The sequence below is a fragment of the Lepidochelys olivacea genome (genome assembly GCF_965140295.1).
Source record: "Lepidochelys olivacea isolate rLepOli2 genome assembly, chromosome: 13".
Taxonomy (NCBI): Eukaryota; Metazoa; Chordata; order Testudines; family Cheloniidae; genus Lepidochelys; species Lepidochelys olivacea.
In genome coordinates, this window is record NC_140423.1 from 31924190 (window position 1) to 32034895 (window position 110706).

The following is a 110706-nucleotide window of genomic DNA, read 5'->3' on the forward strand; positions in this document are numbered from 1 at the left end:
TACAGAAGTGGGATATACCTCACACATATAAGGTTTCTTTACATGACTCATTTTATAACAACTTAAACTGAGGAAGTTTGCTTTTGAAAAAACTAACAAAATTACTTTATATATCTATGTGAACACACACACACACACACACACACACACACACACACACACACACACACACACACACACAGAAAAACTCACTCGTAGTTGCTCCCTAAACAAAGGCTAAGAAGCATTTGCCTGTGTTTCGGAGATCATGTTCTGGATCCCATTTGTCACTGACAGGAAAGGTGATGTCTAACACTGATGCAAATTGCCTAGAAAAGTTGGCACTAGGAGCAGGAACATCCACAGTCCAGGGCAGCTACAGAAGACATCAGACTTACACCAGAAATAAGAACATTTGTGGCATGTTAGAGGGATCACACATTAAAGATGACTCATCTATATATTTGGTGAATTGGTTTATTAGGACTATATCCTGACATGACAGGGCACCATTCTTCTCATTCTCAGCAAAGGCATTACAAAGTACACAAAACTAGTACAGTTCTATTACTTGGTCACATGGTTTCCTATGAAGATTTTGTACACGAGAGAAATAAAACCAGTTTCAGTCACTGAACTAGAAACCCCATGTTGACCTTTAGTTTGTGCAATAAAGTCCTACTTTCTGTTGATTTATTTGGTGCACGTTTTCATTTAATTATTCTTTTGGGGTAACTGTTGCCTGCTTAACTATTTAAAATGTTAACTAAAAAAGGTCTTGAACCTCTTCTTTTGGGAAGAGCATAGTTTTATCCCATCGAGAACATGAATAGACCATTCAGATGTTACTCTACTGCAGCAATCACTAGAGCACAGCTCTAGAAAGAATATAAGCATATCAGGAAGATACAGCTACTTTGAAACAATAAGTTCTCTAAAGTGGCTTTTAGCCATAACCCCCCCATGGCCCTGTCCCCTCCCTCTCTAGCTGGCTAGTACCCAAGGAGGTTAGCAAGGACTGTGAACATGCCTGGCCCTGGCTCCAGCTCCTTGCACCTACCTCGCCTTGTGCATCTGTGCAAGAGGCCAGTCGCAGTCTGACTCTGAACTGGGCTTTGATCTTGAAATGATTTTTGATTTTCTCAGCCAATTCCCAAGCATTTTAATGCAAAAATACACTATGTCCCCCCAAGCCAGGATAGAGGTATATCAACACTGAGAACACACAGAACTCAGCCTTGTGCTTAGCAACTTTTCATGGCGCAGAAAGAGTAATATTGTATCTGTGTGAAGCAGCTCCCCTCTTGCCAATTAAAGAGCAGAGAACCCTGTTCTTGAGGTACCTATCACTTTTGGGAAGATATTTGGTTTTCAAAAGATGGATGCTGTCTCTCAGAACCTACCTACAGGGTCAACTTTATACTTCTGCAACAGCCAGGCATTCCTCAACTGAGCTAGCAGCATCTAATCCTAGACAGAATATTCAAAAGAGTACTGCTGTCAGGTTTACCAACATGTAAATCAATATAAAAAAGGCTATTTATTTTAACATATTCTTTCAACGGCAAATATTTATTCCTTCCCTTCTTGGGTACCCCACAGAATGAGATAACCTTACTTTTAGGTACAAGCTGATTTAACACATTGTTCATTGACTGATGAAGGTCTCAGAGTCCTTCATCATTATACGTTGGGGGAGTTGGCCTCAGGATACTTTGGGCATTACTCTCCACAAGAGGGCGCCAAGTCACTTCACCAGCCAGTAGCAGGTCCTCTCCATTTATAGCATCCAGGTACTGCATCTGAAATTCACAAGGAAATAATGTATTTCTGACTTGAACTCACTGGAAGAAATAAAGATAGCCTGAAGATTTCCCCCGACAATTCCAAACTCACCAAGAGTTCATGTAAGCAGCACGTTTTGAAGAAAGGAAGTAGAACTGTGGGATTGTTTTGAATCTTTAGCACTGAGTGGAAGAGGACTAGAAGGAAGGGGTAAATGGCTGAAAGTGCTTCTCAAAAGGGCTAGAAGACAAAGAGCTATAGAAGGTTTGAGTCTAACAAAAGGTCTTCTAATGCCTGAAATAAAATGGTCTCTGAAAATCCTGACAGTGGGGCAAAGAAGAGGGCAGTGGGCTGAGGAAACTTTGGCCTGTAACCAGTGTATTGGACCAGTCCCTCAAGCTTGAAAAATGGAGTGGAGAGGTACTTAATCCACAGCTGGCTGAGACTGTCCTGGTGAGTGATACGAATAAAGAAGTGAGACTATTCATTTCTACCTATACAAAAAAACCACTATCCCAAGTACTAAGTGCCTCTACCACCAATTTTAAATGACTGCTGCTGTTATTGGTAGTGCCTGGAGATCTGTACACACACAGTAGGAGACAGCTCCTATCCCCAAAGGTTTATATGAAAACACAAGACAAGCTATGGGTCGGAGGAAGGAAGCACTACCCCCGTGACGTAGATGAAGAACTGGGGCCCAGTGCCCTGCTCAAGGTCACACAGGCAGGATGTGGCAAAGCCAGGAACTGAACCCAGATCTCATGAATCTCAGCCTTAGCCACAAGACCAGACTTCACATAAACTAAAAAATTCACAGCTCCTCTTCCCCCGGAACCAAAAAGAACCAGTGATAACAGCAAATCAAACAGTTCTCACCTGGCCCTGCAAAAAGCTGTCTTTACCATCAGACTGGGTAAAAAGATGGGCTTTGCACCTGCCATAAAGGTAATCACATTTGGTCCATTTAGGACCAAGGAGGTGGGGAAGAGGGAGTAAATTCTGAAGTTAAGGGTCCCTCATGGAGAAAGCCCTGTCTGCAACTCCCTCTCTTCTGCCAAGGGGGCTCCAGCTCAGTTGCTTCTCCTGCCTACAAGCTGTGGCAGTACAGTACGGGGAGGGAGGTGTCCCTTGAGTAGGCATGTCTCAGGCTATTTACAGCTTTCATGGTAAAACCACCACCTTACCCTGTACCCAGCAGTCAATGCAGATCTGGGACCACTGGTGTCATGTTTTTTCTGGTGAGATGCACTACTTGCTAAGCCATGCAGGCTGCACCAGCTTCAATTTCCAAGCTAATTTAAGGTGAGGTCCCATGCAGGGCACATTGCCATCTTGAGGTGACAACGGAATGAATTAACATAACCCAGCCCACATCCAAAATAAATAGGCGCAGTCTCCTGGCCTGACATAAATTGAGAAAAGCCGCTAGATCACTGCAGCTCTGGGACGGTCTAACAGCAGCTAGGAATCCCGTAATACCCCCAGACTACATATTCCAGTAACAAATGGTAGACACGTGTCTCACGAAGAGGGGTGGAGATAATCCTTGCCACGTTTTACAGATTATAAAACCAGAAGGGACCATTGTGATCATCTAGTCTGACTTCCTGCGTAACACAGGCCAGAGCACATTCCTGAATTAATTCCTGTTTGAACTACAGCATATATTTTAGAAAAACATCCAATCTTGATTTTAAAATAGACAGTGATGGAGAATCCACCACCACGCTTGATAAATTGTTCCAATGGTTAATTACTGTTCCTGTTTAAAAATTACACCTCATTTCCAGTCTGAATTTGTCAAATTTCAACTTCCAGCCATTGGATCTTGTTATACCTTTGTCTGCTGTACTGAAGAGCTCATTGTCAAATATTTATTCCATGTGTAGGTACTTACACACTGTGATCCATAACCTCCTCTTTGTTAAGCTAAATAGATGGAGTTCCTTGAGTCTATCACTATAAGAAGTTTTTCCATCCTTTAATCAGTCTCATAGGTCTTCTCTGAATCCTGTCCAGTTTATCAACATCCTTTTTGAACTGTAGTCACCAAAACTAAACCCAGTATTCCAGCAGCAGTCACACCACTGCCGAATACTGAGGTAATGTAACCTTCCTTCTCCTACTCAAGATTCTGATGTATGCATCCACGGATCAAATTAGCCCCTTTGGTCACAGCTTTGCACTAGGATTTCATGTTAAGCTGATTATCCAGCATGACCCTCACCCCAAGTATTTTTCAGAGTCACTGCTTCTCAAGATAGAGTCACCCATTCTGTAAGTATGGTCTACGCTCTTTGTTCCTGGGTGTATAACTTTACATCTGGCTGTATTAAAGTGCATATTGTTTGCTTGTGCCCAGTTTACCAAGTAATCCAGATCACTCTGAATCAGTGACCTGTCCTCTTTATTATTTACCACTCCCCCAGGTTTTGGTATTATCTGCAAACTTTATCAGGAATGATTTTGCATTTACTTCCAGGTCATTGATTAAAATGTTAAATAGCATAGGGCCAAGACCCGATCCCTGCTAGAAACACACTTGCTTGATGATTCCTCATTTACAATTACATTTTGAGACCTGTCAATTAGCCAGTTTTAATACATTTAGTGTGTCACATTAATTTGTATTGTTCTAGATTTTTAAGCATCATTTTGAATGGTATAAAGTCAAGTGCCTTTCAGCAGTCTAAGTATATTACATTATTACTGTTATCTTTATCAACCAAATGTAATCTCATTAAAAAAATGATATCAAGGTAGTTTGACAGGGTATATTTTCCATAAATCCATGTTGATTGACAATTATATTATCTTCCTCTAATTCTTTATTAATTGAGTCCTATATCAGCTGTTCTATTATTTTGCCTGGGATTGATGTCAGGCTGACAGGCCTATAATTACCCCTTTTAAATACTGGCACAACATTAGCTTTCTTCTAGTCTTCTAGAACTTCCCCAGTGTTCTAAGACTCGTTGATTTTCAATATTAACCATCCAATGAGCCCCTCCGCCAGCTCTTTTAAAACTCTTGTATGCAAATGGATAAATGGAAATGCAACATGCATTTGCCAAAGTTAGATCATGCCAGATTAACCCAATATCCTTCTTTGAGAAGTAAACTGATTTTTTAGATGGGGGACATGCAGTCAATCTTGTACACTTCGACTTCAGTACAGCATTGGACATGGTATGGGAAATTATTAATAAAATTAGAGAAGATGGTGATTATTACAAGAATTTTAAGGTGGGTAAGGAACTGATTAACGAGCAGAAGGCTGGACTGGAGGGAGGTTAGTAATGGAGTTCCTCAAGGATCGATCTTGGGACTGATCCTATTTAATATATTTTATTAATGACCTTGGCACAAAAAGTAGGAGTGTGCTAATGAGATTTGCTGATGATACAAAGTTGGGAGGCATCATTCATACACAGGAGGATCAGAATATTAAACAGGAAGAACTGGGTGACTCTGAAAGCTGAAGTAAAAGAAATGAGATTAAATTTAATAGTACAAAGTACAAGGTCATGCACATAGGATCTAAAAATAAAAACTTTTGCTATAAAGTGGGGGCTCATCAGCTGAAGTGACAGAGGAGGAGAGAGACCTGTGTGTATAAGCTGATCACAGAATGACTATGAGCACCAAATGTGATGTGACTATGAAAAAGGCAAATGTGTTCCTAGAATGTATCAGGGAGGCATTTCCACCAGACATAGAGAAGTATTAACGTCATTGTACAAGGCACTAGTAAGACTTCATTTGGAATACTGTGTACAATTCTGGTCACCCATGTTCCAATAAAACTATTTCAAGAGTCAAACAGGTGCAGAGAAGAGCTATTAGGATGATCAGGGGAATGGAGGATCTCTAAGGGTCTTACCGTCGCTAAATAAAGTTATTGTTTCTGTTAGTTCTCTAGTTTTTATACAAGGGTGACGTACCTCAATGGGTAGGTCCTAGGGATCAAGGAAGGAGGGAAACAGGAGAAGCAAAGAGAGGGAGTTTGCCTGGGGAAAGTTCCCACAGAGTTTTTGCCTTTCAGGCTTCTGTGAGCAGTAAATACAACATCTGAAGAGACTCTTAGAAGGAAGGCAATATGTATAGTAAGCTATCAGCTGTTGTGACCTGCACAGGATGTGCCATGTTTTTCTTTCTTCCAGAGAATAGAAGCGACTTCGTCTGTACAAAGTGCAGGCTGGTCTCTGTATTGAAAGAGAAGGTTAAAGGGCTAGAGACCCAAGTATCAACCTCACGTTGCATCAGAGAGAAGGAAGACTTTCTGGACAGACGTCAGCGTTTGGTACAGCAGGCACAGCATGACGAAGAACCAGAGAGGGCAGGGCAGAACGGGGAAGAAAACTAGCAGCACGTGACTTCCAGAAGAAGAAAGAGGAGAACCCATGTACCCCCAGTGCAGACACAGGTAAAAAACTGTTTTCAGGCTTTCTGCACAGGTACTATGGTGAAGAATGGTTTGGAAGAGCCATCTGAGGGAAGGGATGAGAAGGAGACATCATCGACCGAAAGGAATGGGATGCACTGTCCTAGAGATGGGGGTTCTACGACCACCACTCCCAAGAGGAGGAGATGGGTGGTGGTGGTCGGGGACTCCCTCCTAAGGGGGACAGAGACATCCATCTGCCATTCAGACCGGGAAACTCGAGAAGTGTGCTGCTTGCTTGGTGCTAGAATTCAGGATGTGACAGCGTGTCTGCAGAGACTGATCAAGTCCTTGGACCACTATCCCTTCCTACTTCTCCATGTTCGCACCAGTGATACTGACAAGAATGACCTAGAGCGGGTCACTGCAGACTATCTGGCTCTGGAAACAAGGATAAAGGAGTTTGAGGTGCAAGTCGTGTTCTCGTCCATCCTCCCTGTTGAAGGAAAAGGCCCAGATAGGGACCATCGAATTGTGGAGGTAAATGTGTGGTTGCCCAGGTGGTGTTGGAGAGAGGGCTTTGGATTCTTTGACCATGGGATGTTCCTGGAAGAAGGATTGCTAGGAAGAGATGGGATCCACCTAAGGAAGAGAGGAAAGAGCATCTTTGCAGGCAGGCTTGCTAACCTAATGAGGAGGGCTTTAAACTAGGCTCGCCGGGGGATGGAGACCTAAGCCCTGAGGTAAGTGGGGAAGAAGGATACTGGGAGGAAACACAAGGAGGAGGGTGCAACAGAGGAGGCCGCCTGATTCATACTGAGAAAGTAGGGCAATCGGCTAGTTATCTTAGGTGCCTGTACACGAACACAAGAAGCCTGGGAAACAAGCAGAAAGAATTGGAAGTCCTGGCACAGTCAAGGAACTATGATGTGACTGGAATAACAGAGACTTGGTGGGGTAACTCACATGACTGGAGCACTGTCATGGATGGGTATAAACTGTTCAGGAAGGAAAGGTGGGAGAGAAAAGGTGGAAGAGTTGCACTGCATGTAAGAGAGCAGTTTGACTGCTCAGAGCTCCAGTATGAAACTGGAGAAAAGCCTGTTGAGAGACTTTGAGTTAAGTTTAGAGGCAAGATCAACACGAGTGATGTCATGGTGGGCAACTGCTTAGACCGCTAGACTAGGAGGATGAGGCAGATGAGGCTTTCTATGGACAACTAACAGAAGTTTCCAGATAACAGGCCCTGGTTCTCACGGGAGACTTCAATCACCCTGATATCTGCTGGGAGAGCAATACAGCAATGCACAGAAAATCCAGGAAGTTTTTGGAGAGTGTTGGGTACAACTTCCTGGTGCAAGTGCTGGAGGAATCAACTAGGGGCTGTGCTCCTCTTGACCTGCTGCTCACAAACAGGGAAGAATTGGTAGGGGAAATAGAAGCGGGTGGCAACCTGGGCAGCAGTGACCAGTGATGGTTGAGTTCAGGATCTTGACAAAAGGAAGAAAGGAAAGCAGCAGAATACGGACCCTGGACTTCAGAAAGACTGACTCCCTCAGGAAACTGATGGGCAGGATCCCCTGGGAGGCTAATATGAGGGGAAAGGAGTCAAGGAGAGCTGGCTGTATTTTAAAGAAGCCTGATTGAGGGCGCAGGAACAAACCATCCCGATGTGCAGAAAGAATAGCAAATATCGCAGGCTACCAGCTTGGCTTAACAGAAAAAACAGAGCTTAAACACAAAAAGGAAGCTTACAAGAAGTGGAAACTTGGACAGATGACTAGGGAGGAGTATAAAAGTATTGCTTGAACATGCAGGGGTGTCATCAGGAAGGTTAAAGCACAACTGGAGTTGCAGCTAGCAAGGGACGTGAAAGGTAACAAGAGGGGTTTCTACAGGTATGTTAGCAACAAGAAGGTCAGGGAAAGTGTGGGCCCCTTACTGAATGGGGGAGGCAACCTAGTGACAGAGGATGTGGAAAAAGCTGAAGTACGCTATGCTTTTTTTGTCTCAGTCTTCACAGACAATGTCAGCTCCCAGACTGCTGCACTGGGCAGCACAATATGGGGAGGAGGTGAGCAGGTGAAAGAACAGGTTAAGGACTATTTAGAAAGGCTAGACATGCACAAGTCCAAGGGGCCGGAAAAGAAGAGTGAGGGGGGATTTGATAGCAGCCTTCAACTACCTAAAGGGGGGTTCCAAAGAGAATGGAGCTTGGCTGTTCTCAGTGGTGGCAGATGACAGAATGAGGAGCAATGGTCTCAAGTTGCAGTGGGGGAGGTCTAGGTTGGATATTAGGAAAAACTATTTCACTAGGAGCATGATGAAGCACTGGAATGGGTTACCTAGGGATGTGGTGGAATCTTCATCCTTAGAGGTTTTTAAGGCCGAGCTTGACAGAGCCCTGGCTGGGATGATGTCGTTGGGGTTGGTCCTGCTTTGAGCAGAGGGTTGGACTAGATGACCTCCTGAGGTCTCTTCCAACCCTAATTTTCTATGATTCTCTGAAAGTGGATCTTCCTCAAAATGAGAGGGAGAAACTGCAATGCTTACTCTGCTCCTGGTGGTCTCAACCTTCCTGAAAAGAGTGAGAAGCTGTGGTGGGCTTCAGAAGGCTCTTTGTGTCAACAGCATTATATGCCCATTTAAAACTGAAAGTAGCTATGGCAAGGACAACTTGCCATAACAGTGGAAGGGAATCTTTGTAAAAAAAAGTCTATATGGTCACTCACTTCTGAAAATATGCTGGAGCGTTTCATGGACTTCTGGAGATTAGGGGCAGCAGGAGCAGCTACAGCAGCAATTCTGCCTGCTGTGCTTTCTGTCCTTATGGTTCTCCACCCTGCCTGTGTGAAACATACGTATCGGCAAGTCACATGTGTCATGAATTGGTGAAATGTGGAAACCTGTATTTTGGTGTGCCACACCATAATTCATGGATTATTATGTCTTTTAAGTACAAACAATGTTTTAAAAGCTGATGTCTCATTACGAGCAGCTGTATGTGTAGTAAAGCCCAGAGTGTTTCAGATTTCTTGTAAAATGGGTCCAAAAAAGTGAGACAATCTCGTGAGAAATATGGAAAGAGATTATTCTGGATCTCTTATTATTCTTTCAGTCTCAATCCATTTTTATCAAACCACCATGAACAACTGAAATACCAGCCAAAGTTCACATCCTTAATTCCATTATTTTGCCACTCGTATAGGTGTTTTAGAAACTAAAGGTTTAAAATTCCTGCTAAACTGAAAACCTCTACCTCAACCTTAACTCTGAAGCTGTGACCAACTCCAGCATAAGAAAGCAAATCTTCCAGGCAGAGACCCAAGGCACCAGGCTCCAGTAGAGGGACGGGATTAAGACATTGTCACTGGGGAGGGAAACTGGAACAGGATTTTATGAAACTCTTGGTCAATCCCATTTCTGTAATCAGCCCTGTGCAATGTTGTTTGGTAAGCAAGCAATACGAAGTTTACTTTCCTAGGAAGAGTAAGAGAGGCTCTGCTCTGAACTACTGCCCACCTGCTTGCGCATATACTCCACTAGCAGTTCCAGCTGCTTGGGGTCCTCACACTGCTTGTTGAAAAAGTTTCTCCAAAGGGCTGCTGCCAGTACATGGTCATCAGACAAAATCCCCTAAAAAAAGGAGCGAGAGAGAAGGATTGGACACTGTACACGGCGAGAATGTAAACAACAAGCCGAAAACCTGAGTGATATTTAACTACCTGTTGCCTGACCAGATCTTTTCAGTTTATTACACATCTCTTACAGCCCCATACTGTTGGAGTTGCAGTCTCTTTTTCGCATCTTTTTCACATTCCAAGCGTTGAGTCCAACCCAGCTAAAATATACACTGCAATATACACCACACATCTGCCTCTCCCTGAGGTTTGTGTAGCGTCTCAACACAACAGTCCAAAAGAAATGGCTGGATGAGTGGATTCTGGAGAAAACACGCGTTGGTAAACCAGTTTTCTCTCTCTTTGGATCACTGGCGCAAAGCCTTACTCCTTATGAGACTAGAGACCATTGCTGCACAGTATGGGGGCGGCGGGGGGAGCGTGATAACTTTTGGCAAGGACAGGAGCTAAAGGGCATATAACATAACTGTTGCAGAGAAGGCCACTAAGGTGCTGCTGTTCACCTCAGCCTGTGATGCAAGACCACAGGGTAATTCCATGACATTTAGGCTTATCTGGATTTTTTTAGTTAATTTTCACTGGCAGATGTCTTTGCTGGATTCAGATCTGTAACACTTCTTTGTCTGTGTTCATCATAACCTCTGCTGTCTGTCTAGATTATATGGTGACCATCCCTGCAACATCTGAATGCCTGTCCTCTGCTGAGTGCTCCCATCAGGCGTGCATTAGGCAAAAATTACCTTAACATTAAAGACCAATATTTGCCTTGATCTTGAAGCATCCTGCTGCCCAATACGTTGTGGAACTCACTGTTTATAAGGCAAACAGCAAAATAAAAAACTAAAGTAAATGATTATGTGAATGAGTACAGCACCTGCAGTGACATCAGTTCAGGCAAAAGAAATAACACACTTTGCCCTTAACGTAGTGCCTTCGGAGAGTCACACAGCCCTTACACACATCAGGGCATTTTTACCCTTCTGGGTCATTAGACAGGCTCGATAAATAGCATATCCACTGTACATCTGGATCAGCTAAGGCACTGAGGGGGGAAGTGACTTGCCCAAGGTTAGACAGTAAGTCTGTGGCAGAGCCAAGAAGAGAACCTAGACCTCCTGCCACTCAGGCTATGGCTACACTAGAGAGCGGTGCAGCTGCACTGATGCAAGTTCTCTGTATAGCTGCTCTAAGCTGTCGACTTAATTAATCCACCCCCAACGAGCAGCAGTAGCTATGTCAGCGGGAGAAACTCTCCTGCTGACAGTGCTGTCCACACTGGCACTTAGGTCGGTGTAATTTATGTCACTTGTGGAGGTGGGGTGGCTTATTCACACCCCTGAGCAACACAACTTATACTGACATACGTGGCAGCGTAGACATAGCCTCAGTTGTGTGCCTCAGCCAGCAGACCATGCTCTCTCTCCTAGAAGGGCTCTCATTAGTCAGGTTTCAAAGGTCAAACCGATCACAACAGCTGCGTCAGGAAGAATTCTGTCCCCGTTGCGCTCTGATGTGTAGTCTGGGTGTTTTACTCCTTCCTGTGAAGCACCCAGCTTTCAGCGCCACTGGAGAAAACAGTGCATTAGACGGCCTATGCCGTCTGCCACCTGGTCTGTAGGCAGGGTCGACTGTATGCTCTTACCTCATCATATCCAAATATAGCTGCATAGAAATTTTCTGTCATGCTTCTCATACTTTCTTTTAGAGTAACAGAATCAATCTGAAAAATAAAACAACAACATAATCTGTACAGGTCCTGAGAGATGGGAGCAGTGAGAGCAGTGCGGTCCGTGGGGGTCGGGGCAGAGGGAAGGTGAGAGCAGTGTGGGTCGTGGGGTGGGAGGAGATAGAGCAGTGCAGTCTGTGAGGGGCGGGATTGGGGTGTGAGCAGTGTGGTTCATGTAGGCTGCGGGGTGGAGAGGTATATGCATTAGAAGCTAGCACGGACTTTGTAGAAATGAAAACTATCATAAGTATCTGCCCTGTGTGCTCAGAGGGCAGGAGAGTCCCCAGCCTGGGATGCTCTCTCATTAGTCTCACGTTCCTCCCAATTCCTGTCAACTCCTCCCTGGCCCCATACTGCCAGTTTCTGTTGCTTCCACAGATTAACAGATATTAAAGCCATTAGCATCACCTAGTCTGACCTCCTGCATAAACACAAGTCACAGAATTTCACCCAGTAATCTGATCAAAATTAACATTGGTTTCTTTGACAAGTGCCATGCTGATTGGCATTAATTGTGCTACCATCATTTCATTAATACTGGGTGCTTCCATGTCAGACTTTCTATGATATTGCCCAGGTTATCCTTGTACATTATTGCCTCAACATTAGTTTTCCCCCCTGTCCTCTTGGGCTTCCCCAGTATTCCAAGATTTGTTAAATATTAGCATCAATGGCTCAGAGAGCTACTTGGCCAATTTTTAAAAACTCTTGGGTGCAAGTTACTGGGTTGTTCAGTTTCTCTGATCCTCCTTTTTTGCTTTGTCTGCCTCATAGATTTGCAGACTGAATGAGGTGGCTCTGCTACTGTCTGAGACTGTGCAATCAAACTAAAACTAACATATATGAGCTCAATTCTACAAGGTGCTAAGAGTTCTGGAGTGACCAAACAAAGCACTTAAGAATCTGTTAAATTTTAAGCAGGTGAGTAGGTACCCTACAGTCACTGGGGATAGCCACAGGCTAAATTTAATCAGATTCCTAAATAATTGCTAGTTTGGGCATAGCTGCTCATCAGCTTGCAGGATTGAGCCCTGTGTCAGCAGAGCTATGAGCTGCCTAAATGTGCTAGGGAGAGCTAGATTGCCAGACACTCAGAGGGGTGGCTAAATCAGACTCATGCTGGCCTACAAAATACTTACTTCATCTGTACTTTGCTTTTTGTCAATACAAATTGCCCCAAACAATTTAGAACTAAAACATTTTCTTCACATAGATATAGCTGCATTTTAACTGGCAAGGACTTGGGAAAGATTCTTTCCTATATTGGACCCATATGACAGATTTAAGGGACACTGAGCACTTGTTCTCAGAAGGAGCTCTGACAGGGCCCATTGACAGTATGTGGCGAGAGGGACCAAAAGAGCCCCATATGGTCTCTGCTTATTTGCATCCCTCCAACCTCAGTCACAAACACCTGAGACAGCCTATGTATGGCCAGTGTTCTGGGATATTCTCCTGTGTTCTGCCCAGTCCAGGCAGTTTCCAAACGCTCACATCTAAAAATGTCTCATTTAATTATCTTCAAAACTGTCTTAAATAAATAAATAAAATAAATGCCCCCCCCCCCCATGTGTGACACTGAAGATAGAAGCGAGGATTTTTTAAAAAGATGTTGGGGATCAGTACAGTGTTTAAAAAATTGTGTTTACTATAGAAAGAGCATTGCTGTTTTGGGGGTTGCAACACCATGTCAAATACAGACACTACACAGCAAAGAAAAATTATGAATACAGCTTCAAGAAAATCTCAGAACTCTGATAGCAGCACAGATTGCTGGAGTTTCATCAAAAATGTCACCAAAATCCCCATAATATCCCTATAACCTTAGTGGTTGTGCCTATATAATAGTTGCTCTCTCAAAACTCTTAATTATTTTATATAATGCCATCAAATCTATTGTTTATATACTCTTTCATTAAATCACTATCCTTTTTCATAATTTGATTTTTATAAGAATACATGTAGTGCAACCACAAGGAAAATGTTCCTTTTATGTCAGTTACTCATATTTTTCCATTTAAAGGAGCTATTAAAATTCATGCAGATATTTTATAGGCCATCAAGATTTGGTGACTGGCTATTACTGAATGTTTAATAAAAAACTAAACAGAAGAAATCAGAGGGCTAAATGATGACTGCAACTCCAGTAATGACTTAATTAAATTTTTATGGAGTACATAAACTATGATGTCACTTCTAGCCAACCACACTCATACTTTCTATGCATGCCAGAGGCTGTGGTTTTTCTCAATAGAACATACTTCTAAATAAGCAGCACTTCTACACTCTAATAGGGGAGCAGGTCTCATGTAACACACTCAATAAATTATCCTTCCATTTTAAAACAAACAAATTCCATGAGTTATAATATATTTGCCATGCACTTTTAATGACATAATAAAAATGTTACCTTAAGGATTACTTAACACATACTACAAATGTTACAGCAGGCAATTGCAAAGGGGTAAAGAAAACAAACAGTCCCATTACAGGGACAAGTCCTGGACTAAACATCCCCAGGGAAGCAACTTACTATATTAAAAACCAAAAGCAGTGGCTTTAGGTTAGTAAGAAATGGATTAACGAAGGAGATAAAGTTAAGCAAACATGGCAATAAGTACATCTTAGAGACAAACATTTTGAAATATGAAATATGACTGAGGATGGGGGAATATCTTAGGCAATAAAATTACATTTAAAGGGCTATCATACTGTTTTTGAGGAATGTAGCCAACAATGCATAACTACAAAAAGCTGGAGAAACAGCCTCTCTTACAAAACAAGGGAAGCAAGTAAATCGAAATCAGCGCTCTTTGGAAACCATTCCCTTCTTGATCTTATCTGCTTTCTCACCACTGGCAAACTTCACAGTCTGGCTTTTGACCATGATGACTGCAAGGACTCTTTTGCACTCCAGTCTCAAACAGCAAAGCTGCTAGAGAATTTCAAATGAGTTAAAAATTTATAAAAACAACAAACAACAAAAACAGCGGAGTTCTCCTGGGGTATGGCTCCTTCACCCGCTGGAGTGTCCCATCTCAGAGCAGTTACCAGAATCAGGCCATCCATGCACTAATGCCTGTATCCTCACAAATAAAAATCTGTGTTCAAAAAAAATTAAGAAAGCTTGGGTGTCCCCCACATCTACACAGATGCTTAAAAATAAGGCAATATCCAGCTAAGGTATCCTGCTTTAACATCATATTCACCACTTTTGCTGAAAGACTGCTCCCTTTATTAACAACTCCCTTATATCTTCAGCATATACAGTAACACAATATACATACCACATTCCTCACTCACACACTAGAATGCAAAACCTTAACTCCAACTTCAGCAACATTAACATACATACTGTTAGACATCCAAGCATTGGTAGAGTGTATGATTCTATGTACCAGTTCTATGATTTTCCTAGGGAGAAGCATGACAGAGGTAAGGTTTTGCATTCTAGTTTGATGGTTAGGAATGTGTGGAGTGTATTGTATGTGCTGAAGGTGCATTGAAATTGTTCGTAGAGGGGAACAATTTCAAAGTGAAACTGAACATAATGTGCGGAGGTTAAAGAAGTACATGAAGAGTTTTTTAAACTGGACATGCCCTTGCTGTTATGAGTTTGTGTTAATGGGTACTGCCCTTTAGTGACATTATAGCAATAGACTAAAAGAGCTCATTCTATATAGCTTAACAAAGAGGAGGTTAAAGAGTGACTTGATTACAGTCTATAAGTATCTGCATGGGAAACAAATATTTAATAATGGGCTCTTCAATCTAGCAGACATCCAATGGCTGGAAATTGAAATTAGACAAATTCAGACTGGAAATAAGATGTAAATGTTTAACTGTGAGAGTGATTAACCGTTGGAACAACTTACCAAGGGTTGTGGTGGATTCTCCATCACTGACAATTTAAAAATCAATATTGGCTGTTTTGCTAAAAGATCTACTCTAGGAATAATTTTGGCGGTGTTCTCTGGCCTGTGTTATGCAGGAGGCCAGACTAGATGATCACAATGGTTCCTTCTGGCCTTGGAATCTCTGAACAATAACCTGGATCTTTGCACCACTTAGATGAACAGGGGCTGTGAGCCTTCAGTAGAAATGGAGATAATGTCTTAGCTAGTTCTTCAAAGTGTTTCCCCTTTCCGAATAGCAGCATTTCAATCTTGCCTCGGCGCAGCTTGAACCAGCTGATCCTCATCCAAGAGCTGATCTCTTGTAGACATAGTCTGCCATCTAAGTAGTGGTGGTAACTGCATACCACTGGCAGCGTTCCTCCCTCCCAGTAGTCTCATGTAGCTATCAAAAAGACAAAGGGATTGTATGGTTCTCTGTGGGACCCTGCAGGTTAGAGCCTTCATTACTCATGGCCCACATACCAATCACAACTCTCTAAACTCTACTGGGAAGGAATGACTGGAGTCACTGTAGCGCTGTATTATGTATTCCTGCTATGTCACGTAAGTGGGTTAGTAGAACCTTGCAGTTCACTGTTTCACAGGCTACAGAGAGGTCCAGCAGTATGAGCGTGGAGAACTTACCTGTGTCTACTGCCATGAGATCATCTTTCAGTATCACTAGAGTCATCTTTGTGCTATGCTCTGGTCTGAACACTGATTGTGAGGCTTCCAGTGGCTGATCTCACATTTTGGAGCTTAGCGGTTACTACGTTCTCAATTATCTTGCCCAGGACTGGGAGGTTAGAGACAGGACAGTAGTTGGAGTGTTCTCCAAAGGTTAGTTTCTTGACTACAGGAGAAACTATTGTTGTACCTTTCATGGAGTTTGGTACGTGTCCTTCTCTGAAGAAGGCACTGATTATTTCCATTAATAGTGTACATAGTTGCTCTTCACTGGCTTTCACCAGCTAGGAGGTGCATGGATTCATAGATTGTGGCTGTAATATTTTTCAGGGTTTCCTGAGCTTTGGCATGTGTGATGGGGCCAAACTCATTCAGGGTTGGTAGGGTAGATAATACAATTGGGTCCGGGATGGAATTTTCTTTCCCACTTAGCTCCATACATATTCAGTTGATCTTATCAGTAAAATACGCTGACAGCTCTTCACAGCAGTTGACGCTTGGGGCTGCCATCTGGGCTGTGCAGTCTGCGTGACTGAAATAGCCCTGCTGACCGTGACTGTGCTCCATCAATTGCAGAGAAGTAGAAGGCTCATTTTGCTCCTTTATTGCAGTGGCAAAAGTTCTGTAAGAGCTATTTGTGGTGGATAGATTCAGAATCCTTTTTGTGCCACTGGCATTCTAACTTTCTGCCTCTGCCTCATCTACTGTTGCTCTTCTGTGTACCATGGTGATCTTCTCCACTGGTGAGGGGAGAATGGGCAGGACAAGACCAAGGCATTGATGGTAATGGACATCAGGTGATTATACTGTTATACTAATTCATCGGCACCTTCTATTTGGGTGGTTTGTTCTCCTACAGTGAGTTTTAAACCCAGAGGTACAGGAGTCTTGGGGAAGGACAAGCTTTGGTTGTTCGCTACTGTAGTGGGAAGGACAGAAGTCTGATCTCTGCCAGCATGAGACCAGTAGCATGGTATGTTAGTAATTTCTCCAATATCCACTCTTAGGCTGATGCCAGGATCTAGCATATGTCTTGCTATATGTGTGGGTCCAGAGACTGCCTGGGAGAACCCCATGATTTCTACATGGGACATGAAATTAAGTACTACCGTGTCCTTTGCACTGTCTATGTGAAAGTTGAAGTCCCTGAGAGGAGAGAATCTGTGGGATTCCAGTACTATGATGGGCAGCAGCTCTGTAAGTTCCTCCAGAAAGCTGACAGGGTTCCCAGCTGAGGGTCTTTCACCACTAAGAGTCCTAGGAACCTTTCTGTCCTTTGCCCCACAGATCATGTTTTGTTTCTAGGGGGAGCATCTTCCGCATCTCAGACTGGAGGGGAACAGGATTACTACTCTGCCTCCTCTTTCTTTTTTTTCCTGGTGCATTCTGAAATCTTTCTTGCTTTGGGATATATAGAGTATCCTGTGGAACCAAGCATGTTAGGGTATAATAGAAGGAGGCCTTGAACCATGTCTCAGTGATGTGAGCAAGATTTACTATACTGACATTTTGTATTCCACCACTATAAGATATAATGGTTATTCCAAATTGTCCAGTACCTCTTCTTCTACTGGAAACACTGTATAAACCTCACTGACACACTGGGGCTCTTTGTCCCCCTGAAACAGTTAGACCATGTACAGAGCTTTAGGAGTCAACTCCTGTCCCTGAGCTAATGGCTCTAGTTCTTTAGCTCAAGCAGTAGTGGCCAATGCTTTCAGAGCCAACTATCCATTAGTTCAGATGCTGCAGCAGACCCATAAACCACTGTCTATGGTCTATCCCTTAGAGAGTGGCAAAAATAATTCACTGTGTTAACATGGGATATAACTGCATTTTCGAAAGTCTTCTAGCATCACAGAATAGTAAGCAGTAACAGTATGCCATCTAAAAAAACTCTGTCATTGTGTTGACATAAATATTATGCCATCATCATAGCTTATGCCATCAGTAACATTGTGTCAATATACCTGTGATGCTGACATCCAAAAATAGTAACTTCTTAAACCTTAATAACTATTAATAAAAACATGTTGCAACTTTTAACCAATATTCTTGCCAACTACTCATAGCGAAGAATAACACACATTTAATTTCCTACTTCAGACTGCTCTAAGGCTTTTTTATTTTTTTAAAGGAGTCTGAAGAGAAATGAGAAACTGGAATAACTGTGGTCATGTGATGCTTTTTGAACTCGTTACAGCAAGTGTCAGACTGGGTTTCAAAATTCAAGCAGTTCATAAACAAAAATAAGCATTTGAAATTGACACTATAATTCAAAACAGATTTTACAGAATTTGTTTTCACCTCTGTTAAATTGAAAATCACTGAGCAACTTTAACGATGGTGGCTCAGTCACCCCACCACAATGGTATGGACAGATCATCCATTTGGGTTCCATATGCAGAACTGAAATATTTATTGAATACACCTGGATTTTCTGCACCATTATTGACAATTTTACCATTCCCATAAAATAATGGAGCTACACCATTACTATGATTCCTCCCCTTTGCCCCCCGATATGCCTTAAAAACCTTGTCTTTAACTCTACATAGATATTTCATTGATACCTTTAACTTTTTGTCTACCCTGCATTTCTTAACTTTAGATTTACATTAATTGCCATCTTCCTCCTCTTCCCCCCGTCTGCTATATAACGATTTATTGTTCTTTAGTACACCTTTCACATCTGCTTAAGCAGATTTATTTTATACACTGAAATAGCCGTTTGTTTTTTTTCTGGCTAAGGAATTGTGGCTTTTTGAGCATCGAGCAAAATTCTTAAACAACTCCAAATTTTTGTTCATGCTTTTCAGTTTTATTTTTTCCCCCAAACACATTTTGCTCATTATTCTTTTTGGCACAAATATAGGGGGACTGTATTCTGTTTGCACAAAATGAGTCTACCAGGTCCTGATCACATGTATCTAGGCAACCACTAATATTTTGTTGAGTAATCACTTCATCTTTATCCATCATAATGAAATTTAATATTGAAACAAATCTAAACATTACAGGGATATTGCACTTATCCCCAAACCAAACTTTACAAACCCAAGAAACGCTGAGTTAAGGTTACACTTAAAATGAATACAAATATTTTAAGGTATGGAAATACACAATTAAGGTACAAAACCACAATTTACTCTGCCCTGTAGTGATGCCATAATGATTAAGGCATTTTAAATGCTTGTGGTCTCAGATTAGATTAAACTCAGTTTCAAAGACACAGGTGTTTCATATTTTTGCCCTTCATGCCACTAAGTAAATCCTTTCTTCCTTTGAACCTAGAAAGGAATACACAATAATTTCTTAGGCCTGCATCTGTGGTGTACATAGTAGCCTGAGAGTGCAAGATGAGCTAGCACTGGGCCTGCAGTGTCAACAATGTTTCTAAGATACAGACCAGGATGGGTGACCCATTGGTAATATGATTGTGGAGAGACTATTCATGGATGTTTTGATCCGCATGAGGCTGAGGTCTTCTCTGTTCCAACTTTATCTCAATGTCCATGAGTTGGCTGTTTGCTTAGTATGCTCAATTCTAACTAGTTGTCTGCTGATCTTTCCAGGTATGGATTGGTTCCTTCTTTGTACAGTTCTTCCTGTTCTGATTTGTACCGGGGACAGATATAGGCTAATGCAGGGGTTGGCAAACTATCCGGCCCCTCAGGGCTTTGGATCCAGCCCACGGGATTGCCCCCCCGCGGAACCCCCGGCCCCACGCCACTCTCAGAAGCGGCCAGCATGACATCCCTGGGGCGGAAGGGGGGTAGGCAGAGGGCTTCGTGCATTGTCCTTGCCACCAGGCACTGCCCCCGCCACCAGGCACTGCCCCCCACAGCTCCCATTGGCCGGGAACGGGGAATTGCGGCCAATGGGAGCTTCGGGGGAGGTACCTGCAGGCATGGCATGGGCAGCGCACGGAGCCCTGTGCCAACACCCCCCGCAGGGGCCGCGCAGGGACGTGGTTCTGGCTGCTTCCCGGGTGGCGTGGGGCCAGGGCACGCATGCAGGGAGCCTACCCTGGCCCCGGCATGTGCTGCTGCCACCCCGAAGCTGCTTTAGGTAACTGGCACCAGGCCGGAGCCCAAACCCTCCTGCACCCAGCCCCCCAACTCCCTGCCTGTGCCCCGCACCCCTCGTGCACCCCAACTCCCTGCCCTGAGCCCCCTGCTGCATCCTGCATCCCCATGCACCCCAACTCCCTGCCCTGAGCCCCCGTTGCACTCCTGCACCCCAACCCCCTGTCCTGAGCTCCCTCCCGCAGTCCGCACCTCTCCTGCACCCCAAATCCCTTCCCTGAGCCCCCTCATATACCCCACACCGCCCTCTGCCCCAATCCCTTGCCCTGAGCCCGTTCCTGCACACCACACCCCCTCCCTCCCACACCCCAACCCCCTGCCCCAGCCCTACATACAATTTCCCCACCCAGATGTGGCCCTCGGCCCAAAAAGTTTGCTCACCCCTGGGCTAGTGGATGATCTGAAGTAACACAGAGCACACTACTGACCTGAGCATCAAAACTGGATCAGGATAGACTAATCTGAGTGAAAGAAAATGCTGCCTTTGGCACAGTTTATAACCAACCCATGAGTTTCTAGAAACAACAGCACCTTCCTCACTGGCAGGACTGATTCCTCTTTGACTGCTCATACCAACCAAGTATCCAGATAAAGGTGGATGAAGAGATGCTCGCTTCAAGAAGCTGAAGCTCGAGCCACGGCATTAGTAAATGGCAGGACACCACAACCCTTCAGAAGGAAACAATCACTAGTTCTTACCCAGAATCTAGAATCAAAGAAATATCTGGTGGACTGGATAGATGAGATGATACTGGTTAGGAACAGGAAGTCATCCAGACTGACTGCAAGGTTTTCATCCAACAGTTCAACTCCCAGAGAAGGGAGTTTACTTTAGACAAATCCAGAATGGGGTAAAAACTGCCAAATGTCATGGCAATTAATGAGTAATCCATGTGCCTGCTTCATGATGGGGACCTCTACTGCTGCTCTGACCTTTATCAGATGACTCAGGCCTGGGCAAATTCTATGCCATTAAGAATACCTAATTTTGAAAATCATCACTGCAGCCACCATGACCTATCTACTGTATCCATACTTGGCCCACTGGGCCTCCCAGCACACATCCAACCGTGCCTGCCCTGTCCAGGCGTGACCCACTGGGCCTCCCATCACATATCCTACCATACCTGTCCTGTCAGTTGTGACCCATTGGGCCTCCCATCACAAAGCCTACCATGAGTTCTGTATGTGTGCCAGACTTGAGACTTCATCATCTGAATCATCACACTGATTTCAGCTTCTGTACACTGATAGTTTGCACTTTTCAGTTTCACTCATAGGCAGAGAAAAACCTGATTTCCCTAAGCACTTCTCCTCCCCAGAGTATCATACATATGCAAGCCACAGAACAGTTAACAGTTAAATATTTTCTTGCCAGTATTTTAAGAGTGCAGAAGGTTCCAAATTGCTGGTAAAATAAACAATGCCAGACTGTGAAAACTCCTGGCTGCCATGTTCTCTGATGTTAACAAGAGTTTCTTTATTACTGTAACCTTTCTGAAGTGAATAAAAATTATTTCTCTTCCCTAGTTCTGCCCTCAAGTAAAAGGCAAGGGAGGAAAGTGAATCCTGAAGAAAGTTGCACAGTAAGAGCTCCAGAATGCTGGGGATGGCTTGTTCAAACAGGTTGTTTCAAAGACAGCATTTATCATAATCATAGAAAATACTGAAGTTTCCAATATAACTCCTGTATTTCATTCAGACTTGGTACTGTTGTGAATAAGCAAACTCCAAAGGCTCCTAAATAAATGATCAGGGATATAAAGGGTTAAAGTCTTTTTACACACCGTTTACTGAAAAGGACCAAAAGATGTAGATTAAACCTGGACCAGGCAACATTCTCTTCCTCTAGCCCAAGCACAGAAAAAGATGGTCTCGTCCAGTGGTTTTCAAACTTTTTTTCTGGGGACTCAGTTGAAGAAAATTGTTGATGCCTGCGACCCAACGGAGCTGGGGAGGAGGGGTTTGGGGCATGGGAGGGGCTCAGGCCTGGGGCAGAGGGTTGGGGTGCGAGGGTGAGGGCTGTGGGGATGCAGCCGGGAATGAGGGGGGCACAGGGTTGTGGTGCAGGAGGGGGTCAGGGCTCTGGGCTGGGGAGGAGGGTGTTGGGGTTCAGGAGGGGCTCTGGATTTGGGGGGTGCCTCAGGCAGGAGATTGGGGTGCAGGCACAAACTTACCTTCGGCAGCTCAGCGGCATAGTCAGGATGCACTGTGGGCCACGCTGCACCCCGGAAGCAGCCAGCAGCGGGGTCTGGCTCCTAGGCAGAGGCCAATGGGAGTGCGGAGCCAGTGCTCGGGGCAGGGACAGCACACAGAGAGCCCCGTGGCCCCCCTGACTAGAACAGGGTGACCAGATGTCCCGATTTTATTGGGACAGTCCCGATATCTGGGGATTTTTCTAGGTGCCTATTACCCCCCACTCACTGTCCCAATTTTTCATACTTGCTATCTGGTCACCCTAGCCTAGATGCCGGACTGCTGCTGGCCGCTTACAGGGCACAGCGCGGTGTCAGAAAAGGTAGGCACTAGCCTGGGTTAGCTGGACTTTTAATGTCCCGGTCGGCAGTGCTGACCAGAGCAAGGTGACCCAGCGCCTTACATGCCACGACCCAGTACTGGGTCTCGACCCACAGATTGAAAAACACTGGTCTAGTCTACTATGAAACACAAAAGGACATATTTAGGACATCTTGAGTCTCACACACTGCTTTCTAGCTCCTTGACATGCAGATCTGGCTTTCAAGACCCATAGGCAAGACCCCTCTTGATTTTGGGGGCTCCATAAATGTCTAGACTAACTTAGGCTTTCATGTATAAAAAGAGAGCTGTTAGCCCTTTTTATTGTAATCAACAAGACATAAACCAATTGCCACTCATGGTGATTTCCCCTAAAACCATTGATTATTCACAATCATTCTTCTGCCACATAGGACTGATCTTTGGAGTCATGAGATCAGTTCTCATGTTTCTGAAGGTCCCAACCCAATTTGTTGCTCCAGGTGGAGGTGCCATCCAGACGGCTTCCAACTAAACTAGGTTGTGAAAGCCCTATCTTCTAGTCACACATTAGCTAGCTGCATGCAGCTGAGATGGCTCCTTTAATTAGCAGCCACTGCAGCCTCTAGGCTGAACAGAACAGAACAGAATAGACGGCATGATGGTACAGATCCTGTAAACTAAGTACAGGAATGCAAGAAACCCCTGTGTTCTAATCCCAGTTCTGACATGCTGTGGTTTCGGTCACATCATTTCATTTTTCGTCATTTGTTTTTATATTTGTAAAATGGGAATAATGCTACTCAGCTACTTACAGGAGTGTAGTGACAATTAACTAGTTAATGCTGCTAAACAGCAATGCTAAGTGCTATTAGAAAGACAAGAAGGAGGAATGGAGGAAGACCGTAAATAACCTGTTGAATACAGTAGGAGTAAAAAGGATGGAGATAAAAATGTAGGGAGCAAAGAAAGAGACAATATAACACTGGACAATAACTGATGACCTCAAGAAGGGTGAGGTGTTTAATGCCTATTTTGCTTCCTCCTGCACTAAAAAGGTTAATGGTGACCAGATACTCAACACAAGGAACGCAAACCAAAACAGGGAAAGAACAGGTTAAAGAATATTTAAGATAAAGTTAGATGTATTCATGTTGGTCGGGTCTGATGAAATTCATCCTAGAGTACTTAAGGAACTACCTGAAGCAACCTTGGAACTGTTAGCAATTATCTTCAAGAACTCATGGAGGATGGGTGAGGTTCCAGAGGACTTGAGAAGGACAAACATAGTACCTGTCTTTTTATAAAGGGGAAAAAAAGAGGACCCTGAGAATTATAGACCAGTCAGCTAACTTTGATACCTGGAAAGATACTGGAACAAATTATTTAACCATCAATTTGTAAGCATTTAGCGGATAATAGGGTTATAAGGAATAGCCAACATGGATTTGTCAAGAACAAAAAGGCCAAACCAACCTAATTTTCCTCTTTGACTGGGTTACTGGCCTAGTGGATGGGGGGATGCCAGAGATAGGATATATCTTGGTTTTAGTAAGGCTTTTAACACAGTCCCACATGAGAGTCTCATAAGCAAACAAGGAAAACGTGCTCTAGATGAAATTACTATAAAGTGGGTGTACAACTGGTTGGAAGACTGTACTCAGAGTAGTTATCAATGGTTTGCTATCAAACTGGGAGTACATAGCAAGTGGGATTCCACCAGGGTCAGTCCTGGGTCTGGTACTCTTCAATATTTTCACTGAAGACTTGATAATGAAGAGGAGAGTATGATTACAAAACTTGCAGACGACACCAAACTGGGAGGGGTTACAAGCACTTTGGAGAACAAGATTAGGATTAGAATTAAAAATTACCTTGATAAATTAGAGAATTGATCTGAAATCAACAAAGTGAAATTTGATAAAGACAAGTGCAAAGTATTACCCTTAGGGAGGAAAAATCAAATGCACAACTACAAAATAGGGAAAAACTGTCTATGTGGCAATACTGATGAAAAGAATCTGGGGATTATAGTGGATCACAAATTAAATATGAATCAATGTGATGCAGCTGCAAAATGGGCTAATATTCTGGGTGTAGTAACAGGACAGTCATGTGAGGTAACTGGCCCATTCTACTGAGCGCTGGTAAGGCCTCAGCTGGAGTACTGTGTCCAATTCTGACAGTTTAAGAAAGATGTGGACAAAACGGAGAGAGTCCATAAGAGACCAACAAAAATGATAAAATGTTTAAAAACCTGACCTGTGAGGAAAGGTTAAAAAAACTGGGCATGTTTAGTCTGGAGAAAAAATGACTATGGGGAGACCTGATAAAAGTCTTCAAATACGTTAAGGGCTGTTATAAAGAGGATGGTAACCATTTTCTATGTCCTACTGCAGATAGGACAAGAAATAATGGATTAATTGGCAGCAAGGAAGATTTAGGTTAGATATGAGGAAAACCTAATTATAAGGGTAGTTAAGCTCTGAAATAGGCTTCCAAGAGAGGTACTGAAATCCCCATCACTCGAGGTTAGATAAGCACTTGTCAGGGACGGGTCTAAGTTTATGTGGTCCTGCCTCAGCACAGGGGCTGGACTTGATGACTTCTCAAGGTCCCTTCTAGGCCTACATTTCTATGATTCTGTGATTCCCTCCTGTTCTTTAGGTTCTCATTTAGAATGGGGACTAGGACAGAACAAAAGGCCACTGTATTAGAGGGCATCTGCAGAGATGGTCCTAGAGGAAGAGACCCTTAGTGCCAGGAGATAGAGGGAGTGGGAGATGAAGTAGTCATGGCATAGTGGTGGTGTTTTTGGAAATCGAGTAGGTGATCCAGAAGGAGCAGGAGAAGAGGAGGAGGGAGAGGATGGGCCAAGTGTGAGATTTAAAAGGGACTACTGAGATGGAAGTGATGATGGGGAAAGGAGAGGATCGGCAGGGAGGACCAGTGTTGGGGTTGATATCACCAGAGGTATGGAGACATCAGCAGAGGAAAGTGTGAGATACGGATGTGGGGGGAGGAGGAGTAAAAGGTGGTGGGTGATATGAAAGGAGTGGGAGAGGGGAGAAGGTCAAGCGGTGTGAGCTGTCAAGAGGGAGGGTAGCAGAGAGGAGGAAAGGGATTGAGTGAGGGAGGGTGTGAGGAGGAGAGAAAAGTATGCATAGAATGGGTGAGATGAGAGCCATAGTAAGAAATGGAGGGTCATAAATAATTGGCTGTGCACAACAAACTGTTAATTGGGGAGTCAAAAGTTAAGTAAATTAAGCAAAAAATTAAATATACAGTGAACCAGTTATGAACCAGATTGCTGTGCTGCTTTACCACTGCATACAAATCTTAAGGAACATGCTAAATTTGCTCAGATTTTATTCTCAACCATTCCTTAGTGTAGCCAGTAGTATTGTTTTGGGTAACTAATGGGAAGCCTGCTGAGTGTGAGAGGCACCAGTGTGATGTGCTCGTCAAACTATTGTTAAGAAAGCAAGCTGCTGCATTTTGTACAAGCTGAAGTTTCTGTGTGGATTTTGTACTCAACCCCAGGTAAACTGTGTATCATTGATTGATCTGACAACTCAGAGGCACTAGAGCTGGACTGCTTATAGATTTATGATCTAACCAATATATCATAAGATGGATACTGCCGGGGGTCCGGTATAGACATCAAATCAGAAGAAGGAACAGGGTGAGAAGCTCCTTAAACATCTAAGATGCAGAAAGAAAATCTGCATTATCATGCGGGATTTCAATCTGGGGGACAGTGTCTATAAGACTCAGGCTACCACTAGAAGAACATCTTTGGAGTTCATAAAAATTACAGGTGATAACTTTCCAATACACAAAATATTACAACCAACATGTAGTAATTCTATATTAGACCTTATTCTGATGGCTACGATGGATTGATCAGTGAAATAAAAATTAACGGTTGCCTAGGTACAAGTTACCACAACCTAATTACATTCAGAATATAATCCTGACCAGTAATATGCACACAACACCCATATGGAGTGCTTTCAAATTTCCAATAACCAAAAACCTGAAAATAAATATGAGCAAACTTGATTGGGAGAACAAATTTAAACTTAAAAATTTGAAAAATAATTGTGAATTGTTTAAGAATATTTTACTAGATGTTTACAAAACAAAATTTCACAATCACAAAAGGAGGCTTTTTGGTTAAAATAATCCTGATTAGGAAGAGAAGTGAAAATGGGAATAATTTTTCTTTGAACCAATATATAACACACACACAAAGGGAGTAGTTGATCACATTGATTATAAATTATCAGTTAGGAAATACAGACAATTGATAAGGGAAGCTAAAGATATCAATGAAAATTCTATAACCAAAGACAACAGGAAGGACGTTTAAAAATAAATCAGGAAAAAGAGAATTTAGAAATCGTATAGGTTCATTATTAGATAAAGATGGTAAAATTGTTAAAAATAATTCAGAAAGAGGCAAAAATGTTCAATAAATATTTTTATTCTGTATTTGAATGAAGTTGGATGACGTATTCATTTCTTACAGTGATAAATATTTTCTAATCCAGTAATAGTTAGGGAGGATGTTAAACAGCAGCTTAAAGTTAAACTTTTAAAACACCCAAGAATTTTAAAAGAATTCACCAAGAATTCACCTCTGCACCAAGAATTCACCAAGAATTCACCAAGAATTCACCTCTGCACTACTGATAGAATCATAGACGTGTAGGACTGGAAGGGACGTCAAGAGGTCATCTAGTCCAGTCCCCTGCACTCAAGGCAGGACTATGTAATATTTGATGTTGATATTAAACAAATCATGGAATACCGAGGAAGTTCCAGAAGACTGGAACAGCTAATGCTGTGCCAATATTCAAAATGACTGCGGTAACTACAGGCTGGTTAGCCTGATATTGATCGTCGTCTTCTTCAATGCTTAGCAGAATGGTCGGTCTTAGTAATCATTCATCATTGAGTCCGTTCCTGTGCAGCTGCAAGGGCTTGATGGGCCAAGAGTCGAACACTGGAATAGACTTGATGCACCCATGTAATAGGAGGTCTGACTGTGGGCTGCCTCCACCCCTCACAGTTGGTGGAATTTTATCCCAGATGTTACAAGCCACCCGGAGAACAGCGTTCACCAGAATGTCTTGCGGCATTTTGGCGACATGTCCGAAAAGCGTAAGACACCACCTGTGGACAATGGCCCAAGTCATCAGTAGGCTGGAGCAACTGTAAACATCTGCATTACAAATTAAGTCATTCCACTTTATGCCCAATATACAACATTGGCATTTTGTGTGGAAAGCCTCCAGCTTTGCTCAGCCGGAGCGGCATAGAGTCCATGTTTCACAACTGTATGGCAGTACAGAGAGGATACAGCTCAAACAGATCCTGAACTTGGTTGTCATGCTGAAACGATGTTGATTCCATATTTGTTGTAGATGACCCATGGCAGACTCTGCGATGTCAATCCGGTGGAGAACGTTCATGTAATAGTTGGAGGAACTGGTGAGTATAGAACCCAAATAGCAAAAAATGGAGACTGCTTTGACAGTTTCATTATTCAAAGAGATTTGGGTCATGGGTGGACCTGATCCTAGATTTTGCAACTTTCTCTTTGAACACGAAACATGGAGGCCAACCTTAGCTGACTCCTCCTCCATTTGCTGGAGTGCCTCACAAAACCTGTTGGGGCTCTGTACTAGAAGAACGTCATCAGCATAGTCAAGGTCTGAGAGAGAGAGAGAGAGAGAGAGAGATCACCGATCTTAAAGCCTATGAACCTGACGGAATGTTGCATTATGAAATCCATTGCCCAGCAAAAGAGTGCAGGGGTGAAGATACACCCCTGCCTGACAGCAGATACTGATTTAAAAGGTGCTGCCATCTGATTAAGTAGCATAGTTCCATTATGCAGCTTGCTAATTAAGTCCAGCAGAGTGGTTAGGACATCTATGCCCTTGAAGGCCTTCCATAGTGCGACTTGGTCAATGGAATCAAACGCAGCCTTAAGATCAACATACGCTACGTACAGGGGATCTTGAACTTGTGGTGTATCTCTGACAACAAGCGGAAGGCCAGAATGGCAGCTAATGTGGACCTGTGCTGAAGGGCTGTGACCTTCAATTTAACTGTCTGGAAGGCCTCCTCTGATAACCATGAGTTCTGATATTGATGCCAGACACAATAATAGAAAGCCTGGTAAGGGAGGCACGGAGTACAAGTGAGGGGCCACTGGACAGAAGAGTAGGACTGCTATATGGAATTGTGCTGAGCACATTGACAATGACAGGTTTGGTTACGGATGGGTACAGTGCTGTTATATCCCATATCTATTGCCATCCTCATGGGGCAGAGTTAAGGTTGTGTGGCTGTGTTGTGTGGGAAGTATCACCTTAGCTCGGTCATTCCTAGTTTGACAACATATGACTTTTGGGATTTAAATTCTTGCATTCTCAAAGGGCTCAAGGAGCACAGGGCAGTGCTGAGTGCCAGCAACCTTCCCTCCACTGTAACAATGGATTTCGCATATGACTTTTCCCATTGTTTTTGAGAAAGGGTAGTGAGAAGGGCATTTCTGGGAGGGGAGGTTGTGGGAATAAGGGGGTGCTGTAAGGAGGTTTCCTGGGCACTTCTCAGAGCCTCTGAGCTACCAGCTATAGGCCCCAAGGAGAGCCCCAGACTGCTTGCCCTTATCAGAACCTAACACATCTGGGCAATTTATACCAGCTCCTAGTACACTAAATAAGCTTCAGGGCAGGCCAGTGAGCTGAGCCTGAGCACAGTTTCTATGATCGCAACTCTCCTTTGGTCTCAACACCATGTACCTATGGCATGCTCCCAAACAGGTTCATTTGCAGCTACCTGGCTGTTTCACTGCTGTGTGCCTGATTCCTCAGCCCTTAGAAAACTAAAACAGGTCATCTGAGGGAGGGACTTTATCTCAGAAATCCCTAGACCAAAAACTCCAAACTTGCACCATATAATCTACCATCTATTCTGGAGCCCAGTGAGGCATAGTTGTTTTCAAGACCATTTGCCTATATGGATGAACACAGGACAGTCCCTAGCTATGGACAAAAATACATGATAAGAACAAGGAAATTTTAAAATGAGGTGATTTTAGGAGGAATATATCTCAGGAATCCATTGACCTAATGAGCCTAAACATGCACTGCTAACTCTACCCTAAGATTTCGAGTGGTGTAAGCAATTTTGAGGGCCAATACAAGTATACATGGGGATTGTAGAGTACTTTGAAAATTCAGCTCTGAACACAAAGCTCTGCTCAGTCTTAACTATAGTGCTGTGAGAGCCGCCCTCATAATCCTTTCGAAAGTCCCCCCCCACACACCCCCTTGTCACCCAACATGACATCCAGCTGACATCCTTCCCCTGAATCATCAGCACATCTGGGGAGCCTAACATCCCATACTCCTCTACTGAAAACATTGTGTAACCCACACTAATATGGTGTCATGGCTGGATGTTTATACTTCTGCTAAAGCCTATGCATGAGTGGCCCTGGTGCTTCAGCTCAAGCAGCAGAGACTTATGCTTTTAGATCCAGACAACCCAACTAAGGTCATTGCTGCAAATGGTCCAGCCATTAGAAAAGGCATAATTCATTACTGTGGGTTACACATTCCTCCTTGCCAAGAAAGCTCACCCCACAGTAGTTCAAATCCCGGTACAGGTTTGTAGGGTCTGAATACAGGACCTCTGTATCTAAAAACACTGGAGGACTAGTTCCATTCGCTCAGAAACAGCAGCACACTGAAACCTCTATATGTGGTCTATCCCCATGATGTTAGCGTGGGTTACACTTGCATCTTCTGAAGTCATCTCATGTCATAACTCCTGTGGGAAAAGAACTGTAACACTCCATTATCCTAATTTAGGTCATCTGTAATATTGTGCCACTGTAATTCTTATGTCTGTAATATTCTTAATGCATTGTCGCTATGTTGGTCACAGGACACTAGAGAGACAAGATAGGCTAGGTAGTATCTTTTATTGGACCAACTTCTGTTGGTGAAAGAGACAAACTTTCGAGCTGCACAGAGCCCTTCCTCACCTTGTATCTTTTTTGACACTTAAAACGTTACTTTTTAAACCCTAAAAAGGAGTCACACAAAACGTGTTGCTGCAACTTTTAATACACATTTGTCCAAACTATTCAAAGCAAAGAACCACACACATTAATGTCATACCTCTGATTGCCTTCAGATGTTTTTAAAAGGGTCTGAATAAAATGACACCGCAAAATTGTCATAAGGTGATTTTTAAATAGTTATAAATCTCCCGGGGTGCAGGGGTGGAACTTTCCCTTTAAAATATCCTAGAAAATTCAAACATTTCACAAAATACAATAAGCATTTGAAAATGATCCTCTAACTCAAAACAGAATTTTTATCAGACTTTTTCATCCTCACTAAAATGAAGAGTCTGGAACAAATCTTAACTTTCCTGTTCCTTCCACCCCAATCCACCCAAGACCTCCACCTTCCTGTCCTCTTCCCCAGTAAGCTTCCTTCATGTCACACGAGATTCCCTCCCATGCAATGCACTCCCATTCATGGGCCACTCACTCTCCTCCTGCCCCAATCCACAGCCTCTTCCCATAAAACACTTGTTTTCTATTATATACTTCTCATCCTGACTCCTATACTGCCTGCTCTCCTTGTCTTGATTCTGATCATGCTTCTTGATTCCTTGGGCAACCTCATGCATCTTTTATCCTCCACTAGGAGGAATAGCTTCTTTTGGAACTGACCTGTTGCAAATTTAAGAAAACGTAATACATGACGTGAATAATCCCAAAATGAATCCCAAATTGGTTTCCAATAGTCAGAATGTGGCTAATGTAGGACAAGGCTGCATTTGTTTTCTTTTAAAACAGATTCTAACAGTGGCAGAACAAGGCAGAAATCTGTGCTCAAAGTTTCTGAGCCAGATTCTGTTCTGTTACACTGATATAAATGTGGAGTAATGCCAGTGATTTTAATGGTGTTACTTTATATTCACACCAGTGTGACTGAGAGCAAATATGGGCCACTGTGTATAAATAGCTCTAGCTGAAAGCATAACAAAGGCTGTATTGTGCTATGCAAGGCAGTGGCAATAAACAAATTCAAAAGACATCTAGAAGTAGGGGTTTGAGTGGTCTGGTGGGAAAGCAAGAAGGTGGGATTAAGATAAATTAGACAGGGATCCCATGTTGGGCTGGACAGTCCCTTCCTGTTCCTATCATCTCTTACGACTTCTAAAACATGCACTGATACAAATCAGGATTTTGTAGCGAACAAGCAAATCTTGTACATTTCAGACATATAGTATCCCTGCATATAACAGAAACATCCTTGTTAAAAAGAAACTTATTTGAATTAGGAATGTTTATTTCAAATCAGTCCCTGATGCATATGTTTAGATAGAGTACAATTTATGTAGAGTAATGGTAGTGAATCTCAATCTTAGATTACCAGGGAAGATCTAAGATTAAGGAAGAGGAATTTTCTGAGGTCTCTCCTTCTCTAAATTCCATGGTATGGAGTCCTAACGATCGACTCCACTGCACCCTGATTCAGGAGTATGAGAATACACTCAAGACACCACAGTCCTGCTTTTTAAAGCTAGATTTACCAAAACACAATGTGCAAGCGAACCTAATATCTTTGTTGCCAAGGTCCTCTGATAGGAAGAAAAACAGTTGCAATTTCTAGTACTGACTCTGGCTCCCCCTTACAAACTGATTAAGCAGCTGCCAGTTTGCATAATTTAAACTTGCTCAGTGTAAGCCACAAGATGGAGATCTCTGGCAGAGCAGGATCGTAAGGAAGTCTTTTACCCAGCCTAATGTTACTATTAACACTTTGAGCCATTGCATCAAGCCAATTTTTATGTTTGTTTTTTAAGTTTGGTAGAAATGTCACAAGTGGAAAAATTAAGTAAAGAGCATTGGTTAGCCACAGAACTGGACACACCTGGCTGCAAACCCACCAAAAGAAACTGACTTCATTAGTACTAGCAGCAGCAGAGTAAAATTTATATCTGAAATCTGCCTGCACCAGTAGAATTGCTAAGGCCAAAAGCTCTCTGTCTGTTTTTACAGCTGTGTCATGTTTTGATTCCTGACTCTTGCTGACACTCTGGAGTGCTGAAGGAGCCCAGGCTCCAGGGTCCCAAAACTTTGCAGCTGAGATTCAGATCTCAGAGATTTAACTATCAGTTTATGAAATAATACAGAATCAAACTGGAGTTGGAGCTGATATAAATTAGTAGTAAAAATGCAACACGTATTAATTTAACAGCAATGATCCAGCATTTTTAAGAGCAGACAGCAAATTCTAAATACATTGATGACAATTCTGAAATATAAAACTTAATGTCCACTTTCTGCATCAGCTGTATTAACTACAGGTTACGATACATGAAAGGGGGTTGGACCCCTGAACGTCCTCTCTCAAAATGTACCTTACCTCTTACTGATTTTAGACAAACTGCCTTTTAAAAATAACCTGACCAATGGAAGATTTTTATATTTTAATGAGTGCAAATGCCTGAAAGCCTCTTTACAGAAGAATGCAGTTAAAAATGTCCAAGATTAAATTAATGAACTGCTCTGCTTTCTGCTCATCAGTCAGGTAGCTACATCAATCACCTACTCCAGAAATTTGTACCCAGCTCTCCTCAGCCTTCTCTAACCAATCAAAAACTACCTTAGAGAGACAAGGTATGTGAGGGAATATATTTACTGGTCCAACTTCTACTGGTGAGAGACACAAGCTTTTGAGCTACACAGAGCTCTTCTTCAGATCTGGGAATGATACTGAGAATGGTCACAGCTAAATAGAAGATCGAACAGATATTTAGTACATACTCTAAGCCTAAGGGACAATTAGAACCACAAGGCTAGAAGGGACCACAAGGATCATCTAGTCTCACCCCGTGCCAAGATGCAGGATTTGTTGTGTCTAAACCATCCCTGATAGATGGCTCTCCAGCCTCCTTTTGAAAACCTTCAGTGAAGGAGCTTCCACAACCTCCCCAGACAGTCTGTTCCCTTGTCCTACTGCTCTTACTTTTCAAGGTGAAGTGGCCCATTAACACCCTATAGTCATAGGACAAAAAGGGGGGTTAGTGTGTTACAGATTGCTGTATGATCAACACCCCCCACAAAACACCTTTCAAGATCCATGGGTCCTACTCATACCTATCACAACATGTGCTGTACCTCAGTAACCAGTGCACTAAATGCCGCCACAACAACAACTGTGTGGGTGAAACCAGACGGACAATCACTACACTCTCAAATGAACTCCCACAGGAAAATGATAAAAGAAAACAATACCATACACTTGTGGGTGAACACCTTTCACAAAGTGATCACTACATATCTGACCTATCAGTCCTTATCCTCAAAGGAAACATACATAATCCTTTCAAAAGATGAGTCTCGGAGCTTAAATTTATAACTTTGATATGGTTTTAATAAAGACACTGGCTTATTACAACAATCTGTAACCCACTAACCCCCCATTTTTGTCCTATGACTGCTGGGGTGTTAATGACCCACTTTACCTTGAATTATCCCATAGAATAGGTGCTAACTACTTACGCTAAACTATCTGGAGCCTCTGATAAGGTCCCAAAACTCAGGCTGCAGCCCTAGCCCGAATGTCTATATGATAATTAAACAGCCCCTTAGTGAGAGTCAGCTGGCACAGGCAGCTGCGGGTGTCTAATGGCAGTGTAGACATACCCTCCGAGTATGTCCCAGCCCCGAAGAAGATCTTGCTCCTTGTAGCTTCAAAGGTTGTCTCTCTCACCAACAGAAGTTGGTCCAGTAAAAGACATTACCTCATCCACCTTGTCTCTCTAATATCGTGGGACCGACACAGCTACAACAACACTGCATACAAAAACTACCTTAGCAGCTATAATTTACTGAACTCTTTACGCAACCCAGTGGAAGTTCAGACTGGTGGATTCCCTTGCAGAAATCCAGTTTTTAAGACAGAAACAGTTTCCTTTTCTCTTCAGGGCTGCACAAAGGTGGACTAGCAAATTTCATACAGATGCAGATTCTCTTTTGGCCCAGGAAACCATACTCTCTCATGAGCTTTAATTCCTAAGAGGTAGTGGAGACCTTCCCGCCATTTATGCCTCCTTAGTACAGGAATGAATCCATCTGTTTGAGAATGAGAAGCTGACCCTCTAGACCTTTCTTATATGTCTAGACCAGAACAAACTGGATTTCTTAACCTCCTGGGAGCAGTGCATGAGATACTTCAAGGACCTAAAAGCATGCTGTGATCTTCCCTTTATCTGAAGTAAGGCAGGACAAAAGCCAGAATCTGAAATTCATCTAGGAAGTAGCTACTCAGAAATCAGAAAGGAATATTTAATGAGGAGGGCTGCCCTGGTAATTATATTTCTGGTGGCTTCCAATGACACTCAGAAAAAGCTAACAGAAGCTAGAAGCTCCAATAGGGAAAGAGAAAGCTGGTAGAAAGAGCAGATTAAACAGCCTAGGACAAGACAATTGACTCAGGCCTGACCAGGAGATTTGCTTTGGCTGGACGGCATCTTGGAATTAAGCAGTGCAATCCAATAAAAGAATTTTCAGCATCTCCTCCAATAGTCCCTAAGGTCAAAACTTGGTCCTTGTGGTTTCTCAAGACTGACTTCATTCTCCACTTCCTCCTGGAGGAACTCCAGAACTTGGGAAACAGAACAAGACCAACCTTGCATGCCCTGCAAGAGCACCTTTTAGAGAAAAAGTTCTAAGGATGGGAGTATGGATTAGAGATAACAGGCTTATGGGAGTTCAGACCAATGTCCATATTTAAGACTCCCTAATATCTAAGAGACATTTTTCATGAACCATGCTTTCAGATATAATTTGACCCAGATACTGAGAGAAATTTGACCCCATGCAAGATGATCTGAAAAATTTCTTTTCCGACCTAGTTCAAATGGCTTGATTAGGTTGAGAGTGAACTAGGGCTCCCAGACTTTAAAAATGACTACCCGCTAAGGAAGATCCCCAAGAGGCAACCCTGACTTCCAATCCCATAGTGAGTACAAGCAATGAAAGAACTGCCTTATGGAGGCTGGTGAAAAAAACCTCGGATTCCACCTGGAAAACAATGGCCTTTTTACCCTGCTCTGGCAGAATGAAGGGGTCATAAAAACAGCAGATCAGGCCATTGAAGAACATTGCTGGTGGAGGAGATTTACCAGTGTGCCACAGAGTTGGTGTAACAGCTCTATATCACTCTCTCACAGCATTGGAGGGTTTCAGGAGCATTGTTGGAGGGGAAGGGACATGGCCACAGTACCACTAGGCTCTGGCTATTCTCAGCTGTTGCAATGGTTCCAAGTTAGAAACCTCAAACTCCTGAGGAAGCAAGGTAAAGGTTTAGCCCAGAACATGCACCATCGTAAGTGGGGACAGAAACCCTCTGAACCTCTCTATCCTTACTTTAGAGAGTTCCTTCACAGAGCCTTCGAAGAGGTGTGTGACAAGATGAGAAAGAGCTCCTCCCTTTCCCCCACTGCCCTCTCACCCAGGTGGCAAAATCGGCAGAATGAGCCTGCCACAGCACTGCAGCGGCGCTGCTGCAGCACATCTGGTCAAGACGCTATATGCTGATAGGAGAGAGCTCTACTGTCGGCATAATAAAACCACCTTCATGAATGGCAGAAGCTACGTCAGTGGCAGAAGCTCTCCCACTGACATACTGCTGTCCACACCAGCGCTTAGGTTGGTATAACTTACGTCGCACAGGGGGTGGTTTATTCACATCCCTTAGCGACATGAGTTACGCCAGCATAAGCTGTAGTGCAGACATAGCCTTATCTCTCAAAGGCAGAATGTAGATTAATTAGAGATGGACTGGACTACTGGAGAGAAGATCTGGATGCCCATTTTGGATCAGCTAACTGGCTGAACGTAGTGCCTGGGTGATAAGCAGAAGGCAGATCATTCCACAAAGCTCACCTTAATGAAGCCTTGAGCACAATTTTAGGTGTGTGTGTGTAGCAGCAGGCAAAGTACTAAGGACTGTCCCAGCTGCCCCTCTTCTAGCCATTGTTTAGCTAATTTCTTGTAGGTGTTTCAGCATAACGGAGCCCTAAGGGAAAGATCAGCTCAGAGGTGGAGGTCCATGCTTAGCAGGTGTTGTAAGAAATCACACAGTCAACTGTGGGAGGAGGGGTAAAAGAGTGTATTAGGCTGGCAACACTGGCAGAGAGGAAGGGATAAATTGACAAGATTACCTAAGATGAGTTATATGCCCAAATGAAGCAATGAATAGGAGCAAAAGAAATCCTAAGATCTTAGAAACATCTATATTTCACCACACGTCCAACAAACAATATTAACTGAAATTAAAAGGTACAGCGCAAAAAGTGAAATCCCTGCAAGCTGAATGGAAACTTTTAAAAGACACCATAATAGAGGCTCAACTTAAATGTATACCCCAAATTAAAACACACAGTAAAAGAACCAAAAAAGTGCCACTGTGGCTAAATAACAAAGTAAAAGAAGCAGTGAGAGGCAAAAAGGCATCCTTTAGAAAGTGGAAGTTAAATCCTAGTGAGGAAGATAGAAAGGAGCATAAACTCTGACAAATATGAAGTGTAAAAATATAATTAGGAAGGCCAAAAAAGAATTTGAAGAACAGCTAGCCAAAGACTCAAAAAGTAATAGCAAAAAAACGTTAAGTACATCAGAAGCAGGAAGCCTGCTAAAGAACAAAATTGTCAGGCACACAGATTAACATAATTTGTTGGAGAAGAGTCAACATGGTTTTTGTAAAGGGAAATCATGCCTCATCAATCTACTAGAATTCTTTGAGGGGGGTAAACAAGCATGTGGACAAGGGGGATCCAGTGGATATAGTGTACTTAGATTTTCTGAAAGCCTTTGACAAGGTCCCTCACCAAAGGCTCTTAAGCAAAGTAAGCTGTTGTGGGACAAAGGGAAGGTCCTCTCATGGATCAGTAACTGGTTAAAAGATAGGAAACAAAAGATAGGAATAAATAGTCAATTTTCAGAATGGAGAGAGGTAAACAGTGGTGTCTCCCAGGGGTCTGTACTAGGACCAGTCCTATTCAACATATTCATAAATGATCTGGGAAAAGGGGTAAACAGTGAGGTGGCAAAATTGCAGCTGATACAAAACTACTCAGTATAGTTAAGTCCAAAGCAGACTGCGAAGAGCTACAAAAGGATCTCTCAAAAGTGAGTGACTGGGCAATAAAATGGCAGATGAAATTCAATGTTGATGACTGCAAAGTAATGCACATTGGAAAACATAATCTCAACTATACATATAAAATGATAGGGTCTAAATTAGCTGTTACCACTCAAGAAAGAGATCTTGGAGTCATTGTGGATAGTTCTCTGAAAACACCCAGTCAATGTGCAAAGGCAGTCAAAAAAACGAACAGACTGTTGGGAATCACTAAAAAAGGGATAGATAATAAGACAGAAAATATCATATTGCCTCTATATAAATCCATGGTACACCCACACATGCTGAATACTGCATGCAGATATGGTCACCCCATCTCGAACAAGTTTTATTGGAATTGGAAAAGATTCAGAAAAGGGCAACAAAAATGATTAAGGGTATGGAACGGCTGCAATATGAGGAGAGATTAATAAGACTGGGACTTTTCAGCTTGGAAAAGAGACAACAACTAAGGGGGGGATATGACAGAGGTCTATAAAATCATGACTGGTGTGGAGAAAGTAAACAAGGAACTATTATTTACTCCTTCTCATAACACAAAAACTAAGGGTCACCAAATGAAATTAATAGGCAGCAGATTTAAAACAAACAAAAGGAAGCATTTTTTCACAAAATGCAGTCAACCTGTGGAACTCCTTACCAAAGGATGCTGTGAAGGCCAAAACTATAACAGAGTTCTAAAAAGAACTAGATAAGTTCATGGAGGATAGGTCCATCAATGGCTATTAGCCAGGATGAACAGGGATGGTGTCCCTAGCCTCTGTTTTCCAGAAGCTGGGAATGGGCAAAGGGGGTGGATCACTAGATGATTATCTGTTCTGTTCATTCCCTCTGGGGCACCTGGCATTGGCCACTGTCGGAAGACAAGATACTGGGCTAGACAGACCTTTGGTCTGACCCAGTATGGCCCTTCTTATGTTCTTAAAGGAGCAGTCTGTGGAATCAAGCCTGTAGATACATACAAGCGTTCTCTTTAAATATTTGGTGTTCCCAGACAAAAGCTATGGTAAAATGGAGTTACAGCTGAGAACACATCTAAAGTAACTTAGAGGCAAATACATTATAGGGATGCTGTCATTATCACAAACCAAGCGACATAAACCTAGGAAATTCAGAATTAAGGTTAAAAGAAATCTAAACATGCTGAGGTATGGAAACATACAGTTAGGTCACACACACAACTTTAACTCTGGTTGGTACTGACATCATACAGTAACCACACAACCACGCTGAATACATTTTAGTGTGTGCGGTCCCTGATTAGATAAGACTGATTTCTGAAGATTCTTTCTAAGTCTTCAAGGGGAGCTTTGCAGGGAATGGGGATAGCATGATTTACAGGAGACACAGAAACTCCTAAATTCAGATCTATTCCAAAGACTAGATCCAACAGGGGGCTGCCTTGTGTGCACTTTCTGTAACTAACTGAGTAAAGCACCTGGACAGCAGAGTTCTCAGAAAGTTTCAGGCAACTAAAAAAAAAAAGAATAGTTGTCACTGAGGGAGCAACTGAAATCTCCCAGAATCAACACTTCCCAGGACTCTCTGAGCAATGAAAAGAGAAGACTGTACACCTAATAGAGAGACACTCCCTTGCACACTCTCATTAGCAGTACCTGAAAGCGTTGTGGACCCATTGCACATACAGAGGAGAGGGCTGCCCAAAGAGCTCACAATACAATTAGTGCAATTTAGAAACAAAAGGGAGCGTGGGAGAAAGGAGACAAGATTACTTCTGACCTATGGTTAATATTCCCTCTTTTGAATGTTACTTGACCCAGCTCCCTAGCTGACCCTGCCTTGGCTTCTTGTTTCTTTAGTAACTGGGGCACTGGTATATTAACCCTTCTAGGTTTTCTATTTGTTCTGTTTACTTTAATCCTAAACAATCCCCTTTTTTTCCAGCAATAGCATAACAGCAGTTCCCTCTTTTCCCAATACAAGTCACAATAGGCATTGCCTCCCAGTCCAACCATTGCCTGCAGAAGTACTGGAGTCCTGTGAAGACAAGGACATTCATTTCCATCAGCCCTGCAGAGGTCACTATACTTCAAGGTTTGTGAAGGTCATCTCCTAGTGCTGCTGCCCCATGCATTGTGATCTCTGAGGCCCCATACCAATGCTGGTATGCAGTGGCACACTCTGATTCGAAGACTTTAAGGCCAGAAGGGACCATTGTGATTACCTTGGGTGACCTTCTGCACAGTACAAGCCAAAGAACCTCACTCAGTGCTTCCTGCATTAAGCCCTTAACTTGTGACTGAACTGCCCCTGAAGTTCCTTTATAAGTTTGTTCCTTTATAAGTTCCCTTCTGAGATCAGGACCAGATATGCAGAGAATCCAAACTGTAGATTGTACTTGTGGTTAGTTAAAGCATTATGTAGAAACTCTGTCCTCTCTCCCCGTTCCCATCCACTGTCCTAGGTACATGGAATACTGAAATCCCAGCTGAAACCAGTCAGACCAAGTCTTGCACCACCTTAATCCCACAGCCACTGTTCTAATATGTCCCAGGTCACAAAACATTACATGGTTTGGGTCATCAAAATAATCAAGAAAGTCAACACTAGACAAAGATGACTTACCCCCATCACCTTACCACGCTGTTCAACGTCTTCCCACATAGAATGAACTATATAGCGACACATGTATTTCCCAGCTCGACCCTCCTGTTTCATTCGTACCAGACACATCCTGCAAGAGAACAAGCACCAGAGAAGTTGGTTTGATTTCCAACGGCTTCTTCAGACCTTAAAAGAGTAAAAAAACCTATTTTTATTTTAAATTCCTTACAAATCTCACTACAGCATGGAAAGTGCTATAAGTATAAATAATATTCTGCTCTGGTTAGAAAAGTTCCTCAATAAAAATGGCACATTTTTACTTTCACAAAACTTGCCTTCTGTGTATTTAAAGTCTGATCTGCTGGATTTCAGACTAGTCTACAGTGGGGAAATCTACCTGAATATTAAAACTGTTTCAAAAATGGCTGGAGCTGCAGCACAGACGAGGCTACCGTAGGTGGAATCATTCTTCAAATTAGTGAAGCCTCAGAAAGCAGGTTATAAAAATGCCTCTGCCTGCTGGAGCCACTGCAGTTCCAATCAGTTTTAAAACCAGACTGAATTTTGGGAAAAATGTCCCAAATGTAGATAAAGCCTTGGTGACAATATGTTTGCATTGTTTTTTATTCCTGTAAGCCTTGCAGAGCCACACTGGCTACAGAAGGCAGCACTGGAGTCTGTCCAAGCTCATTTCTCTACTTCAGGGAACTGAACCTGTTGTAATTAAACTGACTGTACTGAACTGCCTCTGTGTCCTCATTAGCCATGCTGTATCAGTTTAAGAATCGCTGCAGGTTTGACCCATGTCCACACTAAGGCTGTGTCTATACTATGAGCTAGCGGTGTGATTCCCAGCTTGTGTAGACATACTCATGCTAGCTCTCATCTGAACTAGAACACTACAAATAGGGAAGCTGTGGTAGCATGGGAAGCAGTGGAATGGACTGGCTGCCCCAAGTACATACCCATGGGGTTCAGGAGGGTATGTACTCAGGATGGCTAGCTCCTGCTACCACCGCTTCCATTGTCCATGCGACCACAGCCATACTACTATTTTTAGCATATTAGCTCACATGAGAGCTAGCATGGGTACGTCTGTGCAAGCTGAGACTCATAGTATGTAGTTTTCAGAGTAGCAGCCGTGTTAGTCTGTCTTTGCAAAAAGAAAAGGAGGACTTGTGGCACCTTAGAGACTAACAAATTTATTTGAGCATAAGCTTTCGTGAGCTACAGCTCACTTCATCGGATGCATTCAGTGGAAAATACAGTGGGGAGATTTATATACATAGAGAACATGGAACAATGGGTGAACACACTGTAACAAGAGTGATCAGGTAAGGTGAGCTATTACCAGCAGGAGAGCGGGGGGGGGGGGAGGAGAAAGAAGACGACGATGACGACACCTTTTGTAGTGATAATCAAGATAGTATGTAGTGCAGACATAGCCTAAGGACTTCTGTACACCCCACATTGCCACTTATTTCGTAACCTGCTGTGCACTAAATGTCTACATGGACCCTGCTACAGTGCACAAAAAGCTTTGATCTACCTTGCTTTGAAATGGGAGTAGATTAAAGTGCACTAGGAAACTTTTAGTTCACAGCAGCAGAGTCCACGCATACCCACGGAAACTCAGCGCGTGGCAGATTTACAGCTCAGCTTGCCATGAACTAAGTGTTCATGCAGACAAACCCTAGCACGTACCTAAACTGTTTCAGCTGCAATGACCCATTCTCCAGACCAGTGCATTCTGGGAGATTTTGCAAGGCTTCAAGTGCACTGTGGGACATTAGTAGGAGAACAGGGTTGAACTGTTTCAGCTTCTCTGCATCAAAATTGGCATTAAAACAGCTCAGGCTAAACTGGTATTTAGCCCCAATAAAACATTCTACTCTGCTTGGTTTGTAGTGTGCTTATAAACCATTTGGAGCACTTTCATGTGTGAGTGCAAAGAACATAGATTAGGAGATTAAAATGGTGCTTAGATCTGTGTGTTTCTCTAGTGTACACAAGACCTGTGTCAACCTATGCACATTGAGAATGCTTACCACATTGTGGATGCTGCCTCAGTAGAAAAATAAATTAGCGGCAGAATCTTTATTATTGGGGATGATGTGCAAAAAGGAAATAAAACAATTTATATCTTAGATTCCAGACAGGGTCCTGACCATTAGAAAAAACATATTTTTCTTGTAAATGGAGCAAAAATTACTCTGGAGGTGAGTTACTGATGGACAATAAAACTAGAGCCCCATGAAGCCATTTGTACCAAGACACTTTTCAGAATAGAGCCACATTTTCCAAACTGCACACAAGTGTTTGTTTTAAACTTAGAAATTAGAGATGAAAAACATCTCATGGACCTAATTTTTTGATGGAGGACATCTGGAAATGGTGAGTGTTGATTGGCTGGATCTGGTTATGGAGCACTTGGGATAGGGACAGGAAGGTTAAGGCAGCTCTCTGTTAAAACCTTCTGCCTCTGGCCTCCTGCCCTCTTTTTTCTTTCTTGCATGGTTTTGTACTTCTTGTGCTTGTGCTTTCTGACTGGAGGGTACTGGGTGCTCCAGCTCAGGGGAAGTGCACCTGAAAGCTTTGCTGAGTAGCCCAGGGCACTTCACAGCAAACGTAAAACTTCATTCTAATGTCTGGCAGTAGCTACCAGCGCTGACAGTGGAGGGTTCATTAGCCCCATTAGACCCTCAGTGTGGTTCAGGGCATTTGATGAGCCCCTTGATTTAGAGCAAGAGGGGGAGGAGAAGCAAGGGTCATAGGAGGAGCAGAGGGAAGAAAGACAAATGGGGGAAAAGTGATATGGGAAGGATGGAGGGACTCGGGGAGCAGTGCCAAAGGGGAAGGGGAGGACAGAGATAGGGGCAAAGTGAGAGATGAAGGGTAGAAGGGCTGAAGGAAGACAGAATGAGAGTGAGTATAAAGTAGAGGGATAAGTGGGGAGGGAGTGCAATAGAGATGGCTAGAAAGACCTGGAGAGAGGAAAGGGTAAAAGAGGGGGTGAGGATGGGGCAGAGTCAGAGAGGCTTAGGGAAGATAGAGGGATGGGGAAATTCCCTAAAAATGTGTCAGGTTTTCTTTTTGGAAAATGCTCTGGAGCTGCATGGTGTTCCCAAGGCTCATGTGGTGACTTCCAGAGTGGTTGTGAGGATGGACCGATGATCCCTCCATAGCCTGACAGTACCATCCTTCCTTCAGCCCTGGCAGGTGGTGGAGAATAGGGAGGGTTATAGAGTGACACAGAGTGCATCATACCCATCCAGAGAGGAAGGACAATCCTGCAGTTAAAGAACTGGGCTGGGACTTGGGAGATATAGATCCAATTCCCAGTCCTGGCACAAACTTTCTGTATGACCTTTGGCTTAAACACCCTCTGCGCATCAGCTCCATGTGTAAAATGAGGATAATGCACCCTTTTACCCATCATTCATCTGTCCTGTGTATTTTGATTGCAAAGTCCTGCCCATACAAACACTATAATCAGTAATAATCCTGGAATCCCATTGCTTTCCACACACCTACTAAGACAGATAACGAAAGACCATGTTTGGGAGCCCAACTCTGGATAAGAAAATGGTTTTATACGTTACAGCCTGGGTAGTCAAGCCAAGGAAGAAAGCAAGGAACCCTGGCAAGAGATTCCCTCAGTACAAATGTTGCTTCCCATTCAAGCTGCAGTATCCCTCAGTGGTGTCATGGTAGAAGGCAGAGCGCAACAGACCAATAATTACAATCCATCACTAGTAATGCAAGAATGGAGTAGTTTTCAGAGTAAACCTTGTTGCTCTTGAAGCCTGAATGGACGCTGTGTGTTTGGATGCATAGTTCTGTCATAGAGCAGTTCAGCAGCACCAAGAGTGAGGTCATGGAATTATGCAGTTTATTTGAAAATTTGCTAGTTTGTTACTACACCTGCCATCTGAGGTTTAAAAGACACAGATTTTCTTAGACTATAAACTTTATACCTAGATTAACACAGTATGAAATGTTTTACTTTTTCACTACGGAACACATTCTGTAGTCCATTCAACTACTGACTCATCTTTGTCACACCACTAAGGTGAAACTGTTCCACACTCAGATTACTGGTTTTAAAAAGTTGTTTGCATCATTACTTTAAAACTATGATATTTTGAAGCTTAAAATATCTTATGAATATTGTGTTTTTATCTGGTTACCTAAAACAATCACTGTTCTGCACTGGTGGTGGAAAAAGCAGATAGTACCCACAGTCAGTTAAAATACTTGCATTTTTAACCAGTTAGAGTCAGATTGGATCCTTTATGCTGTACGTACATTGAAATCAACTCTAAGGGACAAATTCTGTCTTCATATGCACAAGCAGGGGCACCCTTTTTAAAATCAGTAAGTATCCTACAGGTGGATCCAAGAGCAGAATTTGGCCCAAAGTTGCTAATAAAATGCAATGATCCAACAGATTGTTTCCAGTGCAATATCCTGAAATTAGTAGTGAGGAAACTAGGCAAAATCATACTGCCTGACAAAAAAAAAAATAGATGAATACAATAAAGAAATAATTGTACTGCAAAACTTTTATTACAGCCAAATAATAAACCGGATTAGAACAACCACGCAATTCTAACACAAAAATACATTTAAAATTGCATTTCCCAGCGAGTGAAATACAGCTAGCCACTCTTTAATCTTATTAAAAGACAATAACTTTGATTTTATACCTGACTAATCACCATTAAACTATGCAATACTGTCCTAAATATAAAGGGAAGGGTAAACATCTTTAAATCCCTCCTGGCCAGAGGAAAAACCCTTTCACCTGTAAAGGGTTAAGAAGCTAAGGTAACCTCGCTGGCACCTGACCAAAATGAGCAATGAGGAGATAAGATACTTTCAAAGCTGGGGGAGGAGGGGAGAAACAAAGGGTTCTCTCTATCTGTGTGATGCTTTTGCCAGGACCGGAGCAGGAATGCATGTCAGAACTCCTGTAAAGAGTTTGTAAGCAATCTAGTTAGATGTTTTGTTTAAATGGCTGAGAAAATAGCTGGGCTGGAGGGAATGTATTTGTGTCTTTTTGTAACTTAAGGTTTTGCCTAGAGGGATTCTCTATGTTTTGAATCTGATTACCCTGTAAAGTATTTACCATCCTGATTTTACTGAGGTGATTCTTTTACTTTTTCTTTAATTAAAATTCTTCTTTTAAGAACCTGATTTCTTTTTAATTGTTCTTAAGATCCAAGGGTTTGGCTCTGTGTTCACCTATGCAAATTGGTGAGGATTTTTATTAAGCCTTCCCTAGGAAAGGGGGTGTAGTGCTTGGGGGGATATGGGGGGGGGAGGGGAGACATTTCCAAGTGGGCACTTCCCCTGTTCTTTGTGTAACACTTTGGTGGTGGCAGCGTTTAACCTAAGCTGGTAAGAATAAGCTTAGGGGGTTTTCATGCAGGTCCCCACATCTGTACTCTAGAGTTCAGAGTGGGGAAGGAACCTTGACAGATACAAATTAAATTTCACACTACTAATCAGCAGTTAAACTAATAGTTTCAAATTAAGTAACAGTCATTTCACATATGACCACCAAAGCACCAGTTTAAGGACTTATTTGACAAATACACCAAGGCCTGGTCTAAACTACACGGCTAGGTCGATGCAAGGCACAGCTTACATCAACCTAGCTGTAGATGTGTCTTCACTTACATTTGACTCCCGCCAAAGTAAGTGCCCCCTATATTGACATACTAACACCATCTTCCTGAGAGGCGTAGAGCCACAGTCGATGTAGTTAGGTCAATGCAGTGATAGTGTAGACACTGTGTTACGTAGATCTACTTTTATTGGCCTTCAGAAGCTCTCCAACAATGCCCAACATTGACTGCTCTGGTCACCATTTTGACCTCTGCTGCTGAGGGGTCAGATAGACAGGACGACCTCCTCCCCTTTAAAGACCCACAAATTTTTGAAGTTTTGTACCTGAAATGGAGTGTTCTTTCCCTTTCATAAGTTCTGTTCCTTTAATTTGTTACGTTTTAAATGTTTTTTTAATTATCTGGTTCATGTTACAGAATAAGATTCTATTTTTTTGGAACAAAATTAATCTTTATACTTCACAACATATGCTGTCTGGTGCTGAGCAGGTCTGATACCCACCAATTTACTGTTACTTCATTTTGTCATAGAACCCATAGCATCATTCACAGACAATAGGAACACTGACAACATTATATTCCTATGTACACAGCAATCACTACAAGATTCATACCACGCTGCAAAAGAGCAAGGCGAGGTAGAGCACACGACAGCAACACACACTGCTCACTATTAACATGGTTTTTCAATGGTTGAGCTCTTCTTATAGCCCTGGTATTTGGCTGTTCAAAACTAGCAGACAGACACTCCACTTCCACCTGGCAGAAACTTTTCCCCCTTTGTATCACAGATATTATGCAGGACATAGCAGACAGCTATATGTAGATTTTTTTCCCCTCAGCGGTCCAATCTTGTTAGTAAACAATGCCAGCAACCCTTCAAACATCCAAAGGCACGTTCAACTGTCATTCTGCACCTACTGAACTGATAGCTGAAGCGCTCCTTGGTGCTGTCGAGGTGGCCAGCGTATGGCTTCATGAGCTATGGGAACAATGGGAAGGCTGGGCCTCCCACAATCACTACTGGCATTGCAACATTCCCAGTGGTAATCCGCCAGTTGGGAAAGAAAGTCCCTTCTTGCAGCTTTCTGAATAGTTCCGTGTTCTTAAAGATGGGTGCACCATGCACCTTTCCTGACCAGTCCACACTGATGTCCCTGGTGATCCACCAGTGCTTGCATTACCATAGAAAAGTAGTCCTTTCTGTTGACGTCTTCTGTGCCAAGGTAGTTTGATGTTAAAATAGGGATGTGTGTGCCATCCATCTCCCCTCCCCAGTTCGGGAATCCCACTGCTGCAGAACCATGCACTATATACTGCCCATTGTCCAGAGTCACAGTCCTATGTTACAGAAGGTGATTAATTGCCCTGCACACTTGCATGACAACTGCCTCCACAGTGGATTTCCTGATCCAAACTGATTCCCAACTAACCAGTTGCAAACTGGCGTTGTGAGCTTCCACAGTGCAATTGACACTCACTTCTCAACTGTCAGTGCAGCTCTCACTTTGGTGCGTCTGCGCTGGAGGGCTGTGGAAAGTGGCCAGGTAGGGCAAGTGCAGACTCTCAAAGAATAACAGTTGATGAGTACCCTTTCTTTCATCCTCCCATACTGGGCTTCGGACACAGGCCAGAGACCATCTTCTTCCATGTTACCCTGACTATACCAGTCAGAGCAATCAACCTTACACATCCAATGAGCCTGAGATGTGATCCACCCTCTAGCCTATTACTTCATCATACAACAAAAAATCCTATTGCAATCCATATAAAACAAGACAGACTTCGGTTTGTGTAACAACTTGTGGGGTTTTCCCATGAGTACGGTGAAAATAAGTAAGAGTGAAGTGGCAGAGTTAAAGCTATTGTTAAATTGTATTTGAATATTCCCAAGCTTTCCAAGCCAAAGGTTTTCTCACTTTCAAAATGTTGGTTTTATAACTTTAACTTTGAATTCCTTGACTTTCAAAGAGAAGAATATTGTGTTTTTATTTTAATAAATACAATGCTTTAAATTAATAGATATAATATTTAGAACTTAAAATCTATCTCACTGAAGTTTTTGCCTGGGATTTTATATTGACTCCAGGTAGCTGAACTCATAGTCCTATAACAGTTCATACAGATTCTTCCGTCTGCTGGTCTAGACTGGGTTTGCAGATAATGGCCAGTAACCCTAGCTGAGGCCACATATCTCATGGAGGACTATCTGGTAACTCAAGCCATTCAGGGGCCCTCTACGAAGGGAACGATGGCTCCTGATATGCTAGAAAAGGAAATAAGCCAAGGACCCAAAAGTGGTGATAGAAAATGCAGACTGTTATCCGAGCAACCGGCAGCATGAGGGACAGGAACACACCTCCAGGTCCATGGGTCAGATTTCTCTGTGACAATAGGCTTATGCTGTGATGTTGCACTCTATATGCTTTTATAAAAATATGCTAATGAGTGTGAATATAATGTAACTGAAATGTGCTTCATGCAAAAGGTCTCTTGAAAGGTATCATTACAAAGCTTATAATCTACTGAATGTGTTCATCCTATCTGTATGAATGTATCATTCTTGTATATGAAACTAGAAATATGAAATATAACTCTGAGGGCCTATTGTAATTATGCAAAGTGTGGGCCATTAATGGTGCTTTGGAATCTTGATGGCTCCCATTAACCAGGACAACTGACTGTGGATGCCTCTGTTTTACTTGTAAGTCTTCATGTATACATGTGTGCTGGCAAGTGAGTAATGAAGTCTTACAGTGACATGTGATCATGTCACCTGAACTGGAATCCATCTTTAACCTGGTGTTTTTCCATTGAGAAGGAGGGGTGGGAACCCAGAGAGGGACAAAGGATTCCCGGCTTATGCAAAAGACATACAAGTGGGTGGAACAGAACAAAGCGGGCAGCCATCATGAGAAATCCCCTAGCTACCACCTGAGCTGGAACAAGGACTGTACCAGGGGAAAGGATTTTGCCCAGACTAGGAAGGCGTCCAGTGAAAGAAACTTATTGAAACATCTCTGAGGGTCAGATTTTATCTGTATTCAGTTTTATTACTGTACTAGGCTTACACTTCAATGTTTTATTTTATTTTGCTTGGTAATTCACTTTGTTCTGTTTGTTACTACTTAGAACCACTTAAATCCTACTTTCTGTATTTAATAAAACCACTTTTTACTTATTAATTAACCGAGAGTATGTATTAATACCTGGGGGGGGCAAACAGCTGTGCATCTCTCTTTATCAGCGTTATAGAGGGTGAACAATTTATGAGTTTACCCTGTATAAGCTTTATATAGGGTAAAATGGATTTATTTGGGGTTTGGACCCCATTGAGAGTTGAGCATCTGAGTGTTAAAGACAGGAACACTTCCCAAGCTGCTTTCAATTAAGCCTACAACTGTTAGGGAACGTGGTTCAGACCTGGGTCTGGGTTTGCAGCACGCTAGCGGGTCTGGCTCAGGAAGGGCAGAAAAGCAGGAGCAGAAGTAGTCTTGGCACATCAGGTGGCAGTCCCGAGGGGGTTTCTGTGATCCAACCCGTCACATATACGCTTAAGTGCCCTTGTCTCAAACCTACATAGGAGCAAGGGCTCGCTGCTATTCAGAAAGAAGGTAACACAGCTGCCAGAAGACAAGGGACAGACCTAACGACTCCTGCAGACAACAGGGGCACTGATTCCGCGACTGCCACTACAAGGAGTATAACTTTGGGCAGTTCTGAACTGGAGAGAATAGGACCTGAAGTAAAAGCCTGAAGAAACTCACCATCTCAGATGAAGAGGGTGAAAAGACACTGGCCCTCATAGACTTTGGGTATAATCAAACATTTATCCAGGAACGAATGGCCAATTTATACCCATTTTGGCTTCTGCCAACATAGTCCCTTAGCATAAATAGCTCATCACCCTCCTTGGAACATTGTCTTCAGTTGTGGGAACTCCAACAACAGAAAGATGTCAAAAGACTGGAAAGAAATCTGAAACCAGCAACGAAAATTACCAGAGGGCTGAAGGCAATTAATTAGGAGGAAAGATTAAAGTAGCTAAATATGCATTGTTTGGCCAAATCATTGCTAAGCAGCATACATAATTTTCCTGAAGTACTTGAAAAAGAAAAAAACTTTGTTTAGAGTTGTATATAATTAGGGGATAGGAATGGACCAAGGAGGAGAATGTGCAGCAAAATAAGACTATTAGATATAAGGAAAGCAGGTTTTAAGGAACTAAATCTAATGAAGGTGCAATGGAAAGAAATATTAAAGAAGGCTGATGGACAATGCAAGACATACATTAAAGCACCATGAACTCCCCTTCCTCTAAAATAGAAGGATATAAGAAACTGCCAATATATCTTCAGAAAGAACCGCAAACATCTTAGGGTACAGCAGAACCTGGACTGGAAGTGAAAAGGAGAAGCACGTGACTGGGTGAAGATCTGGGAGGCCACGTGTGCCTATGGTTAGCTGCAAGTAATAACAGGCTATTTGGAGCAGTAGCAGCCTTACCTTTGAAGATACACTCTTTCCAGCACTTTGGCTACCCACACAGATAATTGCAAGAGGTTCTGTTTATGTTGTTAGGGGGAATGAATCTTTCAGTGAGGTAACAGAAGGGAAATTAAGGGAAGGGCAAACAGAGGCAATTTTAATATTTCCATTAAATATTTTTGGAGTTTCTTTAAGACCAAAGTTGTTTCTCAGTCTGATTCACACATATTTAAAAAGCAAGGGAATAGAGTACAAACATAGTTTTAGGTTGAAAATTTAAACCCAAATAGTCAGGAAATTATTATTTAAGGTGCTCACACTAATCCCAACTCTGTGACCAAAAAGATACAATACAATAGGGCCTTTCATTAAATAATCACACAGCATATTCATATATATCCACTTCAGGTTTCAAATGTTATGTTAAGAGTTTTTTGAGTGGAATAAGCTGCCAAAGAAGTAAGATGCAAAGACTCTCAATACATTTCAGAGTCTGGAAATTAAGGGGGAAAAAAGAGAAATAAGAGATGCAGAAAAATGAGGGGGACAGGGTTGCTGGGCCAAGTGACTATTTCTTCCCAGAAATTCCTTTTGGCCTGTGGATAGCTCCTATAGGTTACAGTAGTAAACTTAATTCTTCAGACATTAGGCTCCTAAGAGAACTGGCAGTCTGGAAAATACTGTATTCCCTTGTGTGTCCCTGCTACGTCCCTCTGACCTTTTCAAATGTGTTATGTTAGATGAAAATTAGATTTTTTTTGGCTACTTATTTCACAAATGAAGAAAAAAATATTGCTTATGGCATTAAATATTTTTACATGCACCCAATCTGGCATTTACTGAACTTGCATGGCCATTTTAGAGGTGCAAGTGTAAATGTCAGTGCTATAATTTGCTAAAGGTTTCTGACAGCCAGCAATTAAAATCACCACAAATTCTCACAATTTAAACCACTTTTACGTAAATGTAAACTTTTCCTAAAACAGCTAAATGAGAGTTTTCCATCCAGTCTGAGTGAGGCTTTTTGATAAGCTCATGGCAATGCTCTTTCTGCTACTGAGGATTTTTGAGAATACTACAAATATTAGTTTCTCTTTGGGTCTGTTTGACCTTTAATAAAAATTTGCTAAAACAAACAAGCTAACAAAACAAATAGAATATTTCTTGTCAATAACCATGGAACTGCTTTTTGACCTGACAGGACTGCTTCAGTCTGCATCATGAAAATAAAAAAAAATTATTATAACTTTCACTTACCAGACATGAAGCTGGGCTACTAGAAACCAAGAGTTCAATGTATCAGGCATATGGCACCCTAGGAGAAAAACAAAACACAACTAAACACAAAAAAATTGCATGATGTTTTCCATTGATTTTTACATTTTAAAGAAAAGTTCTTACTTTAAATATATTTTTGTACTTCAACTTGTTTCATACACTAAACATATATCAGAAGATCCTGCTTAGTCTACTTCCGGAAATTTGTGTTTTACTCCACAGAGAGCTCCGAAAACCATTTTTTCCTCACCTTTTAGACTGCAAACTCTTTGGGGAAGGAATTGTCATTTACTGTATGTTTGGACAGCACCTAGACTGGCTAGCCTCTAGGTGCTACACATTCTAAATGTTAAAACAAAATAATAATAAGGAAGTCCCATTTCTCTTTCCACGTCTAGCTCTCTTAGCACAGAGAAGACTTCTATCCATACCATACCTCTTAATCTGATCTGCGTTCAGACCTCACACCTGCTAATTCAGAAACTGTCTCACTCTTCATGCTTTAACCTGACTGTTGAGATCAGTTATGACAGATTTGCTACCAGTTCCTTCTTTTGCCTGTCTGCATATGTCAAGTCCCCTCCTGTTCTGGAACAGACTTCCTCCCTTGGTCTGACAGAGGAAGAGTATGTTGACATTCAGAGAATACTGACAGGCTCTTCTGTTTACCCAAGACAAAGTTCACCTCTATAAAGCGGGCCACACAAAGCCTATGCACCTTGTAAGTCAAAGAGGCACAGATCTCATGTAGGTCTCTGCACAAGGGAGAATTTCACTCTCAAGTTTTTCTGAAGGGGTGGGAAAAAAGGAGTTCATTAGGCTATGGAGGTCCTTTAAGTGTCATCTCTGACAAAATATTAATTTGTTTATTTACTATTTGGGTATTTTAAATCCTTCATTGTTCATATGCCCAGAGATCCTAACAGCCAGTCTATAAACTGGGAAAATTAAAGTAAACAGCTGGGAGTTTTAGAAGCACAGCGACTAATCACATGCAAATTAACAACCTGACCTGCTGATACACTAGGCGCCTTTCTATATTAAGTGCAAAAAGCTAATGTTAATGCAACATTCAGGTTGTGGAACCAAGCATTCAATTAAGGAATTCCAAAATTTAAAGGTTCTTTCTGCTGTGTTAATTTGGTCAAGCTGAAAATACGTATTCTGCTTTCCTTGTTAAATGCAATCTTTCATATATTTTTGTTCACTTGTGCATACCATATATTATGCAGAGAATATAGAATGATGTAGTATAAAGATTTTATCAACATGAGTTTTCAATATCAGCCAATCCCAAATGAATGCCAATAAAACCTTTATGCCATACCACACTGCCATGTATTCTGTATATGCCACATACATTACAAAACTAACTCAACAACTTGTTTACTGGGACTATTCTTATATCCTTGATCCTGTACAGATAGATGCCCAAAGGCTGCAATTTATTTTCATTGTATCTAATGTAACTGAGTATGTTTTCATTATCTGTATAAATATCTAACAGTATTACTCTAGGGTCTGGAAGCAGCCATCACAAGGCTGAAGGCAGAGAGTTCTTCAAAAGATGGCAGGTGTAAAATGGAATGAATTTAAGACCAATGAAGAAGTTAGAAGGAGAGTAGGTTGTGAAATCAAGGTATAAGATTGGTTACAAATCGAAAAGATTACAATGGGGGGACATTGCAGATGACAAGATGCCAAACAAAATAATGCAAGCACAACCAAGGTCAGTCCCACCTAGAAGTCGACTACCAACTAGATGGCAGGACATCATATGCAGAGACATAACCAGGCTGGGTTTAATGGAGGAACAAGCCATGGACAGGAATGAGTGGTGACATTGTACTGCTCCCCAACTCTGCAAAGATGTTCCAGGATGAGAGAGAGAGAATGAGAGAGACAGACAAATGTCTAATCCTCTTTTGACTCCTACAAACCTTTTGGCTTCAATGATGCCTCGTGGCAATGAATGCCACAAATTAAATATGTGTTTTGTAAAAAAATAAAATAAAATAAATAAATACATTTACAGTTTTAAATGTGTTGCCTTCAAATTTTTTTGACCCTTTGTTCTTGAATGATAGAATCATAAGGTTAGAAGGGATTGCAAGGGTCATCTAGTCTAACCCCTTCCACAATGTAGGATTTGTTGTGTCTAAACCATCCAAGACAGACGGCTATCCAGCCTCCTTTGGAAAACCTCCAGTGAAGAAGCTGCCACAACCTCCTGAGGCAGTCTGTTCTATTGTCCTACTGTTCTTACAGTTAAGAAGTTTTTCCTGAGATTTAATCTAAATCTGCTATGCAGTAGTTTGAACCCATTACATCTTGTCTTGCCCTCTCTGGCAAAAGAGAACAACTTTTCTCCAGCTTTTTTATGGCAGCCTTTCAGCTATTTCAAGACCGCTATCATATCCCCCTTTAATCTCCTCTTTTCCAAACTAAACATATCCAGTTCCTTCAGCCTTTGCTCAGATGGCTTGCATTCCATCCCTTTGATCATCTTTGTCACTCACTTCTGGATTCTTTCTGGTTTCTCTTCATCCTTTCTATACATTAGTGACCAAAACTGGACACAGTGCTCCATCTGAGGCCTAACTAGCACTAAGTAGAGTGGTACTATCACCTCCTGTGACTTGCATGCTATGCTTCTGTTAATGCAAATTGAAACGGCATTCGCTTTTTTTGCAACAGCATCGCATCACGTTGAGGTTGCAAGCCACAACTCCCAGATCTTTTTCAGTAGTACTGCTGCCAAGCCAGTTTTTCCCCATTCTGTATTTGTACATTTGGTTTTTCTTCCCTAAGTGTAGCACCTTAACGTTTGTCTTTTATGAATTTCATTTTGTTGTGTATTGCCCAGTTCTCCAATTTATCAAAATCCCTCTGAATTTTAGCTCTATCCTCCGAAGTGTTGGCAACCCCCCCAGCTTTGTCTCATCTGCAAACTTGATCAGCGTGCTCTCTATTCCTACATCCAAGTTATTAGTAAAGATGTTAACATGGACCCAGAACAGATCCCTGTGGAACTCCACTTGAGACCTCCCTCCAATCCATCATTCCATTAATAGCTACTCTTCATTTGTGGTTGTTTAACCAATTATGTGTCCACTTAACAACAGTTCTGACAAGCCCGCATTTCTCCAGCTTATTTATCAGAATGTCATGTTGGATGGTGTCAAAAGTCTTGCTGAAGTCCAGGAATATTATGTCCACAGCATTCCTCCTATCCACCAAATCAGCTGCCCTGTCTAAGAAGGAACTCACGCTGGTTTGAAATGGATTTGTTCTTGGTAAATCCAAGCTGGCTACTAGTGATCACGCCGTTCATCCTCCAGGGATTGGCAAATTGAATGCTCTACACATTGCTCTATTAGCTTCCCAGGTATCGAGGTCAGGTTGACTGGTCTATAGTTCCCCAGCTCCTCCTCCTCCTCTCTCTCCCTCTCCACAACCAGATAAAGATGGGCAAATGTAGAACCCTTCTCCAATCTTCCATGACCCCTCCTGTCATCCAGGAGTTTGTATATATTTGTGCCAGGGGCTCCAAGATTTCTTCAGCTAATTCCTTCAGTACCCTCAGGTGAACAGCATCAGGCCTTGCTGATCTGAATTCATTCTAACTGGTCAGAAGATCTCTGATGTGTTCTTTACTTATCCTGATCTGCATCTTTTCCCCTTTATCATCTATGGTAACTTTGCTAGTCATCCGATCACATTTTTTATGAGAAGACGGAAACAAAGTAGGAACTGAGAAGCTCCACCTTCCTATCATCTTCTGTTACCACGTCACCTTCTCCGTTAACCAGCGGACCCACACTGTCTTTTGATCTTTCTGTTTTTTTGGTCTGAACATATTTGAATAACCCCCTCCTGTTGTCTCTAGCATTCCTTGCCAGCTGTAACTCATTCTTTGCCTTGGCTTTCCTGATTTTGGCCCTACATACTTATACATGGGAATAGTGCACTTCCTTGGTGACATGCCCCTCCTTCCATTTCCCGTATGCATCCCTTTGGGGTTTTAGATAGCCAAAAAGCTACTTATGCAGCCACACTGGCTCTTCTTATCTTTCCTCTGTAACGGAATAGCTTGATGTTGAGTCTCTAATATTACATCTTTTAAGAACTGCCAGCCCCACTCGACTCCTTTTCTTCTTAATTGGTCCTTCCATGGGACCTTGCCTACTATTTCTCTGAGTCAGTTGAAATCCACCTTTCTGAAGTCCAGTTTCCTTGTTTTGCTGTTCTCATGCCCTCCTTTCCATAGGATCTTGAATTCTATCAGATTATGATCACTTCCTCCCAAGTTCCCGACCACCTTACATTCACAACTAATTCATCCCTGTTGGTCAAAAGCATATCCAAAATGGACAACCCCCTAGTTGAGGGAAACTAGAAGAGCTCTAATTAACTTCGCTATACTGTTTATTTTTTGCATACTTATACCATTTTCCCTCTTTTCATCCCCAGAAGGTAAAGAGTCTCAATCTTTTCACTCTCTCTTCATATGGAAGTTTCTCCATGTGTCTAATAATGTTCACTACCTGTATTTGGACCCCTTCTATTTCTGCTCTTATAACACTAGAACAGAAAATAATATTCCAGGTGAGGCACTATCATCAATTTATATAATGGAATGATAATATTTTCAATATTACTTATTTTTTGATCACTGCTGCACATTGCACAAAGGTTTTAAATTGAGCCATCCACAATGATACCTTGAATTTTATCATGAGTGTCTACAGTTAATTCAGAAACCAACAATGCATATGATAAATTTAAATTATTCCTTCCAATGCGCACTAACTTGGCACTTAACACTGAATTTCATTTGCCTTCATGCTGCCCATTTTCCTACCTTGGCTATGTCCCTCAGAAGTTCCCCACAGATTTCTCAAATCTTGACTAACCTAAATATTTTGTGCCATCTGAGGAATTTGCCATTTTTTAAAAAATTCTAAGCCATTTACAACATCTGTTCCTCCATTATCCACTACTTTGCTGATGTACTTAAAGAATTCTAGTTGATTAGAGAGGCAGTTTTCCTTTACAGATGCTGTTGCTGATTTGTTCATATCATATCTAAAGAAATTTTATATTTTATAATTCTAGTTTTAACCAATTTTAGTTGATGCTGAAGTAGGCTTATGGGTTTGCAATTCCCAGGATCACCCACTGCTTGGTAAACTGGTCATAATCAAACATCTACTCCTGATAGCAAGATGGCAGCTCCCAGCGACTAGTTAAATTTTCAAACTAGCACTTTCATGCTGTCTTCCATGTTGCCCCTAACACATCAGAGGAGCTCCCTGTAAACGTACAAAACTACCTCACTGTCCTCCTTAAAACTCTCCTCTGCCATGTTGCTTACAAAAAAGCAAACAGATAGGCAGCTGGTAGGCTGAGAAGCTGCCCATCATACTGACCAATGTTGTCTCATTGTTTCCTTGTGCTCCCCTTGTCTTTCTGTATCTATGTGTTTGCACATGCCTAGCACAAGATGGTCCTGGCCCATCACTGAGGGCTTGGCTACACTTACATTTTATAGCGCTCTAACTTGCTGGCTCAGGGATGTGAAAAATCACCCGCAAGTGCAGCAAGTCAGAGCGCTTTAAAGAGCTACTTAAACAGGCTCCGAGCCCTGGGAGCCGCGCTCCCAGCGCTCGGAGCTAACCCCCTCGTGGAGGTGGATTACCAGGAGTGCTGGGAGAACTCTCTCCCAGCGCTCGCGCGTGACCATACTCGCGCTTCAAAGCACTGCCACGGGAGCGCTCCCTCGACAGCGCTTTGAAGTTTCCAGCGTAGCCATGCCCTGAGACTAAGTGCTACAGAAAAACAAATACAACAACAAACATGTTTACGTACAGCCAAATGCACGGCAGTTCAATCTCCAGGCAGCTCAAGCACTTGATTCCTCAAACACTTGATTCCCACAGACTCTTCGGTGGATACCATCTGGTCCTAGTGACTTGCTGTTCTGAAAATGTATCAATTTGTTCTAGCATATGCTCGTAACACTTCAGTCTCTGAAAGTGTCCTCTAATTTTTACTTGAAGAATAGGTCCTGGTTGGTATCTCTCTAGTATTAGTTGTGGGGAAGACATGCAAAGAAATCATTTAGCTTCTCGGCAATGTCCTTGTCCTCCTTAGTTGCTCCCTTTACCCACTAGTAGTCCAGTGCACCCATCAATACTCTCACAGACTTCCTGCTTCTCATATACTTAAAGAATTTCTTGTTATGTTTTTATGTCTCTCTCTATTTGCTCTTCAATATCCCTCTTCGCTCCCTATTTTTAATTCCCACTTTACAACTATCTGCCATTGCTTATGTTCCTTTTTACTGGCTTCACTAGGGCTGGATTTGCATTTTCTAAAGGATGGCTCAAATAACCTGTTGTAAATTTCCCTTTAACTAGACTATTCTTTATTTATTTGGTTTGATTTAAGTACACAGAAAGACATGAGATGCTCATCTAAGGTCTCTAGGAGACGGATCCTGTACTATTTAAGTGAGCTGGAATTTTGCCATTGACAAATGTGAGCAGGATCAAGTTCTCCACATGATTAAAACCACAATCATAACAAAAACTGCAACACACCAGTATGGCCAGTTTCTCTCAACCAGAGAAGAAAGGGTTACTCACCTTGTGCTGTAATTGTGGTTCTTCAAGATGTCTCCCTATAGATGCTCCGCTTCAGGTGTGCGTGTACCTTGATAGGAAATTTTTCATTAGCAGTGTCCATCTGGCCCATGCATGAGCTCTGTGCAACCTCATGGCATTCTCTGAGGGTACACCGGGCTGCATGGGTGAACCGCCCTCAGCTCCTTCTCTGTCCAAATGCCCAACGAAGTACAGTCCAAAGCAGAGGGGAGGGAGGGCAGATAGTGGAGCACCCACAGGGACACACATCTCAAAGAACCACAGTTACTGAACAAAGCAAGTAACCCTTTCTTCTTCAAGTCGTGCCCCTCTGGGTGCTCCACTTCAGGGAGGAGGGCGTTTCAGAATCAAGTCCAAGACTGAAGACAGCACTGCATTACCAAGTGCAGCATCACATCCGGTGGCGTGGATGAAAGCATAGCGTTTCGAAAAGGTATGCACTGAGGCCCATGTAGCAGCTACGCATATCTCAGATATTGGAATGATTTGGAGTAATGCTGTGGAAGCTGCCTGCGATCTGGCAGCATGTGCTGTTATCCTCTGGGGAGGCAAAGCACCAGCTGCATTATAGCAAGAAGTAATATATCCAGACAACCATCTTAACAGCCTCTGTGAAATCATCGTGTACCCCCTAGATCTTTCTGCGATGGAGACAAACAGTTTAGGCAATATCCAAAATTGCTTGGTTCTATTCAGGTAAAAGGCCAAAGTCCGACTTACATCTAACATATGAAAGGAGGTCTCATGCTAAGATTTATTTGGTTTAGGAAAAAATATTGGTAGACGAATATACTGGCTCAGATGGAAACCAATGCACCTTAGGTAAGAATTTCAGAGGACTTGAGTCTTGGCAGACTCTGTCACATCCTGAATTCTAGCTCCAGGTAAGCAGCACACTTCTAGGGATTCTCAGTCTGGGCAGCAGATAGAGGACTCAGTCCCCGACCACCACCACCCTGCTCCTCCTCTTGGAAGTGGTGGTCACGAAACTCCCATCCCTTCTAACCCCTTCCTCAGATGACTTTTCCAAGGCATTATCAACAGTATTACCTGTGCAGAGAGCCTGAAAGCAGTTGCTTATCTCTATCTGTGTTGGGGGTATACTGGTTCTCCTCCTTCAGAAGGTCACAGGCTGCCAGTTTTCTTCCCTGTTCTTCAGTCCCCATTGCACTGCCCTCTCCGATTCTTTGGCATGCTGTGCCCGCAATACCAGAATGTGGCCCATAGACCTAGCTTTAGCATTTATTTTATTTAGCAGGTCTGTCTCCTGTAAGACATTGGCTTTTAGCAGTTAGCATAAAGCTTGAGGCCTATGAACTTTGGCACAGATCAATGGCCCAACTAAGTTTTGGGGACCTGGGAATAGTGTGTTTAAGGGGGAAGTTTGTACATACTGACACCCAGCAACCACAGGAATATGAGCTAACGGCAGCTTTTGGCTACTTTAAGATAGGAACCTCTGCAGATGTCTGACCACAAGAATGCCATGAAGAAAAGGAGTACTTGTGGCACCTTAGAGACTAACCAATTTATTTGAGCATGAGCTTTCGTGAGCTACAGCTCACTTCATTGGATGCATCCGATGAAGTGAGCTGTAGCTCACGAAAGCTCATGCTCAAATAAATTGGTTAGTCTCTAAGGTGCCACAAGTACTCCTTTTCTTTTTGCGAATACAGACTAACACGGCTTTTACTCTGAAAAGAATGCCATGGCAACAAACTGATGTATTTGATAATAAGATGATATTAATATATTAACCCAGCGGTTCTCAAACTATTGCTTGAGACCCCAAAGTGGGTTGTGACCCTGTTTAATGGGGTCACCAGGGCTGGCATTAGAGATGGTAGGGCCCAGGGCTGAAGCCTGGGCACGGGGACCTGTAACCTGAGCCCTGCCACCTAGGACCAAAGCCAAAACCTGAACCCCACCTCCTGGGGCTGAAGCCAAAACCCAAGAGCTTCAGCCCTGAGCAGTGGGGCTCAGGCTTCGGCTTCAGCCCTGGGTGGCGGGACTCAGACCCCCAAGACCAGGGCTGAAGCCCTTGAGTTACAGCTTTGGTGCCCCACTGTCTGGGGCAGCGGGGCTTGGGCAAACTCAGGCTTCGGTCTCTGCTCCTGGGGTCATATAGCAATTTTTCTTGTCGGAAGGGGGATGCAGTGCAATGAAGTTTGAGAACTGCTGTACTATCCTGTAGAAGGGCACCCAACATTAGTAAGGTGAGGAAATACAAATAAGGAAGAGAGGAAATACCCAAACTGAATATGCATTAGGCATAGTGGCCTATGAATAACTACGTTGGGCCTCAACATAACGTATTATAAAAATGATCTCCCAGCCTCTGAGCAGGAGAGAGAGATGTAGCCCTTGGCAGGTGCCAGGATGATGGCCACTGGTGATGACGAGGAAGGTGATGGTAATGAAGAAGATAATGGCTAACATTTCAGGTTGTTCTGAAAGGGATGGAGTGAGTATATAGAGATGTGTATTCTGTGTTATTGCTACCTTGCTGGGTTAGAGTGCTTGTGACTTTCCTAAATGTATTAATAAACTATTACAAATACAGAAAGGTTTCTAAAGTGTGAGTGTTGCAACTGTGCACATCAGGGTTCCCAAAGGAACAATAATTTTGATAATACTGGGCCTGATCTTGGGACAAGAATAAGTCAAACCTCAGAGTAATAACTGGGAATTCTTAAGTAATCAATATAATTAATCTATAATCCATAAATCAGGCTACACAAATCCTGATTTCTATTCAGGAAGTCTTCATTTTTTCTGCTGCAATGCAGGGTCGATACTTGGGCCTTCAGTCCTTTGACCTTTTCTTTCAGGATGGAGACCAGCTTGCATTTTGTACAGACGAAGTCGCTTCTGTCCTCCAGTAGAAAGACAAACAGCTGATCCATCACAATCCATATTTTCTTCCTTGTACGGTATCAAGAGCCTTTTCAGACGATGTATTTACTGTTCCCAGAAGCCTGAAAGGCAAAAACTCTGTGGTCTCTCTCCCTAGGTGAGATCCCAGGCATACTCCCTCTGTTTGCTTCTCCTCTGTTCACTGCTCACTAGGTTCGCAACTGTTCATTGTTCACTAGGTTTGCTTCTTTTGTTGTTGGTGGGCAATGGCAAAAGCTGGGCTAATTGCATTCTGGCTGATCTACTTCTTGATGTCCATCCATCAGCTCAGCAACAATGGGGCCAAATGAAATCTTTCCACCACTTCATCTCGTACCAACTTCACGGCTTCATTTATCTTTAAACCTTTTTTCGCTAGGTCATTCTCCATCGTGCCTATTCAACGCATCCTCAGTCTTCCTCTATTTTTAGTTCCTTGCACACTGATATGTAGTGGCATGTATGAGATCTTTTCCAGGTCCATTCTTGTCCAAACCATCGCAGTCAGCTTCCTTGAAATTTCTGTAACAGTGTTATTTCCTGCTATAGCCATTTTCTTATCACTTCATTTTTTATTTTCTGCAATCTTGAAACTCTCAGTATTCCCCTCAGCCAGTTCATTTCTGCAGTCAATATCTAACATCCATTGGCCTTCCTCATACTCCAACATTTCAACACGTATAGCAGTACTGGTAAGACAACTGTCTCTGTACACTGATTTTTGTTTTTATCAAAATGTCTTTGGCTTTCCAGGGCTTACCAAATCCAAACAGAGCATGAAGAAGAGAAGCCAAAAAAATATGGCAACTGGAAGACAAGAAGAAAAGATCAAAGTTGGAGACAAAGAACTAGAACAAGTGGAAAAATCTGAGTACCTTGGAGAACTAGTATCAAAGAAAATAAATTGTTGAAGATGACATTAAAAAAAAAAGACTTTGGTGAGCCACTATTGCATCTGGAAAACTCTAAGATCTGGCTGATATGCAACTTCATGTTAATCAACATCTACTATACACATTTTTTAAATGAGCAGGTCTCACAGCAATGTCAACTCGCATACATTGTATATACTCAATTACGCAATATTAAGGTTCTGTGCAAGTTTTACTTCATAGCATCAAATATAGTACTAGGAGGATCTGCCATCTAGCAACCATTAAAACACATGAAACTGGAATATTTATGTTGGATGTAACAGAAAAACTTCGGAAAGAGTGCTAAATGTGTTTTTCTTTTAATCAGAAAGGTTTTAAAAAAAAATCAGTGGAAAATAAAGCTACCCTCCAATAAATTATAATAAAATGTGCAATTAGCTTCCTTTGCTGTGCATGACAAGCTAGATGAAGCAGACACCTTTTCAGATTCCTGGTACTATTTCCCACTGCTGACCCTTGCACAAGGGGTAACTTATTAAAAAAACTATTTTACTCTCTACAGGTACAAGCTGACCATTTGCTATCTCCCATAACCTCATGTGAGGCTAAAGCTACCAAATTGCAGGGCTAACTAAAAAGTTATAAAGGAAGGGCAAGACAGTGGAATTTCAAGCTGTTAAATGTGACAAACTTACCCAAAAAAACAAAATCATGCAAAAACTGAAAGACACCCAGAATTTTGGAAAAATCAGATCTCCCAATTTGCAGCTAGCAAGAATGCCATGGGCTAAGATTTCAAAGCAGCTAAACTTATTGTCCTTTTTCAAGCAAAGCTGTCCACAACAGAAAGGAATCTTGCCACCTACCGGTCAAGTGTTTGGTTAAGGATTATACCATGACCTAGGAACCTTATAGATGGCTAAAAAAAATTCAGCTGAATTTCAACTCACAGAGCAACACCCTGCTACCTTTCCGACCCCACCAAAATGCTCAGTCAGATATAACAGTTTTCAAAACATTAAACTTTATTTACAAGGTAAAGGTTATAGACAATTTCTCCTGCAGCTTAAGACGAGATTCAGAAGCCAACTAGTAAATCAAAGCATTACACCTCTCAGGAGTGAGCATCATGTGAAGAGGGATCACTAGAATTGCACAGCCTCCAGCTGTCAGTTCCTTTTCAGCCAAAGAAACCAAACAAACATGCAGCTCATAAGAGGAATGAAAAAGAAAGCTCTGTGGGATGCTGTAAAGTCTGGTGTAGTTACTGTAGGCTGAGCGCTATCAGTCAGGTACAATGAAAAATGAGAACTTCTTGTGCTACCATGATGGGGGCAGGGAGAAGGTCTTAGATACAATAACAGACCTCATTAAAGCCAATGGGTATGCCAAGCACTTTTTCAGGTTCAACAAAAGGAGCAGCCAAGTCCCTTTATGTAATAAACACAGCTGCAGACACTGAAAACTACCACCAAGTCCCTAAACTGCAAAATCAAGCATGAGCTGACCCAGATAGATAAATGGCCTTCCGTGGCTGCAAACACAGCGCCTAGAAGACTGGTTGCAGCCTGTGCACGTGGAAAGAGATAGAAAGCCAGGAGGAATGGTGAGCGTAAACCTGAGAGGAAGCAGAGACAGAGATTTGTGGGCCCAGAGTTCATTAGAGTGGCAGACGCAGGCATTTCTGGGCAAGGAAACTGCTTACTATATCTGTATTGTGATCAAGCCAACGGTGACAGTGTGTATTTTTTTTGTAAACAAGATTACACCCAGAATACACCTGACTCGTAACACTGATTTCTCATCCTAATGGAATCAACTTTGCTAGGCCCTGGTTTTTGGCTAACTGCTCATGTCAACGGGGCAACAATTATTTTCTGAAACGTCCTTATGTTTAATATTAGAAGTGGAGACCTTTATAACTTTCATCACCATATAATTCTGACAAGTTTCCAAGCCCCCTTCTTAGTTTATGTTCCACACCCCTCTCATTTTTGGATGTGTATACTTTTGGTTTGATGGCCATTTAAAAAAAAATTAATGGGGAGCATTAGAACTAAATGTACAAAGTGCTTAGAAAGACACAGTGGGTGAGGTATCATCTTTTAACTGATTTAACTGGGAATTGGTCCTGCGACGAGCAGGGGGTTGGACTAGATGACCTTCTGGGGTCCCTTCCAACCCTGATATTCTATGATTCTATGATTTTACTGGACCAACTTCTGTTGGCGAGAGACAAGCTTTCAACCTACAGAGCTCTTCTTCAGGCATGGTAATGGCTTTGTAGCCGTCACATACACACTTTTAAAGATATCAAAATCCATGAGTTCGGGATATTTTGTAGCAGGCTAGTGAAATAAAAAGGACAGTTTGCACAGGTTTATCATTTGTAAATTATGGGGAGGCAATGCCTTTATGACAGCCATTCTTTCCATCTGCTAAAGAATTGTGAAACTGCAGTAAAACAGAGCCAGGGCATATCTGAATAAATCTGCCCCTCCCTGCCCCCTGCAACAAAAGAACTTTAATTAGAAATAAAGCTATAGTAACATGTTTTTATAGTGGATCTAAACATGACATTAAGAACATAGTTAATGCATCATTTTGTAACACAGAGGCATCCTTTAGTTTTAATCCAGTTAGAGAATTTTCAGTAATTTTTTCTTTAAACAAATGAACAGCAGAATTTCACACACAAATGTGTGCATTATAATTTAAAGGATCTGAGAAAATTTCAAAACTTGTTATGTAGTGACATTCTTTTGCTCAAGCAACTGTTTTTAACAAAGGATTAATGAAAAAGTTTTACAAAATGAACTATACTAGTTTTTGTAAATTAAAAATGTGTTAGCATGTTTTATAATGGGGTATTCATCAAAATTGTCAAATACAGGGTTGTTTTTTTTTAATTTAAAAACTAGTTTTGGGGACCCCTGTATGGATTAATTTTCAATACCATTTTTTGAGAAGTTGGGATATATATATAGAGAGAAATCTGGACACAGTTGAAGAAACATTGACATATTTCTTTCAGAGTAGCAGCCGTGTTAGTCTGTATTCGCAAAAAGAAAAGGAGGACTTGTGGCACCTTAGAGACTAACCAATTTATTAGAGCATAAGCTTTCGTGAGCTACAGCTCACTTCCTCAGATGCATATCTGAGGAAGTGAGCTGTAGCTCACGAAAGCTTATGCTCTAATAAATTGGTTAGTCTCTAAGGTGCCACAAGTCCTCCTTTTCTTTTTGACATATTTCTATTACTGTTCTCTTTGATTTTATAGTTCACATCATCTACAGTCCAGTTCACACAGTCATGACTCCTCTAGCTGGGGGTTCTATGACAGCCCCTGGGCAGTGCTTAAATTGCTTCTCTTTCAGACAGTGCTTGATGATTCCCTGACATCAACTTGTACAACTGCTTGCATAATGATTTTAGGCTTACAGGCTCGATACCATATTTGTTCGTCAATGTTAGCTAGTACATGCCTATTGAATAAATATCCCCTTCTCTTTCAACATCCTATTGAGCATCTTGTTTGGGTCTGGGTAAGATCAGATCAGGCCCAATCCATTTGCTCCTTTGTAGCTGTCAGTGTCCAGATTCTCCACAATATCTGAAAAACCAATGCTCAAATGCTGAAAAATTTAAAGTATCAATGTACTTTTTTTAATAATGTACTTTTAAAACATTTTACTTTGCGTGTCAAGAGACCTCTTCAGTTTGCAGTTTCAAAGAACATTGCCTCTGTATGGTCTCAATCCAAAAGGCTCTAGCAAATTAAGCTACCATGGCCAGGTCCCCTCGAAGCACCTAACCATTCTTACATGCAACATACCTATAACTCATCTCTGTACAACTCACTATTTGAATCTTTTGGGGTCTTCTGGTTGGGGTCCAGAGTCTCAAACAAAACTTGGGTCAGTGGTCTTGCCTCATGCTTCCCCTCCACATTGTCCCTTTGCCCTTGTTGTTTATCAGCAACTATCTCTGTTGCTCTACTCCCATGCCCTGTCTCAAACATCATTTGTGTCACTGGGATGTGTGTTCAAGTCCTTCAGCTTTGCTCGTATAACATCTCTTCATGAGCTGCTTGACTGATGGTGTTGGTGAGGCATGCTTCAAGGTGCTTCCATCTTTAATCAACAGGTCTGTTCTTATCCTTTTTTACACAATACTTTCTTAGCCAATAGTTTAGGGCTAGCACTTCAAAAGTCCGTTGGTCTTCCTCCCTAAATAAGGAGGAACTTCTGTTTAAGGGAATAGGAGAACAGGGGCTGTTGCACACTTAGTTTTGTATTATTTTTATATCTCAAACTTTCCTGAGTCAGTTCTCTTACAGAATTAAAACCCAAACCAAAACGAATTATGTGATAAATAGGTACTCAAAGTTAAAGAAGTAGTTAATGATTTAAGCATGTGAAAACTGACAGAATTTGTAACTGGATCCTAAGAAGTTGTAGATTTACTTCGACTGTGATCTGCATTGCCCTGAAAAGGCAACTATCTGGCCACACTGGTTTTCACTAGAAAGCCACAAACAAGGTGGAAAACTCAATGAATGTTCTTGCTGGACATTGTGTAATGCTGGGATCCAGTGCAGATTTAATTACCACAAATGCAATGAACCAGTCGAGCCTTTTTAAAATTTGTCATTAAAATTCATACTAACACTTTATTTCAATTCTCATTTTATTTAATTTTAATCTTGTGATTAAAAAAATTTCGCTGCAAAAGACAGTTGTTTTAGACAAAAGGAGGAGGGGATATGTTTCTTAAGATAGGAATAGTCCTTATCTCCTTCCTTTATGCAGTTATAAAGCTATAGCTTGTCTTTTTAAAAAACGTTTATATTTCATCTGTAAACATAAGTGATATTATACTACCCCCCAAAATCTTCATTTTACAAATACCCTGTAAACTGATGTTACAGAAATTTTAATCCTATGATTAAAAATACTCTTGTTGCAACTGTTATTTTTTTTAGAAGAAAGGAGGGGCTCATTTCTTCAGCTATGCCACAACACCCCCTTATTGAAGTTACACAATTCTTTAGCAAAAGGAAAAAGTATCTCTCACAAAGGGTTTCTCCACAATATACAAATGATAAGCCTCTGTAAAATGTCATTTTTATTTCACTTAGCCCTCTACAAAAATATCCTTAAGACATGGATTTTGGTTATTTTACCTTTAAAAATTTGTGTGTGACACATCTACAAAGCTGCTTCACTTACATTTAACAATGCCGTTTTCCCCCATTACCTTTAGAAGTGTGTGCTACAAAGCACTTATTAATGCCCTGCTTTTTATGCTAATCTTTTAAGTTTATTTGTAAAACTGTACTTGGCGTGACTATGTTAAAAAAAAAATCTAAATTCTTTTAAAGTCAGGAAGAAATAGCACTCTTATCTCTGGTAAAGTGTTAGCAACTCTCACAAATTCATTTCAACTAGCCTCTCAAATTAGACTAATCCAAATGAGATACATCCAATGAAGTGAGCTGTAGCTCAGGAAAGCTTATGCTCAAATAAATTTGTTAGTCTCTAAGGTGCCACAAGTCCTCCTTTTCTTTTTGCGGATACAGACTAACACGGCTGCTACTCTAAAACTTCAAATTCGACTGTGTTTTACATACAGTAATAAGTCTTTGGAGCAGTTTTTGGTTGGGGATGCTTTTGCACAGTGGGCAATTCATTTAGGCAAATTTTTAAAAGCACTATTTAAAAAAAAAGTTTGGGGTCTTTCTACACAATATCGCTATCTCAAAAACTTGCATTTTTTAATCTCATTCATCTGTTTAAAGAAAATATTACTGAAATCTCTCTATCTGGGGTATGACATTTCAGTTCTAATTCTAGAATTTAAACAGTTCGTTTATTGCGGGAAGGGGCATACTGCTTCAGCTCTGATACATCCTTATGCAAAAACCTGCTGTGTTCATAGTGAGTCAGGAAAATCAAGACTCCTGGCACAAGTCCCTAAAAGGCAATGGCTTTAGACAAACTTTTCACTGGTTCAGGAAAATGCATTCATTTTAATATTCTATGACGTGTCTGAAGAATATCTTCTGATTGGCTCAGTCAAAAGGTGTGGCTTGTTCACGGCTGATTGTCCCAGAATTGCTGGTATTTAACTAGTGACAGCCATTGGGGTCAGATGCTTTTTAATTTCTATTTTAAAGCTCGCTCTCCCTGTGATAATCCACTTTAATTTCTCTCTCTGCTATTCGACCAGTGAGAGGCTTTTTTCCTTTTTTGTTATTTTAAAACTCTCTATCACTTTGTTTACTCTGCTCTATTTTCCCTCTTTCTGCCATTTGACCTGTAACAGGCTATGGGGCTTTTTTCCTTTCTTGCAGTTTTAAAACTTTCTCACTTGTAATATTCCACTTAATTCTCTCTTTTTTTTTGCCTTTTTTCCTTGTCTTGCTGTTTTAAATTTCTCTTTCATTTTGTCTTGTTTAATCCCCGATATTTTTTCTGTCTTTTTTCCTGTCCATGTAACTAACTCTTATTTTCTGATAATCCTCTGTTTTGTAAATTATTTAAAAAGTGCTTAATGCTTCTTAATGCTAGTAGCCTATTTAAAAATACCTTAAAACGACACTAAATGTATAAAAAAAACCAGCACAAACACTATTTATACATTTAATCCTAATGCTCCCCAGTTAAAACTAAATTCAAAATGGCTGCTATGCCAAAAGTGTAACTGTCCAAAAATAAGACTGGGGCAGGACATAGAAGAGGGCATGGAAACCTGTCAAAATTACGTTGTGATGAAAGGTACCAAGGTCTTCACTTACTAATATTAATATTAGTTGTGTTCTGATTTTTTTTTCTAAATTTTTACCACTATCATCACTGTAAATGTTCTGCTAAATAGAGTCAGAGACCCAATTAAAAATGAAACGGAAAACCCTGGTCATGAGCACATATAAAATACCAAAACTAAAGAGAAATTAGCCAAGAGAATGTTTGTGCATGAAGGAAAAGGTCCCAGATTTTCAGAGCTAATGGTGATTCTTAGTTCTTAGGAAATTCATATGTAATTTCCATCAGGTTTTTTGACAATTCAAATAAGCATGAAAAAAATGCCACGCTTCCCACACTGACAAACAGCCAGCCCTGTTGTGTGGCTGGAGAAAGGGAGTTGTGTCTCCAGGAGCTAGCTGTCCCACCCCCACAACAGTGGAGAAGGGTCTTCCCAGTCTAAGACACTCCCATACATCAAGGGGAAAGGGTGTTCTGGTTGTAGTAAGACCCTCCCCTCTATCCAGGGGCTTGTCCCAGTTCTAGACCCATGTGCCAAGACAGGGTATGGGTGAGTAGGATGCAGAGCCTGTTTATGTTCTAGCCAGCCGTACTCCTGAAACGTGGAAAGGAGAGGAGTGTGCCTCTGGGTTCTAGGTGGCCCTGCCCTTGACAAGAGCTCAGGGGGTGGGGTTGTGTGTGTGTGTGTGTCTGTGTGCATGCATGCACACTCCAGATGGCCCCATCACAGTGCTGGGTAGAATGCCAGGGGCATGCTGTAGCCAGCCAGCTATACCACAAATACGGAAAGGCTGAGAATACAGATTTCAGCCTGCCCTACCTTGGCCACAGGGGAGGGGCATCTTCAGGTTGTAGACAGCCCTCATGGGTGGATCACGCTGGGTTCTGTCTGGCCACGTCTTGGAATTCTCACCCTCCCTCCCCGCAGTGCAGAAGGTGTAGGAGAATGAGACAGCAGCAGCAAATTCATTTTCCGTAGTCTGACCCAGCTTCATAAGGGGGGCATGGGGCACTGCTCTTAGGGCAGGACAGTTCTATACAGCCCTACCCCCACTACACAGGGGAACGCGTTTGGTTTCCAGCCAGACCAACCTGTCACAGGCACTGGGTAGTCCAGGTTCTAGCCAGCCCCAACCTCATCTGGGGCACACTCCAGGTTCTAGTATCCTAGAGAACAATAACTTACTGTGAAAGAATTCCTCGTAGTCAGTTCTCTCCACACAGCAAGTGTACATGCGCAGAGCCGCTATCTTAATCTTCTAGAGAGAGAGAAAACACAACACATGTAGTACTCACCAAAAGGTCGCCAACAAGTCTGGATAAGTTACACAAGCGTACTCAGTGCTCTTCTATGATCAGATACGTGTATCCATGTGTTGGATTAGACACTCATTTTAATGCCCTTCCTTAAAGCCATCCCAAAGCATTTCAAAAAGAAACATGTGTAGATGGGCCTGTTTTGTCTTTTATGATTTCCTCCAATATCTCTCAGTGTTGATTTATACTATTCTGAGATGAATTTTGCACAAGTCAATTTTTAAATATTTTTAAAAATAAACCATTGATGTGCCAAAGACTCATCAAAATTTGTCTTTTTAGCTTCAAATACACTAATAGAACAAGCAAGTTTAAGGTGCTAAAAGAAAATCTCAGACAAAGACCTTGGTGATATAGGTTTAACGTGCCCCAAGACTTGGTAGTCTTGTTTACTGCCTTCCAGTGCAACACTAGCCTGTTCATTACATTTTTTAAAAATAGGATACAGGCAGTCCTCGACTTTACGATGTTCAAGTTACAAGGAACGGCACTTACGACGCTTCTACATTGACACTCTGATTTGACTTATGACTATAGGTTTCGAGTTTACGACGCTCGATCCCAGAATGGAATAGACTGCAGTTCCGAGTTCCGACATTCCGACGCAATTGTAAGCAACCAATTGTGTTGTAAATCTGAGGACTGCCTGTATACAAATCAGAGACAGAAGAGGAAAACTCTTAACTGCTCCCCTCCATTCACCTTTGGGAAGGGACTGAGAGAAGTAGGGAATTCACAGCACTCTCCCTCCACCTGTCTTTGGGACTGCTAGGGAACAATGAGCCCACCATTTTAGGTGAACCCACCTCAAAGTGAACCATAAACCCACTGCACTGGTAGACCACCTAATCAGAACGTGTGCCCTCTGCATTTTAAGACAGCACATCAAAATACCAAAAGGTGAATTTAAGTCTGATCTGACTACAAGGAAACTAGGGAAATAATTTCCAAAGGAGGAGAACAGCTTTAAGGCACAATTGTTCTCCTCATTCAGTAGTCTTGAAGTTCTGCCAGAAAAATGGAAGATTTTGACATCCAAAGCTCTCTTAATCAGAATTATGCCTAAACTCTTAAGCGCCATTACAATTACAATTGAAAATGCACCACTTGAGTTCAGACTTTGTGACAACACCGATACAATGAGAGATTGTCAATGCAAAATTATTTCAGTTAAATTTTATGGAAATTTTGTCCTGGTGTATTGTTACCTCTGCACAATGACTGAAACCAATATTGTTAGTATGGGCTCAGTCTCAATTAATTTTCATCCTGACTTTATAATCCTCCATAAAATATATAATCCATTTTCCTTTGTTTTATTTATAGTCTTTTTAATGACCCTTTTCACCATAGTACCTGAACATATTACATGAAATTATCCTCCCAACATCCCTGTGAGACAGAGTAGCATAATCACTATTTTAGGGATGGGAGAAACTGAGGCACAAAGATTAAGTGATTTGATCCAGGATGACACAGGAAATCTATAGCAGAGATCTCCAGCATTTACCATACGCAATGTTAACTGCCCGTTATTGGAACATCCTCATTTTTTATTAATTCAGTGTGTTATCCGGAGAGAACTGAGCAGAACATATATTCTCTTGAAGAAAAACTGAAAAGAAACAAGCCTCTCTCTAAATAACATGCATCATCCCAAACACATGCACAGACACCAATAACCACTCAAGAAGGTCAGATACACACATTTAGATCTTTAAAGGAGGACACAACTCAGTTACTATATATAAGGGAAGTTGAGTTACACACAAACTTAACTCAGATTTCAAATCAATGTAAGATTAGCACAAGAACTGTCACGAGATGCTCAGCACTCAAATTCTTATTTTCATTTTTATTGCTATCATTATAGCACCTAGAGACCCCAACAAGATCAGGGCCCTTAGTGCTAGGCACTGTACAAACACACAGTGAAAGACAGTCCCTGCCCTGGAGAGTGTACGGTCTAAATAAGGAAGGCAAAGGGTGGATGAAATTTTACAGGTGAGGAACAGAAAGATTAAGTGACTTACCCAAGGTCATACAAGGAGCCTGTGGCAAACCCACAAAATGAACCCAGGTCTCTAGAGTCCCAATCTAGACTCATAACCACAAAATCCATCATCCCTGTAAGCCCAAGTCCCTGGACCAAAAGCAAGTGATAACAAAGCAGAGGCAGTGTGGTCAGCCTTTGTTGGGACCAAGAGAGAAAGCAACATGCAATGCTCTTCAACAAAACCCTCTGGACAACTTGGAGTGGTGTTCACAAGCACCCAAAGGGAACTGCTGCCAGCTTCCATTGCTGGAGGGTAACTGTGGTGTGGGAACTTTGATGGATGAATAAAGTGAGGAAATAATTTTTGGGAATCCAAATGGCCTTCACACTCATTTACACACCAAAATAATAAAACTCCTACTTGTGTCAATGGAGGCCCTGTGCATATATCAAGGCAGGTTAAAGCCTTGGGTTATTATTCTCCATGTTGTGTGAGAGGACTTTATATGGGTAATATGAATGGGACTGTGCACATAAATATCCCTCCCATGTCACAAAGAACCTAGTTTTCAAAACAGATGTAAAGTAACCAACTACAGGAAAATATTAAGACTACCAAAATAATTGCTTTACCCATTTGTTATATTTCAGTGGTCCTGTGAATCCCATTGCTTCTATTATCTTTGTGAAGGCACTCACTTTCTCTTCAGATGGCTGCAGGGAATCTTTTGCAGCAAGAAACTGTAAGGTAAAACAAGATAAAATCTAATAAAACACAGAACCACATGTCCTTATCCCAGCAATTCAATCTGATCATTTTCGACAAATAAAAAATAAATCTGAAATTTTAACTTCCATTGTAAGTTATCTTTATAACTAATGCATTGCACAAAACTGACATACCAGCACTCCTGAGAACACACTACACGTATACACAGATTACTCACTGATTCATTTTATTTCGAGTGATAAGAATCTGTATACACACCTCCAGCCTAGTTTATGGGGGCCTAACCAATAAATTAAAGTAGAACTGTACCAACATTAAAGATTGCCCAGATATAGACATGCTAAATCACATTAGAACAACTGAAAGACAATTACTCAAAAGTTAGAAAATGACAGAATATTCTTGCAATGTGAATTTCGTTGCCTTATGTATACATATTTATATATTTTAAGGCAGAAAAGACCTTTAATGGTCTTCTAGTCTGACCTCCTCTATTGCACAGATAATAGAATTTTACCTAATAATTCCTGCATCAAGCTTATAAATTGTGATTGAGCTCCAGTGTATTTTTAGGAGGACACCCAATCCTCATTTAAATACATCAACTGATGGAGAATCCATCATATAACTTGGTAAGATGTTCCAGTGATTAATTTATCTGATAAAAATGTGTACCTTTTTAATGTTTGTTTTAGGTCACCATTTCTAACAGGTATAGTGCAGAAATCTGCCTACATATTCTGTACCCTTCTATACCAGTATTCCAGTCATGTGTATTATCCTACCAAGTCTCTATGATGCCAACTATGTCACAGCTGTGATTATTCACTAGTACTTATAGTTCTTCCTGTTTATTCCTATACTCCTTAATGCTCTGGGCTGCTATGCTGACAACCTTGACTATGCAGAGGCTGCCTGGGCTCAGCTATACGTCAGCACTCAAAGTCAGATGATGTGGCAGCAACAGCAGCTCCTCCAGGAGCAGCAGGTCTTCTACAGCAGTGGAACCAGGAAGCAGACAAAGAAAAAGAGCAACCGACAGGAAAAGGCCAGTTCCTGGGGCAGGTTTACAACATGCAGCGCTATCTCTGGGTTCAGGAAACCAGCATGGATTGGTGGGAAAGACCTGGGATGACCAGCAGTGGCGAGAACTACTAACTGTGGTATGGAACCTATCATTTAAATCAGCTTCTGTACCAGATGACTGGAGGGTAGTTAAGGGGATGCCAATATTTAAAAAAGGCTCCAGAGGCAATCCCAGCAATTACAGGCCAGTAAGCCTAACTTCAATATCAGGAAAATTGGTTGAAACTATACAAAAGAACGTAATTATCAGACACATAGATGAACACAATTTGCTGGGGACGAGTCAACAAGGCTTTTGTAAAGGGAAATCATGCCTCACCAATCTATTAGAACTCTTTGATGGGGGCCAATAAACATGAGCACAATGGTGATCCAGTGGATATAGTGTACTTAGACTTTCAGAAAGCCTTTGACAAGGTCCCTTACCAAAGGCTCTAAAGCAAAGTAAGCATTCATGGAACAATAGGGAAGGTCCTCTCATGGATCAGTAACTGGTTAAAAGACAGGAAGAAAAGAGTAGGAATAAATGGTCCATTTCAGAATGGAGAGAGGTAAATAGTGGTGTCCCCAAGGGGTCTGTACGGGGACCAGTACTGTTCAACATATTCACAAATGATCTGGAGGGAGGGGTAAACAGTAAGGTGCCAACATTTGCAGATTATACAAAATTACTCAAGATGGCTAAGTCCAAAGCAGACTGCAAAGCGTTACAAAGGGCTCTCACAAATCTGGGTGTCTGGGCAACAAATTCACAGATTAAATTCAATGTTGATAAATGATAAACAAAGTAATGCACAATGGAAAATATAATCCCAACTATATATACAAAATGATGGGGTCTAAATTAGCTGTTACCATGCAAGAAAGAGATCTTGGAGTCATAGTGGATAGTTCTCTGAAAACATCCACTTGAATGTGCAGTGGCAGTCTAAAAAGCTAACAATGTTGGGAATCACTAGGACAGGGATAGATAAGACCGAAAATATTATTATGCTGCTATATAAATCCATGGTACACCCACATCTTGAATACTGTGTGCAGAAGTGGTCACCCCATCTCAAAAAAAGATCTATTGGAATTGGAAAAGGAACCAAAATTAATATGGGTATGGTATAGCTTCCATACAAGGGATTAAAAAACTGGGATTTTTCAGCTTGGAAAAGAGATGATTAATGGGAGGATATGATAGAGGGCTATAAAATTTTGACAGGTGTGGAGAAAGTGAATAAGGAAATGTTATTTATTCTTTCACATAACATACGAACTAGGGGTTACCCAATGAAATTAATAGGCAGCAAAAGGAAGTATTTCTTTATTCAACACACAGTGAACCTCTGGAACTCATTGCCAGGGGATGTTGTGAAGGCCAAAACTATAACAGCGTTCAACAAAGAATTAGATACTTTCACAGAGGATATGTCCATCAATGGCTTTTAGCCAACGTATGCAGGGCTGCAACCCCATGCTCTGAGTGTTCCTAGCAGCTGTTTGCTAGAAGCTGGGAGTGGACAAAAGGGGATGGATCACTTGATGTTTGCCTGTTCTGTTCATTCCCCCTGAAGCACCTGGCCGTAACCACTGTCAGAAGAGAGGATACTGGGATAGATGGACCATTGGTCTGACCCAGTTTGGCTGTTCTTATGAGAGACTTTCATGGGAAAGGCAACCTTTCTAGAGATCTGTGTTGACCTCAGCTCTACAGCAGCAGCATACAAACATGCGGTGCCCCATAACCATGGACAAGCGAGTCACAACTGTCATCTAGAAGCTGGCCACCCCAGAATGCTATTGGTCCATAGCGAAACAACTCTCTGTGGGGAGATCAATCACTGGGGCCACTGTCATGCAGGTATGAAACGCAATGCCAAAGAAAAAGTACTGTTGCAACAAGTTATAAAGTTTGGTGATGCTCACAAAGTTACTGATGGTTTTGTATGCATGGGATTCCCTAACTGTATTGGGGCAACTGATGGGACCGTGTGCCTATTATTTGCCCACTCCATCAGGGCTCAGAATTCTTATACAGAAAAGGGTATTTCTCCACTGTGCTCCAAAGGCTTGTGGGTTTACAACCACTGTGGCAGGCTTACAGACATAAATGCAGGGTGGTCTGGAAGGCTCCAACATATTAGGCTCTTTCAGAACTCAACTCTATTTACCATAATGGGGAAAGGACAGTGAATGGTGTGGACATTGCTCCATTTATTTTGGGAGCCTGGGCTTACGCTCTGCTTCCCTGGTTCATGAAGCCATTCATAGGCTGCTTGGACAGACAGGACTGTTCGACTACCGCCTCAGTAGCAGCAGAGTGACAGTGGAACGTGCACTGGGCCGTCTAAAAGGGAGATGGCACTGCCTGGGAACAGGTTGGAAGCAGTCAAAAAAATATCCCAAAGATTATAGCGGCATGTTATATTTTGCACAATATTTGTGAGAGTAAGAGAGGAAAAATCAATGGCAATGGGTGGGAGGCTGAGGCGTAAACACTTGCTCAACAGTTTGAGCAGCCAGCAAAGCATCCAATACGAAGTGCAAACAGCAAGGGCAATGTTGTCAGGGATACCCATTGCTCTCATTTTGATTCTCAGGCCTGAAATAGTGCAGGTGAGTTTTTTGTGCAGCTCAGTGTTGTTTACGGGTGGCGGACATCCAACGTTGTGGCAATCCCTATTGCACTGTGTGTCTTTGCCTGTATGTGTTTGTGAAACCTTATGAATTAGTGCAAATGTAATTATTTTCTGTGTAAAATGAACTGTTGACTCCTTATGAATGTAATGTTAAAGGCTTTTATGATTAAACAACCTATTATGTCACAAACAGAAACCTTCCACTGAAATGAAAAAATGACTATTAATTATAAAAATCAAACAATCCATTGTCTAACTACTAGGAACTACATTAAACCAGCAATGAAACTAAACAGCGCAGTGCAATGCACAATGCATGGAGTGAGCTTAAAGTCAAAAGCAAGCATACATTTTGGCCCTGCCTCTTCTGGTTCGTGGGCCTTCTGGCATAGAGCCCTGAGGCTCGTAGTTACTAGGGACAGTAGGGGGCTCAAAAGAGCTGGGGTCCTAGATGCCACTGTTCTTGGTTCACTGAGCTGGGCCCTGGGAGGGGAATAGACTCTGGGAGCAGTGCTGCAAGGGTATAGCAGGGAGGAGCTGTGTTTGTTCCTAGTAGCCTGTGTTGTCCATGGGCTGCATAACTGGTGTTGGTTTGCAGTACCACATTGCCTGCTTCCCTAATAACAACAACAGGACATTGGCTTCAAGAGTTGCTAGAGAACAGAAACAGCTAACAGGAGAATTTTGCGAGGGAGTTCTCCAGGTGAAGGAGAAGTGACTATGTGGCCCTTGCTGTTGTCTGTCTGTTTGCTGCTTGACTGACCTATACATTGTGGTCTGTTTGGGGGGCTGTGCGCTGAGCCTAGCAGCCTGCCAGGCAAAGCTGAGAGCTTCTTAACAAAGCTTTCATCCCTAATCCCTTTAGCACCCACTCAACGTAAACCAGGAGGCACAGCTACCCAGGAGACACTCAAGGAGAACAGGCCTTTAAAAACCAGCTCCAAAGCAGCCAGAGGAGCAAGCAACCAGGAACAGCGAACGGGAGTTTTGTGAGGGAGTTTAGAGAAGGAACATGAGAGCCAAATACACCTGATTAACATTCTCTACACTTAGGCCAGTAAATACCCCTCTCTCCCAAAACCATGAAAAGCTGCAGGAGTAAAAAGAATGCAGGCAGAAGTCCTGCAGCAGGGTGGGGGCTTTCCAGTTTATTGCACTGAATGCAGTATGTATAACGCATGCCTTGTGCGTGGGTGGCATACACGTGCATTTGTTGCAAGCAGCTCATGACCCTCAGAGACCAAGTATGGGCTCTGGAGACCAGAGCGGCTGAACTGGAGGAGCTGAGACAAAGAGGTACACAGATGAGAATTTTCGGGACACAGTAGAGTGGTCCCACCCCCAGTCTGCAGCCTACGTGCTGTTGAGAAAGATGTGTGTCTCAGGGAAGGAGAGCATCAAAGAGAAGCAATCTCACAATTGGAACCCTCCTTCGAGATTATGTCATGGTGTGCTCTCGCCCTGAGAATCTCTCTCCGGGGAAGGGAATTCCAGTTATTAGAAAGAAACAGATAATAATGGGGGATTCATTCATTAGAAATATAGATAATGGGCTTTATGATGACTGGGAAAACCTCATTGTGAATTGCCTGCCAGGTGCAAAGGTTGCGGACCTCTCGAGCCATCTAGACAGGCCTGTGTGCAGTGCTGGGGAGAAGTGACTCATTGCTCTGTCCATGTCACCTGCCTCTTCATATTCCTCAATTGCTACCAAAGCTTCTTGTCCTTACCTTTTCATGATTAGTCACCTACCTGTAAGATCTATTATCTTATACTGTTGTGCCCCAGATTTGTTTGGGACGCGATGCCTGTCTTGATGGCTACTCCATTTCTCCCACATATACCTCCATGTTTTCTTTCATACTGCCTTTCCCTTATACCGGGGAAAGACACTGTAAAAATCTGTAAAGCCACTACCTTGTTCTCTTTCAAATCCCTCTCTAGAATTTAGCTCTGTCATAATGCCTACAAACCATTGCCATCTGATCTAGCCTAGGCAGTAGCAAGCTGGGATTGTTGTCAGGCTTTGTATATGAATGTTATTGTTCCTTCATTCTCCAACCCACTCCCCTTCTTATATCTTGTGCACCTGTTGTATTTTGTCATTTTCTTAGCTCGCAAGCTCTGTGGAACAAGGACCACCACAGTTATTATTTGTATTATGGTAATGCCTAGAGGCTATCACCAAAGACAAGGACCCATTGTGCTAGGCACTGAACAAAAACATAACAGAGATGGATTCTGCCCCAATGAGATTACAGTCCAAGTATAAGACAAGAGGCCACAATAGACGCGGGGAGAAAAGAAAACAAAACAATACTGGTCAGCAGGATACACTGTGTTCACAGCACACCATCATTAGTTACCACTATTAATATTTAGTCTGACAGTATTAAGCATTTGGTGAATAGCAAAATTTGCTTTACCTCCCATCATTCCCTCTCCCCCCCCCACACACCAGAGAGGGGAAGCATTCTCATCCCCTTTAAAAGTGGGGGCAACACTTCCGTTTCTTTTCTCCAGATGGAGACAAGGAAAAATCTGCCCCCTATTATTGCTTCTCTTCCCATCTCAGCCCCAACCCTCACAGGCCTTTTGTTGGACCTTTCCCAGCAGCTCCCTGTCACCCAGTTGGGGAGAGAGAAGGGAACATGACACTTTTAGTGCTCTGCCTTCTGAAGGGATACCTTGCAGCTCTCAAATCACTGGTCTTGGTCTATGATAATATCTACTCTATAACATTTAATGTTCCGATTGAGTAAGTTCATCTCCTGGACTGTTTAAAAAAATCATCACTTAGAAACATATAAACATAGGGCTAGAAAGGACCTTAAGAAGTCATTAAGTCCAGCCCTCTGCTCTGAGGCAGGACCAAGTAAACCTAGACTGTCCCCGATAGGTGTTTGTCCAAACTATTCTTCAAAACCTCCAATAATGGAGATTCCACAATCTTCTTTGAAAGCCTATTCTAGATCTTAACTATCCTTATAGTTAGAAAGTTTTTCCTAATATCTAACCTAAATTTACCTTGCTGCCAATTTAGCCCATTATTTCTTGTTCTACCTTCAGCAGACATGGAGAACAATTGATCATTGTCCTCTTTATAACAACCCTTAACATATTTGAAGACTTATCAGGTCCCTCCTAAGTCTTCTTTTCTCAAGACTAAACATGCCCAGTTTTTTTAATCTTTCCTCATAGGGCAGGTTTTCTAAACCTTTTATCATTTTTGTTGCTCTCCTCTGGACTCTCTTCAATTTGTCTACATCTTTCCTAAAGTGTGGCACCCAAAACTGGACACACTACTCCAGCGGAGGCCTCACCAGTGCTGAGTAGAGCAGGACAATTACCTGCCACGTCTTACATCGTACTCAGAGTAGTTATCAGTCTTTCAACCAGTTATGCACCCACCTTATAGTAATTTCATCTCCAGCACATTTTCCTAGTTTGCTTATGAGAATGTCATGTGGGACTGTGTTAAATGCGTTACTAAAATCAAGATGTAGCACATCTACTGCTTCTCCTTGTCCACTAGGCCAGTAACGCTATCGAAGTTACCCTGTCACAAGTTAAAGGTGTCTGAACAGTGATTGCAACAACAAAGCGTCTGATAATAAACAAATATCAAACTATTCTAACCTGATCAGTGCTGTGAAGCATTCTCCTTTGCTGTGTTATTGCACCACTGGTTTGTATCAATCCACCACATACTTTATTCAACTGGGGTCGGCCAGTCTCATGCCTCTGGTTAAAGTGACAAAAGAGAAGTGAGAACAGTGTTGAGGAATAAGCACTAAAACTGTGTTACATTCAAACATTCACTAATTTACAGTCATAGAAGTTACAGATGAAAAAGGCCTATTAGGTCACCAAACCCATCTCTCTGGGCCCAATACAGGTTTGTTCCCTACTGTACATTTGCTAATATTTTGAATATCCTATGGAATGGGCTGGCAGTTTCATGCATCTTAATATCACAAAATTTGTTCTGAAATTTAATCTAGATTTCTCTCACATTTTTGTTCCATTAATCCTAGTTATACCTCCTTGTACAACAGTAAATAATTCCTCTCTCTCCTTGATGTTAACATCCTTTCAAAGACATTTTATATGGGTTGGTAATTTGATACTATAGTTATCTGAGTCCTATACAAATGATACACCAGGTTAGATAATCAGGTCACCCCCACTCTTGAACAATTACTGCTTAGCCAAGCTATTTAGCTCTTATGATTAATACAATTAGTAATCAAATATGGGCTGTGGCGTCTTCATGGCCTGCATGACAGATTTATATCTCCACCATCTTATCTAGCTGAAGTGGTTCAGCCAGATATCAAGCGTCTAAGGGTATGTCTACACTATGAAATTAGGTTGATCTTATAGAAGTCGATTTTTAGAAATCGATTTTATACAGTCGATTGCATATGTCCACACTAAGCACATTAAGTCGGCGGACTGCGTCCTCACTACTGTGGCTAGCGTCGACTTTTGGAGCGTTGCACTGTGGGTAGCTATCCCACAGTTCCCGCAGTCTCCACTGCCCGTTGGAATTCTGAGTTGAGCTCCAAATGCCTGATGGGGCAAAAACATTGTCGTGGGTGGTTTTGGGTACGTCTTCAGTCGCCCCTCCCTCCACGAAAGCAACGGTAGACAATCGTTTCGTGCCTTTTTTCCGTGCAGCTGCCATACTGCTGTCAGCAGACAGTGCAGTAGGACTGTTAACCGTTGTAGTCATCCACTGCTTCCGCTGCAGCTCTGCTCTCCTGGTGCCATGAATCCACCTCGCAGGTCCTCTCGTCGCTCTGTATAAATATCTATTCTCGTGGCATCCGTCGTCATCCACCGCTTCCGCTGCAACTCTGCTCTCCTGCAGACGCCATACCACGACAAGCATGGAGCCCGCTCAGCTCACCACTGCTGTTGTGAGCATTGCAAACACCTTGCACATTATCCTGCAGCACGTGCAGAACCTGCAAAAGCAGGCAAGGAGCTTACGACAGTGCGATCACGATAGTGATGAGAACATGGACAGACTTCTCTCAAAGCACGGGCCCTGGCAATTTGGACATCATGGTGGTAATGGGGCAGGTTCATGCGCTGGAACGCTGATTCTGGGCCCGGGAAACAAGCACAGACTGGTGGGACCTCATAGTGTTGTGGGTCTGGGATGATTCCCAGTGGCTGCAAAACTTTCGCATGTGTAAGGGCACTTTCATTGAACTTTGTGACTTGCTTTCCCCTGACCTGAAGGGCAAGAATACCAAGATGAGAGCAGCCCTCATAGTTGAGAAGTGAGTGGTGATAGCCCTCTGGAAGGTAGCAACGCCAGACAGCTACTGGTCAGTCGGGAATCAATTTGGAGTGGGGGCTGCTGTGATCCAAGTAGCCAATGCAATCACTGAGCTGCTGCTATCAAGGGTAGTGACTCTGGGAAATGTGAGAGTCATAGTGGATGGCTTTGCTGCAATGGGATTCCCTAACTGTGGTGGGGCGATAGACGGAACACATATCCCTATCTTGGGATCGGACCACCTTGGCAGCCAGTATGTAAACCGCAAGGGGTACTTTTCAATGGTGCTGCAAGTACTGGTGGATCACAAGGGACGTTTCACCAATATCAACGTGGGATGGCTGGGAAAGGTGCATGATGCTCGCATCTTCAGGAACTCTGGTCTGTTTGCACAGCTGCAGGAAGGAACTTACTTCCCAGACCAGAAAATTACCACTGGGGATGTTGAAATGCTTATAGCTATCCTTGGGGACCCAGCCTACCCCTTAATGCCATGGCTCATGAAGCCGTACACAGGCACCCTGGACAGTAGTAAGGAGCAGTTCAACTATAGGCTGAGCAAGTGCAGAAGGGTGATAGAATGTGGACATTTAGAAGCTCACTGGCACAGTTTACTGACAAGGCTAGACCTCCGCGAAACCAATATTCCCATTGTTATTGCTGTTTGCTCCATAATATCTGTGAGAGTAAGGGGGAAACGCTTATGGCGGGGTGGGAGGTTGAGGCAAATCGCCTGGCGGCCAATTACGCACAGCCAGACACCAGGGCGATTAGAAGAGCACAGCTGGACGCCCTGCGCATCAGAGAAGCTTTGAAAACCAGTTTCATGACTGGCCAGGCTACAGTGTGACAGTTCTGTTTGTTTCTCCTTGATGAAAACCCGCCCCCTTGGTTGACTCTACTTCCCTGTAAGCCAACCGACCTCCCCCTTCGATCACCACTTTCAGAGGCAATAAAGTCGTTATTGTTTCAGAATCATGCATTCTTTATTAATACATCACACAAATAGGAGGAAAAACTCGCAAGGTAGCCCGGGAGGGGTGGTGGATGAGGGGAGGCGGGAAGGACAAGTCCACACTACAGTTCAAAACTTATTGAATGCCAGTCTTCTGTTGCTTGGGCAAACCTCTGGGGTAGAGTGGCTGGGTGCCCGTAGACTCCCACCCCACGTTCTTGGGCATCTGGGTGAGGAGGATATGGAACTTGGGGAGGAGGGCAGGCGGTTATACACGGGCTGCAATGGTGGTCTGTGCTCCTGCTGCCTTTTCTGCAGCTCCACCAGATGCCTGAGCATGTCAGTGTGCTCCCCCATTAGACTCAGCATTGCATCCCGCCTCCTTTCATCTCACTCCTGCCTCCCCTCATTGCGCTCATTTAACGCCTTCCTGGACTCTGCCATTGTTTGCCTCCACGCATTCTGCTGAGCTCTTTCAGTGCGGGAGGACTGCATGAGCTCTGAGAACATTTCATCGCGAGTGTGTTTTTTTCACCTTCTAATCTGCGCTAGCCTCTGAGACGGAGATGATAGGGGGAGCGTAGAAACATTTTCAGCTGCGGGAGGAAAAAAGGGAGAGTAATATTTAAAAAGATATATTTTAGAGAACAAAGGTATGGGGCTCTGACCCGGAGCGACCGTTTGCATCCTTTGTTTTTTGGTAGGCTTGCCTCAGCTCCTTAACTTTCACGCGGCACTGCTGTGTGTCCCTGTTGCAGCCTCTATCCATCATGCCCTTGGAGATTTTGCCAAATATACTGGCATTTCGTCTTTTGGAACGGAGATCTGCCTACACAGATTCTTCTCCCCATACAGCAATCAGATCCAGTATCTCCCTTTCGGTCCATGCTGGAGCTCTTTTGCAATTCTGGGACTCCATGGTCACCTGTGCTGATGAGTTCTGCATAGTCACCTGTGCTGATCAGCTCGCCATGCTGGCCAAACAGGAAATGAAATTCAGAAGTTCCCAGGGCTTTTCCTGTCTACCTGGCCAGTGCATCTGAGTTGAGAGTGCTGTCCAGAGCAGTCACAATGGAGCACTCTGGGATAGCTCCCGGAGGCCACTACCATCAAATTGCGTCCACACTAACCTAAATTCGACCCGGTGATGTCGATTTCAGCACTAATCCCCTCGTCGGGGAGGAGTACAGAAATCGATTTTAAGAGCCCTTTAAGCCGACAAAACAGGCTTGGTCGTGTGGATGGGTGCAGGGTTAAATCGACCTAACGCTGCTAAATTCGACATAAACTCACAGTATAGACCAGGGCTAAGAGACATGGGCTTAAACAGAAGTAATGACTGTGTGTTGGGGGAAAGTCAGAAGAACTGTCAGATTATTTCAGCTCTCTTAATTATAGAATCACAGAAGATTATGGTTGAAAGAGACCTCAGGAGATCATCTAGTCCAACCCCCTCCTCAAAGCAGGACCAACCCCACCTAAATCATCCCAGCCAGGGCTTTCGTTTCGGTTTTACAAGATCCCTTTTTCTAGATGCCCAGGTAGCAGCACTGGCAAGGATTGTTTCCGCCACCCTCATATGCTAGAAGACTGTGACCTTTTATTTCATATGTGAGGACCTACGCAAATCCCCAATTCTTACACACTTTAGGATAACAAAATATCCTACCTGAAGAGTGCCATAGAGCATTCTATCCCACTGTGCTTGGGGCAAGGTTGACTGTATTAATCCACTGCATACTGTAATCCATTGAGGCATTCCAGTCTGGCACTTCTAGAACAGAGAGATCAGCATGCACACAGTAACCAGCAGTGAAGGGGATTCACATATTCTACTGGAAACCAGCAAAAAGAGAAGACTGCTGGAATTTCCAGCTACATTATAACTATTAGTTGTAGGCATCCAAGAAAATCAAAACAATGCAAAGGCAGCTATTCCTATCAACTTGATGGTCATCCATAACAAATTCACACAGGAATACCCTATGCTGTTTTTAACACACACTTTGACCTAAGAACCCCGTAATGCCAACTGGTAAGAGGGTTACAGAAATATACTGATTCTGGTATGTACATTCTGATTCGCCAACAAATGTCATGTGAGATCTCAAATGAAAGCTAGTATCAAACTGGTCATTAATATCGTTCATAAAATATTAGGGTTGGAAGGGACCTCAGGAGGTCATCTAGTCCAACCCCCTGCTCAAAGCAGGACCAACCACAACTAAATCATCCCAGCCAGGGCTTTGTCAAGCCTGACCTTAAAAACCTCTAAGGAAGGAGATTTCACCACCTCCCTAGGTAACGCATTCCAGTGTTTCACAACCCTCCTAGTGAAAAAGTTTTTCCTAATATCCAACCTAAACCTCCCCCACTGCAACTTGAGACCATTACTCCTTGTCCTGTCCTCTTCTACCACTGAGAACAGTCTAGATCCATCCTCTTTGGAATCCCCTTTCAGGTAGTTGAAAGCAGCTATCAAATCCCCCCTCATTCTTCTCTTCTGCAGACTAAACAATCCCAGTTCCCTCAGCCTCCCTTCATAAGTCATGTGTTCCAGTACCCTAATCATTTTTGTTGACCTCCGCTGGACACTTTCCAATTTTTCCACATCCTTCTTGTAGCATAGGGCCCAAAACTGGACACAGTACTCCAGATGAGGCCTCACCAATGTCAACTAGAGGGGAACAATCACATCCCTCGATCTGCTGGCAATGCCCCTACTTATACGTTGTTTAATGTATGTGCAGATACTATGGAAGGAGTTTTGTATATACACTTAAAATGGTTTTTAAAGTCTGTATCAAGGTGCTGGTCACTAGCAGAGATGAAAAACAGGTTTTTCTCCAGACAGGAGGTAAGAAATGTCCCTCCCTCTCTCTCTGAGGATGTAAATTAAACATTGTAAACTAACACACTGGATGCCTATTTACACACGAAGTCAAATGTTAACAAAGAAATGTGAAGTCAACAGGGAAGCAGCAAACAGGAAAAACAAGCCATGGGTTGTTATCCTGTCTCTGAGTACAGACAATGAACTTCGGGGGTATATATCAGAGGCAAAGCACTGAGGAAGTAAATGGGCAATGGATACATATTCATGAAAATGGGATGTCAGCCAACCTTGCCTGATAACTCTAAAGATGATTTTGGGTGAGAAACTTCTTTACACAAGAGGTTAACTTGTTAATTAAATTTAGTCTCTATAAAGCAGGCGTTCTCAAACTGGGTATTGGGACCCCTCAGTGGGTCGCAAGGGTATTACATGGGGGGTCACGAGCTGTCAGTCTCCACCCCAGGCCCCGCTTTGCCTCCAGCATTTATAATGGTGTTAATTATATGAAAACAGTGTTTTTAATTTATAAGGGGGGGAATCACACTCAGAGGCTTCCTATGTGAAGGGGATCACTAGTAAAGTTTGAGAATTACTGCTATAAAGCATGTTATGATTTTGTTTTATACATAACTACGTTTCCAGTATCCTTACTCACTATCTTTTGAATCTCTAGTCTGATATACATTTATAGTGAAAACAATAAGTTTATCAGTGGTGCTGTGATGTTAAGCAATCTGCTGGTCTGCAGAGCAAAGCTGCATCTGACAAGTTGGTCTGTATATTGTTCCTTTGGGGACAGCAGACCTGGTATTTCTGTGAGTGTTCAGTGAATAAGGGACTAGACACTACACGGGAATGCTTCAAAGGGACTCAGGGACTTTGTGCACTTGCTTTTAACCTGCAAAGCAAAAAGAAAAGGAGTACTTGTGGCACCTTAGAGACGAACAAATTTATTTGAGCATAAGCTTTTGGGAGCTACAGCTCACCTCATCGGATACAAAGTCACTGTTTTTTCTTATGCTTTTATCTGATAGATTAAAGAGCCCTTTGGAACAGAATATTTTTAACCTGTGAAGGTACTTATACAGTAATCAGGTCACCTCTTCAACTTCTTTTTGATAAGCTAAACAGATTGATACAGTCCCCCATTCTATACCTATGGCCTACAATCCTCCTCCCCAGATGTATAACTTTGTATTTGGCTGCATTAAAATATTTTGTTTGAGTAGGCACAGTTTATCAAGAGACCCAGGCCAGTCTGTGACATTTCCATGTGCTCATCATTATTTACCACTCCACCAATCTTTCTGATCCACAAATTCTATCAGAAGTCATTTTATATTTACTTCCAGATCACTGATGAAAGTGCTGAATAGTACTGGACCTCATATCAATCCCTGCAGAACCAATAAAAGCATGCCCATTCGATGATGATTTCCCATTAGCACCTACTTCTTGAGATCTATCAGTCAGTTCCTAATCCGTTTAAAGATACTGTATAGGTTAATTTTTTTAATCAGAACGTTGTACTGTATAAGTCTAACACCTTACAAAAGTATAAGTATATTACAACTACCCAGTTACCTGTATCATCAAACTTGTAATCTCAAAGAATGAGATCAGGTTTGTTTAATAAGATTTATTTGCCACAAAACCATGTTGACTGGCATTAATTATATTCCCATACTTTACTCTTTATTGACTGTATTCTGCATGAGCTTTTCCATTATTTTGCCTGGGGCTGAAGTCAAGCTAACTGGCTTATAGTTATCTGGATCATCCCACTCACCCTTTTTGAATATTGGCATAAAATAAGCACTTTTACAGACTTATAGAATTTCACAGAATATCAGGGTTGCAAGCGACCCCAGTCCAGTGCTTCTCAAGCTATCTGATGTGGGGGACCGGCAATTTTTTTTTTCCAATGTGCGCGCAGACCGGCAGCCGATGGCTCGCAGACCGGCACTGGTCCGTGGACCATCACTTTGAGTAGCACTGATCTATTCCAACCCCCTGCTCAAAGCAGGACCAATCCCCAACTAAATCATCCCAGCCAGGGCTTTGTCAAGCCTGACCTTTAAAACTTCTAAGGAAGGAGATTCTACCACCTTCCTAGGTAACGCATTCCAGTGCTTCACCACCCTCCTAGTGAAAAAGTTTTTCCTAAAATTCAACCTAAACCTCCCCCACAGCAACTTGAGATCATTACTCCTTGTTCTGTCATCTGCTACCACCGACAACAGTCTAGATCCATCCACTTTGGAGTCTCCTTTCAGGTAGTTGAAAGCAGCTCTCATTCTTCTCTTCTGCAGACTAAATAATCCCAGTTCCCTCCACCTCTCCTCATCAACCATGTGCTCCTGCCCCCTAATCATTTTTGTTGCTCTCCGCTGGACTCTTCCAATTTTTCCACATCCTTCTTGTAGTGTGGGGCCCTAAACTGGACACGGTACTCCAGATGAGGCCTCACCAATGTTGAATAGAGGAAAATGATCATGTCCCTCGATCTGCTGGCAATGCTCCTACTTATACAGCCCAAAATGCCGTTAGCCTTCTTGGCAACAAGGGCACACTGTTGACTCATACCAGCTTCTCGTCCACTGTAACCCCTTGGTCCTTTTCTGCAGAGCTGCTGCCTAGCCATTCGGTCCCTAGTCTGTAGCAGTGCATGAGATTCTTCCATCCTAAGTGCAGGACTCTGCACTTGTCCTTGTTGAACCTCATCAGATTTCTTTTGGCCCAATCCTCTAATTTGTCTAGGTCCCTCTGTATCTTTTTACCACTCCTCTCAGTTTAGTGTCATCTACAAACTTGCTGAGGGTGCAATCCATGCCATCCTCCAGATCATTAATGAATATATAGAACAAAACCGGCCCCAGGACCAGCCCTTGGGGCACTCCGCTTGATACCAGCTGCCAACTAGACATGGAGTCATTGACCACTACCCGTTGAGCCCGACGACCTTATAGTCCATTCATCCAGCCCATACCTCTTTAACTTGCTGGCAAGAATACGGGGGAAGACCGTATCAAAAGCTTTACTAAAGTCAAGGAATAGCATGCCCACTGCTTTCCCCTCATCCACAGAGCCAGTTAGCTCATCATTAAAGCCAATTAGATTAGTCAGGCATGACTTGCCCTTGGTGAATCCATGCTAGTCATTCCTGATCACTTTCCTCTTCTCTAAGTGCTTCAGAATTGATTCCTTGAAGACCTGCTCCATGATTTTTCCAGGGACTGAGGTGAGGCTAACTGGCCTGTAATTCTCCGGAGCCTCCTCCTTCCCCTTTTTAAAGATGGGTACTACATTACCCTTTTTCCAGTCATCTGGGATCTCCCCTGATTGCCATGAGTTTTCAATTTCCCAAGCATTCCAAGATTTCTTAAAAAGTAACATCACTTAGCCAGAGATGTCCTCAGCCAACTCTGTTAGGACTCTTGGGACTACTGATTTTTAAATGTTTATCATTAGGACATGTAGTACTAGTACAAGGAACAGTCAGCATGGATTGGTCAAGAAGAAATCTTGTCAAACCAACCTGATAGCTTTCTCTGACAAGGTAATAAGCCTTGTGGATGGCAGGGGAAAGCACTAGATGTGGTGTATCTTGACTTTAGTAAAGCTTTTGAAATGGTCTCACATGACCTTCCCATAAACAAACTAGGGAAATGCAACCTAGATGGAGCTACTATAAGGTGGGTGCAAAACTGGTTGGAAAACCATTCAATCATCAGTGGTTCAGTCATGCTGGAAGGGCATAAGAAGCGGGGTCCCGCAGGGATCAGTTCTGGGTCCGGTTCTGTTCAATATCTTCATAAATGATTTAGATAATGGCATAGACAGTACACTTATAAAGTTTGCGCACAATACCAAGGTGGGAGGGGTTGCAAGTGCTTTGAAGGATAGGATTAAAATTCAAAATGGTCTGGACAAACTGGAGAAATGGTCTGAAGTAAATAGGATAAAATTTGATAAGGACTGATGCAAAGTACTCCACTCAGGAAGGAACAATCAGTTGCACACATACAAAATGGGAAATGACTGCCTGGGAAGGAGTACTGCGAAAAGGTATCTGGGGGTCATAGTGGACCACAAGTTAAATATGAGTCAACAATGTAACACTGTTTCCAAAAAAAAAAAAAAAAAGCGAACATCATTCTGGGATGTATAAGCGGGAGTGTTGTAAGCAAGACACGAGAAGTAATTCTTCCGCTCTACTCCGCGCTGATTAGGCCTCAACTGGAAATACTCAACTGGAGTATTGTGTCCAGTTCTGGGTGCCACATTTCAGGAAAGATGTGGACAAATTGGAGAAAGTCCAGAGAAGAGCAACAAAAATGATTAAAGGTCTCGAAAACATGACCTATGAGGGCAGATTGAAAAAATTGGGTTTGTTTAGTCTGGAAAAGAGAGGACTGAGAGGGGACATCATAACAGTTTTCAAGTACATAAAAGGTTGTTACAAGGAGGAGGGAGAAGAATTGCTCTTAACCTCCGAGGATAGGACAAGAAGCAATGGGGTTAAGTTGCAGCAAGAGAGGTTTAGGTTGAACATTAAAAAAACTTCTTAACTGTCAGGGTGGTTAAGCACTGGAATAAATTGCCTAAGGAGGTTGTGGAATCTCCATCATTGGAGATTTTTAAGAGCAGGTTAGACAAACACCTGTCAGGGATTGTCTAGATAATGCTTAGTCCTGCCATGAATGCAGGGGACTGGACTAGATGACCTCTCGAGGTCCCTTCCAGTCCTATTATTCTATGTTGTCTAACGTCATCCTTAGTTACTAATGGACTGGAAAGTAGTTAATCATCCTCTTGTGATCAGAGTACATCAGCCTGCTTCTTACCAAATACAGAACAGAAATATCTGTTGGTCACTCTTGCCTTTTCTACATCAACATCAACTTTACCATCTCCAGCTAGTAATGGGTCTATACCAGTGCTTTTGAGTCTCTTTTGATCCTTTTCCATCTCTTTTGTTGCATCCGATGAAGTGAGCTGTAGCTCACGAAAGCTCATGCTCAAATAAATTGGTTAGTCTCTAAGGTGCCACAAGTACTCCTTTTCTTTTTGCAAAGACAGACTAACACGGCTGCTACTCTGAAACTTTTGATCCTAATATATTTTAAAAGGTAAAGTGATAACTTGATTATAGTCGATAAGTATCTACTTAGGGAACAAATATTTAATAATGGGCTCTTTAATCTAGCAAAGAAAGGTCAGACAGGATCATACGGATCTAAATTTAAGCTAGACAAATTCAGATAGGAAATAAGCTGTAAATTTTTAACAAGGACAGTAATTAACCCTTGGAACAATTTACCACGGGTTGAGATGGATTCGCCATGAATGACAATCTTTAAATCGAGTTTGGATTTTTTTCTAAAAGATCTGCTCTCAGAATTATTTTAGGGAAGTTCTGTGTGTTATACAGATGGTCAGACTAGATGACCACAGTGATCCCTTCTAGCCTTGGAATCTATATTCATCTTTGCCTATCATGAGAATAAAATAGTTATTTTGTGATGGGGTGCAATACCTTTTGCATTAAAAAATTCCCATCTATACGTTTTTAGAAACCCTAATCATGATTTACTACTGGCTGCAGGAGAACGGCAGTATTTGTCTCCCAAACTGAAGTCCCTCATAAAACAATTTTTCTTTCCATCATGTCCCTGCTTGATTTGGTGGTCTGTAACAGACTCCTCACCAGCACTCCTTCCTGCACTTTGTTAGCACATGAATGCATATGGATCAAAGTTCCTGTGGTTCTGAGTTACCTATAACTGTAGAACAGATAATGATGTCTAATGTAGAGTGCCAAGGCTATTTCTTTCACCTGCTCTGACCTTCCTGGACAGGTTATAACAAGTGACTTAACTCTCCAACCATGCAAATTTCAGTACTGCCTATCAAATTTCTTCTAATCAATGAGAAATTTCCGATTTCCCATGTTTGTTACTCAGACTCCCAGCAAAGGTATATAAGCCATTGAAAAAAATTCTTCTTTCATGTTGAACCAATTTGTTTCTGACATTCCAAGTTCCAGTTTATACAATACTTTCCTCCTTACCACCTTCCCCTTGCATTGGTAGTTTAACAGCCTCCTGGCTGATCCAGCTATTCTCCAACTGAGAACATTAGCACTCCCTCCATCCCAGTGAGATGCAGGCTATCCCACTCATACAACTACCTCTCCCACTGGAACATGTCCCCAAAGCTCCAACATAACCAAAGCCTTAAGCTTCATACCAGACATACAACCAACATTTCACCTCCAGTATTTTCTGACTTCTACTACTTTTTGCGTGTACACCATTGTGCTAGATATGGTACAACTCTTAGTTGGTCCCGAGGCACTACCACAATAAATATGATTAATAATAAGAGCAGATTATTGGTTAGTCTCTAAGGTGCCACAAGTACTCCTTTTCTTTTTGCGAATAAGAGCAGAGACTCAGGCATGCACTTTCACCGCTACCACAAGCATGTGCAAGTTAAGATGTGCCTTCTCTATGTACCAAAGTGTTAGAAGAACAAATTTGTGTGTGTGATGCTAATTGGACAAGCTGCAACAATGACGGGCAAAATACTGAATGAATAAAAGTTTAACTTTCAGGAAGTTAGCTCAGCAGGTCACAGAGGACTACAAACAGTAATTCTTGAAGTAAGTGTCCTGACACACAGCTTCCAAGTGAAAAGCTCATGAAATAAAAATCAGAATTTTCTACAATTTTCTACAAAGAAGGATTCAAAACCTCTGATGTGGAACACGTTTGATGCTCCTGTTCTTGAATAAAGATCAAGGACAAAACACATGTAAAGTGCAAGCAGATCGGTGTTTTGGAGGGGTGGGGGAAAAGAGGAGTCTGAGTGGCTGTTGAAAAACCACCATATGGGACGAAGGAATCCAGAGTAAAGATTCCTAATTCAGAATGACAGGTTTCAGAGTAGCAGCCGTGTTAGTCTGTATTCGCAAAAAGAAAAGGAGGACTTGTGGCACCTTAGAGACTAACCAATTTATTAGAGCATAAGCTTTCGTGAGCTACAGCTCACTTCCTCAGATGCATATCGTGGAAACTGCAGCAGGCTTTATATATACACAGAGAATATGAAACAATACCTATTCCCACCCCACTGTCCTGCTGGTAATAGCTTATCTGTGTATATATAAAGCCTGCTGCAGTTTCCACGATATGCATCTGAGGAAGTGAGCTGTAGCTCACGAAAGCTTATGCTCTAATAAATTGGTTAGTCTCTAAGGTGCCACAAGTCCTCCTTTTCTTTTTGCTAATTCAGAATCTTTGCGACAGACGAATCACTGCGCTACTGGAGAGCGTGGAAGCGCCGGGCTGGGGTACCCCAGACGCTGCCACCCTGGGCTCCCCGCCCAGCCGCACGCACCGCGCACATCGCCGCGCACAGCGGGACACCGCGCGGGGCCAGGGCTCCGGATCCACCTTCTGTGACGCTACAACACCGCTGGGAAGGTGCCAGACGCGCCCCGCCAAACCCGCCCCCAGCAAAACGGAGCCGGGGGCCACCACCCCCAGGCCCGGTCACCCCGCGCAGACCGCAGCCACCCGGTGCATCTGTCGGCGGCTCCTGAGCCAGACCGCCGGCGCTGCAGGGAGGCTCCGAACCCGGCCGGACACAGACGCCGGCACCGTGGCTCGGGCTCCAGGTCTGACCCCTCCCTTCGCTTACCACGGCTCTCACCAACGCCGCCATGACACGCAGAAGCACTTCCGGAACATGGTAACTACTTCCGCTTCTCACAACAGGGCTGGGGGCTGAAATCACAACTGCGCGTGCGCAGACAGTTCCCTACTAGGTCCCCTTACTTCGCGCGCGCTTGGAGAGCAAGAACCGTTCCGCGCATGGTCACTATGCGTCACGTGTCGGGGCGGAAGCGGGTATCAGTGCCCTACCCTGCCTAGCGGCCCCCGTTCTGGCCTGCTACTGCGCACGAGGGGCGCTGCGCCACCGGCTCGCGCCGGCCCCGGTCTTAGCGCCTCCCTCGGGGGGAGGGCGCTGGCGCCGCTCTGGGAACAGCCTATCCCGCTCCCTGCGCCCGGCCCACAGAGTCGCTCTCTGAGCCGCGTGGGGGGGGCTCCCTGGGAAAGCCCAGGAGTAAGGGGCAGCGTACACTCAATCATAGACTATCAGGGTCGGAAGGGACCTCAGGAGGTCATCTAGTCCGACCCCCTGCTCAAAGCAGGACCAACCCCAACTAAACCATCCCAGCCAGGGCTTCGTCAAAGCTCTAACGAAGGAGATTCCACCACCTCCCTAGGTAACACATTCCCGTGTTTCACCACCCTCCTAGTGAAAAAGTTTTTCCTAATATCCAACCTAAACCTCCCCCACTGCAACTTGAGACCATTACTCCGTGTTCTGTCATCTGCTAGCACTGAGAATAGTCTGGTTTCAGAGTAGCAGCTGTGTTAGTCTGTATTCGCAAAAAGAACAGGAGGACTTGTGGCACCTTAGAGACCAATTTATTTGAGCATGAGCTTTCGTGAGCTACAGCTCACTTCATCGACGAAAGCTCATGCTCAAATAAATTGGTTAGTCTTTAAGGTGCCACAAGTACTCCTTTTTGAGAATAGTCTAGAACCATCCTCTCTGGAACCACCTCTCAGGTAGTTGAAAGCAGCTATCAAATCCCCCCTCATTCTTCTCTTCTGTAGACTAAACAATCCCAGTTCCCTCAGCCTCTCCTCATAAGTCATGTGTTCCAGTCCCCTCATCATTTTTGTTGCCCTTCGCTGGACTCTCTCCAATTTATCCACATCCTTCTTGTAGTGTGGGGCCCAAAACTAGACACAGTACTCCAGATGAGGCCTCACCAATGTCGAATAGAGGGGAACGATCACATCCCTCGATCTGCTGGCAATGCCCCTACTTATACATCCCAAAATGCCGTTGGCCTTCTTGGCAACAAGGGCACACTGTTGACTCATATCCAGCTTCTCGTCCACTGTCACCCCTAGAAAGAAAAGGAATACTTGTGGCACCTTAAATAAATTTGTTAGTCTCTAAGGTGCCACAAGTACTCCTTTTCTTTTTGCGAATACAGACTAACATGGCTGCTACTCTGAAACCTGCAACCCCTAGGTCCTTTTCTGCAGAACTGCTGCCTAGCCATTCGGTCCCTAGTCTGTAGTGGTGTATGGGATTCTTCTGTTCTAAGTGCAGGACTCTGCACTTGTCCTTATTGAACCTCGTCAGATTTCTTTTGGCCCAATCCTCTAATTTGTCTAGGTCCCTCTGTATCCTATCCCTACCATCCAGTGTATCTACCACTCCTCTCAGATTCATGTCATCTGCAAACTTGCTGAGGGTGCAATCCACGCCATCCTCCAGATCATTAATGAAGATATTGAACAAAACCGGCCCCAGGACCAACCCCTGGGGCACTCCACTTGATACCGGCTGCCAACTAGACATGGAGCCATTGATCACTACCCATTGAGCCTGATGATCTAGCCAGCTTTCTATCCACCGTACAGTCCATTCATCCAGCCCATACCTCTTTAACTTGCTGGCAAGAATACTGTGGGAGACCGTATCAAAAGCTTTGCTAAAGTCAAGGAATAACATGCCCACTGCTTTCCCCTCAACCACAGAGCCAGTTATCTGATCATTGAAGGCAATTAGATTAGTCAGGCATGACTTGCCCTTGGTAAATCCATGCTGACTGTTCCTGATCACTTTCCTCTCCTCTAATTGCCTCAGAATTGATTCCTTGAGGACCTGCTTCATGATTTGTCCTGAGATTGAGGTGAGGTTGACGGGCCTGTAGTTCCCCGGATCCTCCTCCTTCCCTTTTTTAAAGATGGGCACTACATTAGCCTTTTTCCAGTCGTCCGGAACCTCCCCCGATCGCCACAAGTTTTCAAAAATAATGGCCAATGGCTCTGCAACCACATCCGCCAACTCCTTTAGCTGTCTTGGATGCAGTGCATCCGGCCCCATTGACTTTTGCTTGTCCAGCTTTTCTAAATAGTCCCGAACCACTTCTTTCTCCACAGAGGGCTGGTCACCTCCTCCCCATTCTGTGCTGCCCAGTGCAGCAGTCTGGGAGCTGACTTTGTTCGTGAAGACAGGCAAAAAAAGCATTGAGTACATTAGCTTTTTCCACATCCTCTGTCACTAGATTTCAGAGTAGCAGCCGTGTTAGTCTGTATTCACAAAAAGAAAAGGAGGACTTGTGGCACCTTAGAGACTAACCAATTTATTAGAGCATAAGCTTTCGTGAGCTACAGCTCACTTCCTCAGATGCATATCGTGGAAACTGCAGCAGGCTTTATATATACACAGAGAATATGAAACAATACCTATTCCCACCCCACTGTCCTGCTGGTAAGCTATTACCAGCAGGACAGTGGGGTGGGAATAGGTATTGTTTCATATTCTCTGTGTATATATAAAGCCTGCTGCAGTTTCCACGATATGCATCTGAGGAAGTGAGCTGTAGCTCACGAAAGCTTATGCTCTAATAAATTGGTTAGTCTCTAAGGTGCCACAAGTCCTCCTTTTCTTTTTGTCACTAGATTGCCTCCCTTATTCAGTAAGGGGCCCACACTTTCCTTGACTTTCTTCTTGTTGCCAACATACCTGAAGAAACCCTTCTTGTTACTCTTAACATCTCTTGCTAGCTGCAACTCCCAAGTGTTATTTGGCCTTCCTGATTTCACTTCTGCATGCCTGAGCAATATTTTTATACTCCTCCCTGGTCATTTGTCCAATCTTCCACTTCTTGTAAGCTTCTTTTTTGTGTTTAAGATCAACAAGGATTTCACTGTTAAGCCAAGCTGGTCGCTGCCATATTTACTATTCTTTCTACACATCAGGATGGTTTGTTCCTGTAACCTCAATAAGGATTCCTTAAAATACAGCCAGCTCTCCTGGACTCCTTTCCCCCTCATGTTATTCTCCCAGGCGATCTTGCCCATCAGTTCCCTGAGGGATTGAAAGTCTGCTTTTCTGAAGTCCAGGGTCCATATTCCGCTGCTCTCCTTTCTTCCTTGTGTCAGGATCCTGAACTCAACCATCTCATGGTCATTGCCTCCCAGGTTCCCATCCACTTTTGCTTCCCCTACTAATTCTTCCTGGTTTGTGAGCAGCAGGTCAAGAAGAGCTCTGCCCCAGTTGGTTCCTTCAGCACTTGCACCAGGAAATTGTCCCCTACACTTTCCAAAAACTTCTTGGATTGTCTGTGCACTGCTGTATTGTTCTCCCAGCAGATATCAGGGTGATTGCAGTCTCCTATGAGAACCGGGGCCTGCGATCTAGTAACTTCCATTAGTTGCCGGAAGAAAGCCTCATCCACCTCATCCCCCTGGTCTGGTGGTCTATAGCAGACTCCCACCACGAAATCACCCTTGTTGCTCACACTTCTAAACTTAATCCAGAGACTCTCAGGTTTTTCTGCAGTTTCATACTGGAGCTCTGAGCAGTCATACTGCAACTCCCTCACCTTTTCTGCCCTGCCTGTCCTTCCTGAACAGTTTATATCCATCCATGACAGTACTCCAGTCATGTGAGTTAACCCACCAAGTCTCTGTTATTCCAATCACATCATTCCTTGACTGTGCCAGGACTTCCAGTTCTCCGTGCTTGTTTTCCAGGCTTCTTGGAGCAAGTGGAAGAATTAGAGGTGGAGAGTGGTGACACACTTAAGTGTCGGTGACTGGGTTTAAGAAGGAGCATGAAGATAATCAGATTTTATTCATCTTTGAAAAATGTGGAAATATCCTGCAAGGTGTTGGGAGGGAGGGGTTAGAAATGAGTTACAGGTGGCAAGAGGCGAGGAATAGGTGTGAAATCAATGAGGGTGGAAAGTTGTGCTGCTTGACCTGGAAAATGGCAGAGCAGAAAGAGGAAAGAACAAATGTGTGATGGAGTAATTCTGTAACATTGCAGGATTTTTCCCAGAGACATTTAGCTACATGACAGCAAGAATGGAAGACGTGAATGTTAAATAAACCAGAGCTGGGGATTGGTGGAAAGTATCTTGTGGAGAAAGAGATGAGGAAATGAATTGATGATGGAGAAAATCATGTTGTAGACGACATAAATGAATCAAAGGAAGACAGTGAAGAAGGAGGTAGATAAGGGGCCTGAGGAGTTGGGCATGTTGATGGATTGCAGGGTGGATTTGATTTAAATCACTAGTCAGGAAGACTCGATTTAATCATGGATTTCTACATAAAAGTGCATTCTTGAAGGTTGTTACCAACCTGAAGATCCTGCATGTTCAGACATGTTCCTTTCATCATCTTCAACGCGGCTTCCTCCTGAGAAGGAACACTTCTCATGATATGGTTTCATTCGGGCAACCAGGCCTTGCATTTCTTTGTTGCACTGTTTGCATTTTGCATGCATGCCTGTCTTACCCACAGGTAGAGGAACTTCATTAAAATATTCCCAAACTGGGTCTCTTTTATGGCCTGCTGCCATTATAGGTTTTCCCTTCTAGTGAGAGAATGGTATGATAGATCTCAAATCAATGAAGGCTACACTCAGAAAGACCTCAAGACTTCTGGAATATGCTGCTCAAATAGTTTCACTTTTGTTTCTACTGCCTGTCCCTCCCTTCTCACATTTATCTCCAGACGTCTTCTCCTTGTCCAGATCTATTCCGCCCCCAACAATCTTCTATTCATTGAACTTTTTGAAACTTTGCACTTTTAGAGAGGTAAGAGATTGACTCTGTGTACACAAATTTGCAGAGGGACAATAGATATTCATAGATATTATTAAGGGTTGAGGTCTATTATTTCTCACCTCTATATATTTACTTATTTAAAACATTTTTGCTGTTAACAAGCATGTTATCTCTGGAGACACAAATCCACAGTTTGAGAACTGCAAAACTAAGCATCTCTGATGGTATCTTCTAGACTGAGCTCTGAGTCCATTGGGTAGATAGAAAGATTAACCGAAACAAGCTATACAGAAGCCCCTGGAACCCCATAAGATTGGGTCCCTAATCCATGAACTATTGGAATTCATTTACAAAACTTTTCTTAAACATTACATGAATATATTGTCTCATACTATAGAATTAGAATTTATAATCCATATTCCATTATGAGATATCTTTGCGCTATAATGTATCTTAATTAAAACTATCTTTAGATAGGTTTTTTCCTCAAAAATCCACTTTAAATCAAAAAAGTCGGATTTAAAAAAATTTTTTTTTAAATCCTCGATTTTTATCCACCCTGATGGATTGGAAGGCAGAGTGGTGTCAGGGAGACAAGTTGGAGGAAGTGAGTCAGTGGTTGGAGACAAGAAATTTGGTTATTGGAAAGATTAGAGAGGTACACGTGCTTGGTAAAGAGTGAGTCACCATTTGGGTGTGTGGGAGACTTGACTGAGCATTGCAGGTCAAATGAGGTGAGGAGAAGAAAGTAGGAAGCTAAAGGATCAGATGGGACATCTATATATGGGAGTTGAAAATAAGGAGAGCTAAGAGTCAAAATCAGCAAGGAAGGTGGCTGAGGAGGAATCAGGTAGGTGACTACATGGAGGACAGAAGAGTTGCATGAAATGCTGTTCAAAGTAGGAGAAAGGACAGTAGACAGTGTTTGGAACCAGCCCGAGAGGATGATCATCCCTTGCTGTGTGGGCTTTGAGGTGGGGAGTGAGTGAGGAGAAGCTGCTGTAAGAGACCATAGCAGAAGCCAGAGTAAGAGGGCCTTGAGGATCCAGGTGTCTCAAACAGACAAGATATATGTGCAGATCACTGATGAAAACTTTGTGATTGCAGAAATTGGTGAACGAGTGGTCCTGTCAGAGATAAGTTTCAAAGAAACGGATGAAGCTGCCATTCACTAGCAGAGCAAAATTAAAAAGCAGCAAACAGAAGAGAAATGCAAAGAAAATTGCTAATTTAGAGGAAGGATGGTCCAGTGGTTGGGGCATTTGCCAGCAACTTGAGGCCCCAGTTCAAGTCTCTGCTGTGCACAATTTTTTTTTTACCTTGGGCAAGTCATATAGTCTCTGTGCCTCAGTTTCCTAACTGTAAAATGGGAATGATAGAACTATCCTACCTTACAGGAGCGTTGTGAGAGGCAATACATTAAAGAGTGTGAAGGGTTCAGGTCTATGATAATGGGGCATGTAAGTATGTTATATTAAAAATAGTGGAATATTGATTAAAGTTTGAGGTTTTTCCCCCAGAAAACTTAAAGTGAGGGGATACCATTATTCTAGTGCAGAAATTTTGGATTTAAGGCACTCTTAAATAAGGAATACCTAGATGGAGTAATCTTTGGGAGGCTGTGATGGGATGCATAAACCCCACACTGGAAAAGAAGGAGTTGAAGAACTGCTCTGGGCCCAGGAGGCCCCATTCCATGGTACCTAACATAGGCGCTGACTCCATGGGGTCTGGAGCACCCATGGAAAAAAAAATAGTGGATACTCAGCACCCACAAGCAGCCCTGCGGATCAGCTCCTCCTCCTCTGTCCCAGTGCCTTCTGCACGCCGTGATCAGCTGTTCAGCAGCGTGCAGGAGGGGCTGAGGTGGGGAGAGGGCAGGAAGGGGTGGGGGGGGGACTTTGGGGAAGGGGCAGGATGGGGCCTGGGGTGGAGCAGGGGTCAAGCACCCCCCACGAACTGGTGAAGTTGGCGCCTCTGGCACCTACAAAGCCTGGATAGGCTGGAGGAGAAACTTAAAAAGGGAAGCAGAGTGGCTTACTGCTGGGTAGACAGTGGAGATGAGCTGACGCAGATTCTGAGCTCCTGGGACTTGGCTATTGTAATCTGACCAAGTCTATTGAGAAGGCACCTGTGACCGTCTGGGGGTTAGAGACTTATCTTTATGTTTTAGTTCCTTACTTTACCATGTGGGAAGAGAGGGGACTGGTAGGATGTGGTCTGGGGAGGCAGCTGCATACCACCCCAGGGTGCAGGACTTGACTGCCTACTGTTGGGCCCTGGATCAGAGCCCAGTGGAGAGGGTAGGCCTGGGCTCCACTATCAACCCTGAAAGGAGGACAACCCTGATGCAGGGACCCTAGTTGGGGGAGAAAACCTAGAACATAAACGGATGCAGACTGGGAGATCTTGACCCAAGTGCGGGGGAGCCTTGAGTCCCCTGCTTAATCTTGAAGGCTCTTCCTCTATTTATACCCTGAAAAGGAAAGACTTGAACACATGACCTGGACTGTCACTGGAAGGACAGACCACTGAGGAGTGGCAGTAAGAAACGGGGATGCCCAGGAGCAAGACAACCTGCTACACCCCTATCCAACCACTAGGCAGCACAGGTGGTAAGCATCCCCCTTCACATAGGCATTCAGAGACTTGTATCTTATGCCAACAGCAGGCTCAGAGGTTACAGTTAGAACTCACCAAAACATGGGATTTCTGGTTCATGGGAAAAATTGCAAATGAGAAATCCCCAAATAGTTTTGTTTTCAGAAACACCAAAACCTGGTGTTTCCAAAATTAAATCTGCTCCCTGGGACCCCAACAGCAGCTAAGTGAAATTGACATTCTTGTCAGTTTTACCAGTGCTAGTAGCCTGTGTTGGCATCCCAGAGAGCCAGCTAGTTTAGGAGTCTGGAAGCCCTGGAATATTTGTATATATTTCTTTTTATTTAGGTTTCTAAGTGCAGCCAAAAAAGAGAGAAGTGACAATCCCTAATCTCCAGGTGCCCTTCGCAGTTGTTTTAAAAATGCAATCCATCATAAAGACAAAATTAGCATGATAATTCCTAAAGACTAATTTTAGCTCTAACAGGCCAACCGTCTCTCTAAAGAAGGGTGGACAGTGCTCACTCAATGAGCAGCTATTCAATATTTCTCTTGCTATTCATTGGTCAGCGTCTGGCTCTAGATCTTATTTACTGCATGCTCCTCAAACCATGCTCTGACTAAAGAAGTATTAATTTCTTCATGGAATTCTCTGTGCCGGTCGTTGCTATGCTTTGGGTGCTTCACAAATATTAATGAACATATTCTCACAACACTCCTGTGAGATGAGGGAGGACACTATCTTGATTCATTCTCTAAGTAATGTCCATCCTGTGCACTGACTGATGCTGGGGTCCTGTGGGAAAAAGATAGGGTGTGAGCTTGTAATGAAAGATTGTATCAAAATGCACGTGCACAAGGGGGGCAAAGTAAGGTTGCCCAGTCAGTCTAAAGTCTGGTGTTTCCTGACTTTTGAGTGCTTTACTTTGCAACCTTAATTATATTTTAATGTAGTTTTGTATGTAATTTAGCATCTATCCTGAAATACAGAATTTGGAACCATATTAACTCCTATATTAGACATACAGCAGGGTTGTGGCCTTTAGATCCACACCACAGACTTCTGCCACTTGAGATAATTGCTAGAGGTAGTTGTAGGTCTTGCTGGAACCCTAAGCATAACTAGCAGTGTGAACAGAGTAGGCCTGGTCTTGGCAGAATAGTAACACATTAGGTATCCGCTAACCAAGTAAGCACATTCCTGACCAGAGAGGATTGTACAAAAATACACAGATCTCAAGTAAATACATATTCCTAAGAGATGGTACAAGAACACACCTGTGATGGGTTTCCCTGCCCCCTAGGGTGCCACCTGGAACTGGAGTACCACAGAGCTTCCTGACTCACCAGCTTGGGCACCCTCTCACACTGTGCTGCTGTGACAAGCTGCAGACCACTCCCAGTCCTACACTCCCACCAGCATTCACACAGGCAAGGACACACCCAGCTGCAGTTAATTGCAGGCTCTGGCCAGCCACTGCATGAACCACAATAGAGAGGCTACAGCCAAAGCACCCCCAGCTCCCCAGCCTAGGACCCCAGAACTGTACCATTCTGTCCTGGTCAAAAACCTGCCCAGTATGAATTTATTACGCAGTTTGTCCCTCCCTCGATGTGGAGAGAATAAGCACAATGTCTATGTTACCTGAGCTGAAATTTTTCCTCAGACACTTCACTTAAAGGCACACTGGTTTAGATAAAGCATAAAATAAGTTTATTAACTACAGAAAGATAGATTTTAAGTGATTATAAGTGATAGCAAACAGATCAAAGCAGATTACCTAGCAAATAAACAAAAACGCAAACTAAGTCTAACATACTAGATGAATGGGATTTGAATTAGCAATTTCTCACTGTGACTGAAGATATAAGCAGTCCACCAAGTTTCCATACACAGGCTAGAAATCCCTTTAGCCTGGGACCAGCACTTCCCCCAGTTCAGTCTTTGTTCTTCAGGTGGTTCCAGGAGTTCTCTTGTGTGGAGAGTGAGGCCATAAGATGATGTCACATTCCACCTTATGTAGCTTTTCCATAGGGTGGGAACCCTTTGTTCCAAACTCAGTTCCCAGGCCAGCCTCTGGAAAAATACAGGTAACAAAATGGAGTTCAGTGTCATATGGTCTGGTCACATGCCCTGCTGAGTCTTAGCAGCCATTACTCATAGGCTGTCTAGAGTGTTCTCAGGAAGGCTCACCAGGTGGAGGATAAGCTTCTCCTAAGGCCTGTTGTTTCCCCTAATGGCCCATTACCCCGAATAGGCCCTTCACAACCAGCGGTCTAGACTGGAAGCTTTTTGCCTAGTGGATGTTACCCCAGTGTAACCACATTTGAAATGCAGATACATAGTCAATATTCATAACTTCAGATACAAAAATGATACATTCCTACAAATAGGATAATCATATTCAGCAAATCAGACTTTTCCAATGACACCTCACAAGACATATCTTGTACCAGATGCATCATAATTATGTAATCATGTAATCATACAATTATGAAGAATATGGGGTGCAGTGTCACAACACCAACCCCTCAAAAGATGAGGAGGGGATGACATGATAATGGATAAACTAGCAGGTACGAGGATAAGGGTAGTACCTAACATCATCTGGGGTGTGATCCATAACTTGTTTGTATCAGTGTATAAAAGGAGAAGTCATAGGAGGGATATCTTTGTGCTGGTCTAGGGGGCAGAATCCTGGTGTGTTGATTGAACCATCACCATTGTCGTAGGCATGCATGTGTTAGTGTACCTGTAACTCCTATCGGGCAATAGTGCCATGCTTTGTTGACAATAAACCTGGCCAAGCACCTTCACCACTGAACCGAGCCTGTGGTCTTTCTTTATGAAAAACAGCGAGGTCTGCTGGCTCAGCAAGCTGCACTCTCTGCTGGTGCAGCTAACGCCGGACAGCACTAGCAGCATTAACAACTCAGCAGCCTTCACAACACTCCATTGCACTAACAACAGTAGTAGGCTGTTATCCTCTTGTAGACCAACCACGACAAGGGGAAGGAGCACATATTTTGCCAGGGGTTTCGCAGACAGGAGAGGAAGGGTGAGACTCAGGAATCCTGGGTTCATTTTCAGATTCTGGGTGGCAATATGAGTTAATGATTATGCCTCTGTCTCCCCAGTCAGTCTTTTGTCCCTCTGTCCCTGTTTCTCTCTGCTCCTATCGATTCCAGTCTACTCTTGTTCCCCCCACCCTCTGCTCTTCATCCCTTTCCATTTGGGTCAGACTGCTTCCTCCTCATTCTCCATGTTTCCTGGGCACTAGTGGGAGGCAGAGGGTGTTGAGAGCATAGGAGAGACCGTCTCCATACTCTCAGTTCCAGTGAGGAGCAATTACAGGGAGTTTAACTCGGCCAAAGGATGGAGCATGCTCAGTTACTCTGTAGGAATGGTGCATGTGGAGTCTGGTTAGCATGTAGGATATGAGTGGGGGTGGAGCATGTGTGCTCAGTGCAGATGGACTCATAAGAGAATAACAAACCTCTTCTGAACATGTGTAAACTGAGATTTTTCACACATTTATAATTTGGCCAAATTTGGTAAGATTTTCACAGGGATTACAAAAGGCCCATGCCTGGCCCAATGTGACATTTCCTCATTGTCAAATTTCAGATCTCTGCTCTGAAGGCATTGGAGTGGATCAATGAAATGGTGGTAAGAATGTTTAATATGGGCAGAACAACATATTTTCCCCTAATCTTGTTCTCAGAAATGGGTGAAAGGCTTCATCTAAAACAACCTAATAGCATTCATTATGTGCAAACAAAATACTGTCCCAACTTGTATCTATATACTAGGCATTTTAAAGAGTCAATTTTTCAAAGCTAAAAACAATTATGAACAAAATTGATTGGGGCGGGGGAATAAACAGAAACATTTCAATGATAATAGGGAATTATTTAGAAACATTTTACTAGATGCCAAGATAAAAAACAAAACCACTGCATCTCCATGGCCATAAAAAGTTTCTTCAGCTAAAAACCCATACTGGTTAAGAAGAAGGGAAATGAAAGTATCAAAAAAAGTAATAATAAATGGGAAAATAAAGGGCATTAGATAGAGATGTTAGGATGTGCAGATAATTGGTAAGGGAAGCTAAAGGTATCAATGAAAAATCTATTGTCAATGGGGTTAACAGATATAAGAGGGAATTTTAAAGTATATCAGGAACAACAACAAAAAATCCTAGTGATGGTATAGGTCCATTACCAGAAAGAGATAGTATAGTTGTCAATAACAATGAAGAAAATGCTGACGTGTTCAATAAATATTCACTTTGTTAATGGAGAGTTAAGATTATCTTATGCCTTGTTCCCTTCCAGATCATGGAAGGTGATTACATTAAACCTCTGAAAACCAGGTAATGCCTAGTTTTAAGGTAATGCCTCCCACACCACATTTAGTCCCCCCCAAAAAAGTATTTTGGGGAAGATCTATGGCCTGTGTTAAACAAGAGGTCGGATTAGATTATCACAATGGTCCCTTTTGACCTTGGTGTCTGTTAACTGCCCCTACACAGTCTTAACTCTGCTCCCTTTGAGCCATATCCCTGTCAGAAACCATAGGACTATATCTTTCATGGACAAGTGGAGGACAGTGAGGAAAGTACACAAGAATAGTGTGTGAGAGAATTCCTTAGGCCTTCTCTCGATTACAATAAAAGACAACATTAGCTTGGGCTTAGCAAACACAAGCTATTTAAGCGTAATACACTGGACTATGTCACCTTTTCCAGACATTCCAGCTGTTGGCACCTGCTCATCCTTATCCTGTGCATTCCCTCTAGGACATCCCCTTTGGCTGCTCCGACTGAGCCTTGTGATGCAGTGTGGTGTATGCCAACAGCCTGCTAGAACTTCCCAGGGCAACGGTGCAGCACACAGAGCAGAGAGGCTGCATGGCAGAGTGTGAATGCCAGGGCAGAAGTGGAGTTCAGGTGGGCACCGACAGCATGCAGCAGAGTGTCAGAATGGAGGGAAGCACTCTTCTATTCCTGTTTCCTGACGTACCTAGTGGAGTATCAGCTGCCACAGAGGGTGGTTGCAGATGTTCTAATGGCCCTGAGACTCTGCAGTAGTTTTTACAACTCATTCAAACATTCCTCTGTTTTAGAGCCAAGACAGGCCCTTCGGATCATCTGCTCAGACCTGCTCCCAGCTCCCTCTAGCTGCAGTTGCACCTGTCCTCAGATCGCCGTGGAAGATCTGATAACTTGCTGCAACTAACTCCTACATCATGACACCTATATCTATCACAGTGATCAGTAACAGTGTATGGAGAGGAATGTTGATACAGAATTGTCCTGGACACAACACAACAGAATATGACAGATTTTAGTTGGGGATAAGTCAGGTTGCGTTGGTTGGGTTTAGTCTCCGTGTCCCACAGCCAGCAGTGTGGAGGTATTTGTGACGGGTTGGATCACAGAAACCTCCTTGGGCCTGCCAACTGATGTGCCAAGACTACTTCTGCTCCTGCTTTCCTGCCCTGGCAGCTTGGGACTTCAGTGCCCTGCCTGGTTTGAGCCAGACCCACTAGCCTGCTGCAAACTCAGACCCAAGTCTGAACCACGTCCCCTAACAGCTGTAGGCTTAATTGAAAGCAGCTTGGGAAGTGTTCCTGTCTTTAACACTCAGATGCCCAACTCCCAATGGGGTCCAAACCCCAAATAAATCCATTTTACCCTGTATTAAGCTTATACAGGGTAAACTCATAAATTGTTCGCCCTCTATAACACTGATAGAGAGGTATGGACAGCTGTTTCCCCCTCCCCCCCACCAGGTATTAATACATACTCTGGGTTAATTAATAAGTAAAAAGTGATTTTATTGAATACAGAAAGTAGGATTTAAGTGGTTCCAAGTAGTAACAGACAGAACAAAGTGAATTACCAAGTAAAATAAAATAAAACCCGCAAGTCTATGCCTAATAGAGTAAGAAAACTGAATATAGATAAAACCTTACCCTCAGAGGAGTTCCAGTAAGCTTCCTTTTACAGTCTAGTCTCCTTCTAGTCTGGGTCCAGCAATCACTCACACCCCCTGTAGTTACTGTCCTTTGTTCCAGTTTCTTTCAGGTATCCTTGTGGGGTGGAGAGGCTATCTCTTGAGCCAGCTGAAGACAAAATGGAGGGGTCTCCCAGGGGTTTAAATAGACTTTCTCTTGTGGGTGGATACCCCTCCCTCCCCCTGTGTGGAATTCCAGCTACAAGATGGAGTTTTGGAGTCACATGGGCAAGTCATATGTCCATGCATGACTCAGAACTTACAGGTAGTAGCCATGGTTTACATGCTACTTTGAACGTCCTCATGTAGAGTTCTTATGTGGATTGGAGCCTTCCAAGATCCATTGTCCGTTAAATGCTTCTTGACTGGGCACTTAATTTTCACATTCCTTTCTCAAGAAGCTGACCAAATGCTTTACTAAGGCTACTTAAAAATCAAGCAAGTACACAGCCACTATTCATAATTTCGAATACAAAAATGATACATGCATACTAATAGGATGAATAGATTCAGTAGATTATAACCTTTACATAGTTATGTTACAAGGCATATGTAGCATAAAACATATTCCAGTTATGTCATATAGTAACTCCTCACTTAACTTCCTCTCGCTTAATGTTTCAAAGTTACGTTGCTGCTCAATTAGGAAACATGCTCGTTTAAAGTTGTGCAATGCTCCCTTATAACGTCGTATGGCTGCCTGCTCTGTCCACTGCATGTAAGATTTTGTGGAAGAGCAGAGACTTTATAAGGGAGCATTGCCCAAGTTCCTCTTCTCTGCCTCCTCCCCCATTCCAGCACTTCCCCTACCGCTAAATAGGTGTTCGGCAGTGCTTAGGACTTTCTGGGAAGGACGGGGAGGAGCGGGAAAGCGCTGCACCTCCACTCCGCCCCCTCCCTCCCAGAAAGTCCTAAGCGCTGCAAAACAGCTGTTAGGACCTAGACACATCAGCCACACTATCAGAGGCTCATTCACCTGTACATCTACCAATGTGATATATGCCATCATGTGCCAGCAATGCCCCTCTGCCACGTACATTGGCCAAACCAGACAGTCTCTACGTAAAAGAATAAATGGACACAAGTCAGACATCAAGAATTATAACATTCAAAACCAGTCGAAGACACTTCAATCTCTCTGGTCACTCGATTACAGACCTAAGAGTGGCAATTCTACAACAAAAAACCTTCAAAAACAGACTCCAATGAGAGACTACTGAATTGGAATTAATTTGCAAACTGGATACAATTAACTTAGGCTTGAATAAAGACTGGGAGTGGATGGGTCATTACACAAAGTAAAACTATTTCCCCATGTTAATTTTCCCCCCTACTGTTCCTCACACGTTCTTGTCAACTGCGGGAAATGGCCCACCTTGATTATCACTACTAAAGGTTTTTTTTTTCTCCTGCTGGTAATAGCTCACCTTACCTGATCACTCTCGTTACAGTCTGTATGGTAACACCCATTGTTTCATGTTCTCTGTGTATATAAAATATCCCCACTCTATTTTCCACTGCATGCATCCGATGAAGTGAGCTGTAGCTCACAAAAGCTTATGCTCAAATAAATTTGTTAGTCTCTAAGGTGCCACAAGTACTCCTTTTCATTTTGCGGATACAGACTAACACGGCTGCTACTCTGAAACCTAACTATAATAGATGCTGTTCAACATCCTCCCTCCATGCTTGGAATGAGAAGTATTCCATTATCACTGTATGATATATATGGATTCATATCCCAAGGCCAGAAAGGACCATTCTGATTATTGGGTCTGACCTGTATCACACAGGCCAGAGAACTGCCCCAAAATGATTTCTAGCACCGATCTCTTAGAAAAACATCTAATCTTGACTTAAAAATAGCCAGTGATGGAGAATCCACCATGACCCTTGGTAATTTGTTCCCATAGTTAATTACTCTCATTCTTAAAAATGTATAGAATCGTAGAACCAGAGGGTTAGAAGGTACTGCAAGGGTCATCTAGTCTAATCCCCTGCCAGATGCAGGATTTGTGCCTTATTTCCAGTCTGAATTTGTCTAATGTAAATTTCCAGCCATTGAATTGTGTTATACCTCTCTCTGCTAGGTTAAAGAGCCCATTATTAAATAATTGTCCCCCATGTATGTACTTATAGACTGTAATCAAGCCATCTCTTCTCTTTGTTACACTAAATAAATTCACTCCTTGAGTCGATAAGGCAGGTTTTCTAATCCTTTAATCATTCTTGTGGCTCTTCTCTGAGCCCTCTCCAATTTATCAACATCCTTCTTGAATAGTGGGCACCAGAGCTGGACACAGTATTCCAGCAGCAGTCACACCAGTGCCAAATGCAGAGGTAAAATAACCTCACTACTCCTACTTGAGAGTCCCCAGTTTACGCCTCCAAGGATCACATTAGCACTTTTAGCCACAATGTTGCAATGGGAGCACATGTTCAGCTGATTATCCATAATGACCCCCAAATCTTTTTCAGAGTCACGACTTTCCAGGATAAAATCCCCCATCATGTAATCATGGACTACATTCTTTGTTCCTAGATGTATATATTTACATTTAGCTGCTTTAAATATATCATCCTGCTTTTTTCCCCACTGTAGTGAGGTGAAGTGGCCTCCCACTGAGCCAGAGGGGAAGGGACCACTCCGTGAACCCTGGTGGGTGAAGCCAGGCTGCAATCACCCCTCTCAAAAGAAGTCAGTGGGTGGAACAGGAAGTATAAAAGGCAGGCCTGTTTCTTCACTTCAGCAGGTGGGCATTGTAGTTGTAAGAACGCTTGATAGAGATCTTGTAGGTGTTTGTCTCTGTCTGAGGGGTTGGAGCAAATGCAGTTGTATCGTAGAGATTGGCTGTAGACAATGGATCGTGTGGTGTGGTCTGGATGAAAGCTGGAGGCATGTAGGTAAGTATAGCAGTCAGTAGGTTTCCTGTATAGGGTGGTGTTTATGTGACCATTGCTTATTAGCACTGTAGTGTCCAGGAAGTGGATCTCTTGTGTGGACTGGTCCAGGCTGAGGTTGATGGTGGGATGGAAATTGTTGAAATCATGGTGGAATTCCTCAAGGGCTTCTTTTCCATGGGGCCAGATGATGAAGATGTCATCAAGTAGAGTAGGGGCATTAGGGGACAAGAGCTGAGGAAGTGTTGTTCTAAGTCAGCCATAAAAATGTTGGCATACTGTGGGCCCATAGCAGTGCCGCTGATTTGAAGGTATGCATTGTCCCCAAATGTGAAATAGTTATGGGTGAGGACAAAGTCACAAAGTTCAGCCACCCGGTTTGCCGTGACATTATCGGGGATACTGTTCCTGATGGCTTGTAGTCCATCTTTGTGTGGAATGTTGGTGTAGAGGGCTTCTACATCCATAGTGGCTAAGATGGTGTTTTCAGGAAGATCACCGATAGATTGTAGTTTCCTCAGGAAGTCAGTGGTGTCTTGAAGATAGCTAGGAGTGCTGT

At 42.8% G+C, this 110706-nt stretch overlaps 1 protein-coding gene across 1 annotated transcript; it reads right to left on the reverse strand.

The window, feature by feature from the left end:
* Window positions 1-438: 438 nt before the first annotated feature.
* Window positions 439-93886, reverse strand: UQCC1 (ubiquinol-cytochrome c reductase complex assembly factor 1). Its single transcript, XM_084645176.1, has 10 exons — window positions 93656-93886; window positions 84782-84886; window positions 80504-80608; window positions 73055-73162; window positions 70295-70367; window positions 51883-51940; window positions 40526-40634; window positions 11435-11512; window positions 9674-9787; window positions 439-1781 (listed from the first exon to the last, which is right to left on the reverse strand). Exons 1-10 carry the CDS (start codon window positions 93677-93679, stop codon window positions 1647-1649), a joined length of 909 nt encoding a protein of 302 aa, XP_084501302.1. The 5' UTR covers window positions 93680-93886; the 3' UTR covers window positions 439-1646.
* Between the last annotated feature and the right edge of the window lie 16820 nt (window positions 93887-110706).

Coding starts and splice junctions, on each gene's coding strand:
- UQCC1 (XM_084645176.1), bottom strand. CDS start 93,679: ATGGCGGCGTTGGTGAGAGCCGTG. Junction 80,609..84,781: donor TGCTCTATGGCACTCTTCAG/GTAGGATATTTT, acceptor CACTTTAACCAG/AGGCATGAGACTGGCCGACC. Junction 70,368..73,054: donor CACTGAAATATAACAAATGG/GTAAAGCAATTA, acceptor CTCTCTCTCTAG/AAGATTAAGATAGCGGCTCT.